General features: G+C 47.9%; 5 protein-coding genes across 11 annotated transcripts in view; 2 read left to right on the plus strand and 3 right to left on the minus strand.

The window, feature by feature from the left end:
* Positions 1–579: 579 nt before the first annotated feature.
* ACO2 (aconitase 2) lies at positions 580–22856 on the minus strand. The gene is made up of 18 exons (XM_059816501.1): positions 22814–22856; positions 16717–16859; positions 15380–15638; positions 13001–13093; positions 10856–11014; positions 10302–10452; positions 8892–8996; positions 8538–8629; positions 8144–8249; positions 6903–7060; positions 5742–5815; positions 4899–5010; positions 4584–4706; positions 4231–4386; positions 2886–3077; positions 1936–2068; positions 1500–1621; positions 580–1068 (listed from the first exon to the last, which is right to left on the minus strand). Exons 1-18 carry the CDS (start codon positions 22847–22849, stop codon positions 925–927), a joined length of 2358 nt encoding a protein of 785 aa, XP_059672484.1. The 5' UTR covers positions 22850–22856; the 3' UTR covers positions 580–924.
* A 335-nt stretch (positions 22857–23191) lies between these two features.
* Positions 23192–30129, plus strand: PHF5A (PHD finger protein 5A). Of its 2 annotated transcripts, XM_059816922.1 has the most exons (4): positions 23192–23266; positions 24659–24682; positions 26113–26279; positions 29434–30129. In XM_059816922.1, exons 1-4 carry the CDS (start codon positions 23215–23217, stop codon positions 29521–29523), a joined length of 333 nt encoding a protein of 110 aa, XP_059672905.1. In that variant the 5' UTR covers positions 23192–23214; the 3' UTR covers positions 29524–30129. The 2 variants fall into 2 exon arrangements, with proteins under 2 accessions (XP_059672905.1, XP_059672907.1); XM_059816924.1 differs by lacking the exons at positions 23192–23266; positions 24659–24682 and adding an exon at positions 25659–25740.
* Positions 30130–36239: 6110 nt separating this feature from the next.
* TOB2 (transducer of ERBB2, 2) lies at positions 36240–45151 on the plus strand. The gene is made up of 2 exons (XM_059816517.1): positions 36240–36281; positions 40686–45151. Exon 2 carries the CDS (start codon positions 40772–40774, stop codon positions 41792–41794), a length of 1023 nt encoding a protein of 340 aa, XP_059672500.1. The 5' UTR covers positions 36240–36281; positions 40686–40771; the 3' UTR covers positions 41795–45151.
* Positions 45152–64235: 19084 nt separating this feature from the next.
* Positions 64236–88487, minus strand: TEF (TEF transcription factor, PAR bZIP family member). 3 transcript variants are annotated; one of them, XM_059815930.1, is made up of 5 exons: positions 88212–88487; positions 77024–77350; positions 75347–75567; positions 74485–74696; positions 64236–72536 (listed from the first exon to the last, which is right to left on the minus strand). In XM_059815930.1, exons 1-5 carry the CDS (start codon positions 88312–88314, stop codon positions 72515–72517), a joined length of 885 nt encoding a protein of 294 aa, XP_059671913.1. In that variant the 5' UTR covers positions 88315–88487; the 3' UTR covers positions 64236–72514. The 3 variants fall into 3 exon arrangements, with proteins under 3 accessions (XP_059671913.1, XP_059671911.1, XP_059671914.1); XM_059815928.1 differs by lacking the exon at positions 88212–88487 and adding an exon at positions 83192–83372; XM_059815931.1 differs by having other exon boundaries at positions 64236–74696.
* A 9849-nt stretch (positions 88488–98336) lies between these two features.
* The window catches only part of ZC3H7B (zinc finger CCCH-type containing 7B), a 50436-nt gene continuing 7735 nt past the window's right edge, over positions 98337–141037 (minus strand). The window contains exons 2-23 of one of the 4 annotated variants that reach the window (XM_059816191.1): positions 140164–140197; positions 139597–139794; positions 138540–138698; positions 135091–135171; positions 133562–133618; positions 132136–132178; positions 128050–128102; positions 127867–128004; positions 126579–126924; positions 125530–125585; positions 124433–124532; positions 124185–124346; positions 123118–123323; positions 119507–119607; positions 118636–118817; positions 114755–114840; positions 109172–109305; positions 107484–107589; positions 105998–106106; positions 104113–104246; positions 103141–103304; positions 98337–102366 (exon numbers count right to left, since the gene is read on the minus strand). In XM_059816191.1, coding sequence (XP_059672174.1) covers positions 102174–102366; positions 103141–103304; positions 104113–104246; positions 105998–106106; positions 107484–107589; positions 109172–109305; positions 114755–114840; positions 118636–118817; positions 119507–119607; positions 123118–123323; positions 124185–124346; positions 124433–124532; positions 125530–125585; positions 126579–126924; positions 127867–128004; positions 128050–128102; positions 132136–132178; positions 133562–133618; positions 135091–135171; positions 138540–138698; positions 139597–139794; positions 140164–140197 — 2842 coding nt within the window. In that variant the 3' untranslated portion in view covers positions 98337–102173. Of the gene's footprint in view, positions 102367–103140; positions 103305–104112; positions 104247–105997; positions 106107–107483; positions 107590–109171; positions 109306–114754; positions 114841–118635; positions 118818–119506; positions 119608–123117; positions 123324–124184; positions 124347–124432; positions 124596–125478; positions 125586–126578; positions 126925–127842; positions 128103–132135; positions 132179–133561; positions 133622–135090; positions 135172–138539; positions 138699–139596; positions 139795–140163; positions 140198–141037 lie in introns of all 4 variants that reach the window. The other 3 variants (XM_059816189.1, XM_059816190.1, XM_059816188.1) reach the window with 3 other exon arrangements.

The following is a 141037-nucleotide window of genomic DNA, read 5'->3' on the forward strand; positions in this document are numbered from 1 at the left end:
ATCATCTAGACATGGTGGAAACAAACTGCAGAACACCTCTAGCTGTTTGTATAGGTGGAAATTCAGGTGACACAAGTTAGGGCCTCAACAGCCAGAGAGGCTTCCATACAGGCTGTTCTGGGGTAGTGCCTCCAAGTAGCTCTTGTGCTCAGCTCCTGTTTCACAGGGTCAGTGTAGCAAGGTGGTAGCTGCATGGCTTTACATGCTGATCTAATGAGATACTCCTCAACATCAGTCTCCTGTTGTGGAGAAGGCAAGGTGTGCTTGAGGAAACTAGTTTACTGCACAATGCTGGGAAAGCAGGTAAATCACTTGTTCTTGGAAGTTTGTCATTGCTGCAGTAGTGCCACTCTTGGCTTGGACAGGAATGTAGTTGGGAAGGCAGTGATAGTCATGAGTAGAGCCTGCAGTAGGTTAATGTCAAGGGATAAACAGTGCATTTCTGCGCACAACAATGATTTACAGAATAAGAACGATCGCCTTTCTCCAAGAAGTTCTTTCCTACCTTCTCAGCAAGCATGATAGGGGAACCAGGGGCTGAAGAGCAGGATTATGAATATAACAACACAAGGCAGAAAAGATGGTTACATTCTTTATTTCTTTAGCCATCAGTAAAGTGAATGGGCAGAAAACAACCAACTGAGCAGACAAACCCACCTTAGCTGGTTATTTCCAAATATAAATAACTGTGGGATGACTGAAACTGAGCCAAAATAGAAAAAGGGAGCTGGGGCACTTAGAAGACAAAAGTAAGCCTAGCTGTACTCCCTTTTCATAGTGTCAGTGAAGAGGAAGTACCATAACAAAAAGGAAGCTATGGTTACATTTGATCAGACATTTATTCCAACAGTAGGCATGGAATTGCACTTTCATGAAAATGCCAAAGCTGAATCAAGTCCAGTGCACTGGGGGCATTGTGCACACTTAGCTTGATTTCTGCTGCAGCTCCTTCATTCTGTTCAGGGCACTGCCAGCTTGAAACCACTCTATCTGTGACTCGTTGAAGGTGTGGTTCAACATGATTGTTTCTTGGCTCCCATTGGGATGCTTGATGATGCATTTCAGAGGCTAAAGGAAGAAGACAGTTTTTATTTCCCTCCTTCTCTTCCAAGGGGGGCAAGTTAACTGAAGCATCTCACAGGAAAATTCCTACATGTTATTAAAAGGTTGAAAATGAAAAATTGTAGCTCAGGGAGGTCTTAACATAGAAGTGTGGATGCAATTCCTTCTAGGGACCACTCATGCTTAAGGCAACAAGTCCATGAATTCAGAATATTGTACAAGGGTTTCTCATAACCGTTCAGAATAATGTGATCTGATTCTGACTTGCTCTCTAGCCCCCCGGACCACTGGTGCAAAGTATCTCATCTGGCTGGCAGGCCGCACTGCCCCTGGGTGCTGTGCTGCTTCAGGCCCCAAGCACACAGCTCGACATTGTTCCAGCTCAGTGGCACATCCCCGCCCCCCCGAGTGCAATGACAAGACACCCAGACAGTTACCTTTCCCGGTGCGAAGTCTGCCAGCCCCACAATGCTTAGCTTGTCCACAGGATGAATCTTGTTGTAGTCCGCTGGATCAGCAAAAGTGAGAGGCAGTAGACCTTGCTTCTTCAGATTGGTTTCTGCAGAGAACAAACCACTAAGCACACTTGTAACAACACACTGCAGGGGATCAGGATTACCTTCTGGCTGCCTAGTGCTTCTCAGAGTAGTATTCCAGCAACAATTACTATCTTTGTAGCAAAATCAGCATATCCACTGTTTGTGGCATATCTAACTAGATATGTAACAGGATTCGTGACAAGAGGGACGATGCAATCTGTCAGCAGATAGGGTTTGTGCCATAGGTGTTGAGCCCTGGGGCAAGGTGAACACCTGCTTCCACCCAAACCAGATACATCCTGTTTACATGCATCACAGGCAAAGTGCAACTCACCATGGATCCTGGCAAAGCTCTTAGTGATGATGACCCTGCCCCCCAAGTGACGTGGCTCCAATGCTGCGTGCTCCCGGCTTGATCCCTCACCGTAATTTTCATCCCCAATAACTGCCCATTTGACACCCATTTTCTGTGACAAAAGAAACAGATTTACATTTCTGCAGCCACTTAAGTGAGGAATTAACAATAAATATCCACCTACACATCGAATTTCAGTGCTACACTAATCTGCTGTGCTATGACACCTCCCAGAAGGTTCCCTTTGGTTCTGAGGAAGGATAGAAATAAAGGAATTAAGTGCTTCACAGCAGTTAGGCATTGCCATCCTTCGCTAACGAGGGCTGAGGAGGATTGTCCATGAGACCCAGAGCAAATCCTTGCTGCCAGCTTTCCTTCCATGGTCCTGTGCCAGAGCAAAGTTCACACCAGCCATGTTCCCTGCTCTACTTCTGGAAGTGATACAGAAAACTAACTTCTGTCTACTGGAAGAACCAATCTGAGACCACTGCCAAGCTGTCCAGAGGGTGAAAGGACATTTCTTGAGGTTCTAAGCCAAGTTTTAAAGAACAAAGGGGACAAGATTAGAATTTATTTAAACATCATACTAGTCACCGGTGAAAACACTCCAGAAGGTGAGATTTAGTTGCAGTCTGATGACACCCGCACCTCGTAAGGTATGCAGTGCCTAAAGGAGTTCTTCCCCTTTCATCTATGATTTCTGGTCCCCTCGGGGTCACAAGATCCTCCTCCCTCTTCCCTGTAGCAGGTAGGGAGAGAATCTCCTACAGGAACTTCCATCAGAGTAAGTCCCAAGAAAAAACTTGAATGCTGAGTGAATTCACAGCTGCTGTTACTTGAGAGCAGGAGGGTGAGATCCTCAGTCTTGGCACAGACTGCCCAGAGTGTAAACATCCTCTTAAAATAGATGCATCAGGGGAAAATCTCACCTTGTAGTAACGGGCTGTGTCTGGGACTGGCCCAAACTCTTGGGTTAATGCATTCCTCACAGAGTTGGCTTTGCCATTTTCAATGTTGATGGCACCAATGAGCAGGTTGTTGGAGATGTTGTCCAGATGGCCACGGAATTTAAGCCACGGTCCAGCTGCAGAAATATGGTCAGTGGTGCATTTCCCTTTTACCTAAAGGGTAGTAGAAGAGAAGAATGTCTTACGGTGGATCAGTGACCTGACCCTTCTTCAATACTTTTTATTCTGAAGGATCCTTTTTAAGGGCTCAAACCCAAGAGAATTGCATCTGTTACAGAATCAAGACACTCTAAGGCAGAACACAATGGTTATTCTGCATGCAGTGAGTAGGAAGAACATCCCTGTTCCAAAGGGTAAATTAGAAAAATGAGCTTAGCCATGACACCTCCTGCCATGTCCTCACTTCCCTCAGCAGCAGGTTCTTCAGGTACAAAAAGCAATTAAGCCCTTCTGGCTACAGCTCAGCCTCCCTGCTGGGGGAGTTCAGCAAGATGCCAAGTGTTTCCTCTAAGTTTCCAATCTGCACGTAAGCCTTCTCAGCTTGTAAGAACAGAATCTCCAAGCAAAGATAATGGCCTTCCAACTGGTAAGTCCCAAAGTGCTTGCAAAGGAATTGCCTGTTTCAAAAACTCAAGCACAGCTCAGTATGGCCCTTGGGAGTACCTGCAACTCTGTGCCACTGAGAACCAGCAATGTTCCTGAAGGTAATTTCCTAAGGGATTGCATTTCAGAATCCATCACTGTGTTAACTGAAGTTTTCAACCTGTTAACTCGCCACAGGCAGTGAGGAGAAACCCATGTCTTCATTAAGAGACTGAAATGCAATGTTTAACTATTATGAAGTAATTTCTCTTTCTATAAAATGGGAAGAGAACACACATACTGATGGATGAGAAGTTCCTAACAACCTTATTACAGACAAAATGAATCTTAGAACAGTCAGGTATTAGAGACACTAATTAATGAACCCATCCACCTTTCTGCTGCAGGTTGTAACTGGCACCAATTCTGCAAACTGCATGGTATGGGTAGGATTGTATTACCTGGTATAATAAGCTTCATTTTTCATGGTATTAGCTAACCCCTAGCCCAAAGGAGAAAGGTCTCTTAGTTACAATAGAAAGAAGTACCAGAAGGAAACAACACCTGGAAGGAAGACCCTTGCTTCACTTTCCATAACAATGTGGTTGTAGGGTCGGGAATCACAGATGGCTCAAAGGCACATACAAAGCTTCTAGCAATTGATATGCAAACCCCTGTTTGAGCAGTCCTGTCATAGCTGGTGTTCCCCCATTTTGCTCCTGACCTTGATGAGGATCAGCATGTCTTCTAGATCCTTGCCATCCCACTTATCAAAGGGCTCAAGAAGCTGGAGGCGCTGGCTGGTGGGGCTCACATCCACATGCTGCCCACTGCCGTCCTTGGGAGGATACTGATAGGTGTCCTGGCCTGGGTCAAACTCCTTCCAAAGAAGAAAGGAAAATCATCAGCCTCAGCCATCCCCAACAGCAGATGAAGAGAACAAGCCAATACAGGCAACTGCACCTGTTCTAGCTTTAACACTAAGGAAGAGGCCAATGCATGAAAGTTCCCTTACTACATATAAAACATTACTAGTGACAGGCCTTCCCTCCCTCCATCTCCTCAGCAAGCAGTTACCAGCTTGGGCAGCTCATCTGCATCAGGTGCTTCTAGTTTAAACTTCTTCCCATCTGCTCCTGTCAGGTAATCTGTCTCAGGGTTAAATTTTAGAGTGCCAGCAATGGACAGAGCTGTGACAATCTGAAAGAGAAAATGACAAATTTAAAGGCATATTCCACCCCCATCTCTTTATTTGAAAGTCCTGTGCCTAACAGTCTCAAAGCCCGCAGCCAAGCTACAAACCAAACTACACCAGGTCTCTTATGCAGGAAGAGGAATTAGCTCCCAAGACACCCTGAACTATTCCACAGCCTCCCTCCAGCTGTTTCTTACCTCTGGAGAGGTCACAAATGCATGAGTCTCCGGATTGGCATCATTGCGGCCTGTGAAATTCCGGTTGTAGGACGTAACTATTGTGTTTTTCTCTCCTTTCTTGATGTCCTTCCTGTGAAAGAAACAAACATGGTCATCAAACCCAACGGGAATATTGCTTTTAGATGTCTCACTGCTAAAATCCCCCAGCTTGGTTTTGGTAGCAATCACTATCTTTTGGTAGCAATCACTATCTTTTGGAAACATGAATCGGTGCCTGGACATGTTTTCCTCCCTCAAGCACAGACTCAAAACCAAGGACAGTGTAAAACCAAGTCAGACACTGATTCCTCAAGTAGTTTTCATAGGCCATGTTGTGCACTGTTTAACTGTCTAAGCAATAATCAACCAAGTACATTGCTTTTGGACATCCCACCATTAGCAATGACAAAGCCACATGAGAATATGTCTCCCATACCCTCTATTGGGAATTTTCCTCCCTGCCATTCCAATGATTGAAGTTAGACCAATTCACTTTTCCTATTTTAAAAGGACCATACAAACTCCAGTTCACCCTCTCACAGATAACAAATCTCTCTCCCCATTTTTTGCCTACTATAAGAAGCCTCCAGGTGTGGCCACACTTGTGGCCATTCTGCAGCTTCATTCATCTAAAGGCTCAATAAAAATATGCAGTCTTTTGTTTCTCCTCCTCCAGTGCATATCAGACAGCTATGGCCAATGGGTTTCTAACCACTTATTTTTAATTCCCAGTGTGTTATATTTACAATCGAATTTGGCTTCACAGAGCACTTTAGGAGCTAAAAGATACAAAGCTAGAGTGAGGTCCGTCTTTCACTTTACCTGTCCCACTGGCCAATGCATGGCCCACAAGCGTTGGCAAGAACCAGCCCTCCAACATCTCGCAGGATTTGTGCCTGGGGGCAAAGAACAACTTTGTTACTAGTAGAAAGTCTGGAATAAGTTTTGGGTTTGCTCTTTCAGGGCAAGAGGACACCTGTCTTCTAACAGAACGCACCAAGCCTGAGAAAATTCCCCTCCTTGATTCACTTGCAAGTTTTGAGTCTCTTTATAAATACATGGGGTTTGATCCCAGTAAAGCTGTAAGTTAACACTGGGGAAAGGCACATGACTTGCCATGATGCTCCCATTCTCTACCTACTTCAAATTGAGCCATCCAGCTACTCGCAGATATTTGACTGAAGGGCAGTGTCTGGTCTGATTTATATCCTACACACTTTCTGTTTATGTAAGGAGAGAATTGGTGAAAATGCAGGCAAATGTGTGTGCCTGCTCAGTCCGTTGAGCAAACGATTCAATTAAGAGAGCAGCTGTTCAGGAAAGGTATGACTGTGGACTTGGTTGGAGGAGGCATTAAGCATTGGTTGGACATACCCCCATGTAAAGACTTGGTCCCCATGCTGTGACAGCATCTAACATTTACTAAATATTAGAACTAATTAAAACATAATTTTCTGCACAGAAAAGGGGAGAAAGTAGGTGATGGTTCCTCTACAGAAACACCTCTTTTAAATGAAATATGAGTTTTGCCGTAAGTTTAGTCTTAAATGGGAAGCACCTTCTGACAAAGGGCTTGTTCACATGCTAAACTGTTCTTAAAGGAGAAAACTGGATTGCAGGTGTGTGCTAGCCCTTTATCAGCCATGGCCATCCACAGAATCCCAGCAGCATGAGGCATCCCTTGCTATGCATACTGTTATCTCCTCAGGGCCCCAGTTCCTGATAGCTGTCTCAGCTCTGTCCAGTTCCAATCCCGTTCTTACATGCCCAGGTAGTAAAGATATCAGGTCAAAACACTGCCAAGGTGACAGCAGGACCCACAGGCATAGTAACACAAGGCTGGTTACTACATCAGTAATTGCACCTCTAGTGACAACAGAAGACAAAGTTTAAGAGGTTTCCATTAGTTACCTCTGGACTCCTGAGTACTGTCTGGAAGAGCGTTTAACACTATTTGGAAGTGTAAAGAGCAGCCATACTCACATAACCGTCTCTTTCAATGGTGGCACGGATCTGCTCTGAGCCTGGTGTGATTGTGAACTTAGATTTGCACTTCAATCCATGCTCTAGTGCCTGTTTTGCCACTGCTGCAGAGCGTCCCATGTCCTCATAGCTGGAGTTGGTGCAGCTGCCAATCAAGCCTGTGGTGTTTGACAGAAACAGGGAAGTGGTTACTACAGCCCCGGTTCTGGGAAGGTTCTCCCTGACCCATCTCTCAACAGAAAAAACAAGGGACAACCACCTTCTCTGCTGACAAGGAATCTGAAACAGTTTCAGGTGCTAACACTGCCAAGCCTCCCAGCAGTATGCTGCAGTCACAAGCAATGTCTTGTCCAGCTTTGGAGGTTGCAGTCAGAACACACTACCTGGTCATTAGTCTGGTTATTGTTTTACAAGATCCGAGTGTCACCTACTTGCACTTTGGTTAAGTAAATTACCACAGAGAGGTATTGTTCCACAAAGACAGGAAAGGCTTCAAATCAAGATGGCAAGTAATGAAAAAAAAGATGAAAAGAAAGCATCCTTTGTTACAGTATGAAGACCGCATGAGGATATACTCTACCATTCTGACAGTATTCTGGTACTAACCAGCAAAAAATAAATTCTCTTTTAGTTACAACTGCTCTTGATCCTATTTGTAACACTATCGAATAATACATTTACCACCTGGGATGTGGCCTTTACAATGTATTTGCATCCTTTTCATTCTCCCAGTGAACAACACTTGAGAAACCAGCCAGCAGGTTACCACCCCACAAGTGAGTATATAAATATCCAAGCCTGCTCTTTAGGACAGCAAGTATTAACTTTACTATGTCCCCAGAGCTCAACAGCCAACTGCTGGGAGGACTGACAATCATGCTCCTGACAGATCTTTGCAGATCCACGCAACAGACTTTTAACAAAGGTGCTCTTCAACAGGTAACATTCCTGTCAACGCAATCATTCAAAAGTTTCCAAGAAGGAAAAATACTTGTCTGCTGCTCGAGATTAAAATCCCTCCAACTATCCCAAGATCTCATCCCACACAGCTGTCCCAGGTGGTCACTAGTCTTCCCAGCAAATTCATACGGCCATGAAGAAATGACACTGCAGTAAAGTCAAAGGATATACAGCAGTAATTAAAGTACTGGATCCCAAGCTATGTAACCAACTGCTTATCCCAAGACAGCAACATTTATGCCACAAGGATGAAGGCAGAGGAAAGAGCAAATGCTACCCACCAACTCGGATATCAACAGGCCAGCCCTCCTTTTCTGCCACAGCACCAATATCTGACACAGGATGCGCCAGGTCTGGTGTGAAAGGTCCATTGATATGTGGTTTCAGCTTTAAGAAACAGTGACAAAGTCAGAAATTACAGTAGCCAAGAAAAACCCCAAAACACAGAGCTATGAAAGGAATTGATTTGCTGCTATCTGGAAGCTGTTTAAATAGGATTCTCCTACACAAACACTGGAGCAGGAGCTGCCAGTGAAGCAGACCTGAGTGTTTTTCATACATTCTAGCACAGTACCAGGGGTGTTGCACCAAACTCCCAGCTTGATCCTCATTCGCACAAAGCAGAGTCACATCACAACATCCAAGATGGCAAGCAGGGAAGCAAGGAAGCCTTACCTCACTGAGGTTGATTTCTATCACCTGGTCATACTGACAACCAGAATCCGGTACCAAGTGTTGCTGGAATTCATCCGCCAACGCAGCTATATCTGGAATGAGAAAGAATGGAGATCTGAAAAGTGCAGCAGATATGAGGGAAAAGAAAAAGCTTGGAATGGCTAAACATAGGGGGTCCACCATATACTTCCCCAGCCACTTCATCTACAGACTCCCTGCTTGTGTCAGATGACCTACGGGACTATGCAAGGTCAGAAGTCACATCAGACACCACTGTAGGTGGATGCTGCTCCCAGAATACACCTTCACTTGAACGCAACACTTCTCCCCACTTCAACCCCCAAACCCCCTTACCAGCTCGCCCAGTCTTGCCCAAGTATTTCTTCATCCGTGCATTGTAAGGGAAGACCGATGTGGTAGCTCCAATTTCAGCCCCCATGTTACAGATTGTTGCCATCCCTAGAGAAGGAGTGGGAGAAGAGACCACAGGGTCAATGAGAAAGTCCAAGGCCATCCAATTCTCCAAAAGTCGGCCCATGGAAAAGACAGCAAAGCCAAGAGAGATCAGGGCATTAGCCACAGAAACCCAATTGCACAGCAGGGAGGACACACTGACTACATAATGACTGGCTCAGCCCCTAACATTTCTGATTGATATAGTGTCTGCAACCAGACTTTTCTGCAAGGAAAGAGCTGAAAGCTACACCGATTCTTGCAGATACTGGAAGGGATGACAGGGAACCCCCTGTCTCACTGAGCACCAAATATATCTGCAGCAGTGAGCAGTCTGTCTGCTACTTGCAATGAGTGTCCTGTCCCTCCCCTACCATCTCATTTGTCTTTACTGGAAAAGCCAGAAATTTGTGAGAAATTCAACGGATTGAATAAAAGCTTCCAGTGACGGAACACAATAAAAAAACCAAACCACCCAACAATTGCGTATGGCACTGGGATCACCCATGCCTTTCAAGGACACAGCAATGAAGCTGTAGAAGCTGCTGGTTTACCTTTAACGAGCTAGAAGCAGATATCACAGGCCAAGTTCCTCTGATTTCACAGAAGAAAAACCCCAAATTGCTCTCAGTTTGTAAAACCAAATATTCCAAGTTGTAGCCAAACCATGCAAATGGAGAGAAGCCTAGCTTGAAGGCTGCACTTCAAGCCAAAGGAAGGGACACTTGCCATAATTTGGTCCTAACTAGCATCATTACAGACAACTGGAATTTTTGCTTGTTCAAATTCAGCACCCAAGACTCACAATTAGCTAGTGTAAGACTGTGTGTTACAAACTGCTGCTTTCTGGTCTCCCCTCTGCCCTGCTCTTCTAAAAAGTTTTTTCTTTAGCAGCTGTCACACATGTACCCCCTTCAACCTGTTTCCTTCCTCTATCCACAGCCTATTTTAGGCTGAAATGAAAATGTCATCCTTTATCTCTGACATCTCCATCCTCTAAGCTCACATCAGAATACCTCCACCCTTACTCTTACCCTGACACACCATCTTACAGGATTCTTCACAATTAACAATTCAGTGTTCTCAAAGTCATAAGAAGATTCAACAGAGAGAGGTCACATTTTCACCAAGAGGGAGTGCTATCTTGTTACACCACTCTCACTCTCCCGGTTTGCCATGTACTTATCACCTGGCCAAGCTAAGAGGAACATTTAGCACTTCTTGCCCAATTCCCTTCAGAGCCTCCCCAGAAAACTCAACAGCCAGCTTCAACAACAATCTACTCCAGATAAGAGATTCGCATTGTCTTACCAGTGCAAGAGATGGAATCCACACCAGGCCCATGGTATTCGATGATGGCACCTGTTCCACCCTTGACAGTGAGGATGCCAGCCACTTTCAGGATCACATCTTTAGGAGAACTCCAGCCTGAAAGCTTGCCAGTCAATTTTACACCAATAACCTGAGCAATATTAATGGAAAAAAAAAAATATAAATATACCGACACCATTTCCTTTCACCAGCCAAAACAATTCTTCAGAATTTTTCCTAAGAATCTGGGTGGTCACAATACCAAAAAAGGAGAAAGTCCTGAAGTATCAGACTGCATGCACAAGGGCTGAAACCAATGACAGGGCCAACTGAAAGGAGATCACTACTCACCTATCGCTCTCAGTCCCTGAATAAAAAGGCTGGAAATGGAAACTCAGAGCTGCCAATGAACAGCTGTTTAAGCCAGGGTGTGATTACAAACAAGACTGTAATGGTATATAGTGCCTTACAGACATAGTGCCTGAAAATCAACATTTCTTACATATCTTATATCTCACCCTTCACATCAAAGATTAGTATCGTTTTGCTCCTACCTTTGGGCATTTGAGCTCCCAAGGGATTCCTGCCATGACATCTACAGCATCAGCTCCACCCACACCAATGCAGATTCCGCCCAAGCCACCTCCATTGGGGGTGTGTGAATCTGTGCCAATCAGCATAACCCCAGGGTAGGAGTAGTTCTCCAGAATGATCTGAAAATAAAAATGGATTGTTTGCTTGACTGATTGCTGGGAAAGGAGGGGGAAGGCAGCAAGAAAGAATACAAGAAAAAGAATTTAGATTAGTTTGTATTTGCAGATTTCAGTAGCAAGAAAGTAATTGAATTTGTTCTGGATTGTAAATTCGCTTGTGTTTCAAACTCCTTGTGGAGAATGTAATGACAGAACAAGGTACCAAGTCTCAGCCCAAGGATCCCAGCTCAACCCAGTATAGTAAGAAAACTTTAAAAATTATCTCCGCTTTTTCTCTAGAAGACTCTTTCCTTCCAGTTTAGGCTTTTGCTAAGGTGCCACCTTTATTAGGGCTCAAGAGTCTGTTCCGTAGTCTCCAAACCCTTGATCAACTGCTGAGCAAGCCAGTTCAGCTATCCAATGCTAGTGAGACCTTTCACAGACTTTATGCTCCCACAGCAGTAGAATACCAACAGGCTCCTCCGAACCATGCTGCCAGCCAAAACCTAATCACGTAGAATCCCTCACAAAAACACCAAGAGGCTACCCTTCCCTTACTGCTGCTATTGATTCCACGCAAGACTCTTCAACTACTACCAAAGCCACAGAACAGTTATTTAATGAAAAATTATGAGTTTTCTATGGTAGCAAAACAGTAGAGCACAAGCTAATGAACTTCTCATTGCGTACGTGCCTTACTAACGTTATGGACAGCCTTTCTGTGAAGCGCAGAACTTTCTGTGAAGCGCAGAACTCACAGCACGTGCATTACAGAACAGTTTGTACAGAACCAAGGTGGTCCTTTATTGAGAAGACCAAGGTTTTGCCTCTAGTACTTCCAGCTTTATTTGCTTGTAGCTCATATTAATACACTTGTGCAAGAAAGGTCACTTTCAAGGACTCACTTTGACAGAATTAGACTCTGAAGCTATACAACCTGACCAATTTTCTCCAGCCAGAGAAAGTCAGCCACAAGAAAGCTGGTAACTACGGCATGGATGTTACGAGGGGTTTCAGAGCACAAATGACCTGAGGTGTTCTCACAACCTTTTGGAGAGTCCACCTGTTCTATTTCCTTTCTCTTGTGTTGTGTCACACCAAGTTAAAGTAATCTTAGTAACTCATTTTGTAGCTAAGAAAACAGCAGAGAGCTCTTGACTGCACCTGGTCACAAAGTTCCCTGCTGACAGGATGCTTACCAATCATCCATTCATCTCTCCGCTCCTTTTGCTTCATGCTGCACTTCAATTTTTACTGCCTGCGACTCAGAGGAACAATGAAAAATGTCTACTGGATCCACAAAGCAAATCAACCAAGAGCAAGTTAGGGAAATCCTGCCAGAGGTGTTGGTTTTAAAAAATAAAAAGCTTCATTAAGTGGTAAGTTATCTTGGGACAGTCATATTCTTTTAAGGTGCAAATGCTATAACAAGAGGATCTGATACTTCAAAATGGTTGAAAACTGTTTTGCATTTTATTCTGTTCACATAGCAACTCGTTACATGTTGCCATTCTTGAGTACTTAAAGTAAGCTGCTCTGTTTGGTGTCCTTATATACCTTCCCGGTTTTTACAGAACAAAACGCATACAAAATAACCCTAAAAAAAAAAAGGTTCCCAAAGCTGCTTTCCTTACTACCAAAAGCAATTCACATTGGCCCTATGTAGCCAGCTTCATGGCATCACCTTACTGTCCCAATCGTACCAAGAGGAGCCAGCCCACAAGCAGTTAAGACATTTCAAGCTTCCATGATTTACATGGCATGCTGTTGGCACTACCTAATCATGTATCAGGTTACAGTTTGACCAAAATAACCTTTGAGAAAAACCACTGTTGTCAAGATAACTGAGAGAGAGCGAGCAAGAAACCTCACCCACCTCAAGGAAAGCAAGTTGTTTCCCTAAGCTGGTGAAATTCTCCAATTGTTTGCACTTGAGCTCTCTCTTCACCATAAGGTAAAAGAGCCACTGCCACATTCAAAGATGGCAAACACACACACACACTTTACCTGGTGAATGATTCCCGACCCAGGTTTCCAGAATCCCACTCCATACTTGGCACCAGCCGTTGCTAGAAAATTGTATACCTCCTGGTTTATGTCCTGTTCACGCAGGGAAATGCATTGTATTAGTAACACATTTTGTTCTTCCATACCTCAAGAGCTCATTCAAACACACTCCCTTCCCTCCCGTGCCTGTGTGTAGTTTGCTCCAGAGTTTTGTAGCAGCTAGAGGGAGGTGCACATCACTCTTAAAACCGAAAGAGATCAAGGCTGTTTGCCAGTAATTTGTAACAGGCCATTTAATTTCATCCAACCTACAGCTCTACTAAGGCATCTTTTTCAGTTTCCAATTCCAAACAGCACAAGGGAAATAGCACAATTAAAGGAAAACCCTGCCAATAAGGCATTTAAAAATGCTCTGCTCATTTCTTGTATTCTCGGGGTTGTTTTGGTTTTTTTAACCTGTTTCCCTCTCTTCTTCTAGCTGTTCCTTCCTTCTCTACCAGCTGTTCCTTTTGCTTTACAGATGCTTTGCAGACATTTCAAACCCCTTAGATAATAATTTTGGCTTTATTTTTACAGATTAAGAAACAGAACTGGAAGTTGCTCGCTGCCAGGGGAGTTGGTGGGTGTCATTTCTCATTCTACCAAGTCCGCTGTTTAAGACTCACACAATGCTGCCTTTCTTGCTGCACTATCACTGTTATTGGTGGAGGTCACACCGTGAAAATTGCTTGTGAGAATAACCATGGTTGCCAAGGAAGTATGACACTGTTATGTCCTGATAGTTCTTGGCAGAGGAGTGGCAGAGTAGATAAGATAAGCACTAGGAGGACAGACTTTCTTAAAGACTGTTCTCATGCAGCTATGCTTCAGAATAAAGAGAAAGGGGAAACTGGAGATAATGGAAGAATTGTCTCAGCACACATTTGCTGAAGTTTCCCATGAGGCAGCAGCAGTTCTTTAAGCCTCATTTTCCACTGGGAGTCGGGTCACTTCACTCTGTTTGTGCATCCCTCCCCCAGTAAAGCATGCTGATGTGCCAGGAGCAGATCCAAACCACCCCCTGGCCTGCCAGCATTCATTGCGTGCCAAGTGGCGGCAGCAGAAGCAGAACCCAGTCAGAAGAAGGCAGGACCTTCACTTGCTCTGCTCAGAGCGGATGGCAAAGGAGGGACTCGGCTCAGCTCAGGGCTGCAGTGAATATAATTGCACTACAGAGAACAAATGGAAGAATAGGGGGAAGGGGAAGACAGGAGGGGAAGGGAAGAAAAGAAACTGTCTTATTTAGTAAGTCCCAAATTCTTAATCGCACAACTTGGGCACAACTTAGGACTGAGACAAGCGGAGTAAGAACTCCCTGAATTCGCTCCTGAGTAGTGCAAGTTGCTTTACTGTGGCCTGAAGGAGGAAGCCAAAGCGGTTACTTCAACATCAGGAGTTTCTGAGAATAGATATGGACTAAAAACCTTAAAATGCAGCTGAGCCCCCGCAAAGTGTTTACTGTTTGTAAATTTTGGTATTAATATCCGAGGCACAATTCCTCCTGGATCTGACAGTGGACTTAGGCTAGGTCCACTTAGAGTAACAAGATTTCCCCCACCTCCCTACTATGCTAAGAGCATGTTCTTCCTTGGCAGATACATTGTGGTATGTAGAACAGAGGTGAATGTGTCTATATTTAACAGAAGTCCCTATGGAGGTATAAGCAGTAAAACAGTGAGCAGGATATTTAAAAAAGGCAGTGAATCAGCAGTTGGACAAATTATACATTGAAATTCCCAAATAAAACCCAACATCCTCCATGCTTCTATACACATTTATACCTACCCTCGCTAGCCCTGAAAGCTGCACATGCTTCAGTTAAGTGTTCTTCAGCTAATCACTAGCAAATGGTTTGGGAAACAGAAGTAGTTATGTGCTCCCCCCTCACAGGATACACCAGTGCAATGCAGGCATATGTTCAGGAAGTTTTTCACATTGCCATACTGCGGCATAAAGAGCATAACTTTCTACAGTAAACTATCTTCCTTTTTCTCCCTTTGAAATGGTTTTTCCTCTTCCCTTAGCTGAAATATCTTCTCACTCTCCAGAACACACATATGACCTGGCCTTCCATCACTAACAGATTAAGACTAGCTTTTCCTACATTCATGGTCCTTTAAACAACGTAATGGATGAATTTCAGCTGAAAAACTCCCAGAGATCTGTTTACTCTGTTTCTTTGCTGCATCTGATCTATCTACAGAGCTGACCACCACAGACAATCTGTTACCATATCTGATTCATGGATGTCCTTCCGGGAAAAAAGAAAATAAAAAACCTCTTCCTTTGACTGGAAAGAGGCTTTCAAACAGACAGAATTTAAGTCTCTGCAATAGTGACCTTGGCTCTTCGAAGATCCTTTTCACCACCTGACTGGGCTTCAATGAGGTGATCACAGTGGATGGTGGAAGGCACAGCCACTTTTGGCAGCCCACTGCTGATGAACTGTAGCATTGCCATCTGAGCAGTGGCATCCTGCATGGCCACGCGGTCTGGCCGTAAGCGCAGATAGGTCTTGCCCCGCTCAATCTCCTGTTTTGCTGGGTCATCCAGGTGTCCATATACAATCTTCTCAGACAAGGTCAGGGGACGGTCAAGCCTGCAGAGAAGAATTTTAGTATCTGCATCTTGTGTACTTCAACATTTGCCCTTTTAAGCATGAAAGAGAATGCTTCCCTATATCACTCGGACTGTTAAGACCTATTAACACACAGAAACCTGCATGCTCTTCTTACAGCATTACAATATCAACTAGCAACCAGCTAAAACAAGGGCTCAGCCCAGAAAGTTCAAAAGTATATGGATTGATGTCACTTTATGCTGTCTTTTATAATCTTCCTATACAACAGAAGAAACATTGACTCTGCTCATTTCTTGAGTCGTACCTCAGGACAGGAAATGTGGAGGTGAGACAGAGGACAGACTCAATTCACAAATACCAGATCCCACAGAAAGTAAGCACAACTAAGTGGAGTTTCATGACTTCAGACCTTTCATCTTGCAGCTGTATCAGTTGAGGAACCTATTTATGTCAGTGGTGAGATCTTCTGAGAAGTAACTAAGTATATATAATGACTTGAAATGAGAGCTACTGCATTTAACAGAGGACTCAAAGACTGAAGGACATGTCATACAAACCACTGCCGAGGTAAGTGGAGCAGGAATGATGACTTAGCAGGCACACATGCCTGTATCAGCAGATTAAGGTCACTATGTTTACATATGCTATGAATTCCTAGCCCTCCTTTCTGTGCCTAATGCCCACAGTGGAACACAGGAGAACATTCACTGTCGAAACACAGTGCAAAGGAGCATTAGCCTGTACTGACCACTGTCCATGCACTGCTTCCCCGAAAAGGAGCAATGGCCAATATGAAGGCTCCTCAAAGAGGACATTAAACAAAAAGGACAGAGCCCTTTCTAGCACCTCCTCTGCACTGGCCTGGTTCTCTGCATGTCGCAGTGCTTCATCATAACCTTCAACCCTTCCCACAGTGCCCCACCACTATGTGGAGACACTACAACTCATGCTGCATACATTTGCAACTGCCACTGCTCAAAGCTGCTCTCCCTACTAAATATTCCCTATGCCAGGGCCCCACGACATTTTCTTCCTCCTCTCCTGTCACTGCAGAGCTAAATTCTGCACATTGACCCCTCACCTCTTCCCCTCTTACCTCTTACGGACAATGTTGATGTTCTTCTCCAGCTTTTCATAATTTATGTGTTCATTAGGCTCAAAGTGGCTCATGGCCACCTTGGCCCGCTGGCACAGGACAGGAGCAACATGGTAGTGTCGTATCCCACTATTCAAGACATGCTAGAAAAAGGAGAGTATTAGCACCAGAACCTTGCAGACTGAATTCCTGTAACATATCAATAAACCAATTGTTTTTCAGTTATTATTCCCAGGATTTTACAGGCTGAGGAACAGAAAAATTGCAAAGGTTTTTAAAGGCACCCAATGAACATTTGATCATGCAATACTGCGCATTACATTAAACAGTGAGACACCAGGTTACCCAGAACAGGTAGCATTTACCAAATTATTTTACATTTCTATTTATAGGACCAGATGCCTTTTGCTTTCAGTGAGAAATCTGCTTTCAGGCAATGCTGAAATAATTCTTAAGCAAACACCAGTTTGCTATACTCCTGAGATATTACAGCCATGGTAGAGAAGAACCTATGCAGTTTCCAAAGCAAGCTAACCCTAGGTTTGTATTTGCTCAGTGGTACTGAGTTTATATTAAAGGACTGGCAGGTGACACAGTATGGGACTGAGTAGATACCTGTCTGTTCCACCATCACATACTAAGTTCCCTACTCAGGGTCCCTGCATACTGTTACAAAAGTTATTATATTTTCACATAAGGTGGGCCACATTTCAATGCTAGTTAGAGTGACTTTGATGTACGTGCCTGATCTACAATGTAACGCAGAGCAGGAGAGCGCCAAGATGTGGAACAAACACATCAGCTTCACCAACCTGGCTGCACAGGTCCATGTGCTATTTCTCTTCACTCTCTCAAAGGCAACCTCACCTTTCCCCTATGAAAAGCCTTGCACTTGCCCTACAGGTGAGTTAACAGCAGGACAGATGAACTATAGGGTCAGCTGAACACATCAGTAGAAAATGCCATTGAAAAAAAATGCCCAAATTTCACTTGGCAGCCTCCACAGTGAAACAGTTCCCTGGAACATGGGAGAAGAGCAGGTGAGACACCTTTACAGCACCTGACCTAGAAGAGACAGTTCCCTGGAACATGGGAGAAGAGCAGGTGAGACACCTTTACAGCACCTGACCTAGAAGAGACAGTTCCCTGGAACATGGGAGAAGAGCAGGTGAGACACCTTTACAGCACCTGACCTAGAAGAGACAGGTCAGTGCCCAGGGTTAAAAGGCTCTTGCACAGCTTTGAAAACTGAGTCAGAGGGCAGCCTCCATAAAAACTTCCAAGGATTTGGCACATGCATTTCTTACATCCTTTGAAAGTCTCAGTCATCGGTACTAGAAGTCTGGAAACAGACTGAAGACAAGAGTTCACAGTTATTCCTCCTCCAATATTACAGTTTAATCTTAATCCTTTTTTTTTCTATTAATCCTCTACTTTAGCATTACAAGGTTTTGATAAGGACAGGTTAATAAACATAGCGTTATTGCACTAAATATCCCTTTTATATATATAACTATAAATCAGCAAATACTCCTTGCGCAGAACAAAATCACACTACCAACAACTGTTTTTGTGTTATCAAAAATGTTAGTCAATTCTTTAGATCTGTTCAAGCATTTTTAATTTTTCCTTGTGAATATTTTTTCCAGTTTTCTTGTTACCAGCACTGAAAACATTGCCTGAAATAATTACGATCAATGAGATGTCACCAATTTTTATCCAAATCTCTTGTTTTATTGTCCTTTTGATAGCATTTGTTAGTATCTTACACAATAAAAAGTTCAGGAAATCTAGGTGAGATCATAATAACCAGCACACTAGCAATAAAAGTGTAGTTTGTTTTTTTTACCGAACAGTCCTAAGCTATTAGATATGTAGCTTTCAGTAAGAGCAATACAGACCCACAACAGCTGCACACCATTTTCATTAAAGAAAATCTGAAGTAACATGGCAGTACAAGAGAGGGCACTGCTCTTCCAGAAGTGCCAATGAAACCCAGTCATCAAATTTCACTTTAGTTTAGAACTTCCAGAACGTATCACAGGTGTCAGAGGTGAGACTTTTCCTTCCTCCACCAGCAAAAAAAAAAAAAAACCACCACCACAAAAAAACCCCAAAACCAAAAAACCAAAAGCCACCCAGCTTCTCATAGTTTAACATACATAACGTGCTCTTTACCTAGTAGCTATGTAACTTCTGTATTTGTTTTGTTCTGGCTTTCCCCGCCCCCTTAAGCATTTACCCAGCACAATTAATGCTATGGACAACGTTGTCTTTACCTTACCAGATATCTATTATCTTGTAAAAGTCTCCAACTGCTGGAGTGGCTGGAAAAACCACCGAGGGATTTCCTCAACGTTCATGGAAAAATAACAATCTATTCCCCAGACCAGGAAAGGTATTTTTTTTTAATGTGGCAATTCCTTCTTTTTCTCCCCAAACTAACCCTGTAGCATAATTGATTAATGGAGCTCCTCCATGTCACCCAGTAAACTGAAAGATAAATTTCACCATAATTCAGAGTACAGAAGGAGAACAGATTTGCAAATTAAAGCAATGGCAGAGACTTCATAGCATTCTAGTCTTGCCTGGGACCAAAGCTGACTATGATAAAAAGCTGAAGCAGGGCTCTCCAAAAAGACGCGCAAAGAAACATGCCAGATAAAATTCAGACAAAATCTTTTCTGTTTGAACACACACATATCTATGTACCTTTTTAATTCATTAAATGGCTCGGTGAAATTTAGTATTTATTCAAATACTATACAAATATTCAAATGGTAGTCACAGAAGTAGCGATACAAAGTAGTTGACTTCTGCTTGACCACAACTTCAGGCTACCAGAAGTGGGAAGGGAGAGAAATGAGCATGTTTGAGGTGAAGGATCCCATCTGGACATGGCAAGAGAACTTTGGAAAACTAAACGTCTGTTTCTGCGATGACCAGGAAGACCGGGTTAAAAATGATCACTGAGGCCGATCAGTTTCAGAAGACTGGAGAATCATTTTTGTCTACATAAGACTTTTAAAAGGCACCTTTTAAAAGAGAGCTATCTTCACTTTACTGGGATCTAAATCTCATCCACATCTTTACTCTGTTGGAAATTAATTTGATTCAATACAGTTGTTCTCATGTTGGCACCCAACAAGCCTAAGGATCCATCACCAGCAATGAGCAACAGCATACACTCTTCTCATAAAGACTCTACAATATATCACTGATCACACTTGTTGATTCTCCATGCCTATCCCTCTTCTACTGTATCGTCGAAATGGGGTGGCAGAACTACAAGATTAAGGAAAAGCCACAAGCCTAACAGTTTCCAGCTTCATTCCCTCTCACTCTTCCCTGAAATAGTAGGTGGTTTGGGGGGCTTCTATGGTGGTTTTTTTTTACTGAGTAGTGAGAAGTGCCTTGAGACCAATGGCCAAGAGAAGCAGGCAGCCAGCAATCTATACATTTTCCCTTTTATCCAGGAACCATTAAATTCCAGACTGACCACCCAGCAAACAGCTGCCAAGTGATCTCCTCATCTGGCACTGAATTTGTCATCCCAGCACTGGAGTGTCCTTACTCAGATTTCACTAAAAGAAATGGCAGTAATCATTACAGTCTATCGGTATTTTGGCAGATGAAAAGCTTCCTTAAAAGACATGAAAAAGCCAGCCTATTATATAAGTCATTATTTTTGAAATCTCCGTAAGGAAGCCAACATTTATCTTCGTAGATTTTAAAAGCTCATCTCACAAAGCTAGCTATCTTGCATCTAGCTCACTACAGTGAATGGTCCAGATGCAAGGGAAGTCTGAATTCAGAAACTAACTTACATTTTGGCAGCAGATATGGTAGACAAGTCCAGTAAGCAAAAGCTCGTGTTCAAAAGAGTAGCAACTGTGCTACATGCACTTCTATCTGGGAAATGAGTCCTAGAAATCCTAGCTGAAACCCAAAATACCATCTTTCCTCATCCTCCCAGATCTAGTAACACTGGCCAAGTTTCCAACATTCACCACGATTCAGCCTAAAAAAAAACAGTGTGGTAAAATCAAATTGTAAATACAGTCTAATTTTCTAGACCCACCTCCAAAGAGCAACCAAAATTAGGGTTCTGAAGGCCAGTTTAGCTCTAGCCAAAACTGCATTTTGCCACATACACAAAGATTCCCATACATAATTTCAGCACTTACCTACAAGGCCTTCAATAAAACCCTGATACTTCAGATAGTTTAGAGTTTTACAATACTACTCATTCAGTCAATCCTCAGCCAATGTGGCTCAAGAAATGGGATGCTACTAAGAGCATCTCTCAGATTGGCATGAAAAAGATCTTGACCCTCTGAGGCTATTAGAAGAATTGTACTTTAAATAGGACAGCCAGCTTGAACCAGGCTAATTCCAATTTAGTTCCCTCAGAGGTAAGCTTCCTATGCAGTTCCAATTCCAAAACAGTTCTAGGATGGGAGATAAGTAGAACCAATACTAATAACATGTGCCATGGTCAATGCTGGCACTACCACAGTGATTGGCAAGGTGATTCTCACATTCGTGTGTGCAAAATACGTGCACATATGCTACATATGTGCAAAAAAAAAATTTCCCTCCTAAAGAGATCACCTAGAAGCATGTTTGATTACCATCCCAGCTTTAGTTCTTCACAGGGAAAAAAAAAACATGTACCCTGAGCCTTAGAAGGGTACAGCCTCACAGAATACTAAATTCCCCATATTCACTGTGCTAGCACAGCCTTTGTTTTACATTATACAATATAAATTTTAGCAAATGATTGCTTGTTCTCATGCAATGACACACCATAAAATGAGAACTAATTCATTATCCTAATAAAAGATTTGCCTTCATTTTATGAGTAGTCATTTTTGTTCAAAGTACAAATTAAAAACTATTTAACAATTAAGAATTAATATACCAAGTTAACTGAAATGGTGTTATTCTGTAACTTTTGCTTAAATTAAGAAAAGCTATACTTTACTAAAACACCTACCTCTACAGTAAGGAAATAATACAAAATATTAATTAAGTTTCACAAAGTACTTGCAGAATTCTAGAAGCCAAGTTCTTACTTCAGCTCCCTAAGAAAAGGGAACATGTTGGCCAAGGTCACAAATGGCAAACTGAGAAGTTAAATTGCCTGACTTCATCACATACTTTATTAAGGGGAGCACAGGCTTCCTTATCCCTGTAAGCAGCCCTGAAAAAAGAAAACTGCATCCTGATATTTGCCTTCCAGGCTTTAAAAGATCATGAAATCTTTATTATTAAGTACACATTAAATACAATAATGTCTCGAGTAAGAGAATCTCTGTGGCGGGCTCATATTACAAGCAGATGTGATTTTTAGAGGTCATGATAGAGAAGACTATGAGAATCACTGTCACTGCCCTGGAAAAAAAGGCAGTTTACGTGCCTGTCCAGGCTGCTTTTTCAATCTTCCTAGGTCCCATTTATATAGACCCTGGCATCTTTTTCATCCAGGGGCCTCTGTGTATATTAAAAGCAGGATTTTTGAAGCAAAGCAGCCAAAAGACAGCAAGTCTTTGCGCTCACTCACACAATGAGGAGTCACCTTGTGCTGCTGCACGCTGATAAGGGGAAAAAATAGAAGACGAGAGTAAGAAGAAAGCAAGCCCCCGGGAAAAGCGTTTTATTTCGTCATTAGGACCCATGTCCTCAGGCTCACCGCCCCGGCGGGCCCGGGGTTTGACAGCGACCCCGGCCCGCTGAGGCGGGGTCCAGACGGGGCGGGGGAAGCAGCAGGGCCAGGCCGCGTCCCCTCCACCGCGTTCACCTTGCGCTCACCTTGAGGGCCGGCCGGGCCCGGCGGCGGGAGGCGCCCTGCCCCGGGGCCCGAGAGGCGGCCGCACTGCCGCCGCGGCCGCCCCACCATCGCCATGGAAACGGGGCGCTGGGCCGCGCCGGGGACACTCTGACCTACACGCGGAGGCGGGGACAGGCGAGGACGGCCCGCACCGGAGGCTGCGGCCGCCCGCCCGTCCGGCGGGTAACAGCCCTGGCCCCGCCGCGGCTCCCTCCCACCCGCCCCGCCCGCCACCGCGCCGCCCGCCCCCGCCACCCCACTCACCCGCAACCGAGCCGCCAGGACGCAGTACGGCGCCATTTTGTTCACTGACAAAGATGAAGTCGCACTCCGATGGCGTCACGCGGCCCCTTTCAAACCTCCGGCGCGCGGGCGGGGACGCCGTGGGGCGGGGCCGCGCCGGTCCTGGCAGGGAGGTATCACGTCCAAGAAGAGGGCCACGGGCCGCGACGCGGGTTTCCCCTGGGCGGGGGAAAGTTAAGGGTGCAGCGGCGGCGCGCAAGAGTTTTCTCAGCAGCCCTCCGCGCCATGGCGCTCCGGCGTTCCCGTTCGGGGCGGCGCTTCGACCCGCGCTTCCCTCACCCCAGCCAGGACCGGGGGCGGTGGGGAGCGCGGGTCGGAGGTGAGCGCGCGGGGCGGTAGCGCCAGGCGGGTGTCGCGTCGCCATGGCCAAGCACCACCCGGACCTCATCTTCTGCCGCAAGCAGGCGGGCGTGGGTGAGTCCCGGCGGGATCCCCCCCTTACCGTCTCTCCGCCTCGGGGCGAGGGGGAAGCGCGCGAGTGTGCCGTTAGTGGCCGTTAGGCGCGCGCGCGGCTGTTAGGCCTGGCGGGGGGGAGGAGCGCCCGCCTTGCTCCTCCCTCCCTGTTTTATTTCACTTTTATTTTGATGTGCTGCCGTGTTTTATGGGCTCTTCCCTTGCAGTGGGAGAGGAGGCTCTGTAAGGAAGGCCCCTGGCGCTAACCCTGTGCTGGGTGTTTCCTCCGGGGGTCCGTCCTGCCGGGCAGGTGCTCCTGGGTGCCTCTCAGTAGAGCTGAATGGCTTTAACGCGTGCGTAACCGCAGCCTCGTGTTCCTCAGGTGGGGGAAAAGGCAGGTGAAGTTGATGGCTGTACTTAGAAAAATACTATTTTAGTGTGCTTTATTCCTGTTGCCTTGGCCATACCAGTGCAGCCAGGAGAATGGCTGAAGGCTTCAGCCAGCACTGGGAGCATTTTTCTGGCTGCAAGCTAAAATTATCTTCCAGGTTATACCTGTATACAGATAATGAGCTTTATTCCTGTCACTTGGGTCAGAATTTGCCCCGCTAAGTCTTAAAGAAGTCTTATGCAAGATTAGAAGCCGAGATACCTCTTCCAGATTTTTTTCACTTCTTGGAAAAGCAAATTTAACATGCAATTTTCTGAAAGAATTGTAAACACAAAATATTCAGCTGCACTGTCCATAGGAAACTTCTTTTTAGAATAGTTAATGCAGCTAACAGCCTGTCTATGTTGAAAATTTGTTTCCAGTCTGAAGAATAATTTAAGTCTCAAACGCCAACTGAATCACTGTTTAGTCTTTGTGAATGAGGACATCTGGTCTTTAGAACTTGATATTTATGGCATTTATCCAAGTTACTGATGTCATTGTTGTGAGTTTCCTAGACAAGTGACAAGACTTCTAAGATACATTTAACTACCTTCCTGTTCTGAAGTGAAGAAGGTATTTGGGCTGCCTTAAATCAAATAAACACTTGATTTTTTGGTTTTTTTCTCATTAAGACCAGTGTAAAAGCTATGCCAAGACTCATGTGTAGGATTTCCATCGATCAGGTATATTGGCTGCGTTTGAAATGGAATAATGAATGTAGGTTTTCTTACTGTCAGTGGGTATCATTGTGAATTTACAGTGCATCTAAACTTTGATCTTGGTAAATGTATCCAGGAGGATATATATTGTTTACCATAAATATGATTGTATTTATGCTCAAACTGTTTCTGTGGTTTACTTTTTTTTTTAAAGGCTGCACACTGCAGAAGATAATTATTTGACATTCAAGATTGTAGTTACTTATATTTTTCTCCTGCTTCTGCCTCAAATATTTTTTTTTCTTCTTTTTCTTCTTACAGCAATTGGAAGACTTTGTGAAAAATGTAAGTATAGCTTCTACATATAGTTGCTTGAGAACATGGTGTGCTTAGAGCATACAGTTTGGATTTGGGTTTTGGATTCTATTTTTGCTTTAACCATGAACTTGATGTCACTCTTTGAGATGGGAAGAGTTACTTGTGTATTGCAATTGTAAATCAATGAATGCTTAAAAAGTCACGTGCTCAAATAGATTGTCACACAAATGCGTACTGTTCTGGAGTATATGCTGCCAGCATTTTCAGTAGCTGAGGCTACAGTGACTTCTTGATTGATTCCTTGTAATCCGTAGTACAAAATGACCAGCCTGATCATTTCAAAGCAGGAAAAAAATATATGTGTTTTTGGAATCTGAGTTCTTCACATCTTGAGAAAGGTTCCCTTCAGCACCTAGGAGAATAAGAAATGGTGGTGGGGCAGAACATCTAGAGTTAGAGTGGAAAAAAACCCCCACAGAATCAAATGTGAGTGCTCAACTGTAGAAGGGAAGAAAGAGTATGATCTGTCATTGGATCCTTGTAGGGGAACAGAACAAAGAAGATGACTAGTTTGTGACTCAAAAATAATATGAAAATAAGCAAAGTGGGGAGAAAAACAGTCTGAAGCAACAAGATTGTTTTCAAGAGCACTCAGCAGTGAAACGGTTTCCCATTGGTAGTAGTTGAGGGCTGTCGTGCTGGAGATTTAAGAGCAGGTTAGATGAGCTGTTTGTGGGAGTCAGGATTAGATGCCTTGGGAACTGGTAATAGGATATGAAGCCTTTCATCCCTAGGTCAGTGTTTTGGATAGGGTCCAGGACAGCAGAGGCTGTCAATGGCATCTGATGGCTGCTTGCCTGTATGATATGAGTACTTGAATTTCACTCAGTTCCTTGTGAGAAAGCAAGAGCAACTTTTGTGAAATGGCTGTTTATGCCAGTTTGCCCTTTCTTTGGCCTTCTCACAGATGAAGTATTAAAGAGACCACGAGTACAATCTCTTATCTCATCTCTTTGAGGATAGTAACTCCAGACTTTTGTCGATGTGGCACTGTGGGAGAAGCTTACACTGCTGCTTCTATGTAGGTAAGGACACTAGTCCTGTCAGTCCAGCATTTTTTTCACAAGTGAAAAATTCAGGAAAAGTTCTAGAGTAAAAGTAATGGTATCATATAAGCAGGTGTTGGCTAATCACAGAAGTAACTTGGGATTTCTTCTCTGATTGTGAATGCATGAATAAATAAAAAACCTCAAATATTGCAGGCTACTGGCCCTTGTTCCTCTCAAGTCTGTGTGCAAATACAAAGTTGCACCCTGTGCCTGCAAGATAAATTTCTGCAGTTCAGTTGTATTGTATTTGAGTGTACAGGCAAGTTCTTTGACTAGGAAGTTTTTCCTCTTTGATGTGGGGGTGGAGAAGAGGACATTCTGTAACCGAAGGCTCTGCTGTGCTTGCAGGTGATGGCAAATGTGTGATCTGTGACTCCTACGTGCGGCCCTGCACTCTCGTGCGCATATGTGATGAGTGTAACTATGGCTCGTACCAAGGGCGCTGTGTGATCTGCGGGGGTCCAGGAGTGTCTGATGCCTACTACTGCAAGGAGTGTACCATCCAGGAAAAAGATGTATGTTGTCATCCAGTCTCCTGTTGAATTGGTTATGTCTTTATTTAGCAGCCATGCTTACCTCTAAGGGGCTTGGAGCTACTGAAATTAGTGTTGGGACATGGGACCCTTGTGTTCCACTACTAATATTGGTACTGGTTTTCATTACCTCGTACCTTTCTTCCCCTGTTGGTAGCTCCCTGTGTTTGCAAAGCATTTTGAGATATCGTTGCCTTTTGAGGTATTTTAACTCTCTTCATCCCAAAGGATCTTTGACTACTTTGCACTGCACACTCACGGTTCGCTTCCTCCACACGCTGCAAGTTACCGCTTTAAGTTGTTGTCTAACTAAATCTCTCAGCCTAGGTTTTATCAGGGTCAGAGATATTCCAGACATTGCAAAGGTGGTGGTAGAAGCAGCTCCTCACTAGAAGTCCATTATCAGCCACTGACCAAGGGCATGTATGGTACTGTAAGGCCTATGGAATCACCACCTGTGTTTTCCTTTGGGTTACAACACAAAGTTAGATCTTAGTGTCCAGTATCTGCACTACTAATTATGTTTTACAAGTTTAAAGTTTCTTGTACAATTTCAATGGTATATGAATTTTTTATTTATTCTTTTCTGGAATTACCTACATTGTAGACATCTCTTTTTCTGCTAACACTTTTTGGTGTAACGATCCCTTATTTCTATAGTCAGTGCTATAATCTTTTTATAACTTTCTTGTGCTGAAACATAGCCTCTGCGCACGTGAAATGAGGCAGCTGTTCACCCCCTGTAAGGTATTTGTTAATATCCAACACAGTGAGTGCAGGATGTGAAGAACTGCAAATGAATTAGCAGAAAGACGTTAGGGAGAAGGAAGAACATGATGCTTACAGTTGCAATATCCCCAGAATACAGACCTGATAGCTGTAAGAGTGTCTGTTAAAGGTTGATTGGGTTTTGGTGCTTTACAAATTCCATCTCCAGCACACCCTAATGACAGTGAAGAACATGCTTGAGAGAATGGTTCAGATCAATTTAGAGGAACGTGCTCAGCTGAGTGAGTTGCTGGTTTAATTCTCTGCGGTGCCTGTGTTTTCTCTAAAGGCCTGCAGCTAAATTCAGGACGGGGCAGGTCCTCGTCTGAATGTAGTCATTAGATCTGACAGGACCATAATCTTTCTTAGTATCTAAATATGGATATAAGTGCTGTGATGGTGGTGCTGCCTTCTACTTTAGAAATGATGTGAGAAACAGTAGTTTGTCACTTGCCTTTGGAACCAAGACACCTGGCTTGATAAGTCATAAGTAAAATAGGCTTGGTTTTATTTTTACTAATTCGTATTGATACCCAACAGGTATTTTTCATAACCTAAGCTCACCTATAGCTTATCGTGTCTGGTTCAGGTGTGAAATAGCCAGCTGCTCTGCAAGGGAGGATTGTAGAAAACGTAGAGCTGGAGGAGCAGGAGAATGACAAGTCAGAACTGAGGTATTTTGACATCTGGGTGAAGGCTGCTGTGGGTGAAGACAGTTGTTCTGCACCAGCAAACTCAAATGTTAGGGATTATTGCACATGTGAAGTTGCAGATCTGAAACAGCGATTTGACATGATTGACTTGCAGGATTGAAAAGTGCTGGCACAGGTGTAGGGAATGAGAAAAGTTAAGTGTGCTGCCTGTCACAATTATGGTAGATGGTGCTGATGTGAATAAGAAAAGCAGGTGGACAGAGCTCTATACCTGAAGCTCTAACACTTCAAGGTTTCAGTCACAGCACTTCTGTCATCCTCAGAGAAAGACTGGAAAAGATAGTGAAGCAAGAAAGCAAATACTAAAGTGGAGGGAGGAGGTGGAATGCTGTTGGGCACGAGGCAAAGGGCCTGGTTACTCTTGGTTCATTTGTTCTGACTGAGGGAGGAACTGAGGTACTGTTTACTTTGATCTGTGGGTAAGGGCCAAAATCCCGCGTTGTCACCCAGGACAGCTCTGAGTTGCAAAAAGTAATCTTTTCCTGGGGACAGGAGCATGCTCATATGCTGCCTCCTTAGGAGGAGGTGGAAGAATGAACAGAGCCCTGCAATAATGCTGTCAAGATTGTCACAGACTCCCTGGATCGTGGGAGGCAAGGCTTAGAAGAGTCCTACTATTGAGGTACAAAATCAAAGAAGGAGACAGTAGCTAGAAATGGGTTGTGGCAGGTGTATGGGGGAGGGATGATTTCTTTTCCCCCGCCTCTCCTGTTTTTTCTACCATGCAGACCCTGCCCACTGGGTTGCATCTCCTGCACAGGAGCAGGTATTGGTGGGGCAGCTTGGGTGCAGTTTCTACAGCAGCTGACATCTGCCCAGAGGCTTTCTAAATCTAATCCACTCGGGTTTACAAAACAGCCAAGGACATGTGTTCCTCTGCCTGCTGGGCCCCTCGCAGCTGCTGTTGCCAGCCACAACATTTTTCCCTCAGGAGTTGTGCAGATGCTGGGCTCAGGTGGCCCAAGGACAAATGTTCCCTGGTACACCAAGAGGTACATCTCTGATTTGTGTTTGCAACCACACCTCTGAAGAGGGTCTCTCCCACTCCCCTTCTTGCTTTTCTTGTGGCTTTTTTCTCACTGTCTACTGGAATTCAGGCACAAGAACTTATCCATGTAGCTGCTGTGAATAGCTGTCCTCTCACAAGATGACCATACAGCCTCTGCAGTAATCAATCCAGGATGCAGGAAATCTGAGATTCAGTTCTGCTGTCACAGCAGAGAGGGGTCCCTAAACACAAGAATAGCTTGGTGACATCTAAAGCAACAAGATTCTTTTTGGCTAAGAGGGGAAAGTTTGTTCCCCTGGGCGCTATAAATCCTGCGTGTCGTAATTTAGAAAGAATCCAGTCTTGAGGCACTGAGCATCCTTTTCATTTCATTAAACTGCTGATGTTATATGAGTTGTTTTCCATCTTCACCCTGAGGAAGAGAATGTCCTAGAGTAGTGTTAAAAAGGCATCCATCCTCTTCTCTGTTCCACTGTCTTGCTGGTAGTAACCAGAATTGGAGGGCAGTTTGTCTGCACAGATGTTTGAAAAGTGTGTTGAGGACAAGGTGAAGAGCATGGGAACTGAGAACCTATTAGAACTATATAAGTGATGATGTTGTTCTGTTTGCCCATCTCCTAACTTACATCCTCTTTTCTTCTTACAGAGAGATGGTTGCCCTAAGATCGTCAATCTGGGCAGTTCCAAGACAGATCTCTTCTACGAAAGGAAAAAGTATGGCTTCAAGAAGAGGTGATCCTATCCGTACATGGCTACACCTCCTGTTGGGTTGGCAAGAGGGTCTTGGAACATCTCTGGACTTCACTATTATTCAAAACCGGTTGATTATTTTTTTCTAAAGCAGTACAAATTCAGTAGTATGCTTGGGGTTGGAGAAGTAGCAGACTGAGTGGGGACTGAAACCTGATCAGAACTATCAGAAAGAGCAAATGAGGATTACTGTCTCATGCCTTTTCAGAAGCTCTGCGAGTAGTTGCCCCAGGTCGCCATAAAAATCCTGTTGGGCAAGTATTTACATGTGGAGGAGACCAGCTCAGTAAAAAGCAAGTGCCATTTCTGATCCTGGGAAGCACCTTGCAGTTGTTCTTGCCAGGCCTCCTCTCAATTGTTTGAAATCACTCCATGCATCAGTATTGAAAAATGAAGCACCAATCCCATGTGTCCACTCTCCCCCTCCCTCCCTCCAGTATATTTCCATGCTGCCCTGTTTTGTAAGGAACCTGCTCATGGCTGGTGCCTTCCTAGGGAGAGCACAGCTGTTCCATGTTTTCTTTGACAGATTAATCCAAGGCCCTTTCTTGTAACCATTTCTGTAGAATGCATACCAATAAAGCTTCTTGGGTTTTTTCTTTCTTTTTTTTTTTTTTTTTGTTGTTGTTGTATAACAAGAATTTATCTCCGTTTCGTTCTGTGCCTAGCCTTTCTGGACCTTTCTGGGGACACGCAGGATTAGCCCAGCTAGAACTGCACAATGGGTTATCTGGTTTCTGACAGTGTCTGCTTATGGCCGTGTGACCTTGCTGCAAGGAGCTTCAGGGAATGGCTATCGCTTTTGTCTGCCTGTGATCCCAGCCACTGATCATTTTGTCCCATAGCGTGAGGATCGCTGAGCTTGTAACCCTTATCCTAGCTAATACGGCTGTGGATGTTGTTTCACCATGCAAACATCCAATCCCTTTCTAAAACCTACTAAGCTATTTGACTCGCTATCCTGTTCTTGTGAATAAGTTAAAGCCTTCCCTGCTGTAACTGGAAACTAACTATTGTGTTCTAGGCTATTAGCAGTATGCATGCTGAAAACCAGAGGCTGCTTGTTTGTCAAATAGCAGTATAGGCCAAAAGCAGTCTGTTGGCTCAGCAGAGACCTGGGAACAGGCGCCTTTATGCAGAGGTGGAACTGAGCTCCCTACTAATGCCTGCACTCCTCAGGTGGTTAAATAAGGGTCCTAGCCCAGTGTGCCCTGTAGTCCTTAAAGTCTTAATAGTCTGAGCAGAGCGTGTGCTACAGTAACAGGATTCTCTTTGCGCAATCTTGGGGTGCAGAGCCTGTTTTGTTCCCCTTCCAGGATTTCAATTGTTCCCCTGAGGTTAGTACTGATTCCTCTAACTCCTCTCTGGCTTAAATGCCTCTTCTACCTGCTCCAGCCATTTAGGTGTTTCGGTTACAAGTGAAAACAAGCAGACAAGTTGTGATCATCCTTCCCTTAAAAGTAATTTCTTCCTGCTGCAGCCGGTGCTAGCGATGACTGGTCCTACAGCTGTCTCAGCTGTTCCTCCCTCTCCTCCCCCCAGCTATTAATTTTGTCAGGTTTCTTTTCCAAGCTCTTTGCGATCCTGAGAGAGTCTCTATGTCTTCTTCCCTGCACTATGGTTCCCTTATACAGCTTCTGGTTAATTTTTACTAATGTGGATGCCGTTTGCCAAGATGTTCAGCAAAAATTGGTTCTTTAGTCCCAGCAAACCCAGCCTTTCAAAGGAATTTTACCTGAAGCAGGAGCTGCCTCTTGTACCTGACTGGGAAGCCCATGTCAGAGCCATTATCAGCCGTGTTAAATTCTGTGTTTCTTTAAAAGCAGGGCATGACATGCAGATTTTTTGTACCTTGAACTTTATCACTTCAACCAGAATTTATCACTTGCTCTCAGTCAGGCCACCCAAATTATCGCACTATGAATGCAGAAGGTTTATGCGTATTTTTTTCTTTCCTGGAAGTTTCTAAGATAACAAAAGTTGTTCAGTGAAGGTAGAGGGAAATGAAGTTTGAATTATTTCTTTTGTCTCTGAGTTATTGCCCCTGGTGCAGGGACCCCTAAAAGATCTAATGTTAGAGCAGCCCTTGTTCCCAATCATTTAGCAGGACTGGCCAGGCAGGGGTTGCTATGGAGATACAAGTGTCCCCATCCCTTCCCCCACCTGCAAAAACGGCTGGGCATACTTTCTTGGCACTCCTGGTGCCCTCAGTCTGACTGCTGGGTGCATCAGTGTGTTCTGGCAGCAATGAGAGTTAAGCTGCCGTTTCTAGTTGTTCCGAGTCGCTGGGCAGGTGGAGAGAGGGAGGGACAGGCTTTTTCCCCTTTGCCTTGTTTGCTCAGACAGCTCTGGGGAGAATGCCAAATGCTGCTGGTGCTCAGATCAGTTCAGCACCGCTGCCTTTCTGGTACTTTCAGAGCACGGATGGGACATTGCCCTGAAGCTGCTAATTCAGACAAGGGTAATGGATACAGTTGGGTAGCCCAGAAAAACTCAGCCTTGCTTGCGTGGTAGTGATTTCTGTTCACCAGCAAATGAAACCCAGGCAGGGCTCTCTAGAAAAGTGCAATATTTCTTACCTAAATAAATTTCAAAGTACTTGTCCAGTAGAAGGAGATTTCCTGGCAGTACTGGAGACCAGAGCACATGCTAAAAGAAAGAGCGAGCTTCCCTGCGAGGGGGCAAATGAGACAAGATGTGTCCTGCTACTGTGTGCCTGCCAAGCTCTGGAGGGGCTTCATCACACCTTGGAGTTTTAAGCAGCCTGATTTAGGGGCTCCCTGGCTACCAGCTGTGAAGCACTTGCATGACAACTGCAAGGAAGGGTGGAAGGGACAGACGGCTGCAGGTCTGTGGCAGCTGAACCCCCATGGTGCTGCCTGCAAATCCTAATTGCATGGAGATAAATGTGTCTTCCTGCCATTACTTTTATAGGTAGGGTTATTGCTTTTTTTCTTTTTTAATCAAAAGGATATTATGTAATGAGTAAAAAAATCCCTTTATTCCAAATATTTACATGGGGGGGGAACATGGGAGCTCTTGGCTTATGAAGCAATTGGCCTTTCTGTTGCCAGTACTAACAAGGCATCACTGTTCTGAAATGTAGATGTTCCCTGTTACACGCCTCTTCAGACCAGCTACCAGCCACAGCTGCAGCTGAGCTCAGCAAATAGCTCCGTAACACACCTCCAGTCCTTTGAATCATCTAGACCTTGTCTTGACAAAGCCCTTGAGCCCAAAGCATTACCTTTCTTTAAAAAACCCCAAAGGTAGGTAAAGGCCTCGAGTCTGCCTGTGAGCTTTCCATGCAGGAGTTGCATAGAAAAAAATCCTGCTTCTGAAACCTCACCTGCACAGGAGCTGTTATTTTCTCATTACAGGGATCAGCTGGAGATGTTGTTTGCGTGTTTCAATAGCAGGAAAGAATTTTTAGTTTCCTTGAGGTTGTCATGTGACTTGAATGTAAAGAGGATTCAGGGTATGGCAGTGTTAATTATGCACAATTATAACCTGACTGCCCTTCCTTGGCATTAAATAACCCAGCAAAATGAGCTCTGTCCCGGCAGCCTGGCAATTCCTTCCCTCCCCACCTGCACGTGATTCAGTAGGTTTGCTTTGACGTAATAGCCAAATGGCTGAGAATGCGTGAGCGGATACTGTGACAGAATTCCTCTGCCTGCATGTGTACCAGGGCGATGCAATAATTAAAGGAGCACGGTCAAGGGACAAGTATTTTAAAGAGCCCTAATGTGTAACACCCTCTTAGTAACACCTTATTAAAACAACAATAGAATTTTAGAAATGTAATTGCCTTTTTTTCTTAATGATGCTAAAAATAGCACAGTCATTTTAATTTCCTGATCTCTGGCTGACAGCACCATTATGTTTCCAGCAAAGTAAGGGAGTATTAGGGAAAAAAAAGTGTTCTTTTGTAACTAAATTCCTTTTAAACTAGGAGGGATGAAAATAAGGCTGCTCATAATAGCTGTCATAAATTTTCCCCTTCTCTTCCTCCCCCTTTCCCTGCAGAAAAAAAACTTCAAAAGTTGTTGGCTTTTCTCTTTAATCAGTGGGAAAATGAGCAAGGATGGCTGCTGTAGCACTGTGGCTAGGAAGGAGAACGTTAACAAATTTCTTAATGCACGGCATTGGCTGGCTTCAAAAGAAGTCCTCTTCAGTGGCAAAGGCAGTACCTAATGTACAGGGTTCCTGAGTGAGGGAGGACAAACGAAACCCAGAAGGATGCTGATGATCTTTGTGGAAACAGGACAAGAGAGGAACTTTGTATTTTTGCGCTTGGGAGACAGTTGCTACAGAGAATTATTTAACCAGAGCGACACAGAGCAGCTCGGGAATCATCTGTCTGTGTCCCTTTTGAAAACAGGTGATAAATTAAACACTCAAACATAACTATGTTGTTGAGAAGATCTGATTCCAAGATGGAACGTGACTCCACATTCCCACACAGGAATTCTTCAGAACCAAGACAAACAGGACGTTTCATGGGCCCAGCCCAGGCCCAGGCAAGCTGCCTCTGCTGTGACAGGAACTGCGGTAGCGCTTTGGTCACCAAGACCAGTTCTCCCTCCGTGGTCTGCTTGTGTCTGCTCTGAGGAAGATGCCTGACGTGTCTGGGAGAGCCTGGAAGCGCCGTTCTTGATGTCCCTTCCCCTTGTTTGGAGCTTTACTCAGATCCCAAGCTGCCTTATGTGTGGACAGTGAGAACCCTTTGCAAGAGGTGTCTGTCCAAGGTAATGGTCTTGGACCGTAAAACACATGACCGGTGGGTGCCTGTAGGGATTTTCTTCATTTTCCTCAGAACTAGTAATAGGTCTGGTTTAAAACACAAGAGCGCGGAGCCGAGTGCGCTGGCAACTGGCACCCTTTAAACACCTGTGGTGGTACTGTACATGAGAAAAATACAGCCACCCCTGTAACGCTTCTCCATGCGTGGCTGCTTTAGGGGACTGTTGGTTACCACCCCTGGGTATCCCCTCCTACCCCAAAGTAAGTGCACTTCTTTTTTCTTCATTGTTGAGTTTTATCTGCAGAATAAAAGCCACGTGGTGCTAGGTGAGTGTCTTCACCTTGCTAGCAGGCAGGTGCCAGGGGGACTCTGGGGACGGTCATCTCCACGGCTGGCCTTCCCCAGGGCAGGACGCAACCCCCGCCTCGCACCACACGCGGCGCCGGCTTGCGTGACGGCCCTCCTGGCCCGGCCGGAGCCCTCGAACACCCCGCGGTGCGGGATGGGGGCGGCCAAGCCGGGGCAGGCCGTGCCCTCCCTGGCAACTACAACTCCCGGCAGCCCCCGCGCCGGGCGGGGCGGGGCCGGGCCCCGGGGCCGCCCCCCTCCCGCGCACACCCCTCTCGGCTCACTGGCTGAAGCAGCGCACCAATTCGAAGGCGCCGCCGGGCCCGGCCAGCCAATGGGAAGGCTGTTGCTAACACGCCGCAGTTATTTTTAGCACGGCCGCCACTCGCGCACCTTGCAGGTCCCTCGCCTCTGCCGCGGTCGGGACGGGCCTGTGGTGAAGGCGGAGGCGCGCAGGCGTGCGGCAACAAAGTAGTCCGCAAGTTGTGCGCCGCCGGGCGGAGAGCGCGGTGCCGGCGGGGCTGAGGCGCCTTCCCTGCCTTGGGGAACGGGGCCGTAGGTAGGGGTGGTTGTGCCTGCTCCGGGAGTGACACCGGCCGGCCTCACTTGGCCTTGCCCCGTTGTCCCCTGAGGAGATGGGCTTGCAGCCTCCCCGCCCGTGCCTGCCCCCCGTGTCACAGGGCTGAGGGTCCCGAGGGACTTGCAGTGAGGGAAGGAGCCAGGGTTGCCTGTTCTCTTCACACCCTTCTGGGCGCCTCACCCCCAAACTCTCCTGCCTGCGCCGTTAGCACGTCTTCGCGATTCCAGCACGGGAGTTCTGGAAGAGTTCGCTGGGGTTGTGCAGGGGGCTTGTCCCCTCGGGAGCCCAAATCCCTCAGGGGCCCCCTCACCTCGGGGCCAGTCCTGCCACGGAGCCGGGGCCTGATAGCACCAGGCCCCCTGGCCTGCTGTGGCAGCTGCTGCCAAGCACTCGTCGTGTGCGGATGCGAGGAGAATGCCAGCCGGTTCCGTCCCTCCCCGCTCCCGCTCCATCACCTCGCAGTGGCCCCCCGCCTCAGGCTAAGCTGCTTGGGGAAATCCTCAGGTCAATCCTCATCCCCGCTAAACCCCCTGCCCCTTCCCTCCCCTGGCGCCCAGACTCGGGACGGTCCCCGGTTCCACGCGGCCGCCGCGGCTGCTGCACCGGCAGCGGAGGGAGAAAAAGGGGAATTAAAGCAGACCCAGTCCCGGGGGCTGAGCGGGAGCCGAGGGGAGGGGGAAGTAGTCCCGGCCCGTCCTCCGCGGCCGCATCACGCTGGGCGGGAGCGCGGATCCCTGCGCGGGGTTGCTAAGGGTGAAAGTTTGCCGTGAGTTGGCTCACTCGGGGCCAGGGCGCGGGCGGCTCCGGGGTGGCGGGGCGAGGAGAGGCGAGGCGGCGGCGGCGGCGACACAGGCACCGGCATCCGCACCCCCACCTCCGGGCTGGTCCGCACCACCTCCGGCCCGCGCCGCAGCTCCCGGGCCCGCCCCGCGGAGGAACCGCACCGCTGGGGATAAGGCGAGGGAGGGGACGGGACGGGGCAGAGACCCGCACGCACCGCCCGGGCTCTGCCGGCAGCGCCCACGGCCCCCGCCCGCCGACAGCCGCCGGCCCTGGAGCCGAGGACGAAGTAAGTGGGGCCGGGGGTGCTTCCCTCCTCCCCGAGCCCTTCTCGGGCCGGGTCCCCCTAGCCCGCCTTCCCTTTGTGGGCTCGGCCTGAGGGGGCTCATCGTCCCCCTCCCTGCCCGGGGGAGGTAATTTATCCGTCCGTGGAGCGACCCTGCGGCTGCTGGCCCCCGGGGAGGATTCGTGGGGCTTCAAGGGAGGGGGAGTGTGAAAGTCATTGGGTCAGCGACGCTTTGCAATGCCCCAGTTCACCATTTTGTTCGGTCGCCGCCAGCCTGATGGGGGGACGGGGGCGGGGTGCGGCTCAGCCCCAGCAGCCCCGAAAAGAGCAGGCTGGGCCCGGGGGTGCCGGGGGAGGGAGGGTGTCGCCGGGGTGTCTCCCTTCCCGCACGGCGGATCCAGTCACCGCGGGCTCCGGCGGGGAGAAGCCCGGCGACAACAAAGGCGCTGCTGGGGCTGGGCTGTGCGCCGCCGTCCCCTCTCCCGGCGGAGGGGCCCTCTGCCTCCGTCGTGAAGGCGGGGGGGACCCGGCCGAGGTGCCCTTCGCGGGCACGGCCGCCCCTAGGGAGGGGATATGCCGCTACGGGGGAAGGTCAGGCCTGGGTTTCCTTCGGGGGAAGGTGTCGGGGCGTCGGTGCTGTACCCCCGCACCCCGGTCCTCTAGGCCTCGGGGGCCGCCGCGGTGCCCCGCCGGGTATGGGGGGCCAGGAGCTCGCCCTTGGGGGGGGGGGGGGGGGCACCTTTCCTCCCTCCGTCAAAGAGCCCTTTTGGGGACCTTGTTTGCGACCCCGCGTGCACCACCGGGGGCACGGGGACAGGCGGGACGGGGCTACGACACGGGGCTTGTGGCCTCCTGGGCTCCGTCCCGCAGCCGTGGGGCGGTGGGAGGCTGCCTTAGGGTGGGGACGCGCCTCCCCGTCCCTGCCGAGAAGGAGGGGAAGGGAAGAAGGGGGCGGCTGCCCGGCCGTCCCGAGCGCCGGGCCGCGGGGCGTGTTCCCCGAGGTGGGCAGCGCCGGGGCGGGCGGGGCGCCAGGGCGCATGTGCTGTGGAAAATTCTGTGTCCTGCCCCGCCGAGCAAAGCGCCGGGCCGGGCCGGCCGCGGGGCGCGACGGGAGGCGTAGTCCGGGGGCGAAGTAGGTCGCGGGGGGGTGGGGGGCGAGGACTACAACTCCCAGGGTGCTCCGCAGCGGCGAGGTGTGGGGAGAGGGAGGCTGTCCGGCCGGGTCACCAGCAATGGCCGTCCTCCCGGGGAGGGGGCGGCCGGCCGCTTGCCTCGGGTGCGTCCCCGCAGGGACGCTCGCCTCAAGTGGGGGGAGTTCCTCCGCCGCCCGTGGGTGGGATTGAGGGGGGGGGAGGCTGGAAAGGGGGCCCTTGTTCCGGGCGGGTGTGGCCGGCTGTGGGACCACAGGTCGTCGTGGCAGCTGTCTTCTAAAGTCACTGGAAATGCCGCTGGTGAGGCGGCAGCCAGCCGGTTCCCGGGGGCCAGACCTCGCTCAGGAGCTTGGAGGGATACTCGCAAGGTCACCCGCCGTGTTTGCATAGTGAGGAGGAGAGGGCGTCATTTCTGTATTTGCTCTCCTGTGATGCAAGTGGTAATTTGGCCTCTCTCCTTCAGCATGGTCGGTGTGCTGATAATCAGGGGGTCTGAGGGGGCTCCTACCTCCCCTCCGCAGAGCAGAGGAACAGCCCTTTGGTCCCTGCCAGCACCTTGATGGTCTGCCCATGGTACAGTAAGCTTTTACTCTGGAAATGCTGGTAATGTGGTCAAGCCTTTCTTTATAGAGAATACCTTTTACAATTGATGTTTAGTTGTTTCTTGTCTCGGAGCCATGCTGCTTCAGCTGTGGGGTTTTTTGGTGTTTTTTTTTTCCTTTTATTACTGTGTTATCACATTTTGGTGCAGTAGAAAGAGGTTGAGGGGGTCCTACTGGAGCACATCTTACCATGTCAACAACTTGAGGAGTCAGTGGTGTCTCTGACTTCTTGTGCCTTTTGCAAGTATCGGCTATATGCAGCTACCTTGGCAGCTGTTGTTATTATTAGGCTAATTAACTCATCTTTTTCATAATCAATGTACAGAGTATTCCCTCTTTAGGAAGATGGAGTACTTTTTAAAGAAGAGAAAAAAGGAGGCAATGATTTATAATTGTATCTCTTCAATGTCTTCTGCAGAAGGTTGATGAGGACATGGACTTCTCAAAGTATATTGAGGCATTTGTGTTGCAAACAGAGTGGTAACAAATTTTGGCCTTTGCTCCTTTCCCAATCTGTAATTTCTGTTTTCTTAATAGACTTTGGATGTGGATTAGAATTTATCACATGAGATTAAAAGATTTACAAACTGGCTGTTCTCTTCCTGCTTAATTTGCTTGGGATCCCAAGCTGTCCTTTCCCTTGGGTACCTCAAAGCCAAAGGAGCAAGAGGGCTCCATATAATCCCCCCTTGAGGTGGTATGGGCCATATAAGCTCTTGTTAACATTAGGTGTGCTCTTTCAGGGGTTTGCTTTGTGCTGTTTCCTCTTAAAAAGGCTCTGTCTCTGTGCTGAGACTCTTGCCTAATGAAAATGGCTTCTCCTTTCTGTTCTCTGAAAAACTCTGGTTGCTTATTTCTTTGGTGTTCATCTGTTCTTATTTGAACTTGGGCAGGTCTTGGTGACCTACCAAAAGTTGTTACACTACAGTAATTCCTTAAAGCAGGTTTTAAAGGCAAGACTTCTCTCCCTCTTCCATCCCCTCATTCCTGTGTTTTTTCATGTTGCTGAGTCAAACCTGAAGGGGATTCCTTCCAGAACTGACCACCTTATTGGCAGACTTGAGGTGTGGGATCTGCTTCTGGTTACGATCATCCTGAATCCAAGCCTCTCTGAACTCAGACTAGTACAGAAGCAGCATAGAATCTGCACCCCCTTTTTCTGTAATAAAGCCTCAAAATACTTGAGGGTTTCTTTAAAATTTATTTTGTCCTTCTTGTCCCCTAAACTACACCAAGCAAACGAGTCTGGCCGTGTTTTCTTCCTCCTGACCTAGGCCAGCGTGGATACCTGGTTGTGCTGCTGGGATTCCCGGTTTTTCAGGGGAATGCTGACACAGTATGTTTGTACTCCATCCCCACCCCCAGATAATTGGCACAAGTTGTAAACATTGGCTTGAGTGCTGTGTGAGAGTGTCCCCAAAGCCCATTTTAGGAAGATGGTTGAACGCAGTGTGTCTGTTTGAGCAAGGTGAGGGCAGTTGAAGACAGAGCGGCCTCTGACTAAGCTGCCAATTAAAAACTGGATATTCTGCTTGCCCCTGGAGAGGCGTGGAGGCTACTGGAAGTGTGCTGCTTCTTAAAATATCTGTGGGATTCGTTTTCTTTGGATGGGTGACGGAGCACCGTGCTGACCTACCTGGGGGTTTTTTGTACCCAGGCTAACATAATTTGCAAATCTGTGTATAATGGGATAGTTGGGTGTTGTGGTTTTGCGTTGTGCTTTTGTGGGTTCTCTCCATTTCAGAGACTTCCTCACGAGGAAGGGAGGGAGGGAAGGAGGATTACTTCAGTCTTTGGCAAGCAATTTCAGTTTTTATTAAGCGGGTACCTGATCCTGGCAGAGCTCATCTTCCCTCTGCGCAGGGATAAGCGATGTGAACTGTATTAGACAGGCTGTTGGCACATGTGTGTTTTGTGACCCCGTGCATGTTTCCTGCCTCGCTCTCTGCCTCAGATGAATTAAACGGGGATTCTAGACTTGTAGCTAGGCAGAGCCTTAACTGGGTACGCTTAATAAGATACGTGCCTGCCAGTCAAGGGGATAGTAAACACGGGCTGGCAGCTGGTGCCTCAGCACCCTCCCTTGTTCCTTCTTGTCCCTTCTGCGCTTGTGCCAGCAGGATGCGGCACCCGGCATGACCGCCTGGCCTCCTGGATGAGAGGCTGGCCCTGCCATCCTGAGCGCGAGTAGGTCTCTGCACAAGCTGCTGAGCAAGTCACGAGGCTGTTCAGGTGGTGCGCTTATATTCTGGAGAGGCTGGTGCAGGTGAGCTGTGCTGGAAGCACCTGAGTGCCAGGGCATAGAGGGGTGTGTTAGATGTGCTGAAATGGCGCTGCCAGAGCAGACAGTTGGCCTGATGGGTTTCAGCAGCGCTATTTGGCAGTGAGGTAAGTATAATGTACGTGCCTGTGTGCGGGTAGTAGCTACACCCTTATTTCTTCCTTAGAGGAGCAGAGGGACTCCCCCCTACCAGCATCTCTCTGTTTTGAGGTCCAGTAGATTTGGGGTGATTCTTCTACAGAGCATCACTGCTTGTCAGCGTTTGTGCAAGCTGCTCATTCTGCTTTTGTTAATGAAAAAGCATGGCTGTTTATCTCAACAGGTGGAGAGTTGTTGTGTTCTCTTGTCTTCATCCTTTTCTCTCTTTCCCTAGGTCTGTTTGGAGCCAAATCTTGTCTATGTGTGTGTTGTTTTGTCTCTTTTAATACACTGCCTTGACTTGCTTGCTGCGAAGGGAGTATGCATCTGGAGATCAAAGTTGCTCTTAACTTCATCATCTCATACCTGTACAACAAGCTTCCTCGGAGGCGGGCAGACCTGTTTGGTGAGGAGCTAGAGCGCCTGCTGAAGAAGAAATATGAGGGTCACTGGTACCCAGAGAAGCCTCTGAAGGGATCTGGCTATCGCTGCGTTCATATAGGGGAGACGGTGGATCCGGTGGTGGAGCTGGCGGCCAAGCGGAGCGGGCTGGCTGTGGAGGATGTGCGTGCCAACGTGCCAGAAGAGCTGAGTGTCTGGATTGATCCTTTTGAGGTTTCCTACCAGATCGGCGAGAAAGGCTCTGTTAAGGTCCTCTACCTAGATGACAGCGAGGGCTGCAGTGCCGTGGAGCTGGACAAAGAAATCAAGAGCAGCTTCAACCCCGATGCCCAGGTATTTGTCCCCATTGGCAGCCAGGACAACTCGCTGTCCAACTCTCCGTCCCCCTCCTTCGGCCAGTCACCTAGCCCCACCTTCATCCCTCGCTCTGCCCAGCCCATCACTTTCACCACTGCCACCTTTGCTGCCACAAAGTTCGGCTCTACGAAGATGAAGAAGGGTGGAGGAGCCGGAGGAGGGGGTGGTGGAGCAGGGGCTGGGCAGCAGCCAAGGATGGTCAGGTCTCCCACCACCAACCTGCTGAAGCACAAGGGCCTCTCCCTGTCTATGCACTCTCTGAACTTCGTCGGGAGCACTGGGAGCCAAGCCCCACAGTCACAGCTCTCCCCCAACGCCAAGGAGTTTGTTTACAGCGGCGGGTCGCCGGGAGCCAGCAGTCTCTTCTTTGATGGTGTTGCCAGTGAGAGCCAGGCCAGCAGCATTCCACCGGCATCGCAGTTCAACACCGGCACAGGTGGTACCTTTGATATGGCTCAGGTCTTCGGTGGCAGCACCAACAGCCTCTTTCTGGAGAAGTCTCCCTTTGTGGAAGGACTCAGCTACAACCTGAATGCCATGCAGTATCCCAGCCAGTCGTTCCAGCCTGTTGTCCTGGCCAACTGACCACAAGGAAGGAGAGTATTTTGGGGCAGGGAGGGAGGCGGGGGGGAAACAAGAACAAAATAAACAAAAAAGAGGGAGAGAAAAGAAAAATAGAAATATACAGAAAATACTCAAATCTTATAAATATAGCTTCTTGGGAAAAGAGAGAGCCCAGTGTTGTTGCGCTGTGCTGGCAACGCTCCTGAAGCACTGACTTGTTTTTTTAACTCAGTCCCTATGCTTTTTTCCTACTCACTTTTTTACTCCTTAAATGAGTCTTAGGATTTTTTTGGTTTGTGTTTCCCCTTCTCCCACCCCAGCCCAGGACTGGTGCAAACATAGGTCACAATACTTCTGATTCCCTGCACCCCCCCCGCCCAGCATTGGACACAGGGTCCTTTCACCTGGGTGTAGGGATGTCTTCTTCATACCACCTCGCTGGAGGAGGGACGGGGAGAGGATGAGTCAGTGTTGGTAGAGACACACACACTCTTGTTGCGTGCTAGCCAGAAATGGGTGGGTGGGCTTGCTTTTTCTGCTACGGCTCTGCGTGTAGACGGAGAGCATCTACTGTGCCCACGGGCATAGACTGTTGTGCTGTTGTTGCTCCAGACTCTCCAGCCCAGGCTGGTGTCAGCTGTTCTGTCTGTGTGCTGAAAAGCACTGACTCTTCTTGACCACCTCCCAGCATGTAGCAGGGAGGGTAGAGCGTAACTGTGAAATGGCTTCTGCTCCCCTTCCTCATCTGCACTTCCAGCCATGGCTGCAGGGGGACAGCACTTTGAACTGAGTGACTCTGGTTATCATCCCCTTCTGTGTGTGAGCGAGGGGGCCTTTCTGTGTCCTCTCAGGGCTGCCCAGTCAATCTGGGCGACAGCCCTGTGGTGTAGAAACACCATGCGCCTGTCCCTGTGGCTGGGGGAGGTGGTGCAGAGCCAGGTGGCCCCACTTGGATCCTGCCACTGCTTCCCAGATGTTCTCCCCAGCAGCAGGGGCCAGCATCCACCAGCAGTCAACTGGGGCAGCCTCCTGGGTCTGCGTTCTCATGCCCTGCTGTGAATTCATCTTCTTGTCTCAGAGAGGGAATTCTTTCTTTTTTAGCTAGAGAGGCAGCACTACTTTTGAGGAAGAGAAAGGGCTATGTTATTGAAGCTGCTCTCTTGATTGGTAGCAAAGGGTTTGTGCTTTCAGCCAGGTGTATGCATGACTAAACCCCCTCCCCTGCCCTTCTGGAGGAGCATGAGGAGGTGGCTGATGAGGTGCGGAAGGGAAGCACCTGGCATAAACTCATCATTCCAGCCAGATCATGTCAGTGTGGATGGTGGCAGGCTTAGAGCAAAGCGGGGATGGGTGCTCCGAAGGCGAGCAGCCATCGCTGCATGTGAATGTATGGTGCCTCCCCACTGCAGGTCTGGGATCTGGGAACACCCCTGCAGCTTTCCCTGGGATGATGTGCTGCAGTCGGGTGGTAGTGGCTTTTCAGCTAGGTTGTGTCTGTGTCAGGGACTCCAAAACCCACCTTCACACGAAGCCGAAGGAAGGGGTTCCTTCTTGCCCAGGCAGGATGGAGGCTCTCTAGGTGGGAAGGAGGTCTCCTTGGAGGCTGTTGTGGGAGTATGGAAGCGTGCAAAGAGGAGAGAGATGGAGATGATGAGACTCCAGTCTTTGAAGTTCTCAGTTTAAAAGAAAAATAAGCTTTTTGCTGCCTCCCAAACGTGAGGTTTGGCTTTCTTTCAATGATGTCTCTGGAGCACCTTCTGAAACCTGCTTCTCCTGTATCTGTTGAACCAATGTGCTCTTTCAAGACATCGCTGTTTCAGGGGAGATGGGCTTGACCTCATGCTTTTCCCACTCCCTTCCCTCGAGCTGAGATGAAGGCACTCCAGCCCTCTTGTGTTGCCAGTGAGCCTTTGCAGAGGTAACGGGCTGTCCCAGGGAGACTGCCACTGCCCGGAGCTCTTGAAGGAGAGTTTCCATCGCACCCTTCCCCTTGCTGGGGGACTGGGGGAGGCACGGTCCTGACCTCCCACCCAGTGCGGGTTTGCAAGCAGGCTGCTTGCCATCAGGCTATGACCAATGCGGCGGGTGGGCAAGGAGCATGGAGCCCAGCTAGCTTCCCCCAAACCGGCACTTGCAGCCTCAACCCTGCAGGTTTCCAGACTAGGACAAGTTGCTGAGGAATGGCCAAGCTGTTGGGTTTCCCTTTTTCTTTCTTTTTTTTTTTTTTTGACCACCCACTTAACTGATGTTACCACTGCCATCCTGTCCTTCTCCGTGGGAGTGTGCTGCCGAGTGCTTGCCCACTTGCCATGCTGGACTGAGGGGTGCTCAGCCCACAATCACAGGACCTGATCCAGTTGTCCTTCACTGTGCCCACATCTGGCAAAGCCACCTGTGAGCTGCTGTGGTGGGACATAGTGTTCTCCTCCGGCACAGGGAGGGAGGGGAGAGGTGGGCATGCCCCCTGGCCACCTGCTTATGAGTGTGAAGCTTTGATGCCGCTTTGCCCTGCCACACGTATTATACCTGCTTTAAAAATAGTGGTGTGAGCGGAAGGAGGAAAAGAGGAGGGACCAACCTCTTTGTATCTTAAAAGGAAAAAAGCGTGCTTCAGAAACGTTCCTCCACTGTCAGGCAGCAATGGAAACTAATGGCCTTTTCAGGTCTTTTCTAGTCTTGGATGTAGGTGTTCAGCTTCAATTTTATTTTTTAAAAACCTGCACTAATTTACCTGGTTTCTTAGGAAGAGAAGAGAGAAATTTTTTTTTAACTTTTATTTTTTATGGGTTTGTGTTCTTTTTGTTGATGTCTGTTTGTATTGAATAATTTGCTACATTTGTAAAATGTAAGAGGTATATATAATATATGTATATTTCTAACGTAAAAAAACTGTAATTTTTTTCTTTTCAAGATTTTTTCTTAAAAAGAGGAGAGAAAAAAATATTTTTTCAGGAAAAAAACTTTAAAAAAAAAAAGAAGTGGTGAAGATTCCTTTTTCCCCACTCAGCCTCCCTCCTTTCCCTCCCACCCCTCTCTGAGGAGTGAATCGACAGCTGCCCTGTGGGAAACAATGAGTGAAAGAGGATAGAAGTCTGTATGTCTCTGAGCAGAGGGTTTCCATGTGTGCTCTGTTTGGGTTTCTTTCTGAGAAGGGGGCTACTTAGAGGGGGAACCCCAGGGGGTTGCTGTCTTTTTTTTCTTTTTCTTTAGCGAAGGAGGAATACAATCAGAGTTTTGTATTCAGAATGTTGTGCAATATTTTGGAACGGGACATTGGTGTGTCTAGAGATTTAGTTAAAAAAAAAACAAAAAGGTTGATCAAATCTGTACAGTTTCTATTGTTCCAGATTTTTTTAAGTTTGTATTAAAAGCATGATATAATAACCAGTTGTCGTGTGGTGTGTGCTCGGTGGGGAGAGAATACCTCTGCTGTGCCTGTTCCTGCGTGAGGAGGGATATGGCCACCTTCCCTCCCTGGCTGCCTTCAGATGAACTGGCGCTTGGCATCTTCCTCTCACAGGCGAGGTTACAATTTGCGGTCTGCTCGGTGGAGGTTTCGTTGGGTTAGGAATAAGTCCGGTGATGCCCAGGCTTGTGCATGCAACAAGGGTGGCTGTCTCCCTGACCTCTTGCACTGCCAAAAATAGCAGTGGTGTAGGAAAAAGGGGGGGGGGGGGGTGTGCCTGGCCTGCTGAGTCAGCTCCCTGGCAGGGGGGAGGAGGGAGCAGGATGCTTTGCCTTAGGCGCATGGTGCCTCTTGGGGCTTTCAGTCAATCAGCAGAGTTCGTAAAATACCTGGCTTGCCAAGGCCATCGGCTGTGGGGCCGGGCTGGGATCTGTCTGCTGTCATTGTAGGGGGTAGATGAAGCTTTCCCAGGCAGTGGTTTCTGCAGAGGGGGTGCTGTTGGTGGGCTGGTTTGTCTCCTCTCTAGACAAACCAGTTTGGGTTTATCTTGGGGCATCTGGGGTACTTGCTAAGCAAAGGAAGCCTCAAGGTGTGTGTGCAGGCCATGCCCTTCCTGCTGTGAATGTTCATGCAAGGTGGCTTCTCATAGGAGAGTGGGCTTGAGGCTGGATATGAGAACAAGCAGTGATGATGAAGGTCTGATTTTGTTTCTCTTTTCTTTCTAACCTCTCATTGCTTGGATTTAATCAGAATTTCTGTTGGAGGGAGCTGCTGCTTTTTAGCAGAATGAGATGGCCCCTCTGTACTGAGGAAGATGCTGAAATGCCTGTCCCACCCCACGTGTGCCCCATGGCTGTGTAACCCCGCTTCCCCAGCCCCACTGCACTCCCGCTACCTCCTGCTCGAGGGATGGCTTGCAGCTTCCTGCGCCACCTCCTTGAAAAGCAGTTGAAGGGAGCTGCTCTGAATGTACTTGAGGAAACCAAATGTGGAGCTTGTACTGGCTCCTGCTAGCATCCTTACCCATGCCCCCTCAGCCCCTCTAGCCTGAATTTCTTCCTGGAAGAACTCGTGCTGCTTTGCCCTTGGCTTTGCAAGGCCTGGGAGCTGGGCTGCTGCTCGTGCCTGCTGCACGCCACGTGACTGTCACACTCTGCTAAGCAGCAAAACTATTTTTTGCCCTTTGTGTCTCAAACACCTTATAATCATTTATCTAAAGCATGCACAAATGCTTGCCCTTAGACACATTTCTGGAAATGGAAAATTGACGGCGAGTATGTGCCTTCCTGATCCTTGCCCTACATTTGCTTGGCTGTGACGCAGGGAGGCATGGAGCCTTTCCCTTTTTGGGCACAGGTACGCTGAGCGGTAGGGCCTGGAGTTAGTTTACAGCTGATAGCTGCACAGCCTGGGTAGGGATTAGGGAAAAGTCTTAGTAGAGCCTCGTTCCTCATGGGGTATTTGCCCTTGTGCTGTCTCAGGGAGCCTGAAGGGTGTGGGGAGGTGAAACACTCACCTGGAAGCAGTGCGCAGGGACAGGGATCTGCCCTCCCTCAGCCTTCAGGAGAGGGTGGGGGTGGGAATATTTGCTGTGTGTTTGGGCAGTGATGGAGTCGGTCCCCAATAGGGTGCTCCAGCAAGGCACGGCAACAAGATGGGACTTGTCTCCCGAAACCTCTGAAGTGAGGGGCGTGGGGGTGTTCAGACATTCATCACAGGGGACTCCGTTATTACGAAGGAGACTTGCAACTTGAGTCACTTAGTGGGCGGGTTCCCACCTGAAAGGAGGAGACAGCTTGGGTAGAAAATGTCATGCTTTGGCCCTGGGCTTTTCAGTTTGTGACAGCAGCAGTTTCTGACATGGATCAGGCTGCTCTGGGAGACGGAGGGGGCTGTCGACCAGAGGAAAGCCTATGCAAGCGTGAAAAGCCCTCTGTAAGGCAGCCGTGCCCTGGACTGTGTTTTAAATACAGGTCCAGGAAAACAGCCTGAGTTTGCTCCAGCAGGAGAGTGTCTCCCACTGCCCTAAAGCCTCCCGGAGATTTGGTATTACTGGGATTGAATAACACATTGCGCAGGCGCTGCCAACAGCGGGTGCCTCCCTGTGCCCCTGCACCTGCCAATGTGCCAGGACCAAGAGGTGGAAAAACACTGCTGGTGGGGGGCTGGGACCTGCCGAGTCCTTGGCGGCCCCAAGGAGTGCTCCTTGCCAACACCACCTGCTCCCCGCTCATGTGGCTGCGGCCCTGGGCGCTGCCTGTGGCCCCGACGGATACGAGGGGTGAGGCTGACACCATGGTTGCAGAGGGACGGCCAGGTCTTCCCGCCCCGTGTCCGTCCTCTGCTGGAACGCAGGCACCAGCCCAGAGGCAGGCTGTGGCCAAGGTTAGCCACCTCCCAAACCTTGTGCTTTTTCCTTCAGTTTCTATGGCCAGGCTCCAATTCAAACATGGCCGGGAACATGCTCGCCCTGGCCCTTACAGAGCTGTTCTTCCCCTGTCCCCCTGCTGCTGCCTGTGTTGTCACCTCCAGAAACCCAGTCTGCTTTTTATAAAGCTGCTAAAGAGAGGAGTTTTTCCCCTCCCGGCCCCAAGACATCTCAGTGAAGGCTAAGCCCCAGCAGGCACGCATGGTGCTTTTGAGTCGTACCGGTCAGTGAAGGGCCAATTTGCGTGACGGCCAATTTGTGTGTGGCCATTGCCAGCGGCAAAAGTGACTCCAGCATGGTAAGTGCATGTGCTGGGGAGTGACACGTGATTTTTTTTTCCCCAAGAAGCCCTCAGAGGCATGGCAGTGGGTTAGGAAAAGGAGATCTCTACGAAGGAGGTTCAAGGTCAAATTTTGCCACTGTGCCTTGAGGAGGGGCAGGGAGTGATGCAGGTGGAGGCATGGGGTAACTTGCTCCCTCTTCACCAAATGCTGAGGAGGCAAGTATTATTCCATGGTTGCTGAGATGTAGTTGAGGGGGTTTTTTGCTTATTTTTGTTGGCCTTGCACAGCCTGCTGCACTGCCAGTGCAGCCTGACTGCTGAAGGAAGCAGATCTCCAGGAGGGAGCATGTCCCTCCCACTTGGCAGGGTGTTTCCTCCAAGGACAAAGTTTTCCTTCAAATGAATCAGCCAGAAACTGCTTGCAGAAGGCGTAGCTGGGGCTTTCATTAGGAAAAAAAACAAACCCAAAATAATCCACGCAAGGTGATGTGTAGGGAGGGCAACAGGCAATGTTGCTGCAGCAGGACACACTTCTTCCATGGGCCTCCCTTTGCCCCCAGAGCTTGGCGAATTCACAGAGGGCCAAGTCCAGCAACAGGCGCTTTTGCATTTCCTGATCTTCCTGTGGTCAGGTTCGGCATCAACACGTGCTGTTCCGGGCTCCCGCAGAGGCCTGAGTGACGTCACAGCAGGCGCTGGGCACGTTTCCAAAATCTGCCAAGGTCGCCCTCCGTCCCTGCTTCTGCCCAGCATTGCTGTGCAGCGCCCAGCTGCAGCCAGGAGGATGAACCGGTGTCACCCGCAGAGCCTGCTGCCTGCTGAAGCGGTGGCACTCTCACGATGCACAGGGCAAGTGAGGGGCCATGGGCACGCAGAAAACCAGGGAGGAACCGAAGAGACCTCATTTGCTGGGGGAGCACTGGTGTTTGCACCCCTGGGGGGACAGACTGGCAGCACAGCGGAGAACGTGGGGGAAAGGAGCAGCAGAGATGTCTGGAAGACCACAAACATGAGCCAGGGAAGGACTGAGGAGCAGAGGGAAGGACAGCACCCTGGGGACATCCGAGGTGCTTACACACAGGTGCAAACGTCACAGGGAGGTGAGGGAGGCTGGAACTCCCCTCTTCCCTTCACCACCCAGTGAAACGGGGTGTGTTCCTGGTGACCCAACATGGGCTGCAGCTGCGTAGGCCTCCTTCCCGGCCATCACAGCCCAGCGTAACCTCCCCGTCCCCGCCTGGCTCCCTGCTTGTCACATTCTCACACACAATCATCCTCTAACTCTCCTATCTGGACTGGTCCTGACATGGTGGTTCCCCTCTGGGGACATGGCCAGCTCTCACAGAGCGCCCTTCAGTCACAGAGCTGTCAGTGCCTTGAGCACAGACGTGGAGACGCTGAGGCTCGGGGACAGGTCATGGTTTCACCGCGCTTGCGGGGAGCACCGGGGCTGGCACCCGTTGGTTTCTCCTGCTGCCTTACGCTGACCCTGCCAGTGCTGTGAACTGCCCTGAATGGGAAAGGAGATGATGCAGAGGGACGGGATGGAGACATGCTGGAGGAGTGCCAGCCATCCACCGAGGAAGGGAAAAGACTTGAAAAACCCAGACAAAAATAGGATCCAACAAAATAAATGCAGAAAGGGCACAGGTGGGCTGTGATGCCCCGAGGCAGAGCCGAAGATGCCCAGCACTGCTGAGGAGAGCTGTCTTGCTGCGTAAGCAGTAGCTGTTGGATGCTATAACCTACAGAGTAAGTGCTAACACATCAGCACAGGGAACCACAAATAGCTGATTTTTGGAAATACAAGCAAAGAAACTTTGCTATATTCCAGATTATAAATCACAGCAGAGATCAACTGCATAAAACCACGCGAGAGAGACCTCACTTGGTCCTTCAAACTAGAAACTTGGTCACTGAGACTAACTGGTTGATACTAAGAAAGATTATTTTATTCTGATAAGACTTTTTTTTAATCTTGGAGTTATTCTCTTCTCCAAAGGCACAGTGCTCTTTGAAAAATATTATTTTCCTCCCTGGAGATACTTGTTCCTGGAATTTTTTTGACCAACCAGTGCACATAAGTAGAAACCTTCCCAAAGTCAATGGTGACAGAGGTGATAGTGGGAACTACAATAGCTCCATAGCAACCAGAGAATAATACAGCATCTAACCAGCACGTACTCAATCACAGTCATATTAGACCAGTATTTATTGCAGGAGAAAGCCACTGACCGCATCTCTTAGTCATACAGATATTCAGCACACAGACAACATCACAGCTGAGGAGATTTTCCTACTTTATATTTTTAAAAAAAACCCTCCAGGCTTCCCAGTGTGCACCTTAAAATACTACAAAAGGACCTGAGTCCATCCAACCTTGGCCCCAGTGTTTTATATTGTGGGGTGCCTGAGACCAAAGCGCTGATTCCTCTGAGCGCATGGAATAACTGCTAAGAGCTGCTGTGGGGACCCGTGGGTCTTCCAGCAACACCCGATTGATTTCTGCCCTCCATTAGTGAGCTTCCCTGGAAAGTGGGATGAACTGTTTGAATGATGTTGTCTGAGGACCACAACGCTAATCTGCAAAGCATCACTAGGAAGTGGACGTCTGTGTTAGTAACTGTGTGCTGACCCTTCCCTTGCCTGGCCAGTAGACCTTCATAGTCCAGAACCGGTTGGGGCTGGACATCTTCCTTTAACATACCTGGAGTGTCCTGCAGAGTTGCATGTGTCTTCCCCAGAGCTGCTCTCCCCATGTAGGACTGCAAGAGCTGGTGGGAGCTGCCCATTACCTGAGGAAGCCACAAAAGCAAGACCACAGCACCCCAATGGAGAAGCCCATGTCGCCTCAGTGGTGCGGCAAAATTTCCAGTGAAAGGTTGAAGGTGCCTTTTGGCTTACACAGCGTAGAAGGTAAAATGGGGGCGGTCGCTGCCTCGTTGAAAAAAGCCCACTGATTGATTTTATCTAGTGTTACCTTGATAGAATTGGGTACAGGGAGCTGGCTATGATCTCACAAAAACCCCCCAAAACGTCCCCCGGTATTTTTCTGTGATGCAACTCTGTTGAGGAAGGTACGATTAGCAAGGGGACTCCCATTTACTTCACTGTCTTTAATTTTGCCCCCTCTCCCTGCAAGGTCTGCAGACAGAAAAGGGTCTCCATTGCAGGCTGTGCCATTGCCCTGCCAGCCAAATGCACAGAGAGCTCTTCCTCTCCTCCTGTGCCTCGCGAGGCTGTTGGCCACCCTCTTCTTCACCTGAAGATATTGGTGGTGGAATTAGTAACTGCTGCTCCTGGAGGGAGCCATGTTTCCTCCTGGAGGTAATTGTCTCTTGGCAGGATCTATCTTATCTTGTGGTGGCAGTGGCTGGCTTTCCAGGCTCTGCCACTGGCAAAGCAGGCTGCAGGGCCATGGCTCTTCACCTCTCAGCCCCTCAAAAGCCTCCTGCCCTAGGGCACAGCCAGCGTCACTCCTGCCTGGAGCCTGTCCTGCCAAAGCATTTGCTTGTGCTGCATGAATGCTGCCCTCTTCACACCTGCCAAGCAAAGCAGGTTGGGCCTCAGGGAGTTAAACACATGCTGGGCCATAGCTGAGTCTGTCTGCTCTCCCTTGTGGATGCTCTTCACCAAGCAGACTAGAAAGGAAGGTGGATGGCTGCAAATGCATCTCTATAATGTTTGCCATTACACGCACCTGCTGCAGAGGCTATAGGAAGACCCCAGGAGCGTGGAAGGGTTTCCCAGCTCTCTGACTGCGAGACAAGCTAATGCCACCATGGGTGCTGGTATTCCCCAGGTGGGAACTCATCCACCTCGGGAACTTGGGAAGCATCCTTCTCTAGAGCCCCAGCCTTCTCCTCTCACTTGCCTCTCTATCTTCCTTGCTCCAATGGATTATTTTCCCTAAATGCTGTGGTCTGATCCTGGGAGCAAACAGCAGCCAGCAGCAGGCTGCAAGGGAGAGTTCTGCCACCAGTGAGCCGCTATATCTCTCCCTGTAGTACCTTTGCCTCCTGCTGGACCCATCCCCCCTGTGCCATTCACCTGTGATCAACTGATTCCCTTTTTTCCCCCACCACAGCTCCTCCTGGTCTTCTCCACTTCCCACACATGCCCTGCCTGGCTGGCAATGGCTGCCCTCGATGCAGCCGAAGAGCATTTGCAAAAATATCTGCAGGGCACATAGCTGCAGGAGCTCGTCGCTGCATTGTAGTGCAGGGGGTTTCAAGCACAGCGAGAGCGCTGGCTGCATGCTGGCGCATCTTGGAGCAGAGTTGGCTTGGCCGGCAGAGGCATCCCAGCTCTGTTAGTGCTGCTGCAATAACCCAATTAGTAGTTCAGGTGTTGCCACAGTCTTTGGCTATGGCCCAAGAGCTAATGACAGAGCAGGTGGCAGATGTGAGGATTGCAGAAGCGTGGCTGGAGATGAGGGGAGCTCGTTATGAACAGCTGGTTGAGACCAGTTTCTGCTGACCAGCTGGGATGATGGGTTTTGCAAGGTGGATTCTTGCTTTGTGGAAGTCTCCAAAACACCCTTCAGCCTTTGAAGGATGCTGCAGCTGCATTTGGCTCTGCCACCCTTCCCAGGATGTCCAAAATTATGCCAGGATTAAAGGGTGACCATGCCCCTGACCACTGGTTTACAGCAGGAGGAAAATTCATTAAACCCCAGAGGTGTTTAAATCAGAAGCAAAGTGACAATGGGGCATTGACACATCATGCATGTTGATGCAATATGATGATAGAGGGGCATAAATGCCATTGTCTGATGAAAGACAGCTTTGTCTTACCGAATTCCTGCACTGTGTGGCTACCACAGATGGCCTAAGGCACTTGGGAACTACTGACCCCAAAGCAAACCTTTGGAGGGAAGCTGGAAGGGAGGAGAGGCTGAAGAGTGGCAGTGGAAACTGTAGAAGTGTACAGGCAGCGCAGCGAAGAACGTGCGACGTGACACGCAGCAAGAGCTTGAGGAGATTTTTCCAAGCAGGTTGAAGAACTGGTTAAAAAGAGGCTTAGAGCAATGACCAAAGAAGCTGTTGATGCAGTTTGACTCCTGCTGTGCTTACAGAAGCTGGAGTTTATATTCTTTGTAGGCAAACAGGATTATGTCAAACTACCTAATGCCATCACTCAGTTCGCTTACTAATGGAAACACTGAGTTTTGCTCAAGCCAAAAGGGAGGCAGGTCTTTGTGATCACCACGCTGTGTTATCTACGAGTACAAACTGTTCCTGCAGAGCTCGGTATAAAACAGCAGTATCGATGCAGCTCTGCTTGCCTATGCACGCAGAGGAGTCAGGGTACATGAACCCTCTGAATCTTCTCTGTCCCATGCTCTTGTCATTGATGTCCTTCCCCAGGACCTGCTTCTGCTTCTGTTGCACTCAGTAACAAAAGTTGACTTCAGTGGGAGCATTACAGGCCCTTGGACGTCAGCCCCCAAGTGGGCTGCGAAGAAAAGTCGTCAAAAGGTCTGCTCTTGAGTCTGTGTCCACTATGTTGATGATTTTTTTCCCCCCAATGGCTCCAAAGACACCTTCAAGACCACCCATTTCTGCTGAAATACAGCCCCATCTTGAAAAGGGCTGTGTGACAGTGAGTGTCAGGGCAGCCATTTTGTGCTAATAACAATAATTTTATACCATGTCACAGTAGGGAAGACAGAAATGACTAATTAAAATGTTGGGGAGATCGTCAAGTCATGAGAGCATTACTCAAGTGCAATTTAGCTGGGAAGCTGGGATTCACAACTCTGCTATTACAAAAATACCACAGGACTTAATTCACCAGACATCATTGTCAAGGCATCAGGTTATCATCCCACCTGAAAGCAGCTCCAGGCTACCCACCACCCAGCCCAGGCAGCGGTTCAGACCCATCCACACAGCATGGCCCTGGCTCCCAAGTGGTCGATGCCATTTCCTGCAACTGTAATTTTTTCTGGCCTAATACCAGGTAAGCCCAAGATGTCTCAGCTTGCAAAGAGGCTTGTAGCTCAGTGTGGCCTTGCTCAAGATGAGGATAATTCTATCATCAATGGGAAGCAAAATCCCAAAGCCCTGCTGTTCCTCATGCAAATACTTCTTCAAGCCCTATACCGTTTTGCAACTGTTGCTCACTGTCCTGACCCCTCTCCAGATCCTCTAATGAAGAAGATGATGAAGAAGTTACTTCATAGTGAAGGGAGAGACCAGAGAGAACAGCTTGGTGCTTGTTAGCTAGGGGGGGCCAGGCTCAAAGTGGACTCTACATAGCCCTGAGTGCATCCCATCACTGCAGGGAAGGTCCCAAGGTGTGCAGGTGCCTGCAGCACATGGACTTCAGGCAGCAGAGAGAAGACATGCAATAAACATCAGCCTCTATGGGCCTGACGTAGATTAACAGGAGAGCTGGTGCATGAAACACATGGTTTTAGCAGCTACGATCCCTCCCCTGCTGTGTCAGTCCCTTGTTTTACAGCTGTAGCAACAAGTAGTGGAGGTCTAGTGTAGTGGAGCTGCGTAGGAGGAGGGCTTAGCTGTGAGAGGTTTGAGCTGCAGATGGGCTTGGAGCCCACAGTCTCGGGTACAAATGGTGTTTGGGGTTGTAATATGGTTTGTAGGAGTTGGAGAGCTCTTTTATTGACAGCTCCGGCACTGCTTTGGCTCATGGCCACCACTGACTGGTGAATGAAGGGGGAGGGAGATGAGGCAGTGGGGAGAGAGGGAAAAGGACAAGGAAGAGGACAGAGCAAAAGAAATGTGAAGATCAAAGTCTAGACAAGAGAAAAATTAAGCGTAGAAAGCAAAGGAGATGGAACGAGGGAAAATCAAGGAGTAACGCAAAGGGAGAGATGGAAGAGAGACAGCAGCCCTCCAACAGGCCAGAAAAGGGAGGCAGGAAGGAGCTGGGCATGGAGAGGACAACAGCTCCCATACCTGGCACATTTCTCTCCTGCTGTTGCTGTCTTGGAAAGGATGAGCCTGATTTTTTTTCCGGAAGTGCTTAATGAGCAATTAGCACAAATACCTTCCCTGATACCTTTTGTGACACTTTGAAGCTAAATGACGTATGTTACAGGAAAGAAAAGTGATCCTGTGTGGGCTCAAGGTGGCATTGCACCCCTGTGAAAAGACCCTCCCTGAGAGGTTAATGCGCAAGAAGCAGCCAGGCTCTGGGGAAAGGCTGTTTTGGTCCCAGGAGGCCTGGCCCAAAGGAAGGGAAAGTTGTGGATGCATCTTGGTACCCTGCAACCAGTGAGAGCAGCCCTGCGCTTTTGCTGCCCCAGATTGGGAGATGGCAGGTACTTCCCCTGCCCTGGGCCGGAGAATATCACTTTTGTGAGGAAATACAGCTGAGATCTTCCATCTAGCTGGCCTGCATGTGGTCCCCCTGCAAAACTCTGCTCCGCTTTTTCAGCTCCTTGCCGCTGACTGCCAATGCAGACATCACACTCAGCAGGAACGCCTCCTTATCCATACACTAGAAACGCCTCCTTATCCATACACGCCTCAGCTTGGCCAGCAGCAATATCTTAAACCTCCTGCCAGGGCACAAGGTGAAGGGCTGGCGGTTGTTACTACCTCTCCCCAGTGGGGCAGGATGGGATGGCTGTGGCGGTGCTTAGCCTAAGCACGCTGCGTGCTTGGGACCTCAGTCAGTGCCAGCGGGATGCGGGGAGAGAATGAGCTTCCCCAAGCCTGGACTTATTCATAGGCCAGCAGCCCCGCAGCAGGTCCGGCTGAGTGATGTGGAGCCAGGAAGGACATACACTGGGACTTACTCATTGCTCTGGGATGTCAGTCCTAATGGAAAACAGCAGGGAGTAGTTAGAATATGCCATAAATATTTACTAGCTAAGACATCCATTTCCCTAACAGCTGTTAGAAGTCTGTAGCTGCCTGAAGTTTCAGGGTTGGACTCCGGCTCCTGCTCCAGCACCAGGAGAACCCAAGCACCATTCCAGCGCCATCCTGGCAGCTCCGGGTCATGCCTCTCATGCAGCGGATAGCCAAACCAGCCCCAGGCCTACTGAACCCCCAGGTGACAACACAGTCACCTCCTGTGAAGCACAGTTGGTTTGTGGTTATGGAAATAGCTCAGCATTGTTTGAGCCTGGGCTGAGCTGCGTTGTTCTCCCCGCTGAGGGGGGTGCTGCTGAGAAATGCCAAGGTTTCCCTTTGCTCTGGGAGAAGCTGACCAGGGCTCAGTGTTTCTTTCAGCATCCAGCCCTCCACGTGTAAGCTCTGGGGTCCGACTGCGCTTTCCTTCTCAGCCTGCACAGCACAGGCACGTGGCTAGCACTCAGAAGACACACTTTAAATAACCGCACCACAATGACTCATGCCTTACCGGAGGCAGTCTGGCTGCTGGTGTATAAAGCATGAAAGCCAGTGATCTTTGGAAGAAGAGAGGATCCTACAGTGAGGAGACATATGGCTCAGTTCCTGGCCAGAAGGTGGGAGGGGTGGAAGTGTTTCTAGATGAGATAGGCTGGGAGGCTGAGGCTCGCAGGCGCAGAGTGGTGGCCTCCCCACTGCTGCCCAGCTCTGTCATCCTGACCTGCTGCCACATGCGCGGCCCCTTGTCTCTGGAATTTCCCTGAGTCAGCAGTTTTCAGAGCTGGGGTAGCTCGGGGAGGTAGGGAAAAGGCATGTGGGAGCAGCACCAGAGTCCAAGCGTGGCCAACATCGGAGGGGGGAATGAGGTGGGGAGTGGCTGTGGAGCGCTCTTTTGCCCTTTGCAGCGTTTGGCCTGTAGAACCGAGGAGGCAGACAAGGATAGGCAGTCCTGATAGCTCCAATGGACCTTCACCTTTCCCTCAGGCACCCGAATCATCCTCCATTTCCCCAGCCCCCACCAGTCCCAGCACTGTCCTTCCTCTCAAACGCTCTCCATCCACTCCCCCGACTCCCCTGCCAGCTCCCCTCAGCACAGTCCCTCCCTGCACTGCCTGCCCCTCTCCTCCTCCCCCAGATCCATCCTCCCACGCCTCCCACTCTCCCCTTCCCAGTTTCTAAGCCTCCTGGGGAGCTGCTCTGCACCCTTTTCCTCCCCACTTCCTGGTGCCATCTCTGGACCCCTCCTACTCTACCACCTGCAGCCACATCTTCCCCTCAGGCAAACAGTTACCCCTTGGCACCTACTGTGGCTTTTCCCCCAGCTTTCCCCGCAGCCCCCGGCCCCTTCCCACAGCCATTTGCTCCAGAAGTACTGCAGCGGCTTGGCAGCTCCTGCCTGCTTTCTTCCAGCAGCCCCTACCCAGTGACCAGCCTTCACCTTTGGGCTGCACCCCGCTCTCCCTCACCTCCTCCCCAGCCCGTGGCTGTGGCTGGGTTGCCCCTGCCAGGCACGAGAGCTGCTTTCCCCAGCCCAGAGGCTGTTTCCAGGGCCCAGGAACCTGGGAGCTGCTCATCGGCTTTGGCAGGGCAGCGTAAATGTCATGTCCCTGCCTGTTCCCGGCCCGAAGCGATGCCCGCGTGTCTCCCATTATGTAAGGCATAGTGTGTACCGGAGCTGGGAGGCCTCAGGCTCGCTTACGCACCATGAATGACAGCTGCAAAAATGAGACAGGGACTATTTTTAAATCTCCCCCTTCCCTCCTCCTCCAGCTCTTCCCTGCAGCCCCAGCCAGGCTGTATGGTTGTCCAGACCGGCCCCACGGAGGCAACTGGTACTGCCGGGCTCTGCCCAGCCAGTCCTGAGCAAAGGTTTGTACTGCCACAGAGAGACACGCAGCACCTCATCACGGGGCTGGTGGTACCTGGAGGACACATCCAAGTCCAGCCCTCCTTGCCCATCAACAGCCCCCCGACATCCTCTCCTTCATCTCTCACAGCCCTTGCCAGCGGGGCAGTGGTGGCCTTTTCCTTCCCCCAGCCTCTCCCTGTAACTTTAGAAAGGTCATTCCCTCCTCCTCGAGCCACAGGGTTATCGCAATTCCTTGGAGCAGAGCAGAAGGGAACTTGAGGGGGAAAAAACCCCTACCTTCTCATGTGGAGATGTGATACCCCAGGACCACCTTGTCCCTCAGAGCGAGGGCAAGAGACAGATGGTGTGGAGGAGGGGACTGCGTAATGTCTCATCTCCCACTGAACGCTGCCGGCACGGAGACCGGCAGGGTAGAGGCAAGGCGGGTGAGGAGCTGGCTAAGAGAGAGGCGATACTGGTCACAGGGAAAGGGGAGTTGTCAAAACCGGCAGTGTTTTGCCCCAGAATGCTGTAAGACAGGTGCCCCTCAAGCTGGAGCGATGGAAGACAGGCAGTGGGTAGACGCTGCCCATGTGCTGCAACTTGTCTTTGAATAAAGACACTCAGTTCAATGATATGCCCATTAAAGAATTGTCTGAAGAGACTAATAAGTATGAGGCACCACTTCACGTGACATTGTAGCTGCTGCTCTAGACATCCCTCCTCAGAAAGGATGGAGCTGACCTGCAGAAGGTACAGAGCAGGCTTGTAAGTGGCCATTGTGAGTGTGCAGCTTGTTTAATCCAAAATAGGAGGGGTGGGGGGACAGAATCCATACATCATAAATCCATGCTAGAGCAAAAGTCTAATTCATACTCCCAGAAGCTCATGTGGATCAGAAATACATTTTGACTTAAAATTAGAAAGAAATTCCTAGCCAGCCACGGTATAAACGTCTGCGACAGCCTGTCAGGCTGGAAGGTGGGCAGAAGAGGCCTGATTTGGTAAGAGATGGAGCTGGCTGGTAGTCACTGCATGGCAGGACAGGAGGGAGCCATACAAATATCTGAAATAAAGCTTGCACTCATGTCCCCAAGCTGATCCCCAGAGGGACTGGTACAGAGCTGAAACCTCAATGTGTTGCATCCTTTTTAGGTTACATGTTATTAATCTTCTCCTTCAGGGTCCTCCCGGATCCTTAAAGAGGCAAGGAAGAGGTCATCTCTTTTCCTTCTGGGTTTTTAGGAAATTGTTTCATTTCCTTCATCTCTGTAACCTCTCTGGCCAAGGCTAGCCACAGGGTTGGGGTGAGGCAGGGAGGAGGAACAGGGCTACTCCTGCTGCTCTTAGTCATGCTTTGGATGTGTTGGTTTGCCTTGCTCACAGGCTCAAGACAAAGCCAGCTCTAGGGCCAGGAAGGCATTTCCTTCAGGCTTGGTGTGCTGGGGCGACCTGGGGAGCTGGAGCTGTTGTTCATTGCAGGAAGCAGTGCACTTATGGGACTCCTTGTCTGCGTTTTCCCTGTTGTAGGAGCTTGGGGATGCTAGAGACACCTTTGCTCTCTCCCACTTGCTCCCTCTGCTGTGTTAGTATCTTTAGGCTTCTGTGGAGTGTCACCATGGCAAGTGAGGGGATGCCTTCAGGATGAGGCGGTCAGGACGTTCCCTGGATGGTCCCTACGTGTCTGGACTCGGGCATTACACTACAGTGTGCGCAGGTCAGAAGGACAGGAGTCAAAGTCCCAGGCCTACATTTCCATGTGGGGTGGAGCCCACATTACCCTGATAAGATCCTCAGGCTTGCGGGTAGGGTGCCAGCTATTTTTGCCTGCTGAGTCCTCAGTGCCAGGGGCAGCTGGGCACAGCCCAGGCAGAACTGTCCTGAAGTGGGAGACTTGATTAGGGCTACGGTGGGGTCAGTGCAGGAGGCGGTGGAGAGCTGTCAGAGGACAGCAGGTCCCTCAGCAGGAGGGTCAGGGCTGCCTCTTCCAGCCTCCCACCTCTCAGCGGCTACTCCCAGGCCACCACTGTGTCCCGCTCGGCTGATCCTCGCCGTTCTCCCCCCACCGCAGATGTCGCCTAGTTTGCTATCGGGCTGCAGGGACCAGGAGGGAGCTGTGCCTAGCGCCGGGCCAGAGGAGGGGTGCCGGCTCCCGTGGCCACGGGATGAGGCAGAGCTTCGCTGCCCGGGCCGAGGGGCGGGCGGCAGAGGCCACGGGCGGCAGAGGCCACGGGCGGCAGAGGCCACGGGCGCTGCCGCCGGCTGCCCGCCCGGGCCCGGGCAGGTCGGTGCGGTCCCTGCTGCCGCAGCGCCACCTCGCGGCGGCCGTTGGAAGGGCGCGGCCCAACGGCCGCTTGGGGCGCCACGGAGGCTGCCGGGGGTGGCGGGGAGCAGCGTTCGCTTCCCGCTGGCGGCTCGCCGGGCTGGCAGAAGCCCCGCTGGGGCTGCACGGGCAGCGGCCGAGCTCGCCCGGCGGCGCGGTGCTGCCTGTGCCAGCCTGCCTGCTGCCTCCTTCCAGCGTGAAGCTGGGTCATGCCGAGTGGGCGCCGGCAGCGCCCCGCTTGTGAGCCACCGCGCGTTTCCCCACAGGTGGGTTTAGGTCTTGCGGCTAGGATTAACAGGGGAGGGAAACGCGAGGAGTTTGAAACGCCTCCCTTTGCCCGTGAGCCGCCCTGCCTGCCGTGCGCACGCACCCTGACGCCTCAAGACGCCGGTGGCTCCGGGCAGGGGGGAGCGATCTGCCCCTCTGAGCTGCAGCGAGCAAACGCACAACCGTGACATGGCCGCACAGGCAGGAGAGCTGGTCCCCGGCTCCTGCAGCCACAGCTTTTTACCACGCCCGTAGTTGTTTCGATCCCCCAGCACGCAAAGGCAGCATAAACACAAAATAATCTTTCCTCAAAAAATTTAGGGACTGCAAACAGCCGAACCGTCCAGCAGCACTGCTCAAATGAGCGCTCCAGCCAGGCATCCGCTCCCCAGCCACCGGCAAGTTTGGGGTGGGGGAAGAGAGCGGTTGGTCCAGCCTGCCACACTTCTGGCAGCGTAGCCCTAACCTGAGGGTGCAGGCTGGTGCCTTGGCCACCGTGATCCCTCCTCTGCCAAGCAGCAAGACCCGGGGACCCTCTCCAGGCTTGGCAGCCCCTAGCTAGGCTGTGATGGAGGCTGTCTTTCTGCCCGAGGAGAAGGCTGCCCCCCCCAAATGGCAGCACACCACAATAATACGATATTCATTCCTTCTCAGGAGCCATTTTGGGTCAGCAGGCCTTGGTAGTGCAAAGAGTAGTGAGATCTCCTTGTGGTGAAGTTACTTGTAGGCCACGTGTCCTCAGCTCTGCAAACATCCCTGATCTCACAGGTTCTGACGGGGCTTGCACTGCACAAGGCAGTGAGCATACATGACAGCTCTGAGTTGCGGAGGAGGGATGTGCAGCAAGTCCCCAAACCAACCTCATGTCCTGCAGTAGGCCTGCAGTCTTGTAGCTTGGTGAGGCCAGCCTTACCTTCAGGATGAGAAGGATTTGGAAACGGCACCTTTTCCTGGGCTGCAACAGTGTCCCAAGGAGGAGCAGGACACTGGAGCACCCATTGCTTGCTGGATTGAGGCAGTATGTGAATCTAGGAGAATATGAGGAGGCTACTTCTCCTCAAATTATGTATTTTACATTTATAGATAGCATATAAAGCCTTAGGAGCAAACAAGCAGCCAGCAAGATCAAATGAATGCATTGGCTGACTGATGACAAAGACTGAAGCTGGCTGAAGCAGCTGCTGTTTGGGAGCCACAGGCAACCTTCTCAAGCATGAGTAGGCTGAGAAGCACCACGGGATCGGGTGCACCTGAGCACGAAGTCTGGAGCGGGGCAGTGCAGGTGGGTGGCCTATTGCTGCCATGCTGCCACCACGGAACATGGACATGGATCTGGCTCAAAGGCTTGCTGCTCCGGGGCTCAACCAGGCCTGGGGTGCTGAGCCTGCTCTCACAAGCTGGAAGCAGATTTCAGGATAAAAGCATTCAAGAGCCAGTTTTGACCATAAACTTGTGCTCAAGCACAAGAGGGAAAAGCTACTTGAACTCATCTCTTGCCACGTCTGGAATACTGCCAGCACCTTTCCTCTCTACTCTGTCTAGCTACGTCCCAAGCCAGCCTCTTCTGCCACTTCCCCTTTCCGGAGGGGAGGAAGGCTGGTCCCATGTTGCTCTTCTGCAATTACCTAAACCACTAACTTCTGGCTTGACTCCCTCACAGTCAGTTTGCTCCCAGTTTCCTTCCACTGCCCTCTCTCTCCTCAGAAGCCTGCTCAGGTCTCACATGCAGCACTGATCTCCCTTCCCACCTCTCCTCCCAGCATCACAGGCTGGACAACTGGGGCAGGGCGGAACACAGACTCTTGCTCCAAGGCCTCTACACAATGGCATCTCCAGCCCCTCTGCCTCTTCCAGGGCAGGCAAGGGGCTCCAGTGTCATACTGTAGTCAGAAGCTACACTGGCTGGTGGGTCTGGTATACACACAGGGTCTCCAGCAAGGTTTCACCCACATGCGTGAGCTGGGACTCCCACGCTATTGCAGGTCTTGCTGCTTCCCCAGGCACAACAGCAGGCTGTGTCCCAACTTTGCATGTCAGCAGAGAAGGTGTCACCCTGCTCTTCAGTCACCTCCATTCCTTCTTGCTTGAACAGTCACACAGGGCTACGATGCCATGGGATGCCTGAAGGGGAATTCAGGGGCAAATGGAAGTTGAACCACTTTTGCAACCTGGTCACCCCACAGATTTAGCTTCTCAAAGCCCAACAGTATTCTGAGCTGTAAGAGTATTGTACCACTTGAAAGACACATAAGACACTTAAAATGTTTTCTCAATGGCCATGTCTAGCCAACAACCACAACCAACAGCAAGCAAAAACCCAGAAGAGCTTGGTGGATGCAGCTCTTGCACATTGCTCAACCAAAGCATTCCAGTTGTGGCTACAGAGCACTACAAACCAAACAGGAGCCAGATCCTTTCCCTACTCTTTCGCGGATCTGGTGTATCCAGGAGGAGCAAAAATGAATATAAATGCATTTGAAGTCCTGAGGTCAGCAGATCTCACCACCACACAAGAAAGAGGTTGCCATTTTTTCCATTGCCATCTTTCAGATCACTAATGGCTGCAAAATTTCCTGAAGGGAACTAGTAATATAATATGCAGAGTTAGCACATTTATAAACTTGCTCCCCACTCACCCAAGAGAACATACAAGCTCCCTGAAAAGAAGGCACTATATAATAAACCTTTCTGCTGCTGCCAGCTGCCATCACAACAGGAAAAAGATACCAAATATCCTCCACGGAGTCTATGTTAAGGCCACATAACACCAGAAGGTTACATCCAACACATCCTTGTATCCACTCAGTTTCTACTGCAATTCCTTGTTTTGGCCATGTCAAGTCCCTGGCCTTCAGTACATGGTACAGGTCAGGCCCCTCCCTCTAAATAGGTAGGTTTTTAGCTTTCATACACAAATTGCCTGGGTCACTAATCATGCCACGGCTCTGGAAGCTAGCCAGAGAAAAACAACTAATTGACACTAAAATTCTTCCTTCTGCAAAACCATATGAATTTCTTTCTTTATCCACTATGGTAGGTTGCAGGTAGTCATCTTCATATATACGTTTCAAAATTATACTGCTGAATGACCAGATGAGATGCCAACCCAGTCTTCATAGCTCTTCTAGCACCTGGACTAGATACCTCTTCCTCAAATGTCAGGAAATGGTCATTGAGTGTCCATCTAGATGAGCGCCCTACCTGCAGAATTGGATGAGAAATCCTACCTTCCCCCCTTCCTCCTATTTAGAGTTTTATTTCCTTGCTACCACCCCCCATCACTAATCATACAAGATACCTTTTACAAAAGCAAAGAACCAACAAAGTCTGCCTTACTGCAGTTTCTAGATATGCTAAAATACTCCAGCTAAACTAAACCACCAGTGATCTCATTTTCCTTGAAAGCATGTGTCTCAGGTAGAAATATCATGGACTGCAAGAAGCAAAAGAAAGTGAACACAGCCTTGTCTGGAAGCTGTCCTTTCCAGTCAGATGCAGTGAATACAGAGAACATGCACATTTCTTACCAGGTTGATCTTCACCTACTAGCTCTTGGGAAAAAAAAAACAACACAACAAAAAACCCCAACCAACTAACCAAGGTTTAGGTCAAAAAATGGAAAGGCATGCCGAAAGCTGTCCTCATGGTCAAAACTTATTTACTCTAAACTTTACCTCTTCCCACAAAAGAAACTAAATTCTGATTATTTTGGGGATGTTGTCAGTCCCAAAGTAACAGACAAAACAAGGTCCGAGTGTCTGTGGCCGACTACTAGTTGTCAGGATTTCTCCTCCTACCTGAAAGAGCTCAACCTAGAGTCACTACAGGACAAATGCAAAACCTTGCCAAGTTTTTGAAATCAATTAATCCAGAAAATAAAAGTGGGGAATTGTATACCTGTTACCAGCACACCTAACACATGGGAAATGGACAGCAAGAGCCTAATCCTAAAAGGTGATCAGCTGCTTTCATGTCTACCAACTTCAATGCAAATTGCAGGTCTAATGCCGGCAGTTGATGTGTACAGCACACAGTATGCTATCTAGAGAACAAAATTACTGGATCTCAGCGTAGTGGAATATACATTTTATTTCTTAAAAAGGAAGGGTACTAACAGAATTTAATACAGTCAAAATTTTACATTTTAAACAAAAGCTTTTCTTTTTCTTAAAAACCAGTTACGAGCAGAGAGGTGAGAGGATTTAAACTACTCACAAAATCCAAGCTGAAGACTTCAAGAATTCAAATCTGTGGTTTATACATTTTAAAAAGTGTAATAAATGGAAATACAAAATAATACCAACTCTGAAACAGTGAAATGCCCTTTCCTCATTAGATTGCTGTTTAAGCACCTTTATTTTCACCCATCAGCTGCCAGGAGTGTGTAGGTTTATGTACAAAATAAGCAGTTTGGGACAAAGGATTAATCTATAAATTAAAACCATTTATGGCAATACAGTTTTACCCAGCCGCTTTACAATCTTTATTATCTCTTTCATTTCTATAGAATCTTTCAGTCAGGATAATCTCAAATGCACTTGATTGGACTGCTTCAAAAAGCAGCTACATTTACAGGAATTATATAGACAACCTCAAGGAGTAGACATCCAAGAGATTAAACAACTTAACACACAGTAAAACTAAGATCAGATTTCTATCTTATATAAATACTGTGCAGATTTATCATCCATCCCACTGAATGAATGGGACAGATCAGTGTCACATCTGAAGCCAAAAAAATACTTTTATCCAAGAGGCAACAGAATTTCAGGCCAAATATAGCAGACAGGAGTTCCCTCCAACTATTTGGTGAAAAACTGTATGTCTCTGAAAAAGCTTTACAGGAACAGAGTTTTCTGAGTAACTGGCACATATGCCTAGCTGTTTCATAGCTATTTTACAGCCTAGAGACACTGAGAGGGGAGGGGGGAGAAGAAACAAAAAAAAAAAAAGAGATGCCACCATCTCTGCCCACTACAAAAGATGTTGTGGCTTTGTCATTTATGGAACACTGCAGATGCAGCTGTTACCAGAGAGGAGACTGCTCCAGTACGGCATTAAAGAAGTTACGTTATGGCTGGACAAAGTGTCATCACAGGCTAATCTCTTTAGATGAAGGCTGATGGATCAATCTCAACTCCTCCTCAAAACCCAAGTGTTCGTATTTCCTAGCAGACTGCTCATGATTCTCACTCCACTTTGGTTTTTTTTTAACACAAGATAGAAAAGGTCACGAAAGCTGATGAAAGTTCCAGCTGTGCAGCATCCAGTGAACACGTACTCAGCAAAACCTCAAGTCATTAATCACTTTCTCTCTCTCCACACCACAACAGGATACCTATGTCATCTATGTACATAATAGAATTAATAAAGATGTAGACTATCTAGGTTACAAATGAGCTTCAGTTAACAGTCACTCACTGTTTCATTGCAACTTGCTGCAGTCTGGCTGAAGAGTGGAGACAGATCTGTTTGAGCCAAAAGAGAGAATAGTTAAAAAAACAACTTTAATCTTCCTCCATCACTAAGTTTTACGAATCATTTAATATTGCCACTTTCCAAATGCTACTCAAAAACAACAAATCAACTGTCCAGCTAATAGGATGGGAAGAGTACAATTATGAATGTCATCAGTGACTACTGTTAAAGACTGGAAGAGAATCAATTCCTTCAAATTCTCAGTTTCTCTGCTTAAGTAGCTCATTGTTATTTTTTAAAACATTTTTTGCTGATAGAAGGCATCACAACTAAACTAGAATTCCACACAACATCAATCTTTGTTTTGATTTCTGTAGTTCTAGAAAAAAAAATAATCCCAAATCAAGCTACATGAAGCATTAACAATATTCAGATATTACAATGGAAGCACTTATTACTTCATAGAACAGGTTAGTTTTAAAAGTGTATTTACATGTTCTAAGTTATACAAAATACAGTATTCCAATAATCATGTTAATCACCATATTTCAGACAACTTCACATAAAAGTGCAGAGGATGCATCCGTCCATGATCCTGGCCAGTAGCAAGCGGTCACCCACAGAATGACAGATGAGAGCTGCTATTGTGCACCCTCAGGAAAACAAATCCCACCATACCTTCTCACTGAGACATAGCTGCAGATCTAAGAAAACATTCAGGCAGGTACACGAGCAAAGTTTGTTGAGACCCACAGACCAAAATCACATGCCTTAATTTACTAGACATATGTGAAGTAAATTTTTTTACAGATGTTGTACAGCAAAGGGCTTTTGCTCATGCCTTAGTTGGGAAAATGAAGTAACAAGGGTTTTGGCTATGTAACAGGCACCCAAATTACACTATCAACAGCCTTATAACTACGACTGATCATGTGTTAAGGACACAATTCTGCATCCGACTGCCTGGGCAGAGCTTCACATTCAAGAACAGATCCTGTGAAATTCACATGGTTCTCTCTACAGATACTAGGGCTCATCCCATGCAGAAATGACAGCAGAACTGAGGCCTTAAAATATTGGGGCCTTGTATGGTAATTTCCTCACAACACAGCACTATCAGTTCACATCGACAGGTCAAGTCCCAGTGCAACAGTGCACTTAGTTAAAGCAATAGCTATTCTTTTTTCATGCCTTTCTGCAGTAACGTTCCTCCCTATCTGTATATTCCTTTCACTTTCTTCTGGACTGTGGAAATAAGATCAAGAAAAGAAGATCCCCAAAACCTAAACAAGTACATATCTTCTGTATGATGCTAATTGAGGGGATCCAAATTGTCCTAAAATTGTAAACAGTGAGGCTTCAGTTTTAGCAATCTGGCTCAGGTCATACTCTTGCATTACTCTTCTCTTCCTGCTTTCATTCTTTCCTCTCCTTGGCAAGTATCTGTATGTTTATCTATACATGTATTTCCCTCAAAGGATTCCCCTTCTCCTGTAGCTGCCTGAACTTTAGGAAGCTCGCATTCCAAAAGTGACTCACTAGGGGACAGCACACTATCAAACTAACAAATTACATTCTATATGACAAATTTGCATTATCATTAATTAAATGATTGTACTTTCTCAATTAGTGTTATGTTAGCATCTCCACAGAAGTTTAGTTAAGCCTGTGCTTTCTACCTTTTTCCCAGTCTTACATTGTGAGTTTATCTATCTTCACCATGTTACAGTGGCAGATATATAGATCACAGTAATTATCTGAAAATCTAGAAAGGCAGCTAGTATCTTGTAGTGCTGCAAAGGCAAAACACTAGCATTAACAAGTGATGTTGCTATTCATGGATTTAGATGTGGATTGCCAAAAATACGAGATTTATGCATTAAGACAAATTTGCATTTCTCATCTTATGCTTAGCAGCTAAAACCATAAGGGTGAACAAAAGCCTATCTGGATTTTACAAAGGTCCGATATACCTCCACTCTCATTAAACAGGAAGGTATCTGATCACAAGGAACAAAGCCCTGTTATGCTGAGGAGGCTTAAAAGGCTGAAGCAGCAATATTCTCTGCTGTGCAAGTCCATTACTTCTGCTATCTACACAAAAATATTTCTCCACACAAGTGGTTTTATTACCGTATTCCCAAAGCTGCTGGCCTTCCACTGCACCTCCCAACTTGAAATTAGTTTGGTACAAGTAGTAGCAGTCCTGCAGATAATGCTGAAAGTGATTTCTACAGCTACACCACCTTGGGCTTTCAAACAGCACAGCAGGGAAATGGAGGATTGTCAGAAAAGAAATAAAATGTTACTAGAAGAACTCCAAAAAGCCACATTTAACTTTTTTTTTTTTAAAAAAACATTTCTTCTCCTAGCACAAGTTTATAGTACACTACTTTTTCCACCCTGTCCATGCGGGGCAGGAGGGGGGGGAGGGAAGAAAAAAGCAGAATTCAGATTATCTGAATATCAAAACTATCACTAACTGTGTAAATGAACAAATGCTAGGACCATTTTACCAACATTACACCTGCAATCTAAGATACAGCCACCTGATCCCAGCACAGAATGCTACAGAGTAAAGCAAAGACACCCCTGACTCCAGTGCTTGCTAAAACTTTATGATAACCATGTGAGAGTGAAGACTTTCTCCTGTGGAGGTTAATGACATCTTTGTTACTGGCTTCGGTGGGAGCAGATCTTGGCAACAGGTGAAAGATTATGCTTCTAGGGAATTTTTAAATAAAAAAATGCATTATTATAAGGAAATACAACTACGTAGATTAGAAGACCATGTATGAAAGCAATACTGTATTAAATGTTGCGCATCACTTATTCATAGTCTGTTTCTTCTGTAGAATAAGACAACACTCATTGCCCACAAATCTCATCAACAGTTTATATATTTTCAAAGTTCGTACTGTGAAATGGCCGCTTGGTGCCAATCCACTTCCTAATGAATGTACAGCTGTGTCAAAACCCACTCCCTTTACTGGCAATCCCTGCAGTGATGCCGAAAGGTGCACTCCCTTTATTCTCTCCCCTTGGAGATGGTCCCTTTATTGCTGGAATGGGGTACGTTGGCATCAGGCACGCTTATGGCCTCTACAGAGCACGTTCCAAGGTTAGATAACTTCAGACTCTAACAGTGTCAATTCAGCATCCTTTAAGATTCAAGCTGAGCTAAAAGAATACTGGTCTTATGACCACGATGAAAAAGTACTGAAGTTATCACTTACGCATAGGATTGTCATCCTAGTCAAAGAAACAAGATTATATAGTTAATCATTCTGAGAGGAGCAGAGAGCTCTGAAGCAGTAAGCTTAACTTCCTCAGACTGCAAAAACTGAGAAAGGAATTCAGCATTGCCCATAACTTTTTGTCTGGCAATACCTACAGTCCTTTAAATAGTTACTTTCTCAACTATCTTTGAAGATGTTGCTTCTTAACAAAACAAAAAATTCTCCAACTGCAAAAGTTAAGCCACACTCACCCTAAAGTGTGGTTTTCCAGTTTTGCAACCCATAGACAAATGAATCACAGAATGTGCAAATTTGCACTGTTTGCACTGTTAGGGAAGCAGTTTGCCAACAGTCTTTCTCTGAAAGATCGAATGAACATTCACTGTTAGCTTCCATTGTGTAAGCTTTTAATACTACAGAAAAAGCTAACAGAATTGCACATGGTATTCTCACTGACTGAATATTTTGCTGTTAAAATAGCATGACATACTGCGAAACCAAATGCTGTATACAACATACTAAGTATTTAAAAGGTATTCCTAAAGCAGTAAGACAGCAAGACCCAAATGAAGGACAAGCAACTCCTTTCCCAGTCACAATACCCTTTAGCTTTGTGATTTAAACAGGAAGCATGACTTTGTGGTGGTGCATTCCTTCCCCCTCCCCCACAGACCACTCTACAATCTCAGGAATCCCAGCTGGGCCCTGGCCTTTGTGTAGCAAGTTGGGCAGCTAAGTAAGCATCCCTTGACTGTACCATGAACTCTTGCATGGTTAAGGCAGGGAACAGCACTGACTGTACCAGGCACTCCTGTTACCTGACTGAGGCGGGTAATGAGAGCAAGAATGGGATGACCCATCGTTCCCTGACAGCCCTGGAACACTCCTTATCAGGATCATAACCCAAGTGCACCACTGTTACCAAAATTCCATCATTTTACTAATGACTAAAGCCAATCATCTTGCAAACCTACAAACAGTGGTCCCAAGTGAAGCCCTTGGAGCTCTCCTGGCCTGCAGTGGGCTGCGACCAGCATCTCCCTCCTCTCAGAGTTTTGGAGGACCCTGCTGAGACAGCGATGGAATCTGGGCTAGAAGCCTCTCCTCCCTGAGGCTCAACGCTGGCCCGTTGAGAAATGCTGAAACATTTGAAGTATTTTCACGGAACTCGAGGGGAATTTTTAACAGGTACCTCTGTACATATCTATATCTTTATGTCTGTGTGCATGCATGTGTGAATCAATCTGTAATCAAGCTATTGTTGTGATTAGCTCGCTTTGTAAATACTTAAACTACTCCATGATTAAGTGTTGCTAAAATTTTACGATTTACCTCAAACTGAATGAACCTCAAATTGCTGCTAAATACACATAATCCTTCAGATAAAACCCGTTGACCAAGTCTGGGACTAGGACTGGACCTAGCCACACCTAGACTCCTCTCTGAGAAGGAGTTTAGAAAGCAACCTTGTGACTCAACAGGAGGGTCTTCCCTACTCTTTACCCCTTTTCTTTCTCCACTCTCTCCCTCTGTATGAATCATTCCGATTTGATTTTAATTTTATTCTCCTTTGTATGTTTTAGTAAGTAATAGAGTGAACCTTGCCATCAAATTCTGTTAAGTCCCATTTTTATAAACTTCTATTAAAATCACTTTTGCCCATACCCTTGACGGTGATTCTTTAAGCGGCGTAAACCACTCATTCGCGACAGACTTTCAAGAACAGCCATTCAAAGCTAACTGAAAATTTAGAGTTGCTATGTTTACATGCCATCACAGTTGTTTGTTTTTGTTGGTTTTTTTAAAGAAATCCATGGTTTGGCCTTCATCACTCAAATAAAACAACAACAAAAAACAGCACATACCAAAAAATCAGTCCAAGTCAGAAATACTTGATATAGATAGAGATACATGCTGACATTCCAGCAACATGAAGCTAAACTATTCATCTATTTGAAGAGAATACCCCAAGATTATCTCAGAGCTTTAGAATCCCAAGTTATAATAATACACTCATAAGTATACTTTAGTAACCAAGTAAAAAGTTAAAAGCACTTTCTTTACTGCAGAATATAGTCCATTAAAAACAACAGGTCAATAACTGCATTTAATGTGTATGCTCTTTACAAAGGTCATGCCTTCAAAAACCTGGTTATGAATTCTGGGTTTTGAAATTTTTATTTTTTTTTAAATGAAGTTTACAACATTAGCTGCTTCATTGCACCTTTTTCTCTTTGCATTTCTGCTCTGAAATTAGGGGTGGAATCTCTTGGGTAAATGCAAAGTCAGAATACTTGTTCAACATGATAGTGTCAAGCTTTGCTGGTAACTAGTTGTGCCTCGTAATTTCAGCACTTGTGCTGCTGAAAGCTTTCAAGATTATTTTTCTTGAGGTGTATGCTGTCTATCAACCTCCAGGCATGAATACACTACTGTCTTACAAGTTTACATTTTGGCTACAAGCATGGCCCTGTACTACTTTCTCAGAAATTAAGTACTCTCTTTCTTCCCACACAAATTTAGCTCTTAAGCTTCCTCAATGTAAGAGTAGATTCTTGTTACGCTGATGAAACTTACAAAGGAACTTCCACCTACTTCCTCTATCTTCTACACACAATAAACATCCCCACCATGTGTCCAAGCTTTCATCCACTCTCTCACACCAGCAAAAGGGTCTCGATACTTAAGCTGCCCGTTGTAACTGTGGGAAATCATTGGCTGTTTCTGTTTTATAAAACAGATGAACAAAAGTGCTCTTTCGCCACTGCAGTTCTCATGTAGTCAAGAGACAGAAAATTGTAATATGGCAGCTAATAGCCATTGTTTTGCTGGAGCTAATATCCATTTGGTAGTTTCAGACTGCCAAAAGACATGGGGATTGGCAGCTCCAACTAGCACCTTTTTCATAATTGCTAAATCGTTAACAGAAGAAGAGATCTTGTTTCAGCAAGATACCATAAAAGAAAGTAAGCCTCATAAAAGAAACAAAGGAAAAGGCAGGTTACAGCAGTGTAGCTGTGGAGCAGGAAAGTAACCGAAGTGTTTTACTGTTACATGTGTCATTTGAGAGAGGTTTATTACTACTCTTTGTATGGCACACTGTGGTGCTTTCTGGATTGTTTCAATACATCTGCTGTACTTTTCTGCACTGGAAGTCTCACACGTCACAGACTGCTGTTTTCCTGGTGTCTTTAATTCTGCACTCACAGTACTCCACAAGATGCTACACTGTACCAGTAGTGAGCTGCAGTATTAAATAAAATTCATTCTACTGCAGGGAAAAAGAGTCTTAAAATATAGCAGTTCTTAATATATACAGACATTTCCATTTAAAACTCCCTATTTTCTTCCACTCAATTGCCAAAACAAAGAGTCACTATTCACACAGGCTGTCAACAGACTTTGAGACATGAACTTTGAGTGTCTTGACAAAACCCCAATAAGTAAGCTTACTGTAGTTCATAGTTACAGTGAGAAAGACAGATAAGAAAGCCATATACAGAATTAAGGAGACTTTGCACTTTTCATCATGCCCAGCCCTGGGTAGTTCAGATGGGGTACTTGCAGGCAAGCAGGCAGGCAGGGTCATCGTCAGTTGTTTGTGTTGGGACACCTCATAGATTTCACTGCTCACTCTGAAGACTGGCGATTCATGTGTGCTTTTTAGTTTCTTTGTTTTTAAAAGTCTTTAAAGTTGCATCACTCGGAATCAGATAAGTCACTTTAAACAAAGCAAAGTGTTAAGTGTGACAATTTATTTATGACATACTTCCCACCATCACCACCACACACCACCCTGTGAAAGAAAAACCCCTGCTGAAAGGGTGACAATTTTGAGTATGTTTGAAAGAAATTAGACCAACACTGCATGAAGAGCCACTCTAGTCAAATTAAGAGCATATTAAGAGCATAACAGAGGGGGAGATAGTTCAAAGCATACATTTACTTTAAGCGTTCTGGATTAGCCTGCTTCTCCACTTCCTTAAGAAGTCAACACACAATTGTTCTAAACTCATACCAATTTCCACGTTATGTTTTAATGACAAGCTAGGCAAAAAGTCTTTAGTATAGAAAATAAACCCCAATGCTTTTTTAATATACTTTTCAGATTTCAATAGGGGAACTGACAACTAGCCTAAACATCTTCTATCCCACATTTACTCCCTAATATTTATATTAGCCCAAGAAGTGTAGCCTAAGAGTTCTGACACAGCCACTATCTTAAGATAGCTTCTGTTGTTAAGAGGACTTCTAGACATATACTTCTGTTAAAGCTTCTGGTTCTTGCAGTTGTAGGTCATGTAGAAGGTTCCAACATCACACATAACATTTTTCTTTTAACACCACGTACTGTTGAAGCAGCGCTTGGTGCTGAGAATGGATTACTTCCAAGAGGGCAAGTCTTGTGTGCTAATTTTGTAACAGGAAACATGCTGGAGGGAGAACCAGCAGGCATGGAGAGACCAGATATGCTGCTACACAGGAGATAGTGAGGTAAACCGTTCATGTTTAAAGTGGGTGCAGCTTGTTCCATAGAGTGTTCATGAGGCAAAGGACCAAAACTCTTTCTCAAGCTCTTGTACAACAGGTAAGATACAGTAAAGTAACAGTGGCTTGTCTGTCTCTTTCTTTAAAAAAAAAAAAAAAGAAAAAAACCCAAAAAACCCCAACCAAACACAAAACCTTCTTCCAAAGCATAAGGTACTGGAAATTCCTTAACAGATGGGTTTCAAGGTTCAGGCTAACGAGCCAGACCTCTTTTTCTAAATCTCCCCTACTTCTCTGTTAAGTGTAACATGCTGCTTTATCAGCAGTTCAAGAGAGAAGTCCCTCTAAGGAAAAAAAGGAGGGGAGGTGGTAGAAATACAGCCTAAAACCCACAGCAAATTATTTGTCTGTATCTGTAAAGTAAGAGAACCCCTACTGTTCTCTCTCCGTCGTTTTTGGAAGTTATCCAGGATTAGAGCCTATCAAGATGTTTGAGCCGTATTTTTATCAACACTGCACTGACTCTGGTCTGCGTAACACTTGTGCATCAACCTCGAGATATCTCAGTTTTTACAAGATATCAAATATTTTCTGGTCTTCCTGTCCTAAAGGTTCCCCTATTCCTCTTCAGCAGGAACAGAGTTCTATATAACAACTACTTTCTAATGCCTCCGAATGGGAGAGGAAATAATTTCATGATGCTGCCCAGCAACATCTACTTATATCTTAAAATGATGTTTTACAATTTGACTGGGAGGGCGTTGTGGAGAGTGAGAAAAGAGCAGGAGTTTAAGAAGAAAAAAAGCAACGAGAGTCTCCTAGGCTCTTTCTCCACTTAAAATGGAGATTAGAACAGATTGCAAAAGCCCTGTCCAGTCAGGAGGAATCCACATCTATTCCTCCAGACAGGTGAATCTGTTCTACTGTATGACACCAGAAAATGGTCTATCAGTGTTAAAAACAAAAAGTTGTAAATATGGACACTAAGATTTTGGGCAACATAATGATCAGGAAAGGGCCTGAACAAGTTGTGCCAACATAAACAGGGTTTGGGGTTTTTTTGTGTAGATGCAAGATGGCAAAGCCTCCACAAACTTTATTTCTGGGAGTCTCTACGGAAGGCAGAGAAGTCTAAAGAGGCTAAAACAAGGAGCCCTAACAAGAAAAAGGGGTGTGCTTACAAGGGTCCGTATCTGGTCTCGTATTTAGAAACAATGTTCTTGCATCGTCCCACTTCCTTGCGCAGCTCTGCAACCTCCGTCCTCAGGGCCGTATTCTCTTTCTCAAGAAAGGCTGCCCGAATTGTGATCTGATTCTCCTTTAATCGCCGAGCATCACGGGAACGCTTTGCTGCCACATTGTTCTTCTTTCGCCTTGTCCAATATTTTTCATCCTGCAGCAAGGACAAAAAAAGATGTCAACCTGACAACTGTATCAAAGAGACACTTCTTTATTATATGACGACATTTACACTGACTGCTATATTGAAGAATCTGCTTCATTGGCTTGCAGGGCTCAGACACCAAAATGCAGGCAACACAGTACTGTAATATTTCACCCTTAAATGAGTCTGGTTTTAGGATAAGCCAAGTGCACTGCTAGAACTAGGGAGATTAAGAGCCTTGGCTACTATGAAGCTGTCCAACTGAAATACTCCCTTTACTTGTTTCAATTCAGGAATGAGCTTCCACAGAAAACAACCTGTTCTGTTGTCTGGGCTGCTTAAAGCCAGATCAGACATAATGCTGGGCAAATATATACAATGGCCTTCAAAAGTGCAGTTGATGAGGATGTGACTTGACAGTTCTTCTACGTTTAATTTCTGTGTATAGCGTGGTAAGCTGCGCCTGCCCGGTAATTATCTCATGACACCAAACCAGCAAAACAGCAGGAACAGCAGCTGACTTGCCAATTCTGTTCTTGGCAGTGCTTCTGCCAAATCACGTAGGTATAGCGCATTAGCTTTATATGTCAAAACGTTTAGGCAAAGAGTCAGAAACTTTGATCAAGGCCTAGAGAAGTTTGCAGGAATGAATCTGTTACCTTTTGCTCATCTGGGACAAAAACCTTCTTGGCTTTTTTAATCATTGGTTGTGGTTTCAGGTCCTCTTCAGTAAACTTGTGCTTGCGAGGATTGAAGAGCTCACCACCAGGCACACTGGACAACACTAAATCAGCAGGGTCGGGGTTAAAATTCACTTCAACTTCTACGCAGTCAGGATCAATGGGGCTTGGAGTATTTCTCTCATTTTGTGGTGGGGACTCTGGCAACAACAGGAGAAGTTACAATACATTCAGCAGGATGAAGAGAAGAAGCAACCTGGGTATCTCTATTTATTGCCCTACTGCGGGCAGTGTTTAATAGTATTATTTTACATTTCCCTAAGGTGTGCTTGGAGCTGTACAGCTGCTGGTACAGAGAGAAGCTACACAGTCCAGTTTGTAATACAAACTCTAGGAACATATGCCAGACTAACAGACACGAGTAGCTAGATGCAGAACAAGACTTAACACTTCCTTGGCAAAAACTACATGCTTTGCGCACTTAAGAAGCGCCTTCCACAGCAGTAAGAAGTGAGAAACTTGTACCAGCCTGAGTTTTGTGCCATAGAAAGCCTTATGGAAACAAGCCTGCCCAAAGACCCTGGTCCCTGGGTCCTTCAAAGGTCAGACAATTTTATTTCTAAACAAAGGACTAAAAGGTGGGGTTTTTTTACAAATACAAGAGTATTCTACTTCCTTGCCATATGGAAACAAATGTCCCAACAGACTGTCTGACACTGACAGTGTCCACTTGAATTTTGTCATATTTATCCATTGTTTACAAACTTCATACACATGAATTGCAAATATCAGTGCAATCTGACGTAGTGATCGATAAGTTTTTTCATATACCACCTAGGAAAAAAGCCACACCCTATGTCTTACTGAAGGAGTTCCACATTTTGCCTTTCTCTTGCAGAGTCACAGAAAAGGCCCTGAGGAAAATGCTTTCTGTGAAGTCTGCTCATAAAACAGTACTGTGGAAGTTTAATGGCTATCATGTTTAAACTCCAAATCTAGAGCAAATTGAGCTGCTAAATTCTTTAACAGAAAAGAACTCCGTACTACAAATGAAGAGTAGAAGTTTCCTAGTACCATTTAAGTACAGTTTTGTTTCTTTGTTCTTCCATTACCACTTCAAAGCACCACAGAACATCAAACTGCATCATTAACACACCTTTTCCAAGTGTCTGTTTTCACATTTCACAGGCTAGTATGAAAAGATTGCTTCATTGTTTTTCTATTAAGCATTGTTATTTGAGGTACATTAAGTTAGCATAAGTTCACCCAAGCAGACCAAGCCACCAAGGTAGCACAAATGACTTGTCACAAACTATCAAATCTGTTGTAAAATAACCCGAGAAACTATTTTCTCAACATGTCCAGCTTTTCAATTAGCAATACCAAGAAAGCAAAATACTTTATGTTGGTATTTCAGCTCTTCTAATTTCAAAAGAGAAACAGACTGCACACTGAGAGACACTCATTTTTTCCAGGAGCAGGAGACAGGAAGAAGAGGAGAGGCAGCATCTTCAGGAATTGACACATGGACTAAGGCTCTACATTGAGCATGTTTGTGCTACTTAACCTGCCACAGCTAACACTGACACTCTAAAAAGGCACCTTTTAATACAAGAACAACGAAAGTCCCTCAGAGCCCCATATTAATCCATCTACCTGTGCTGGAAGCTGCTTCAGATTGCTGGTAAACTGCAGTGGAAGAGGATGATGCAGGAGAACCAGTGGAAGCACTGGCAGACTCCTTTCCTTCCAGCTCAGCCACAGGCAAGAGTGGATTCTGGTTCAAATCCAGGTGAGTAGGGCTGGAAGGAATTCCATTCTCCAGCAGGAACTCATCCAGATCCATGTACTCCAGGTGGAAAGACTCGCCATCGTAAGGAATAGTTTTGTCCCAAATGGGTGGCATAAGGGAAGCTGAGACTGCCATAGTGCTAGCAGCTGCTGCCTCATCTTCCTCAAGCTTTATCTTCTCCTTCTCTTTATCTGAAAGATACAAGTAGGTCACTGTACAAGCTGCAACACAGGAGAGACTCAAAGTTTAAGAGTCTAACAAAATCCCAATGAAAGGGCATTCAGTAAGCTACAGTTCTGCCTCATGACATGATCTGAAAAACCAGATGTTGAAAGGCAACATTCATGTGTTCATATGTAACTCAGTATGGAGTGCTCTGACTCCCTGTGATAGCTGGACCACAGACATTTGAGTAGCCTTGAAAAGCAGCATCTTTGCTATGATAACTTACCAAAGTGGGATATAATACTGCAATTAGCTTATTAACTAGTGACTGCAAAATAGCCTGGTTTTCACAGGCTCATCTTGGAAGACAGCAAAAGCGGGTGTCCATAAGTAGGATTATGTGGGAAGCCAGTAAGAAAACTCCGAGGAAGCAGAGTAGTTTATTTTACGCACAAAGAAAGGAGTTGTAGAAGAAAAATCTAGATACAAACAAGAAAGGAATATGGTTTTTCTGATTACATTTGAAAGTTAGTCACAAGATCCACAGGACACCAGAGACCTGGATGTCTATTGCTCAGTATTTTAGAAGGATTTCCAAAATGACTCAGCATGTCCACATAAAGCAATAGCTCCAAATGCTGTTCACCATAGATAGCTCAGAGTACCTACATACAATTTTCACTCTTTGGGGAGATGTCTCATAAGGCATACGCCCACATCCCACCCCTAAGCCACAAAAGACTGGTGAAATTTTCTCCGTTTACTATGCTACAGTGCACATATTACAGAAAAATGGCTGTTTCTATGTTCCCCATAGCTACCGAATCTTAACAATTGTCTGGGACAGAATCCAAGCAGAAAACTCAAGTTATGGAATAATTACATAATTTGAGAGATAAAAATAAGCTGGCAGAAAAGAAAAAAAAAAAATCACCAAGTCATTTTCCTGATCCCGTTCTCCGTGTAGCCATGCAGTTCTACCAGCACTGGAGGAGGCATTGCAGAAGCAGTGCTAGCACTGCCACCATTGAGCCAGCGCTGCCGTCAAAAGGAACGGTCACCAGTTGTACTCTAACTAACTGCAAATTGGTTCTTACCATGGAAGCTGACAAATATTCAGTTCAATGGAACAAAGACTCCAGGGACATACACTGGACCAGTTTTGATCTCCAGTATTTACACAGGTTAGTCTGACAAAATGCACAAATCTTCGGCATTAGGGTTTTCTAGACTGGCTACAATATGCTAAAGGAGTATTTTTCTTTATCGGGGGTGGGAGTGGGGCTGAAACTCTGCTCTAAATCAGAAAAGCCTATTTATATAAACCCTATTCTGATAGAATTGGCATTCCTTCCGCTGTTGCCTTAGCTGGTGTGGAACTGAGACTGAAAGAGCTTTTTATGGCTTAAAGAACAGTGCTGCCATACAAAGTAAATTATCATTTTAACCTACCATACTCTGAACATTTTATACAAAAGAAAATACCGATTTTAAACTAAACAGACAAGAAAATATTCACCGGCCACTGACTTGGGACTAAGAGCAAGTACCTAAAGAACATGTTAAATTCAGACCAGCGGCTCCTGGACCTGAGCTTTGTTAACATCACCCTGCAGCTTTTGGCCTTCCCCCTCGCCACTCACACTGCTGCCTCTGAACTGCCATCTTGCCACTCCTATCTCTGCTATAAACTCCTTTTTGCAGAGGAATTTTGCAACTTTCCTACACTTCAGTTGGGCAAAGCAAACGTGCAGGTTAACAACCATGATCCAAATAACCTGAATGTTTCTAAACAGCTCCTACTTGAAGCTAGAAAAGAAACAGTGACTACTCTACTTCACATATAAGGACGATTTCACTCTACTACTGAAGCCCACCCCACCAAACTGGAACCGCCATTTTACATCCAACTTGTGAATCAGGTATTGTGTATTTCCATAAGTTTTGCGTAGTGCCCTGCACAACCAAACCCAGATTTGCATTGAGGGTTGTGGACAATATCCTAGTAAAGACATCACCAAAACAAATGCAAGTGACAATAATGAATCCTTTGTAAATCACTTTATTTTTTTAATCAACATGATAAAAAAAAACTTGTGACTGTTGAGTCAAAATGTCAACTAAAAATAAAAAAAAAAAAAATCATTCTTTACTCTTGAAAACAATAGTATCCCATTATAAGTTATGCCCGTTTTAACGCAAGCCAGCAGTGCTTTTGTTTTGCAACATCTAATACAACATCTCCAACAGAGGGAAAAAGAAACCTTAAGTGATTAGTTGACTAAACATAAGACTTAAAAATATTTTTCAGACAGTAGATGCCAAAAAGACTATACTGCTGGCATATGCCACTCTTCTCAGATCTTTTAATGCCTTTTAGATGTGCACCATCATCCTGCTGTACTTCAGTAACTTGAAAAGACTGTGGTCCCTTCAACTTCCTCTCGCTATCGTCCCTGGCTCACACCGGATTAGATCCTTTCCTCACATGAGAAGACCACCTGAATTTTTTTCCTTTCGCTACACGTTGACAACTGGACAAGCACTGGGCCCCCAGTGCTGTCTTTGTTTAGCTATGCTATCTCTCTCTTTCCCCTCACTTCTAACAGCAATATCTGAAGCAAATTAAAATAGCAGAAGTTAACATGGATATTGGGTGCCCATGTATTTCAAACATGATATGTAAAAAGATAAAACTGTTGTATGATCATTTTTGCATTGATATTTTCCCACTGGCTTTCTTTCATTTAATTTAATCTTTATTTCTGCTGCACAACATCCTGGTGGGTGCACAGTATCTAATGAAACACTAATTAACTTCCTGCATCTTGAGGGGTAAGTTTCCACCTGCCCCAGCACAGGGACCTGAAACTTTAATTCTCTGAAGATATTTATAGTATAAACAGGTTATTACCTGACAGCAGAGCTGCAGTATCCTAAGAGGCTCCATTTGCAGTGATTCAAGGTCACCCTGATAAATCTGGACTGTACTTCTGCAGCTGATAGCTCATGTCCAATTTAGCCCCCTCATTCTGCTACTGTGACCTATTAACTAGGCTATACATCTGCTGTTAACAGAGAGGTCACTCATTTATGCTAAGTAATTTAGGCAGAGCATTTCAGTTCTTGAACTGTTGGAAATACTGCTGCTTTAGCCAAAAGCAGAAGCCTGGAAAAAGCTTTATTCCACATCCTGTTTTTTCCTCAAAAAAAAACCCCAACAAACCAACCAAACCCAGACCAAAAGACATTTTGGCCACAACTGTCAAGTGATATCCCAGCCACAAACAGAACAAACACTTCTTTGACAAAGTTCCCCTCATTCATCAAAAAATACTGTCAAATTATACTGAAAACACTATACAGACTAAGGCTGATTGCTCCATAAATCTTTAGTCCCACTTGTGACAATGGAACAAGACAGGTTATAGGGTCCTGTATTCCCAATACCAATTACTGTGATGTTTGTTGAGGCACTTCTCCTGCCACAGCAGCACACAACTGGTGATTAAGGCACCCTTTGGAGACTATGCAGCAGCTCATTAATAATAGGACAGACCTACACTCCTGCTCCAGAATATTAACTGTCTTCCCTTACCCCACAGGACCTTTTATAAAAAGATTATTATTTTTATTTATTCGACCCCCACGATTTATATGACGACAATATACAGCAAGGCCGGTCAGATATACTTGGTATATGGGCAGGGCATTCAAGATGATGGCATTCAGTTGAAACTGGATGTCCTCCTCTGTTGCTCAGAAGGATTAGAAAGCCTGCTTGCTTACTGGGTAGTCAAATTACCTACGGCAGTTGGAAAACCCATAGGTAGCTTGTGGAGACTATAAAAGGACACTGCAGCTAGTTGAGACCGTTTCTCACAGAATAAAGACAGAAAATTGTATTTTTGTCAACAGGCATTCCAGACAAAAGGCATAGGGTCTTTTCTCAGAAAGCTTGCTGGAAACACACCACTGTATTAAGTAAATTAGTAATTATTTAACAATTTGGCTGTGTCTTTATACTGTAAAGGAACAGAAAATAAACAAGGATCCTCTGAAGTCAGTTGAGTCACAATTCTACTGACAAGTCTTTTGTAAAATTAGGAGTAAGTACCTGCTAACACAGAAGGCATTCTTTCTTTTGTCTTGCAAATATACAAACAAAAACAGCATCAGAGATCAAAATAAACAGAAAGCAACAAGTTCCACAAAGTGGAACAGTACAAGGAAATCTATGGAGAAATTTTAAGACTGAGAACAATCTGAATTTCATCACAGCATGAATGAAGAGGGGTAATCAAGATGCAACGGACTCACTAGCAAGCTTTAGAGAATCAAGCTGAACACCTTCCCAAGCTGCAATAGGGTCATCTAGTAAAAGGAGAAGTATCAAATGTTTCTAATTTTAGAAAAATGCACTACCTCAAAATCGCATTAATTTTAAAATTTTAATCTCCATAGGCCAAATCACATGATTCTGGACAAGAAAACCACCCCTAAGACAAAGTCACCATATTGCAGTCAGCTACCATCATCGTTTCCACACATGAACTTCAATTGCTCCTGCTAGCACTATCCCTTTTAAAAAGGATTGGGTGAAGAAATATCTTAAGGACTCCCATAATGTTGTAGATTCAAGGTTCTACGTACTGCAGCATCCTGCACCATAGCAACATAACTAAAACCTTTATCAGAGGCTGACTTTTTTTTTTTTAACAGAAAGGAGAAAAAATATTTGCCAGAATCACAAGATGGATAAATTTACACAGTATTGTGCAATGTCAGACACACAAAGTAAGCAGATCTTAGCTAGGATACTCACTAGGAACGATCTTGCCAACCTTGCTTGCACTGCGGTCTACCCTGAGTATTGTTTGATTTTCCAAAAATGATTCTCATCCTCAAAATTCCTAAATGGAAGGACTTATTTTATTATACACCAGTACACTGGGCATTACAGTGGTGCAAATAAATCTGAGCCTTCCTCCAAATCAAACTGATACTCAGAAAGGCAAAAACATACTGCCAGGTGAAGAGAAAAAACTAAAAAAAAAAAGTGTGCTACCAGCAATGAAAACTATAAGCACCAGCACTGTTATTTACACAGCTGCTGTCTGCATAACCAGTGGGAGAGAGACAGCTCCAGCCTATACAGGACTGCACGCGCAGGCAATCAGTTATACCCTTATGGATTATCACCAAACCTAACCTGAAGCGATCTGCTGTTTATGCGTGTCAACGTACAACTTCTCAGCAATTAAGGTCAAGAAAGACTCGAAACCTTTTCATTGCTGCTTCCAGCTGTGTGTCTGAAGGTAGCGGAGGCTTCAGACAGCTAAGGGAATAAAACCAGCGTGTCACGTCCTGACTTCCACCTAATCCCTCGTACCCGAAGCATTTTATTTTGCCCAGCGCAGACACCTAAATACACCCGAAAGGACGACCGAAGCAGCTGAATTTTCCAGTCGCACCGGCTCGCCGGGGAGACCCAGCCCACGGGGCGGCCACCGCTGCCCTGCGCCTCTGAGGCGGGGAGTCGGCCCGGCTCCAGGCCAGCGGGCCCGGCGGCCGCCCCGTGAGGCCGAGCCCTTCCTGCCAAGCCCGGCGGGCTGGGATCCCGTGCTGCCGGCACTTGGCACAGCCGGGCGGAGGGAAGGGGCGCGGGGCGTACGGGGGGAGGACGCCAGCTCCGGGCGCGCGGCCTCTCCCGCGGGTGCTCCCCCCGCGCACCGCAGGGAGTCCCACCGAGAGCCGGCGGGTCCCGCCCTCCGAGGCACGGGGCGGGAAGACGGGGGGGGGGGGGGGGGGGGGAGCTGGAGGGTGGCGCGCGCTCCCGCCGTCACCACGCGCGCTCCCGCGCTCACCCAGGCGCGCCTCCCGCGGCGGGTTCTCCATCAGCTTCTTCAGCACCAGTGGGAAGGCGCCCGCCAGGCCCCGCTGCTCCTGCTGCGCGGCGGCCCCCGCGCTCTCCCCGGCTGCAGTGGGCTCTGGTCCTCCCGCCGCTGCCGCCGCCGCCGCCTCCTGGTGCGCGGCGCGGCCGGGCATACTCCCCGCGAGCTGGCGGGCGGGCTGTCAACGGTCGCCAGCGGCCGCAGCGCCCGGCGTGAGGCTGCGACAGCTCCCCGGGACCCGACGGCAACGACGACCACGGAGCGGACGGCGCGCAAGAAGCCGACGGCGCATGCGCGGGCAGCTGACGCCTCGCGCGTGCTTCAGTATTCATGAGGGCCGGGGCCTCGCCCACCCAGGCGGTCGCGACCCTCCCCGCCCTCTCCGCCCCGCGGATTGGCCTGCGCCGCTCGGGGGGCGGCCCCGCGAGGGCAGGCCCCGCCCTCCCCGCCCTCCCGCGGCCGGCGCGGGCACGCGCCCCCCGCCCGCCGGGGCACGTGCAGGGGCAGGCTCCAGCGGCTCATTAGCATGCCGTACCCCGCCCCCTACACCTCCTCCGGGTGCTGCGTCACAGCCAGCTGCTCCTGAAGGCGCGGGGCCGGGGGGAGGAAGCGCGCGCGTGGGCGGCGGATGAGCAGCAGCGCCTGCCGCGGGGCGCGCGCCCGCCGCTCGCCTCCTGGGCAGGGAGGGCCGCGCCGTCTCTACGCCTGCGCAGGGGGCCCTCCGCCGCCGCTCACGGAGGCGACCGTTACCGGCTGAGGGGGTCGTGTAGGCGGCCCGTGCTGCGCGGCGCTTACAAGCCCCTTCTCAGCCGCAGGCTGCTCTCTGCTGCCTCGGCCCCGGCCCCGGCCTTGGTCCGGCTGGGCTCGACCGCCAGGGCAGCCAGGGAGCCCGCTGGGCCCGAGCTCGGAGGTCGTGTAACCGCGGCGGCTGCCGGGGAGCAAGGCGGGAGCCCGCTGCTCCCGAACCGCCGCCGGTACCAGCGCTCCAGCCGGGCCTTAAATCCTCGTTTAGGATCCCGAGATCACCTGTCCCACATGACCTGGATTTAATCTTCCTTTGTCCTACATCATGCCAGCCGTAGCTGCAGCGGCATGCCCTATATAAGGTCAGCAGCGAGAAGGACTCCACTGTGGCTGCTGGCATGGCTGGGCGGCTGGAGAGGGGGGTCTCTCCAAGTTTTCATGATCACAAGCAATTCCTTGTGATTCCCTAGCCAGTCCTCCTCTTCCAGTAGCAGGGATGCCATGCTCGGATTTAAGCTTCTGAACCCACAAAGAGCAAATATTGCCAAGTTCATCCCCAAGAGCACAGGTGGATACTGAGGAGCTTCTCCTGCAGAATGAATAAGCTCACAGAAGTGACAGACGCTACAGCCACAGGCTTCTCCTGTCAGCAGTTGCTGCCTCTTGCCGCAGAAGGGCCGGCCGCAGCAAACCTACTGCATAGCGCTGCGAGCGCGGAAAGGCTGTGCAACCTCCTTGGAATGGCCCCATCTGCACCCAGTAGAGCCACAGGTGCCAGGGCAGAGATGTCCCCCTAAGTGCCAGCAGAAAAGGGACCTCTTCTTCCCAGGTAGACACTTGGGCATGTGCTTGGTTCAGCTGCCCCTCCACAAACCTCAGACATTTCATTTCGGTGGCAAGGCACAATTTGACCTGACCCTTGCTCATAAACCCTGATGGTCTTTGTGACACAAAATCAGGTCTGAAATCTTTCCCACATGCCCCAGGAAAAGGAACGGATTGGAAGTCCTGTGAGGTAGGTGCTCTCCCCTGTTGCCTTACTGCAACAAGGACCCATCCAACCTGGGCAGACAGGGAGCTGCTCTACCTTCCAGCTGCTTCCCTTGATTAGGCTGGGAGGCTGAATCGGCTGCCTCGTTTGCAGGGGACAGGGGTGGGACTCCTGATGCAACTCCTGTGCGCGTGCTGCCTGACAGGGAGCTCGAAAGGGCCACCTCATTAATACAGGCTGGAACAGTGCAGGTTAATGCATAGTTTATTAATGCTGATAAATCCAGCTGCAAGAAGCAGGCAGAACAGGTCATGCTCTGCTGCCCAGCATGCTCCAGGGCTGCTGCTTTGCCCATCGTGGACTCCCTCCACCTTGCCAAGCTCAGGCAGAAGGAAACAGCACATGCGTGAAAGGAGGATGCCGCTTCACACAGGGCAATGAAACACAGATGTCAGACCACACATGACAGAAGTGGCACACACAGCTTGGCAAAGGGCAGCAGGCTCACAGCAATGTTTTTGCCTGAGAAACAGCTAGTAGTAGGTGGTAGATAAAAAACACAACCTAGTGAGGCCAGGAAGAGGCAACATCTAGGAACAGGGTGAGGGGGATGTAGCCGAAATGGGGCAGGCCACAGGCTTCCTGTTCAGTTACGGCTCTCACAGTCGCTTTGTTCCACTGTTGTTCACGTTGGAGGCCCCCGGGGATGACGCTGTCTCAGTACTGTACAGCATTCTTTCAAGGAACAGGCTCTGTGCGCATCCCCCCTGCGGATCTCAATGGCAACTGCTTTGCTGGGTAACGTCCATATGAATGGAGGTTATTAAACCCATTCAGTGGCGTTTACTCCAGGGCTTTTCCTTTTAGATAGACCATGTTCTTCCTCCAGCACATTTCCACCTGAGCTCCACTGCGCTAAGGTTTGTTCTGCGCCCCCACTGGGTTGTGACTTTGCTTGGAGAGGGTTTAGCCTGTATTGTTAACTGCTCGCCGGAAGGTGGGAGGGGATTCCTGGGGAGCATTCCTGTGGGTTCCCTCTCACAGCACCCTGCTTGGGCATCAGCCCTGCCCTGCCAGCTAGGAGGGCGGTTGCTCTGAGAGCTTTTCCTCACTGCCTCTGGGGATTAGGGGTTCAAGCCACTGCCAGCAGAAAGTGGACACTGCACCATCAGCTGAACCTTCTTGGTTAAGATGGCATCTGCCTGGATTTTTACAATTTCTCTTTTGCTCTGCAGATGAGAAGGAAGAGAGGAGGACAATGAGATGTGAGGAGAGGAATGCAGCGGCCTTGGCTGTTACTGCTGGGAGTCTTGTCAGGGCCAGATGATGTGGAACAGCCCAGCTCTGATGCTGCAGGGCAGCAAGCAAGAAGCAGCCCAGTGCTAGGCACAGACTGGGGGGGAGACACATACATCAAGCCCCACTGGGAGGTTTGAATAGCAGAACACATTTCAGACAGAGGTCTGAGACCCAGCAAATCCAGACGAGTGGTATGTAGTTATAGAGACCCAGAAGGAGAGAACTGAGCTCTGTGAGAAGAGGACCATGACAGAAACACTGGCCTGGGGAGAGAAGTGGCATAATAAGGACAATTCTAAGGGTTACGGGAGGTGATGCTGAGAGGCAGGGTGGTCCTGGGGCTGAGGAGGAAAGCTGCCACAAGACAGCACCCTCAGCTGCCAAATAAGCCCAATCAAGTTAAGACTAAATTATTCCGTCTCCAAATCATTGATCTCCCCTCTACCCCCCACTCCAACTCTTGCCAAACAGATAAAACTTGCCAGCACTCCTCCCTTGGATTAATTCAATCCACTTGGCTGTGGAGACCAGAGATCCCAGAGAGGCAGCCAAACCTCAGCTTAGCCACTGCAAGGCTCTGCGCCAGGTGAGCCTCCCTTGGCCGTTACTGCCTCCTCCCAGCCAGGTCCGCTTTCTACCTGGGTATCAGTCAGCTAGGAAAACATGCCCTCATCCCACATGCAGCTTCATACTGTGTGATATGTAAACACACCCATTAGTGGGGAAAGTCTCAGCAAAGGAGAGAGCCAGCTCACAGGTGGTAGCAGCAGAGCAATGTGACAAAATGAGCCCCTTAGGGGGTACAGCAGCTCCCCTTGCCCTATTAACCCCTTTCCCACAGGGAGCTGTGCAGGTGCCACAGGGCTTGCTGTATTCCAGGTGTGTAGGCAGCTGCCTTTCCTGCGATGAATGCTTTACTGCTGCAGCAGCAGCCTTTTCTCTCATTGACCCCAGAGCAAGAGCAGGGTGGTCCCTCTCCCCATTGTGCATCTGGCTTTGATCCTCCTGGATCATGCTGCCCCTCAAGACTGCAGAGCCATCTGCATGTCCTGGTAGCAACTCCCTACAGAAGAGCGAGCTCAGCGCATGTTTGTTTCTGTGAGTTCAACTCACTCATGCCTAGACATGAGCTTGTTGAGCCGAGGTGTTCCCACACACCTCCCCAGCACTCCACAGCTAACATTAAAACACAACCAAAAAGCAGCTTGCCAAGGGTGTGTGGTATCCTGTGGAAAACCAGAGAGTCCCCGCATTGTGCGATGGGCACTTGGAGCATGCCCAGCAATAGAGAAGTGGTCAGTCCAGCAAGAGAGAAATGTTCAGCAAAGCAGAAGCCCAGACTAAATAACCTCCTGGGTCCTTTCCATTTGTTTTCTAGGATGCTGCACAGAGAGCAGGAAAGCCTAGGAGTACAGAAGTGCTCCTGCAAAGAAAACACAACATTTGCTGTGTTCCCTACCCCAGCTTTCCACTGATAAACAACTGCAGCATCAAACACAAAGTTTGCACAGAGTCAGCCTGCCCCACATGGGCCAGGGTCCCTGGACAGTCTACGTCTGGGAATAGACAGTATCTGGAGGCTCAGCAGCTGTTAACCATGCGACAACCTGGATGGCAGTCCTGGAAGTCACTCCTACGTGAGCATGGAGATTTGTGCTCAAGCCTTCTCTGCACAAAGCTTTGAGGGTTTCCAAGAAGTAGCTGAGCACAGAGATTAAAAGGATCAGGAGCTCAGCACTCTTGGCTGATTTTGTAATCAATCCATTGCTGCCGTTTTTCCTCCTAGCTGCAAAACACTGTTGGTGCCAGAACTCCCCATCTGACTTGGACACTTGGGGGAAACACACCCTTGAAGGGCTTGCAGCAAACAAGATCTTCTGCCCCATTCTCTCCTTGCAACTTAAGGAGGGGAAGGAGAAATCAAAACAGAAACCCCAGCATGCGTTCCCTCAGTCCTACCTGTCATCTTGTTGGTCCAGGGTAAGGAGTACTCCAGCAGGGACTTCAGGACTTCCGGAAAGTCCAGGGCAGCGGGGCCCCCGGGGCTGTTGCAGCTTGACATGTCCTGTCCTGGGACCGTGCTAGCACAGCTAAGGGAGGGCCAGGTGCCTGGCTGCCAACGCTACACCCCACTCGCCTGGGCGTTGCAAGAAGGGCTCAGAGGCACCCCAAGCAGGCTTGCCAAACTACTCCAGCTGAGAAAAAAACAAGGAGGAAGGGAATCAGCCTGGCAGAGATGCAGTTTGCCCAGCTGTCTTCACCTCCCCCTCTCCCACTCTGAAGTGGCCAATTGTGGAAATAGCTTGCAGCCTCGAAGGGCTGGGTCGGGCAGCTGGCCAGCGTGGTTTTACAGGGCCTCTCCCAGCCAATCCGGCAGCAAAGAACTGGGCCGGTTATCTAACTTTGCAAAGGCAGCACCCTTTTCCTTCCCAAGGTGTTATAACAAATATACACATTGCGGGGGAAAAAAAAAAAGCAAGCACGCACGCTGTCGGGTACACGTGTTGACTACAAACACAAAAGCAAAGGGATCCTCTGAAGGGCTCTCAGGAGGCTCTGGGGAGCTCCGAGCTGCGCAGGCTGCCCTGTGGAGATAGATACGCACACTGTCTGCGTCTGCCTGCTAACTTTTCAGCTCCCTGAGATGCAGATAGTGACAATATTTATGTATGATGCAACACTTACTGCGTGACCCTCCTAAGTCAATATTGATAACAGCATAAGGCACCTTTTTTATCAAGCGTGCATCATCCTCAAAATGCAGAATTTGCCTTCATAAGTGGCACAGAGTTTTATCAGAAAGCCAACAGCCTCCTCTCAGAGCAGTGATGTAAGGCAAGAGAGTTCATGCACCCTGCAAATACTCTGATAACAGCTGGTTAAGTAAGATCTTGAGCATGCAAAGCCCCTCCTTTCCTGTTAGTGAAGTTTTTAGCAAGGAGGGATGGATTGGAGACAAAAGGATAAAGGTCTGATCTTCTTTATCAGGATCTGGCTTGGGAAGGAGCATCTTACACATGCCAGGGTCTTCTTTTTTGCTGGGTGTGATAATTAGAACAGAATGTCCTTTACTTCTCAGTTTGCTCCTGTTCATTTTGCCCAGCTCAGCCTTACAGTGCTCATGTGAGTTGACAGGAACCAGCTATTCCTACACTGGTCTGTGAGCCTCAGCTATCGGGGACAGCCCAGGAAAACCATGTGTGGCTCTAAGCATGGAAGCGGCCTGGGTAAAGTCATTAGGACTTTTCTTGTGCCTAACGTGAAGCATTTCACTGGCCCAGCATTTAGAATCTTAAAAAGTGATAGGGTTTTGCTTGCTCCCGGAAGCATGGTGTTTGGCCCCATAAGGAAATGCATTTGATTTAACCCAATGGAAACCAAAATGAAAGAATTACCTAGCCAGATTGGGTGCTTGGGAATTTCAGGTTAGCTGGGGAAGTTTCGTGATCTAGTTCCAATCTAATCAGGCTCAGAAATCACACAGTAGATGCTTTGGCAGAATTCTTAATTATGATACAACTACATTACAACCTCTTGGGATTTTCCTTGTGATTTGCTCCCACCATTCCCCAGAGAGAACACAAGAAAACAGCCAGTGATAACCACCGGTGGTGAAGCCATTCAGGGAGAATAGTCCCCTACTAACCCTAGGCCATTATGGTGTCCTCCACCCATGCAAAGCTGGAGCAGACAGACCCCGCAGAGAGTCAGTGCATTCTGGCTGCTGGGAGCAAGAGAAACGATTGCATCTCTCCCTCCTGGAGCACAGCCTGCCAGCCAGGAGGTCGATGTCCTTTCCTGAAATCTTCCAGTCCATTTTGGCTGGTCAAAGCAAGCAGAGTGGGGTCACTCAATCCTGCCAGGTATCACTAATGTTTGGGACAGCTACCGTCATATATGCCTACGTCTGCTTCTCATCAAATGATGGCAAGGTAAGGTGACTGGGAACGTGGTAGCTGCCCAATGCCAAGTGCAGGTGGACCTCCTGGTTTTGCCCCAGACTCAAACTTGTCCAGAAAGCTGGACAAACATCCTACTGCATGTCTGGAGGGACCCAAGGACTTTACAGCAGCTGCTGCAGCAATTCACTGATATTTGTGGCTTCAGAAAATGAAGAAGTTCATTGAGAAGAAATTCATAGAATCATAGAATTGTTTGGGTTGGAAGGGACCTTAAAGATCATCTAGTCACCTAGCATTTTGAATTATTAGCCTGCAATGGACATCTATAAGTTTTTGTCTAGAGATCTGAGAATGCATATCTCATCTTGTGTTTTCCATCTCCACAAAGCCTCCTGTTAATGCTGTGTGTCCTTCTTGATTCATAATCCCTGGAAAATGAGCTCGCTCCCAGGAGAAGAGCTTGAGTGACATCAATAGCAGGATGCATCAACACTGCCCTGACTTCGAGCCCCGGGGAAGCAGAAACCATACTATGGAGTAGAGTCATAGCAGTGGGGAGTGTCTGTCTGCCCTTGCATCCCTGCCACGGAGAGCACTTGAGCTGCTTTAGCAAATGGAGTTGAAATGTTGGCTCTGGAAAGCTGCAGGCATGGTCACAGATTGCATCATTTGTGCTGGCTACACTGTTATCAGATCAGATTGTTTTTTGTTATTATTGTAATCCCATGTTAGTGGAGGTCTCAGCAGCTCTCCTCCATCACTCAGAAGCCCAGTCAGCCCTTAACAGCACATTTTCTGACAGACTCAACAAGCCATAGTCAACTTACACTGGCCTTAAGTGGGTGGCACACAGAAGGGGTCACCTAACATGATGGAGAGGGCCAAACTCCAGGAACACCAATTTAAGTGGCAGAGGCCAGGGCTACCTTCAGTGTCTTTTCTGTAGGTCCCCCAGTGCAGCTACCCACACTGCCCAGCAGTGCTCGCTTGGCCCCTCAGCACATTTGCCCGAGGACCGCGTTCAATAGTGCCACGGCTGCACACAGGCCCGAGGAGAGGAGTGGGGGTACTTCAACGTTTGCCTTGGACTATGCTGTCCCTCCTTTTAAATCTTCATTCCAAAGAGTTGCCTTTTTTTTAAGTACAACCAAATTCTTGTCCTTTGCTTCCCCCCCGCTTCGACTCCTTTGCCTCTCTGCAGTGCTCAGGTACTTCTGCTGGTAACAGAGCATTAAATGTCTCTGTTAAAACCCCTCATTCTATGCCTGTCTGTCTTTAGAGGGATCTCTCTACAGAGGTCTGCCATCAGGCCCAAAGCACACCCGGAACTGCAGAGTACTGCTTCTCGGGTGCTCAAAGAATCACAGAATAATTAAGGTTGGAAAAGACCTGTAAGATCATCAAGTCCAACCATCAACCCAACACCACCATGCCCACTAAAACATGTCCCACAATGCCACGTCCACACGTTCCTTGAATGCCTCCGCTGAGGGTGACTCCACCACTTGCCTGGGCAGCCTGTTCCAATGCTTCACCACTCTCTCAGTATTTTTCCTAATATCTAGCCTAAACGTCCCCTGGCACAACTTGAGGCCATTTCCTCTAGTCCTGTCGCTAGTTACATGGGAGAAGAGACCAACACCCACCTCTCTGCAACCCCCTTTCAGGTAATTGTAGAGAGCGATAAGGTGTCCCCTCAGCCTCCTCTTCTCCAGGCTAAACAACCCCACTTCCCTCAGCCGCTCCTCACAAGACTTGTGCTCCAGACCCCTCACCAGCTTCATTGCCCTTCTCTGGACACACTCCAGCACCTCAATGTCCTTCTTGTAGTGAGGGGCCCAAAACTGAACACAGTATTTGAGGTGCGGCCTCACCAGTGCCGAGTACAGGGGCACGATCACCTCCCTGCTCCTCCTGGCCACACTATTTCTGATACAGGCCAGGATGCTGCTGGCTTTCTTGGCCACCTGGGCACACTGCTGGCTGATATTCAGCTGGCTGTTGATCAGCACCCCCAGGTCCTTTTCTGCGGGGCAGCTTTCCAGCCACTTGTCCCCAAGCCTGTAGCGTTGCATGGGGTTGTTGTGACCCAAGTCTAGGACCCGGCACTTGGCCTTGTTGAACTGCATACAGTTGACCTGGGCCCATCGATCCAGCCTGTCTAGATCCCTCTGCAGAGCCTTCCGACCCTCAAGCAGATCAACACTCCCACCCAACTTGGTGTCATCTGCAAACTTGCTGAGGGTGCACTCAATCCCCTCATCCAGATCATCGATAAATATATTAAACAAGACCGGCCCCAAAACTGAGCCCTGGGAGACTCCACTTGTGACCGGCTGACAACTGGATTTAACTCCATTCACCACAACTCTCTGGGCTCGGCCGTCCAGCCAGTTTTTTACCCAGCAAAGAGTGCACCTGTCTAAGCCACGAGCTGCCAGCTTCTCCAGGAGAATACTGTGTTATCAGTAGGTACAGCCTTCCCGGCAGTTTGATACCCCAAAGAATCATTTTGGACATTCAGACCTCTGATACAACCCTGTTCAATACAAGAAGCTGGGCAAGGGTGCTCTTCATACATCTCTCCAAGTAGCCATCTTGCCATCAGCCCCAGGAGTGCTCCCTCAACTCCTTCACAGGGCCACGTCTGCGGTGCTTCTGGAGCTGCCTCCACTGCCTCCCCTCCTGCCAGTGTCTTGCAGCCACTCTCAGCCCCCAAACAAGAGATGGTGGCATGCCTGGGTGCCTCCTCGATCAGAAACTCCTGCAGATTGTTGCTGTGGGTCTTGTACTTGATGGTGGCACCTGGCTGCACACCAATTTCTGGGGCCACCATTACAGAAGGGAACTTAGTTGTTTCTTACATGTATCTGAAAGCACAGCTCGTGGGGAAGCCACCAGCAGACATTTGACCAAAGAAAGGCATTATTGGTTATTATTACTAATTGCTGTTATTTCAGCTTCCTCTGATGAGATGAAAGCTTGGCTTGACAATCTAATGGAATGTGTCCTCTTAGAAAATAAAAACCATTTTTGTCTGATTTTCTATGGACACAAAGCTTACACAACAGTATTATCCATCCATCCATGCATCCATCCATGCATCCCCCTCTCCCTCCCCAGAACATGCTACCCACCTTGGCAAAGAGGTAAATATATTTAAATATCTTTTTCTATTTGAAAGATAAGCTAGGAAGAAGAGAGTCAAATTAATGCCTCCTCAGAGAGAAAACCTGCTGTTACTTGTTCTGTTTGATCTGGGGCATGTGCATTGGCAGCCAACCCCCCAAAGCACATGCTGCCCCTGGCAGGCAATAGTGAGGGGACAGGCAGAAGCCAGCAGTACTGAGGGGACTTTGTGGTGACAGACAAGGTAGGTTACTCCCCTGAAGTGTATCTGGAAATGAGGACAAAAGCCTGTAGAAATCTCTAGAAGCTTTACAAATCCTGCTGCTCTTGAAACAGTTTTCTTTTTTTCAGTCACCCAAGACCATTCACCTTAGCAGCACAGCCATTATTCAGAAATTTCCGTATCACCTCACAGGGGGATGTCTTCTGCTGCAGGTCCCACAGATCAGACCTACGCCTCATGGTCTGTGTGGAGGCTCCAGACCCACCCACGGGGTCTGGTTCTTGTACCAAACCCAGCTTGGTAAGTGGTTTTGTCTTTCTTCTTTTATCCAAGCAAACCCTTTGCCAGAGGTCAGTCACTGCCTTTTTGCAGACATCCATAATTTTTTTTGTTTTTGTATTTGCTCCTAAGGCAAATGCACATTCCACTGACAGCTTCTAGATTTAACTATTTATTTGCATAGCACATTGGGCTTGATTGGGAATTTTTTTCACCTTGGCAGGGACCAGCAGGCTGAGTTTCACTGTGGCCTTTTTGAAAGGAGGCTTGCCCCGCACCCCAGCACCTTGTCTTCTACGGGGTCGGGGTGCTGCTGCTATGAGTGACAGACATCTACGGAGCTGCAAGGACACCCAGAACAGCAGCAGCAGGGAAGGTTGTGGCCAGACCACAGGTGTCTGCATCCACAGCAGATTACTTTAACAGAAAAGGAGGTGGGAGAAGGAGCGATGAAGCCAGTGTGGGAGGGTGGACAGCTGAGGGTGGTAAAAGTGGGACTGCGGCTCTGCGTTGGCTAAAGACTCTGCCTGGTACCTGAAACACAGGCGTGCAACCCTTTAGGTACTTTTGATGGTATCAACGTGGGGCACAGACATGTAGGCTTGATAAGGCCTTGCACTGAGCCCCCTTCCTACCTCTGAAGGGGCTGCCCCTTCCCTGGGCAGGGTATCGCATACATACACGTGCAAACATATGTGTACATGCGTGCCTGTCTCCTTATGTGGAAGAGCAGTGCTGGGATCCCTGAGCAAGTGGTGCAGCTCAGCGGAAGGAACTGCCTGCGCCTCCCGCCTGAGGCAAAAGGATTTCTAAAAACTCATTCCCCAAAATGAGTGCCAAAAAGCTAATGAGCTTTGCTTCCCCACTCCCCGCCTCGCCAAGACATCTCCCCCTTCCCGGGGTGCTCACGTGGCAGCCGGGCGCACCACAGCTCTGCTCCTCCACACGTGGCCTTCCCCTGTGAGGTGCCATTTGCCAGAAAACTAGGTGCTAGGCAGGGAGAAAACATGAGAAAGACTCTTGGGATCACCAGAAGTTGTGCTGCCCTGAGCAGGAAGGACATCTAGCTGCCTTTGTGCATTTCCCTGCTCTGGAAACACTCTGGGAGCTTGGGCAAAGCTAGCTTTGGGTGCTCTCCGAACAAGCCTTGGCAGGAGGCAGAGCCCAGGAGGTGCCAAGAGCAGCAATAAACCAAGGTGTTTAAAGCAGGATGGGGAAATCCAAGGACAGTGATTGCTGAGCCTCTGCCAGCATCCGTGGGAGACCGTTGGGTGGGACAGCAAGGAAGAGACATGCTCCTCCGGCTGCTTCCTTCTCAAAATGAAGAGGCTGGCTCTAAGGACCTTGGCTGTCCCTCGGTCATCCCTTCCTCGGCTCACTCACATCTCCCAGGAATGACATGGCCCCCAGCAGGAGCAGGGATCCTGCAGCATCATGGCCCAAGAGGTCAGAGCCTGATGGATGGATACAGGAGTCAGCTGAGCCTGGGGAAGGCATGTGAGCTGAAAGAATACAACTGAACCTCCAAGAAGCCTGGGCAGTTTGGCTCCCGCTGATCCCCAAAAGCCAAGATATGAATGGTCTTGAACAGGAGAAGATACAGCCTGCTGAGAGCTTCTTTTGAAACACTGCTTCTATATCGAATCCCCACCACAGGTCCCAGGGGCAACGTCCAGCGGTGTTGCAGTTACCCTCAAGCCATTTGGCTGAGAAAAACTGAGGCCATCTCACTCCTGCAGAAGCAGGACTCTCCCTCTGTGCTTTAGCTTTGCTGGGGTACAGGCAGGGGAGCATGCCTTGGTATTCAATTAGAGAAACTATGCAGCTCTTCATCCTTCCAGACCATCTGCCTGGAGGGCCCCAGCACTACCAAAAGCCCACAGCTAAGGCAGACAGAGGAAATCCACGGAGAACAAGGGAAATACACCAAAGAGCACCTCCAGCGCTGAGTATTTTTCCAGTTCCAAGCAAGCGAAATCTACTCTGGCATGTGAGTTTAGAGATTTCCATCCCAGCTGTGGGTAAATGTCATTTTTGGGAGGATTAATACAGGTGGTAACAAATAACCCTATTTCCTGGGACTCTCTGCTATGTCTGTGCCTCCTGAGGCTCTCAGGAAAAAGTAGGAGTTTTCTGGGGCGCTGCCATCCATAAGCTAAACTGCAGAGAGGAGCACCCCTTAAAGGGGCAGTGTTGGGAGCTGTCAGGGCCAGGACTGTTGCAGTGGGGGAGGAGTCAGCTAGAGCTGTCATCTCATCTGATCCCTGCTCTCATCCTTGCTGCACCTGCATCTGCTTTCAGGAACCACCACCCCTGCCCTGGGGGCACCAGGATCTGCTGCTCCTGCCCGGAGGGGGAACCGCAGAGAAGAGGGAGGCGAGAATCTAGCTAGGAAGGTAGAGAGGTTATTGGGAATGGATGGGCCCTGTCCCATCCCCTCCCATCCTGGGGAGGAAGGGGTGAGGCTGGATGAGACATAGCACAGATCTCCTGAGCTGTGCACACGGCTTTCCAGGAAGCCCCAAGAGCTAGCTGTCCACAGGACCTCTGCCCAGAGCCACCCCATAGGCTCCCAACCAAGCCTGTTCAGCACCTTCCTCCGCCCCACACCAAATGGCTGTCTGCTCCAGCCGGTGCTCCAGCAGCCTTTCCTCCTCCACTTCCCCCCCACCAGTCACTCCCATCCAGGCCTCTTTTACTATTTAGGATATTGCTTTCGGCCCAATGTTTTTCCCCCCAAGTGTCCTACAGTGTTACCTCTTCTGTGCCCTCCACCCCCGCCAGTGACCAGCACACCCCTGCAGGTTACAGCTCTCCTTGCACAGGACACAATGCAACACGGCACTATTCTTGGTTGCAACGGCTGCAGCAAACACAATTAAGAGTGATGGCAGCATTTGCATCACCTGCTGTCACTGCCCCAAAATGTTTTCCTATAGTGTGGGCAGACGGCCTCAGTCACAGAATTGCTTAGGAATCCCATCTGCAGCTTGCATGCTTTGCAAGGCTGCTGTGTGATGGCATTAAAGGTCTTTAGGAGGAAGCCTTCCTCCCTCCCATCTGCAACTTGCATGCTTTGCAAGGCTGCTGTGTGATGGCATTAAAGGTCTTTAGGAGGAAGCCTTCCTCCCACTTCTCACGGATCTCTACCCCTGCTACTCTCAATTCTCCATCTGACCTGGATCCTCCCTGACTGACCTAGGGCTCTCCCCCTTGTCTTTGTATCTGCTGAAGTTCCTAGGAGGATCTGAATACTGAAGTCACCACACCTTTCCCTGCCTCTTCAAAATACAAGTTTACTTTCTTCAATGAAGAAACACTGGTGAGGAGGGCTTTACAGCTGAGGCTCAAACCTGCAAGGAAAACACTGTCGTTTTTCTCCTCATCCTTTGTCTGCCTTGCAATTTGGCAGTTTTGGTCCCCATTGTACTGGAAAAGCTACCCTCACTCTTGCCAGCATGGCCTCAGTAATCTTTGGAAGGTAAAACTAATGCCTCTCACGTTGTATATACTAAATAGATGCACCTTAAGAGTGCACTGGTCTCCTCACTCCCTCTGCACGACAAGCTTTTATTCAGACCTCTCCTCCTGTGACCAGAAGGGCATGAGTCCTTGTATCTGTATCCAGGCTCATCGGGGAGATGCATAACAAGTCTTCTCTCCTCAAGTCTCACTGGTTATAACCTTCTGGTCACTCTACCAGTTTAAACAGCAGTAGCAGGGTGTCTCCATGGGACTCCCTTGTCTTTGCCGCATCTCCAGTTTTGGCTTCATCAAGAATCCAGATTAATCTGCATCATGATGGATTTGAAAAATAAAGAAAACAGTTTTATTAATAAATGTTTTCACACTGACCTCTTCCCCCAGGTGCGATCTTCACCACACAGCATCCTCATCAGGGGGTATTTGCACAGACGCTTCTCATGGCCCAAACTGCATGCGACTTGGTGGGTAGGGCCAAGGGCATTTTTTCCTGGCAGGGTGCACGCTGGCAAGAAAAAGAACTGGCTGACCCAGTTGAACAGAGCAGCCTACACAGCGGAACAACCTCTAGATGAAGGTGATTACAAGACCTGATTACTGGAGGTTTCAAAACACAGGTTACCCAAACACCTGAAACTATGTGTTAATGCAGAACGTGTAGATTCTTGGTGCTTGGGGGAAAGAAAAAAAAAAATCTTAAACACACTTAAAGTTCACTAGAACTGTGCGTCTGATGAAGAACTGCAGAATCTGTTAATACGCACATAGGCAATTTTCCACTCAGCAAGAAGAGCAGTAGATTATACTTAAGGATGGGAGAAAGCGAAAGCAATCCAATGCATGCAGTCCTCCCTTTGCTTCCCTCCTTGCAGTAAGGAAACCTGAAACCAAGATAAAAAGCTTTTGCGGGCTGTTTGAAAAATGCAAACACACACTGGATCAGGAGAGGGTTTAAAGTGCACACTTTTATTTTCTATTAAAAAGGCTAAAAGAAGCAAGTTTAGGGTTTTTTTTTATTTAAGAACAAAACCAAAAATGTTGTTAAAACATCTACATTATTATCCTGATACTAAACCTTATGAAAGATACTAAGTTTGTTTTTAATAGTAAAGCGTGGTATTCTTAAATTATATTAATACAAAGACATATTAAAGAACTTGAAATCATTACTACCCAGCTCAGAACTGCAGCATCCCCTTGCTATCTTTTCATTTCACCTGCTAAAATCCATCCATTTTTGACATACAGTTTCATACAAGCTAAGTAGGGTATTTTTTGGGTTTTTTACTTCCCCCTGTAAAGGTCAGGTGAACTCCAACACCAGCATCACTTAAATCCCTGCCCCTAGCAAAGGATTTGGGAAAAGATTTTCAGTAAGTCCTTCAGCATTTAAGAAGTTGATCTGAATCAAAGTCTCTACTCTGTGTGAGTGTGTCTGCGGTTATTTTACAGGATAGGAGATTTTCTTCTAATGTTATACAATTCAAACATCACTTCTTTTGTTAATAACTGTCAGATTTGGTTCTGCGCTGCAAAATTTTCTTTTTCCCTCACATGAATGAAGAAAAGAGAGAGTTATCACAGGGTCTCGTGAACACACCACTAAAGCAGCCCTAATTCTTGTGGTTTATGTGTTGTAGGGCCATGAGCACTGAGCAGTTCTGCTGGAAGTACATAACGTGCTGAAGAAGACCCTCTTGGCTTGATAAAGCAGGCCTGGGAGTCAAGTGTGAAGCTTCCTGCCTTTCACAATGTCTCTTTAAACAATATAAGCAAAGCCTTATTAAAACTTTACTCACTAGTTAGCTAGTTATAATACTCTTTCACTGAGATGGGACTGTGAGGACATCCTAGGGGGTTTCAAAAATGTGAACAGGGAAACCTGTCCCATCTCAAAATTTATACCGATCTATATAAAACCCTCCCCTCTGTTATTTCCCTTTCCCTAACCCAAATAAAGGCTTCATATTTAAACTGGAGATGCTGCGTTTCCTGGCTTGAGTCCTTTTCCTTTACCCTCATTTAAAAGATTCCTTTGATACCACACACATATAATATTATATAGAGCAATATATTTAATACCTGTGTATATATGCTTCATGGGAGGGGTCACATATATACACACTGAAACAAGTCTGGTGACAAAGTACTGCAACACCACAGACCAGGTTATCATATCAGGGAAAACAAAAAGAGATACTCGACACAACCCACGTGACGGTGGGCCTCCCTCACCTCACGCACGCTCACCCTCTCCTCACCTCGTCCCCACTCCCTCCCTCTGAAGCCCCGCTGAGCAGCTTGGCTCTCATCACAGAGACAGGGAGAGGGGACAGCGATCCACTCTGTAACCTAAACAAGTTATCATATGAGAAATCACGGCGCAGCGAACGCTAGAGTCACACTAGAGATGCAGATTTGTTTCAAAAATAAAAACGCATTCCAACGTTCCCCAATCCAGATTCGCTTCCTTGGTGTCTGCCCAAGAAGAGCAGAACAAGATAACCCAGGAGCTGATGCCTACCTCCTCCCCTGTCTCTCTCTGTTTATAAAGTTGACCAGTTCAGCACAAGGAGTACCAGGAGAAGGTATGTTCTCGACAGCTACAGCGAAGGGCAAAGGAGAAAATACAGCACCTGGCCACTCAAAAAATGCCATGTCTGATACTGTTTTGGTCACTCTCTTTCCCCACAGCACTATGGATCCTTCCCCATCTTGTCCTTCTCCCCACACATGAGCAGAGATGGAAATAACCACTTCCCTCTTCTCCCAATAAGCCACCTGTGTATCATCAGATGTTACGGTCCTAGCCCCTTCCAGGCCAGATCTCAAGGTGCTGTACAGCTAGGAAGGGAAGCTCATACCAAACAAGTGACCACCATCCACATTTTAAAGAAGGGGAAACAAGCTCAGAGGCACATTCAGCTTCCTTAGAGCACATAGTATCTCTGGAAAGACCCAAGACCAGCATGCAGCACACTCTGCTCCTGGGCCGTAACTACCCCAGTGGAGCTGATGTACCTACCTGGAGGCTGGTTTAGAAAGGTGCCGGCTGCCCCTACAGCATCTCCTGCATTTCCACATCTCCTGTATTTCCACATCCCGTCTCTCTTGAAGCTGGGAACCCAAAGTATATGGGAGCAGGGAGGGAAAAGGGGGACCCAGCAATGCCAAAGCACCAAGCAGTTCACGGCCAGATTGTATTTACCATGGACACAGCACTACCAGCCCCAAGGGCTCTGAGCTTGCTGTCCTGGGAGATTCTGTATGAAAAAGACATCCCCCACGAAGGCTGGGAGGGAGACATGTTCATGTTTGAGTGGATGGTGCCATCCATGCATGCAAACCTGCAGAGCGCAGCTGGACTGCAGAAGAGAGAAGGAGAGGGAAGCTGAGGACAGGACACATGTTTACTGCTTACAGGATGAGATCGCCAGAAAGGACAAGGCTGGCATACAGAGCAGTACTGCCTCTCACCGCTGCCACTATAAAAGGCAAAAATCCTGGCCCAGAGCTCAGCATCACCGGTTCCCCCATCATGGCACACATCAGGCAGGACAGTAGCAGGCTGGGTTCTACTGTGCTGCTCACCCTCCACCGTGGTCCCTGCCCTGGTTCACATCCTGGCTCCACTGTGTGTCCGCAAGCTCCCTGCCCCAGCTCCGAGGAGGAGGGGGCTGGACCTGCGGTGCTGGTAAGCACCCTTCCAGCTGAATTCCCATCAGCAAAGCACCGCCCATGCTGCTCGACGGTGTCTTTTTAAATGGGTCCCCAGCCAGTTCTTCTGGCAGTGCAGGAAAAAACACAGCTCTAAATAACCAGTAACACACGCCATTTAAAGAGCAAGAAGGGAACCCCATTGCCTCCCTCTTCTTCAGGACACAAGGCAACACAGAAACACAGGCTCCTTTTGGTTACAGCCTTCTTCCTGACTGATACTGCTGCGTGGAGTATGGTGACACAGGGTGTGTCACAGTCTCCACTACACCTTCTAGATGGCTTCAGTCTTACTTGCACCAGTCACACCAGCCAAAAAACCAAACCAAAACTACCCACGCTGAATACCTGTTGCACACTGAGAAAGACATCTAATGAGGAGTCACCAATTTGCTTTCTGGGTACAGTCAGTACTGCAACAGTCTGAAGTCACTTACAATACAGTTCCGGCTGCTGCAAGCAGTTTTATTACTTTGCTGCTTTTAGCTATACTCTTTATACCAGATGGCTGTTACCCTCCTCAGCGCCAGTTGATGCCTCAGAGCAATATAGACAGCAGGAGCTTAAGCGATGCCTCAGAGCAATATAGATAGCAGGAGCTTAAGCCTAGATGTTTTAAGCCAGGTCTAATAGTTTTCCTTCTTTGCACCTCAATTCCTAATTCTTCTGGTACTGAACTCCCAGGAGAGCAGGCCGGCTGCAGCAGCGTAAGTGGGGCTTGCTCTGCAGCACTGAGAAAAGGAGCACATGAACTTCATGGTCACCTTTTCACCAGATGTCTGGCCCTTTCTCTCAGCTTTGTCCTCCAGACCTCTGCAGCCACACTCTGAATTGAAGGGCAGGAGAATGACACAAGGAGAGATTCTCCAATTCGCAGCCCAGTACAGACTGGATTAATTTCTTTGAATGAAGGACAGCAAAAACAAAAAGATGGAGAGGAAGGAGAATTTGGGGGAAAGAAGAGAGAGAAGACGTATCACAAACTCAGTGAGCATGGTGTTCGCTGGCCAAGGAGAATCAAATTCACGATTTCATTCACCACTAATAAATCATCGTCTCATAATCTTAAAACGAAAGAAAAGAAAAAGTTCTCTTTGCGAGACACAGATCTCGCTCTCCCTGCTACTGCCACTCTTGGAAAACCCGCCCCATGTTTCTCCAGCCGACAGGCTTCCCCCCCAACCCTTACTATACGCCATCCCGCAATAGGAAGTTGTATTTCCCAAAGTCGTCATCCCTGGGGCAGAGCAGCATGTCCTTGCGGGCTTTGGCCAGTTTCTGTTTCAGCACCTCCCTCCGGTCTAGCCACTCCGTCAGCTCGTCTTGGCCGTGGGCATAGCGACACTCCTCTCCTTCGGGGCAGGCCTTGCTCTTCTGGAACCTGCCGGCACAAGGAGTGCGATCAGAAGGGCGCCCCCAGGACAGGGTTTTGAGTTCCCTGTCTGGGATACTCAATTGGGGCCCACTGAAACATGCTGTGAAGTCTCCTTTCTCCTACAAACCCACGGGCAGCTGGGGAAGGCAACATGGAGGCTGGGCACAGGAACAGAGCAGCGAACAGAGCAATGTCTGTGAGGGGATTTAGTCAACAGAACAAAACGACGTGAACTGGAAGTGGACCAGCAGGGATGAGGAGAAACCACCACACAGGAGAGGAAATGCCAGGTAACAGCCATGAGAGACAGCCTTCTCTCTAACCAAAATGGCATTTCTAACCATTGCAAGCCTCCTGAAGAGACCTCAAGGCGCTCATTCAGAGGGTGTGAGATGTTCAAACCGTTTAATAAAGCACCTGGGATTCCCCCAAGCATCGGGCCGAGCAGACTGTTTAGCAGCCCGAGAGCTAAGAGGATCCTGGCTAAGGAGGGCACAGGTGCAGATATGAAGCTCGCTCTCATTTTCTAAAGACATGTGCTCAGAAATGTATTTTTACCGCTCAGTAGTGTGGCTGAGCACCTCTGGGATCCAAAAGTAGCCTCACCATCACCCAAACCTGTCAGTTCATCCCACTCCTCCTCCAAGCGGAAGTCCCCGGGGACTCCATGAGAGGAGGAGGAGGTGGTGGTGAAGGAGGAGGAGGAGGGATAATGGAGGCCCTGGGCCTGTTGCCCCGTCCCTGCAGCAGCAGCACAGGAGGGAGATGAGGCAACGGTACCTTTCGCAGAGCCGGAACTCGCCCATGGGGAAGCGGTAGCTCCAGCAGCTGGAGTCACTGTCTGAGGTGAAGACCTTCTCCTTGTGCTTCTCCGACTGGATATGCTGCTGCCATTGCTTCTTGCTGTTGCTGTTCTTGCCACAGAGCCAGCAGTGGTAGCCCATCTAACCAGTGCAGACAGGGCAAAGGGCCAGTCAGTGCGTTAACAGTCACACCCATCGGCCTTCCCTGTGCTGGCACTGCCTCTCCCCCTCTCCTTCCAGAGCACCCTGGAAGCTCTGCTCAGTCTACAACCTCCCACACTTCGCTGCCATGTCATCTTCAAGGCATCATGCTGCCACTAAGGGGGAGCAGAGGAGATGCTTTGTTGAGGTCTACCTACGGCTCGAATGGGCTCAGAGAACAGGACGGCTCAGTTCACTGACACAGTCCCCCTGCCTCTGCTGATGGCCCAGACGGGGTCTGACTGCACAGCCCCCGGGTGCACAGGCAATGAAGGACTCTTCAGGAGCACAAACTCTTACACCAGCCACCACCCCTGGACTAAGGAGACACATCTGCCTCTAGTTTTCCCAGGCCTCTGTGCTCCAGACCCAGCTTTTCTCCAACCTTCTCCCTTTTTTCCAACGGGCCAGCAATGGCTTTGCCAGCTTTTCCAAGAGCATGCAGGATCCCTGGGGAGAGGCTGAGCCCATACAGATGGGAAGCTAAGGTAGACTCCTACTGACTCAAGCATTAACAGAAAAGCCATTGCAGAGCCTTGCTGACCCTGGGTCAATCCCTTCCTGCCTCATCTGTGCCACCCTTGCTGTGCTGCTTCAAGCTGTCCATTTAACCTACACAAAGAGCACAGGCTCTTTCCCACAAGAGCAACACAGTCCTGGCTAGCTCACACCTGGACCACAGGAGAGGGCAGGCTATCAGCACTAAGGAGGAGGAGGAGGGATGAAGGACAAGAGATCAGCTGATTACCATGATGTCAGCGTAGTCGGTGGGCATCTGGATCTGTTTCTCCCCTTCTCGTGAGGTGAGTGGTGTCCCCTCTCCAGGCTTCCCAGGATTATGTTTCTTTAGCCACATGTCATAGGTCTGCTGCATATCTAGTACTGCACAAAGGCGACCCGTGAAGTCACTCACGACAACCTCCCACACCGTGCACAAACTATGAGAAAAGGACAAATGCTAGGGCCGCCCTTCCCTCCCCTCTCCTGCACAGCAGAAGCTGCCGTCAGACTGAAGGCCTGTGCTTGGGAGGCCTGATGTCACCTCCTCAGATGAAAGCCCTGGGGAGAGGAACCAAATTCACACACCACAACACCTGGCATGGGGAGGTGTCTTCTATGAGTCAAGGGGCAACTGTGACAACAGCTACACAAAGCATTCAGGAAGGAGGGAAGGTGCCCCAAGATCTCCATGGACTTCACCCCATGAGGTGATTCTCCATCAGGCCTGATTTGGCTTGAGCTCAGCAGACATCTCACTCCAGCCACAGCAAAGGCAGGGGCTGGATTTGGATCTGTCCCTTCCCTCTAAGACTATGCTTCACCTTCACTAGAGAGGGAGGAGGGCCCTTAAGCAAGCTGGCCACAGGAAGCACTGGGGAGGGGAGGAAGACCTAATGATAGCTTGTCCCAAGTTCAAAACCTGCCCGGAGGAGTGCAGATGACATCTCTTGGTGCTTTTAGTTTAAAACCCACTCAGGATACTAGTGGGAAGGGAAATTTTGGCTGCAAGCTTTGACTGCACATCTGCCTTTCCAAGATCAGCTCCTGAGAGAGGCTATGGAAACATAAATGTTTGCAGACACCGATGCGATGCTGTAAGTGCGATGCGTTAGTGATTTACTACTCGCTAAATGTGTAATTGAGGAACTCAAGGCAATTGGGGATAATGAATGCAAATTCCCCCAAACTGAAAAAATGCTGTCATTTGAAGATTCACCTTTGTGCTTGAGCAAACACACCCAGACTGGTCTGATGTGCTTTAAAGGCCTCAGCAATGAAATTACTTGAACTGTAACAAATAACAGTGTTTGGCCCAGCAATGAGAAAGACCCTCCATCCAAGTATAAATACTGAACAAACTCAGGGCAGGCCTGAAACCCTTCAAGCTTTCCAGCATCACCCAATAGAGCTAGGTGAGCACCTGAACAACTGGACCTTGCAAAAAGAGTCTTTTTTCCCAGCTTGCTGTTGGTCTGAATAAACAAGGATTGCTGCCAGAGAGCTGGCCACCCAGGACACGGGCAACCCCCCGACTATCCCCCAAAAGGTAAGTTGGGAGCCTGCATAATTAATTCCAGACAAGCTCCTCCACAAAGGCACCACCCAATGATGTTCTCATTCAGGATCTCAAAACCACCCCTTTGAATACAATGCCATGAGCAGGGAGTGCCGCAGCCCAGGAGCAAGGAATACGAGCAGAAATGGGCAAGAAAGCCAAGGCAGATACAAGACAGACAAGAAAGATACAGGAGCAACTACAGGTCAGGACTGGTGCTTTGGCAGAGCTCCATATGGAGCCAGGCCTGGGACAGTACAGGCAACTGGAGGGACAGCACAGGGTAGATTCAAAGAGCTGCAGAAAGGGAGGGCAGCAATGGAGCAATGCAAGACATGGGACCAATGTGCACTAGTTCCAGAGCAAGGGACTCAAGATATACATGCACGCTTAAGAAAAGAGCAGCTTTAAAGTACTGTTGACAGACCTGCCCCATAATCCCAGCTAAACTCATGGTACCAGCTCTGTCCAGTCCTGTCTCTGTTGTCATGAGTACGTCTTAACAGACCCTGCATCCACTGCCCAAATGTCGTCTTCCCTCTCCCCAAACTCTCTGGCCCATGTTTCCCCCACTTACTTTTATTTTCCTTCATGAAGGTCCACATGTCTCTCTCCTCAGGGCTGTGGGCAAAGGAGCAGTTGCCCACATACTGGCATTTCCTGCCATTTTGTGCATGGATACACAACTGTTAAAAGACAGACAGCAAAATTTAGCATCTGCACAAACACTCCTTGCTAGAGGGGTAAGTGGGTCCAAATAACCAGGCGGGGCATTAAACTGCACATAGGAGAGGTCACAAACAGGACACTTCATACATCATTAATGCATGCTTCTTTTCCTCAAGCTCCTGATGACTTGGAAGGTAAAGACTTCCCTATAAACACACAGACAGCTCAGTTCAGCACCTGGCTTCTCTCGTTGCCATTTCCATAGGCAACCTGGTGCAGGTATGCTTGGCGCTGGCCCTGAGGAGGGAGCAACAGCAGGGAGCAACCTGGATCGACCCAACAGTGTCTCCTGCTGGTGAAGTTGCTGGTTCCCAAAGTGGGTGAAGAGCAGCCTTATGGGTTGCTTAGACTGAACTAGCACGCAAAACTTTACCTTACAGCTACCAACAGCATCATTGCTAGAGAAAATGAGAAGCTTTCCAAGCATCATATTCAATGATTTTCTCTTCTCCACCAGTCCTGTCACCAGAGGACAGCAGTGTGGAGACCAGCTGGCCCACACAAACTGGGTGGAAGAGACAACACTGTTCCTCTCTGGCTGGAGCTGGGTGGCAGCTCAGGCAATGCACACACTCGTATGGCAAACTGCTTTGCTGCATGATCTACGACTCACCTGCTGGCCTCGTCTCCTACTGCAGCAGCTGTAAATAACTTTTGCTCCCCCACTCCAGCTTCTAGCAACTGGCCTGCAACTGAAAAGCATTCAAGGCCTCACACATGGCCTTGTGCCTGCCCATGGACTAAGGGTAGCAGATCCCATAGGGTAAAAGGAGAGGAGCTTTCTCCTTTCAGGGGGAAAGCAAAGGAGAGAGAAACTATCAATTGTTATATTCAGGGCTGGGGTTGGGTATCTGTAGTTTTCCTCACAGCCTGTGGCTTTTCAGCTGAGTTTTTAGTTTTGCTTTCAAAACACATTGCGAGCAAGTTTCACAATCTACAGCAGCACAGCCACAGCAAAAGCAGGGATAGGCTTCTCCCAAGTGCTGTGTCTCACCTCTCACCCATATTGAGAAACCCTGACCTAAATGGAGACTTAAATCTCATTTCCAAACCCTGTGCCAGCCACTTCTTCAGTCGGTGACTGCATTAACAGCAACATCAGAAACTTGCATACATGTGCAGGGTGGTTTAAACGGGTGCTGATCCTTTTTCTGTTCCACCTTTTTGCAGGATGTGTTTGAGATCTTGCTGCCATCAGCCTGTCCTTGCCTCCTACCCCAGCCAACATGTGCCTGCCTCCCTGCCAGGTCTACAAGGGACCAGCCCTCAAAGCACTGCACCATGGTGGGAGGGAAGGGGAAGGGGCACCTGGCCATGCCGGGCATGGGGCTTACATCATATTGCTGTGGGAAGTTGCGGATGGAAGGCAGTGGTCGGACAGACACCCACTTCTTCTTTGCTTTGGACATCACCAGCAGGACGCGACGTTCCTTCGTCCAACTGAAGAAGAGAGAATAAATCATGAGAGGCAAAAGGAAGACCAGAACAAGATTTTGTTTTCCTCAGAGACCATTAAATATTGAGAGATGACCAAATCCTCCTGTCCAGCTTGTCCCTGCACTATCTGGCCACTCCTAGACACGCCCATCTGTGACAGAGAAGCCACAAGAAGGGTGTTTAGGAGGATTTCTCCCTCTATTTATCACATATTTCTTGGGGTACCTCTTCTCATAAAGCCACAAAAGTCTCCCCCAAGTCTCACATGGCATCACCATGAATTACTAAACAGCTGCATTCCACCCTTTGACACAGCCAGTTCTTGTGCAATCAGATCCATGAAAAACATTTGGGAATATTTTCTGCTTGAAAGGTGCAGTAGAAATGCAAGTCATTACAAGCACTGTCTTATGAACAGGAAGTATTAATTCTCCTGCAGCTCCAGCAAGCAATCACCAGGAGATACCCTGCACAAAACCCCCAGCTCTATTCAGCAGCTGCACAAAGAGGAGTTATCCTTCCTGTTCCAGGAAGTGATCCTCACCTGCTCACTTCCTCCAGCAACTGCTGCTTCTAACTCTTTTTCAACAAAGGTCTTACATTTGCAATAGGTTGCTGGACTGTGCCTTTGCAGCTTGTGTTATGGGAAGTGAAGTCCTATAAACCCTTCCATCCTATCCTGCCAGGCTGCTTGGGTGAGATGGGCCACAGTTTCCATGACCCAAGGGTGTCTTCCCAGCTGATATTCCTCTTCCAGGGGGCTTATAAGAAAGATGGGGACAAACTTTTTAGTAGGGCCTGTAGCGATAGGACAAGGGGTAACGGTTTTAAACTAAAAGAGGGTAGATTCAGGCTAGATACAAGGAAGAAAATTTTTACAATGAGAGTGTTGAATCACTGGAACAACCCAGAGAGGTGATAGATGCCCCCATCCCTGGAAACATTCAAGGTCAGGCTGGATGGGGCTCTGAGCAACCTGATCTAGTTGAACATGTCCCTGCTCATTGCAGGGGGCATTGGAGTAGATGACCTTTAAAGGTCCCTTCCAATCCAAACTATTCTATGATTCTATCACACTGAACATCCTCACGGGCCCCAAGGAACCAGGAGGTGCAAACAGGTAAGACATGCATCAGAGAAGAGCAACCAAAGCAGTGAAAGAGCCAAGAAAATTAATTTAAAAGGAATCAGAATACCTTGAATCCTTGCTGATAGTGACCTGACAGACATCTGCAAACAGCTAGGAGTATACATAAGTGCAGATGAGAACTATAATTAATGACCTTACTAAGAAGAAATTATAGCAACTGGGAAAAAAGGGAATTGTGGGAGCTGGACTGCAGGCACCAGGAGTAACAGTCTGCACAATGCTGGCAGCAAATACAAACAGTAAAGAAGAGAGCTGGAAACTGGAAAACAGCTATCTGCAATGCTTGTTATAGTGACAAACACCCTGAGCAGTGAGAGGCTGCTAGGAAACCTTATAGTCTCTTCCAAAGAAGCCAAATGAAGCCCTGGAGAAGGTAAGAGGAGAAATTCCTGCCCTTGAGGAGGGGTAGGGGAAAGAGAAGGTTGCATTGCTCACCAGTGGCGGGCTTTGGCACTACAGTACTTGAGGTCTTTATCTGGCTCCACCAGCTGCCCGTTCCTCCAGCACTGTCCACACACAAATTTCATCTGGAGGTCAAAGGTGCTTGACGTGGGAGCCCGGGGAGAAGCCTGGGGAAGAGAACCACAACCTCAGGCGAACAGAGCCAAAACGCACCCCCCAAACTGCCACAGAGATGCTGGTGGCTCCCCACATGCCCGTGTGCCAGTGACAAGCCAGATTAAATCAGAGACAGCCCAGCTCTCCTTTGCCAGCGTTAGCTGGTGGCCTGTTGAGATACCAGACAGCAGCAAAACCACCACTTGCTTCAGCATGATTTGACAGGCTTTGACGTCTGGCCAAAAGCACAGCTGTCCTGGCAGCTTCAAGCACTGACCAGGCTTGGCTGTGAAACCCCTGCAGCCTATCTCCGTGTACAGACGAGCTCTGTGAGACCTGCCCCAGCGCTTAATCCCCTCTTCCTTGCAGGGAGGGCAATCCACGTCCCCCTCGCTACCCATGGAGAGAGCTCACTTGCACAGCTGAGGGAGCCCCGTTGGGAGGAAGCCAGACTGTGCCACAGCACAGGACCCATCACTCCTGCTTTTGGACCAAGAGGTTCATGTCATGTCTAGCATTTGACACACTGAAGTCAGAGCTGGGTCCTCTTGTTGATACCCTTTCCAAGCCATTTCTGAGCAGGTTTCCATCTCTCACAGTTCCTTTGCACGGGGTTTCACAGGCAGTTAATCATGATCTCTGGACAGAGATACAACCATCAATGCATATATTTCATATCCTCTCAGCCACTTCACTTGGTTGGCCTTCTACCTGTCCCCATGAGAAGGCTGTTTTGGGATTATGACTAACAGATCGTGGAGAAAAAAAAAGGGGCCAGTCCCATATCACCACTGCCTCGTGTTTTCTGAGCAAATCCCTGGAAAGCCATTTGCATTCTGTATCACCACTGGAATACATGAGGCTGGTGTCTCAGTTTATTCCCAAACCAAAGAGCAAACCTGACTGGACGCTAGTGGCCCTGAGCACGGCAGTATGTGAGGGTACAAGAGAATACGCTGGTCATCAAGCCAGCCGTGAAGCACAAAGGTCATGTACCACTAAAACAGCTCTCTGACTGCTAACCACATAAGCAGCCCATCCCAGCTGCCATGCCTTGACTTCTAACCCTGAGCATCTAACAATGAGCAGACAGGCAAACCATATCCCCGAGGAGCAGGCTTCTGCCAGCAATTGATTAGCAGTAGCATGGACCCTATGTGCATCCCTTGGCAAAGGGAAAACAGCAAGCACAGGCGGTGGAGAATCAAAGCATCTCCCAGGAAACACCACATAAGCTGTCGACTACCACTCTGCCTCCTCCAGACCTAGTCTTTCAGAGGAGCACAGCTGACATATAAAAGGTCCTCCATCGCTGTGAAAAGCTGACCGGAGAGCTGACCTTTGCCTGTGCTGACTACAAGAGGCCATCGCTGCTCTGGATGTCCCAGCAAAAGGACACTTCCAGAGAACCATCATCTCTCTTGAAAAGCAGCGGTGATTCTGGCCTACTCACCTGCAAGACGGCCTTTCTGGTGGCATCCAGCACATGACTCGTTCATCTGTCAGCTTTCACCAGTGCTGGTGACCACCAAGAACACATCAAAGCAGCCGGCTGCAGGATAAGCAGGGTTGAGACCTGGGATATCATAGAAGGCAGTAAAGTGCCTCTCTCTCAGACATGTGGCCTTTGAACAGTAGTTTTAATCTCCACTTGGTCTCCAAAGGAAGTTACACTACAGCTCACCACTGACCCACCAAACCTACAGGCCTAAGGTAAGAAAATGGCACCACTGGCATATTCCCTTTTACCAGCGCCATGCTATCTGTCATATAATCCTCCAGGTGACAGATCTCTCAGCACAGCCAGGAAGCTTGGCTCAAATCTACTGACCTAGCAAAAATAAAAATTGAGTGGTTCCAGAAGGCAAAATAGATCAGAGATAAAGAAAATGTTTCTCAGGTAATTCTGGCAATCTAGGCTCTTTTTCCACAAATTCTTAACCAAAAGCAGCCCCATGCATTTCTTCATCAGAGTCATGCAAACTGCTGGTCAATCCAGTGGGCATGTATGCTCCCAGGGGATTAGGAGCCAAGTGAAAAATCAAAGCTGCTGCTGCTGCTACATGACTGTATTTGTAAAGGCAAGACACATACCTGGCAGGCTGCTGATAACCACCAGTGTGGAAATTAGTATCACATGAGGCTCTAGCAGACGAAGCCAGGCAAAAGTGCCTCGGGCTGTGGCACCACCCCTTGCTGTGAAGCCAGACAATATAGTCTTAGCTATGCACCATGGCAACCAAATAAATAAAAGTCTTTGGCACGACAGCTCTCCACTTTAGGTTTTGCAGAAAGCAACAGCCCCAACACGACCACTCGTGTCTCCCAACTTCAGGAGACCGTCTCAGCAGTACTGAAATGCTCTCTGGAGGAGCCACATACCTCGGGGGACTATATGAGGAGCCCAGGTTACTCAGCCACCTAACCGAGTGAGCTGTACTTAGGTGCAAGTAACCCTTCTTAGAGACTTTCCTCTCCTCTCCATGATTAAATTGCTAATTCTGAGGCCAGTTTTTATGGGGGTTCTGCAGCTGGCTAGTGGAGTAAAAGCAATAGCCCTCAAAATGCAGAAAAAACGAGTGCTAAAACCCCTCAATTCCTATGGATGCAAGGGGAGGACACCCAGTTACCTACAACAGTCTCTCCTGCTGACTGCCTCTTCAATCTGCGGCCACTGGGTTTACGCCTACAGCAGCCTCTATGGGGCCAAATTTGTGGGGCCAAGTGCGAGACCCCCTGGCAGGTGTTTAGCAAGCAGTGTATCTTCATCTTCCACTTCTTGCTAAGTCTCCTGACCTGCATCATCACAGCTGCTGGGTCCCTGTACTCTGCCTGCCCCTTTTCTCCACAACTGGATATCCCCAGCCACTAACTGAGTCCAACTGGCAGCTGTGACAAAACTGCAGCAAAATTCCTGGGAGTGACTTTGCTTCCACTGACCAGAGGGGTCCAGGGTGAGCATGGATCATACAGGATGGTAGGAAGGAGGGGTCTGCTTTTACAGCACTCCTGGGAAGCTGTCTTTGCCATGCAGCCAACTTCAAAAGCTGGAAGGACGCTGAGAAAACTCTGAGTCACGTTAGCCTGCTTGGATGGGAGAAAATAATGGCAAGAATAAACATCTCTCAACAGATACGTTAGTCCTGCCCCGCCAGGGTCTTCGGCGGCAAGCCAGTGTCTCGTCCCGGAGCACAGCCCTCTGGCTGAGTACGTGCTGATGCCAAAGCCATGGTTTGCTATTGCAAACACATGCGTCTGACTGACTTGACTCTGTCTTCCTGCACAGTGCCCATGCCAGGCTGCCAATCCCTACAAACAACTGATGGTGCCGCTGGTAGGCACTTTCTGACTGTACCAGTAAGACTGCTGCTTCACCTTCGCACAAGCTGATGCCCTGGAAGGGTGAAGGGTGCAGTCCAGCTCTGTGACAGGCATTTGTGGGGCACAACCAGACTTTGCCTTTGGCCATCAGCCCTCACACTGCCCACAGGGCACAGAAACTGTAGCTCTCTGCCCATTCCAACAGCTGATGTAGCAGGCGCTGGCACTTCTCTTCCTGATCCTCTGCCCCCTGCAAGCCCCAACAGCCAGAAACGAAACCCTCGCTCAGCATCCAGATCACATGTGCTTTAGAGGACATGCTCTGACCATGCCCGCTGAATAACTTGTTCTTCCAACAGCAGCAACTCCAGACAAAGGTGAATTTGAAGCTGCAAGGCTTACAGGAAAACAGCTGTCCATCTATCTTTTTTTATCCCCAGATTATGCACACAGAATGGCAAGACAGAGCCTTCTGGAAAATGCAAGCACATCCACGGCGGGCAGGACAGAACCAGTCACTAGACTTCACTCTCCATGGGGCAGGGATTGCTGATATAAATCCAACTACTGTCACAAACTGCTGCAAACTCATACTTAGTTTCCTCCACTGTGGAGATGCAGGCAGCTGCCTCTGTCCCCACACCAAGTAGAGAGAGATCATAGCCAGCTCTGTCTGCAGGGACTGTTCAGATCATCCAGGCTCACTTCTCATAATACAGGCTGTAGGTTACTCTGGACTGCTGCTTCCCATTCCTCTCGCCTAACCATTTCAGACCACAACAGCAGAATGGGCCACACAGGTATGTTGCTGAGCATCTCCTCAAAGATGACTCCACCTCATGCAGCATAACCAGTAAACAGGTGGACACAGAGCCCATTGCAAGCATCGGTGCAGTCATGCGCATCTTTCCTGTTGGGCTAACCCACGCCCATCAGACCTGCTTTTCCCCAGCATCAGTGCCCTACAGCCTTCAGAACACTTCTGCTGGCCTGTAACCTAGCCAAAAAAAGCTGCTACACACCACATGAGTGACTCAGATCCCTTTCCTACAAAACAACTCCTCCGCAGGGCGCTCACAGGCTGCACTCAGTGCTGGTCTCTGCAGAGGGACTCCTGCATGACAGCTCCCAGACAAAGGTGAAGCACCCTTGCTCTGACAGTAAGGCACAGGCTAAGGGGTGGTAAGCTCAGGCCTCCACAAGGGGAAAGCAAACTGTCAAGTGGGAACAAAAAGGATTCACAACACCTTCCCCACCATTTTGCAGGGAAGATAATTGCTCCTACGCCTGAGAACTTGCTAGGAGGCATGAAGTTTCTCATCTCATCAGACATATCTTCTGAAAGTAATTAAAGAACAAAAAGCTCCCTGTTCTAAAGGCAAAACTGCTTTAGTTCAATCTCAGCGCTAGACTGGGAATCATCCTCACTGGGTGGACTCTGCTCCTACACTACAGAACACCCTTTTGGGAAAAAAAAAAGGATAAGGCAGCATCACCCATAGCCAGCAGGTTGGAAGAAAGCAAACAAAGAGCTGCCCTTTGCTCATAACACACCTGACCAGAGAAAGCTCTTGGAAGTGCTGGAGGGTGCAGCCAGAAGCACCTTCTCCCACAGAGAGGCTAGTTGCACAAAGAGAGGCAAAGCTCACAGCCTCCTCCTGGCAAAGCACCACTAAGATCTGTGCCCAGCCTCAACACCACCTGAGCTGCAAGTTCCACCCACTCCTGCATTTACAGCAGTCCTGTGGGTCATCAGTCATTTCTTTCAGAGTCCTTGAAACTGCTGTATCATCCCTTGGCCACTAAAGGGCAGCAGGACCCTTTTGATCCCCAATCTGCATGGTCATTGTCCCTGGTTTCACTAACAAGGTGTCGCACACAGCACCATTCTCTGCACATTGCCCTCCCTGCTCTGGAGGCTTCACCCCACCACTGAACAGAGCAGATACCATGATGCAAAACAAGGCACAAAGCTCATCACTAGCGCTGCAAACAGGAAAGCTCTCAGCTGTCCTCCTCAATGGCCAGCCTGGTCTGCCTGGGACCTGTCAGGCACAGCAGTGGGAGGAAAAGACAGAAAAAGTGCTGGAACAGCTGGGAGCAAAACCAGGCTGTAAGCCCTAGATGCACCTGACTTACCATGCTGTTGGCTGGTTTGCTGGCATGCGCCTCCATCTGCTGCCAGTACTTCTTAGATTCCTGCACGATATCTTCGTGGGTCATTCCTGGGAACAAAAGGAGACAGAACTGAGCTACCCTGCTTTGGCCAACAGCAGAGAGGGAGGGAGGTGTTGCAGGACTTCCTGCATTGGGGCTTAGGAACCCCTGTGTGGCTGACAGCTCCCAACAGTCCCACTAGTAATGTCAGGACATAGATTGTGACAGGACGCGACACCACCACAGAATGTGTTCAAGCACAGGCTAGGGAAGTTCCTCTCTCCAGCACTCCCACTCATGCCAAATAAAAGAGCAGAGTTTGGCTTCCTGGGTTCATTCAGACCTGGCGTTCTACTCAGGTTGTGTACAAAGGACCCAGATGCTGCCTCCAAGATGCTGATTCTTGACTAGGGGTCAAGACCTTGACCAAAGCTGTCCCTCAACACCATATCAACATATCCTACCCAAGGCCCTGAAGACAATGCTTTGTTATTGTCGATCTACTGTATATTGGAGTTTTTGCCACTAGCTTGGAAGATCACAGATATCCCACTGAGACATCTAGCATCTCATCCCTGCTGGGATTAATTAGTCTGTTACACGCTTCAAGTCATGGGGGGTGTTCATCAATCAATAGGTGAAGAGAAAAGTTGACATTCAACACAGACAAACACCAAGTGCAACCAAGGTAGTAAGGAAAGACCAACAGTGCAAAACCAACCAAGGAACAGCTGCCAGTATGTAACCTGCAAGGAGAGATCTACAAGGTTTCAGGAATCAGAAATGCAACATCAGACAACAAGAAAAAGGGTTGGTCAGACCTTATCTAAGAAATTAGCTCCTGACCAACTCGAGTGGTGAGGGAACAGCCCCTGCCAACACCAACCAGCTAGATGGGCGCTACGATTCTCAGAGCATTAATCAGCAAGAGAAAAGTATGTAAGAGTAGAAACTGTCTGGTCAATGTGAGGACTCTGTTACAAAAAAGCCATGCTATTTAAGTGCTATAAAGACCTGAGATAGCTGCCAAAACAAACTGAAGCAAGTGTCTTACAACAGCCAGCTGACTGCAACAAGTGGGGTGCTGACGATGGCCTTGATGCAGTACCCTGAGCACAGAGAGGTTGCAAAATTGCTTGCTTTGCTTTTGCCTACAGCTTTTATTGTTGAAGTGAGGTGTTCCCCAGGCATGCCACATGGACACAATCTTTGATCCAGGAGCTAGCATGTTCCAGAACTTAAGGGCCAGCAAACACAAGTTTTCATCTCAGCTTAGGCTGTGTGTAACGTGGGTAAGTCATAGCATTCCTGACCTCAGTTTTCCCATCTGTGATTTCAGCTGTCCAGGTCCCTGCCAGGCAATGATGCTGCTGTTTGTACAGCGCTTGGACAGAATGAAAAGCATTCAGGAAATTTCACCATTCTTCAAGAACATTTGCTCAGGCCTCCAAAATGGCAACTGCTGCATAGCTGGTACTACTCCCAGATCAGAGCTGTTTGTGGATTTTCTCCTTCTTAACCATGAATCCCAGAAGAAACTGTGTAGAGTTAGAAAAACCGCAACTCCCTTTTCCATGTTCAAGTATTCCAGGGCTGGACACAATGCTGATCTGTACTTTGGGGACAAAAACTACAAAGCTGGGAAAATCACAGCAAAAAGTTAACATGCTGCACTGGACCTTGCAGAGAAAGGGCCAAAGCAGATCGCATCTTCTCTATTCTGCACACCTGCACTGTGATCCTTAGAGTGCAGAACGAACAGGAGATGCATATACAGCTCTTGTCAAAAGACTGAATGTCAAATTAAGTCCTTAGTAAGTGACTGCCTTCTCCCAGTTCCCAGAAATCTGAACTAACTCAACAATATGGTCCAGAAACGTGGTGGTTGGGAAAAAAAACCCTCCCAAATATGAAAGGATGTTTTCCAGTACACCAGCTCTACATAGCATGAACTGACCTGAAGAGATGATCAGGGAATGACAAGGCCCATGTGTTGATTACTTATAACATTTCAGCATCTTTTGCAACATCATTAGTGAGGACACAGACTCTGTGATTTCCACTGATGGAAGCAGATAGCAAGATATGTCTGTGAAAAGCCACAGTGAATAAGAAAACAGTCCTGCCTGTCCACATTTTCAGATCTTGGGAACCTTTACTCCACTAACACAACCCTTATCCCCATGAACAAAGCCACAAGCCCTGTAAAAGCTCAAATGGCTGTGAAGTGCAACAGCCCACTGGTTTCAAATGCAAGCTGCTATGAATTATGCCCCCTTCCTATTCTTGCAGAGCAAATGGTGCCTAAATCAAACTCGCTGCTCCAAAGCTAAAGCATTCCCAGAGTATGGCAACAACTACCTTTCATCTCTGTTTCCATAATGAGGGCTACACTTAAGAGAGGTAATAAACTACCACTCCAGGAAGGCAAACTCACAAGGAAGCAGGCTCATATATACAGCCCTGCAGAAAAAAACAAACAGATGATGGCTCTCCCATTGTTGGAAAAGATGGGAATAAGCACAAGGCCTACTGACCACATCTGCAGCTAAACTCATGGCTTGTTTCATCTCCTCAGCTTCCCCTTTGGAAATCACTTCTTCAAGTAAAGGCAGCAAGAAACAAAAATCAATCTAACCATTTCTTCTACAGGCTGAAGAGGAATGAATAGGGAGGGAGGGAAGGAGGCAGCAAAAAAAACTTTTTCAGAAAAAAAACCCCCACCACCAAAAAAAACCCCCAACAACCATGGGGTGGGGAAAAGAGCAAGGTGCTTGAATATTAGAGTACCCAGAGTACTACAGGCAGTATCATAAACATGCAGGGCACCAGTGGTGGCCTATGGCTCATGGGCAACATGCTGTCTTAGAAACTCTAGTGTTGTAATTTTTTCATTTCCTGTGGCCACAAGTAAGTGAGGCCAAACAGGAAGAATAGAAGATGGCATTTTCCACGGTGTGTTTCTTGTTCATCACTGTCCCTCATGAGCCACACCAGGGCTGAGGACTGCATTGAACTACAGTGACAGGCACTGGAATAGTAAATTAAAGAAGTTGCCCTCAATTACATCAAAGAATGGTGAGAAACATCCATGTTTCCTCTCTGAAGTACTCCCATTACCAGGTTGGGTCCTGCACTAAACAAGACCCTGTGGTGAAAAAAGATCCAGGTAGCATTATGGGTGGACCAGCATCTACTCGGTTAACAGGAGAGCAGTAAGAGAAACCCTCCAGCACATCAGAGAGAGGACTGAAAGTGCCAGATGTGGCAGTATCATTTTATTAATGACCTGAATATAACTTCTGCAACAGGCTCTTCAGAGGTTCATCAAAGCCATTTTGGGAAACACCAAGTATCTTGTCATTTCCCACTGTTGGTGAATTTGTTTAGAGAAACTGGAGATGCACAGTCTTCCTTTACAGAACTGCTTTGTCACCTGTGCATGCTGTCATTCTTACTGCAAAAGACGCTCACTCAGGGGCCCAAATGCTATTTAGGGTCTTGCACAGGATTTAAGCACCAAAACACCTCTGGGGATTCAGCCCTACTTAATAATAATTTCAACTTATGCAACGGGTCCCAAGGGAAAGGCTTCCTGGTCTGCAATTTACAGTAGCACCTGTAAAAGGACAAGGACCAAACCACCCTTCTAACCCAAACTATTCTATGATTCTGATTCATATCACAGAACACCTTGGCCCTCTTTTCTGTGTCCCTGAGGAGACACAGTAAGTATATACACAAGTGAGTGGCAACTTCTCAGCACTCCCAAATTATCCTCTTGCCCTCTCAACTGGCCCCGGGTACGCACTGGAGGAAACTCGTGTGTCCACATCACCAGCCCTGCACCAAGTCACATTCACCTGAATATTGCTGCAGCAGCCAGACCTTGAGCTCGATGAAACTATGAGCGAAGTGGCAGCTGTCCTCACGCAGGCAGCCATAACGCACCTCATGGCGGCACACATCGAACTGGAAGTGCTCCTGGAACTGGCGGATCTTGGAGTATTTCAGGGAGGTGGAACGCACGATGTGGACCAGACACCTGCAGCCAGGCCAGAGAAATATGAAGCACCAGAGGATCAAACCTTCACTCCCTCCTCCTTACACGTGACTTTAAAGACATTTGACTGGTCAGGTAAAGGACACAGAAAATCAGCTCTGGGAGAGGCAGACTCCCACTGGGAAAACCAAACCCTGCCCTTCCACCTTATCAACCCTAGGTAGGTATTTTCACTATCCTTGGACCATGGGTGATACTCCACTTAAGTTCAGAGATCAGAAACATTTAAAAATATGCAGCAGAGATACCAACTCCTCTGGCTCAGCAAGCCCCTAAGTCTCAGGTTGCCAGGAACCAGAAGGGGTTGTATTACTGTGTACTTGACATGTTTCTTATACTTTTTTTCCTAAACATTCATTACCAGCCAGTCAGAGGCAGGATCCTGAGCTAGAGGATCTTTGGTTTGACCTTTATGTAAAGGCCAAACTGAAAGGCAAATTAAGTCAATGGAAAACTTAGGCTGACTCCAAAGGGCTTTGCTGATGCCCGAAATCCCTCAGCACCAGGAGAAAACACGCAGGCTGAAGCACACAATGCTATTTATCATGCTTTGAGCTGCCCTATGACTGGAACCCATGGGGAGGAAAGAAAGAGAGAGACCAGGGCCCTGGAGTTAAACTGGCTGGACTTGTGAGAGATTGCTCCCATCAGAACAAAAAATGTTCACTCACTTGTTGTCATGGAAACTGTGTTTGGCAGAAAGGTTGGAGCAGACAGATGGTGTGTCCTTGGTCCCTTTGCTGATGATCCGGGGTTTGCTGTCAAAGCAAATCTGAGAAGAGAAGAATTAGCATGCTGGAAAAATCTTAGAGAGCAGTGAACCAGAGCCACTTCACTTGGAAGGGGAAGAAGAACCAGAGCCAGCCTATTCTAATGTTCAAAGTTAGAAGCAGCCTGGTGAAAATTTTGTGGTAGGGCTTTAAAATAAAGCAAGCGAGTTTTTTGAAAAGCTTCCGGACAACATTTTTTGGCTTATTCTCAACAGTATTTTCCATTGTGGTTGGAAAAATTTTGGTCAGAGCCACATATTCTTTCCCAGTTAGTCAACAGATCAAGAACAAGGGGGAAACGATGAGGAGAAATAAAAGAACAGCCAGTTCATAGCAAAGAACATGTCCCTTTACATGTACCACACTGTCAGTGTAGGAAACACTCTGCTGCAGAGTATCAAGATGGTACGAGCCAATCCTTAACTGACCGACTCAGTGGCTCAGCACAGACATCAAGTGGGAATTTGTTGCATTACGGGGTTCTGATTTCTAAAGTAGCTGGGGCTAAATTACAATTCAAAGCAACATCTCAAGATAGAGGAAGAGACAGGTGATCCCATGAGGCTGTGTGCACCTGGTTCAGCTGCAGGGCTAAGGAGGAAAACTACCTCTCCTTTCTCCTACACAGCTGTATCCACTGCTCACTGCCCTTCTGGGAGCAGGGCACTGACTGAGACATAGAGAATCATAGAATCATAGAATTGTTTAGGTTGGAAAAAACCTTTAAGATCAAGTCCAACCAATTAATCTAACAGTGCCAAGTCCACCACTAAACCACGTTCCTAAGCACCACATCTACACGTCTTTTAAATACCTCCAGGGATGGTGACTCAACCACTTCCCTGCGCAGCTTGTTCCAATGCTTGACAACCCTTTCGGTGAAGAAATTTTTCCTAATATCCAATCTAAACCTCCACTGGCACAACTTGAGGCCATTTCCTCTTGTCCTGTCGCTAGTCACTTGGGAAAAGAGACCAACACCCACCTCGTTACAACCTCCTTTCAGGTAATTGTAGAGAGTGATGAGGTCTCCCCTCAGCCTCCTTTTTTCCAGGCTAAACAAACCCAGTTCCCTCAGCCGCTCCTCATAAGACTTGTGCTCCAGACCCCTCACAGCTTTGTTGCTCTTCTCTGGACACGCTCCAGCACCTCAGTGCCTTTCTTGCAGTGAGGGGCCCAAAACTGAACACAGGATTCAAGGTGCGGCCTCACCAGTGCCGAGTACAGGGGCACAATAATTTCCCTAGTCCTGCTGGCCACACTTTTTCTGATGCAAGCCAGGATGCCATTGGCCTTCTTGGCCACCTGGGCACACTGCCGGCTCATATTCAGCCGGCTGTCAAGCAATACCCCCAGGTCCTTTTCCACCAGGCAGCTTTCCAGCCACTCATCCCCAAGCCTGTAGCATTGCATGGGGTTGTTGTGACCCAAGCGTAGGACTGGGTGCTTGGCCTTGTTGAACTGCATACAATTGGCCTCGGCCCATCGATCCAGCCTGTCCAGCTCCCTCTGCAGAGCCTTCCTACCCTCAAGCAGATCAACACTCCCGCCCAACTTGGTGTTGTCTGCAAACTTACTGAGGGTGCACTCGATCCCCTTGTCCAGATCATTGATAAACATATTAAACAGAACTGGCCCCAATACTGAACCCTGGAGAACACCACTTGTGACCAGCTGCCATCTGGATTTAACTCCATTCACCACAACTCTTTTGGCTCGGCCATCCAGCCAGTTTTTTACCCAGCGAAGAGTACACCCAACCAAGCTATAAGCAGCCAGTTTCTCCAGGAGAATGCTGGGGGAAACAATGTCAAAGGCTTTACTAAAGTCTAGCTAGACAACATCCACAGCCTTTCCATTTTCCACTAAGTGGGTCACTTTGTCATAGAAGGAGATCAGGTTAGTCAGGCAGGACCTGCCTTTCATAAACCCATGCTGACTGGGCCTGATCACCTGGTTGTCCTGTATGTGCCGCATGATGGCACTCAAGATGATCTGCTCCATAACCTTCCCCGGCACCGAGGTCAGACTGACAGGCCTGCAGTTCCCCAGATCCTCCTTCCAGCCCTTCTTGTAGATGGACATCCCATTTACTAACCTCCAGTCAACTGGGACGTCCCCGGTTAGCCAGGACTGCTGATAAATGATTGAAAGTGGCTTGGTGAGCACTTCCGCCAGCTCCGTCAGTGCTCTTGGGTGGATCCCATCTGGCCCCATAGACTTATGGGTGTCTAAGTGGTGTAGCAGGTTGCTAACCATTTCCCCTTGGATTATGGGGGCTTCATTCTGCTCCCTGTCCCTGTCTTCCAGCTCAGGGGGTTGGGTACTCGGAGAAAAATGGTCTTACTGTTAAAGACTGAGGCAAAGAAGGCATTAAGTACCTCAGCCTTCTCCTCATCCTTTGTTACTAGTTCCACCCCACATCCAATAAAGGATGGAGATTCTCCTTAGCCCTCCTTTTGTTGCCAATGTATTTACAGAAACATTTTTATTGTCTTTTATGGCAGTAGCCAGATTAAGTTCTAGTTGGGCTTTGGCTCTTCTAATTTTCTCCCTACATAAGCTCACAACATCCTTGTACTCCTCTTCAGTTACCTGCCCCTTCTTCGAAAGGTGATAAACTCTCCTTTTTTTCCTGAGTTCCAGCCAAAGCTCTGCATTCAGCCAGGCAGGTCTTCTTCCCCACCAGTTTGCCTTTCAGCACATGGGGACAGCCTGTTTCTGCACCTTTAAGATTTCCTTCTTGAATAATGTCCACCCTTGCTGGATGCCTTTGCCCTTCAGAACTGCCTCCCAAGGGACTCTGTCAACCAGTCTCCTAAAGAGAGACTGCCCTCCAGAAGACCAAGGCATCAGTTCTGCTGACCCCCCCTCCTTACTTCTCCAAGGATCGAAAACTCTATCATTTTGTGATCGCTATGCCCAAGATGGCCTCCAACCATCACATCACCCACAAGTCCTTCTCTGTTCGCAAATGACAGGTCCAGCGGGGTGCCTTCCCTAGTTGGCTCACTCACCAGCTGTGCCAGGAAGTTATCTTCCACACAGTCCAGGAACCTCCTAGACTGTTTCCTCTCCGCTGTATTTTATTTCCAGTGGACATATGGTAAGTTGAAGTCCCCCATGAGAAAAAGGGCTAGCGATTGTGAGACTTCTCCCAGCTGCTTATAGAATATTTCATCTGCCTCTTCATCCTGTTTGGGTGGTCTATAACAGACTCCCACCATGATATCTGCCTTGTTGGCCTTCCCCCTGATTCTTACCCATAAATACTCAACCCTATTGTCAACATCATTAAGCTCTAGGCAGTCAAAACACTCCCTAACATACAGAGCTACGCCACCGCCTCTCCTTCCTTGCCTCTGAAGAGTTTATAGCCATCCATTGCAGCACTCCAATTGTGCCAGTCATCCCACCATGTTTCCAAGATGGCAACTATCAACGTATCAATGGTCCCAATACATACTGAGGAGATGATGAAGGGTGCCTGCTCCCTCCCGCCAGCTCTGTACCTCACAGAGGAAGGTGAAGATGCCCTGATGTTCCTTGAGGAGCTTGGCAATGGTGAGGCTGCTCTGCTTGATCCCACCTAGCGGGTCAAAGAGGAGGTCACGGTTGAGGGTCCCCTTCCTCTCCTCCGTCCACACGTCGATCTCTTCCTGGTGGTACGCGAAGGTGCAGTTATCCCCGTACTTACAGTCCTGCTTGTTAAGCATATCTACAAAGCAACAAACAGCACACACCACCACACAGGGAGGGCGGCCCAGTCAGAAACTAAACTCTCTCTCGTCTCCTCCCACTGCCCACACCTCACAAGGAGCTGAAAGCAAGAAAACACAGAGTTAAAGAAAAAAGAAATCTCCCCCCAAGTCTGTCTATACCAAGACATTCAGGAAAGTTAATGCAAACTACTGACTGGCCACAATCTCAAGTAATGCCATCTGTTGTGGAAACAGTCTCAAAATGGAGGCCTGCTTTAATTCAGTGCCTGGCCAGGGACAGACCAGGATTTAACCAACCCGTTTTAAAACCAATCCAGATTAAGTTCTCCTAGTGGCTCAGCACTAAGGAGCCCTGTTATCTTGGCTTTTGCAATCTCCCCACCTCATCAGGTACTTTGTAATGACACTGCCTCAGGGACCAGTCCAGTCACATTGCCTGCACATATGGAGAGATGGGCTGGAGCAAAGGAGCAGGCAGAGAGAGCTTTTCCCCATGCAGAACCACAGCCCTGCCATGGGGCTGCTGGGTGGAGTGGAACTAATGCAGGCACGTGTACATGAGGCAGGTTCTCAGCAAAGCCCATGTCAACAGGACAGCTCTGAGTGCTTGGCTGTGCACAGCACCTCACTATGCCTTTGCAACTCTTCTGATCCACTGCTTTAAAAGCTGCCTGCTCTCCACAGCATGGGAGCTGATTGCCTTTCATCGTACTGAGCCTCCCAGTCCACGGGCTGATGGGACAGGAAGACCCCAAAGACAGCAGGTGATACCAACTGGAAGTCGTCTCCCAATCTCCCCTGGCATGCACCGTACAGCCCCTTCCCAGCCACTGACAGCCCTGTCCCCTCCAGATCACCTTTGCACAGGTAATAGGATCCTACAAAGTTGGTTTTGGTCGGGCGAGGACGGATCCTCTTCCACGTCTTGTCTTCCGAGTTCTTCAGCCTCCCCAGCAGGATGTCCCGCTTGCACTTGTGCTCCAAGCCTTCCCGATAGGTGTAATCGCCAGCCTTGGGCCCTGCAGGAGAGAATAACCCCATCAGCATGGGGAAAGGCAAACCCTAGCCTGGGTCAGTGCTCTGAGTGGCAGAGGAAATGCATCACCTGTTTTGGGGTAGCAGATATGACAGGCTTGTTTGAAGATGTGAGTAGATGCCAGGGGGTTCTTCACCAGCAGGGCTGTGTTGGGCATTACTGGTTCCGGCTGGGACAGCAGGTGCTCGGTGACCTTGGGCCCAGCTGGGTGACTCACTCCACCAAGGCTGACCTGAGTGAGAATACACGTACCTCTCTTCTCAGCTCTGCAACCATATGGGTAAGAAACCTCTCTAATCCCCTGCCCCATTCCAGTCTCTCAAAAACTTTTCTCATTTTATCTCTCATCAGAATGTTTACATCTGAAATGACATTTCCAAAAGAGCTCCATGCAACTTTTTCAAAGATAACAAACAGTGTGGTATGTTCACTTCAAAGACAGGCCTCCTTCTCTCTTGGTAAGGGACCTCAGTTTTCTATCATGAGCCATATAACAAAATGCCCCCCTCACTCCTTCCCATTCCTTCCATCATGACCAATTCTGCATCTGAAGACTCTCAAATCAACCCTATCCCAACCTGGGAAAAAACCAAACCACTTATCAGCGAGTCTTCAGGGAGCAGATTAATCTGAGGACAGAGACTTTGCTCTGCATTGAAGTAATAGGGATAGCAGGATGACAGGAACTTAAGAATAATTCTTGTTCCAAGCTTGCTAACCATAGATAAGCCTTACTCTTTCCTCCAGGTCTGGAGACATGGGACAGGGGCAGAACAGTGTATCTGGAAAAGCCCCTTGACAGGGGCAGAGAGGAGCAAAGAACCTCACTAGTTTTAAGACAAAGCTGGCTTACTCCACCCCATCCTTCAGTGTTATGTGGCTGCCAGATATAGTGGGACACTGGCCTCCATGATCCCTTGTTGAGCCTACAACCTGGGTCACACCATGTTTAGCTTGGCAATACACAGAGTTGCAGACAAAAAGATGGAACAAATGTCTTCCTACTGACTCTGGGGAAATCTTTATCTGCCTTGCCACAACATGGGAAGCAACACTCACCGGGGCAGGTTGAGAAGAGGGGCCCAAATGACCTACATCACCCAAGTCACTACTACCTTGGCTCCAGAGCACCTTGGGACATCAGCATGGGGGAGCGGCTCACTCACCACAGGGGATGGTTTTTGGCTGCCAGGTGGGTGTCGCAGTTCCTGAGGGTTAGTTTCTTCCAGGCAAAAGAAGGGGAAAAAAGCCCCACAAAACAAAAACAATCATTTCACTTTCAGAGGCAGTTCTGCTCACAAGAAGTCAAACAAATGCTTATTAAATCCATTTGCTTTATTTATTTCATAACATTTTAGTACTTTTTCCCCAAACCACCTGCCTAAGTCTTGGAAAAACTCCAGGAAAGGCCTTCTTGTTCCCCAAACCCTACCGAACCCAACTCTATGCTGCTGAGTGCTGGCATTCCCAAGGTGGCAACTCCAAGGTAGCCCAATGCTAAGGTGAGTATGAGCATTGAAGTGCTGACTGGACAATCTCTGCTCTTCTCAAAATACTTTCACTGCCAACATACTGCAATACTGGGGACAAGCTAGCCAAGAAGAAGCCTGCCTTCCCTACTGGGACAGGAGGGGACCTAGTCTTTGTCCATCAGCCTCCACAGCTTTGCTCCTTGTGACATCAGAGTGCAGTGCCCCATGCAACAGGACATTCACTGCCCTGAATCCAGAGATGGGAGAGACCCACCTTGGCCTCTACCATTCTGCCCAGCGCAACAAGGTCCTACATCATCTAAAACACTCACCAGGGTTTTTCTCATTTGGTTCAAAATATCAAAGAGTCATTGGGGAGGGCGAAGGAATCATGTTACAGTCTAGCAAATTCTGCTAAGTGAGGTGTCCAGGACACCAAGTCAGGTTTAGATCTCATCGCTCATCATTATACACCTTTGTGTTCCTTTCTCCTCTGAGATTTCACACCATGCACTTACTGGTTATCTGGGATAACACACCTATAGCCCTTCTCATTATTCCTGAGCTAGGCATATTCAATTGCTTTGTCCAAGACAACTCCCTGCCCTCTTCTACATATATACTCCTGTTCTGCAACAGTGGCAGACAGAACTATACGACAGACATCCTCAGCGCTGAAGGAAATAATTTTAGCATGCATTCACAGGGAAAGCAGCACAAAGTCCCATCAGCCCTGCACCTACCAATGGCAAAGGAATCCAAGGCATCCAGTGACCCTCTGCTTGGCCCAAAGGAGTCCAGGGCATCAAGCCGTGAGTCTGTGTAGGGGAGCAGATCCAGGGAATCCAGCGAATCTAAGGTGGAACCACCACTTCCCCCCGGCGGGGCCTCGAAGGCATCCAGGACAGAGGAGGAGAGCTGCTTGGTGGGATCCATCACCAGGCCAAAGGATGCAGGTGGCAGTGGGGTGGAGACAGGGATGCTGGCTGTCACGACTGGGGGCAGCAGCGGAGTTCCTCCAGGAAACACAGGGATCAGCTGAGGCATCTCTGTTGGCAGGTTGGGAGGAATGGTGCCCTGGACCAGAGACTTTGGGGAAATCAGGAAGGGGGAGAATAAACAGCACATTAGGAACAAGGAGCAGAGAATGAGTGAACACAGAGAGCAACAGGCTCCCACTCAAGTGAGTGCTGTATTATCAGAAGCAAAATGATACGTGTCAGCTCCATCTGCCTGCAGACTTCCCACAGACCTTCCAATCTACCTACACCACGCACAGTCTGGACTGAGGTCCCTGAGGAGGTGTTGGGCTACCTGAGCTCATCAATCTGCAAGGCAGGGGCCCTGCACTGGGCACTTAAAGCAGCTCAGATCAAGAAACAGTGCAGCTGGCTACACACAGTGCCGAGGTCAGGCTAGCGACCATTACTTGTGGCACCTCTCATCAGAGCTTTTTGGCTCAAGGGGCGTCCTGCATGAATATGATTATATTGCTTCCAGACCCAAGTTGGCACTCATAACATCAGCAACACTGGCAACTAAAATCCAACATAAGTATGCATACGTATTGACTCTACAGCTCCCAGACCTGTTCAAAGAGCTTAGGCTGAATGCAGCCTGCACAAAATACAAGGCGATTAGAGCATGCCCACTGTATAAAATGCATCCATCATTCCTGCTTCAGCACACTCATTTCTATCCTCAGACCTGCTTCAACTCCATGGACACCAGAGGCCAGGGGAAGGTGATGGCGGGGGAAGGCTATCTTGGGTACTTTTGAGGGGCAGTTCCATAAAGTTCCACACAGCAAAGCAGGCTTGGAGGTGGGCTCTTCAGATACTCACAAGCCGATTGCAGAAATAAAGGAAGGAATAAATGAGCTTTGCCAGAGGAAGAGCTAGGAGGAAAGAGTGACAGAAAGAGAGAGAGTGGCAGCACACATATCCGCATGCTCCAAGGACCTATTTGGAACAAGAAGCAGGGGACCCATGCAGCGCCCACTCTTACTAGAGGGTATGGTGATCCTTCGGCGAGGGAGTCCAGGAGGGAGTCCAGTTCTTCCCCAATAATGTCCCCATCCGTGAAGTCCTCCATGCTCTCAGGCACTGGCAGGGACACGCAGTCTGGATTTGGGAGCAAGCTGGCAGCAGGGAGCGAGGTAGGCAAGCCCTTTGCATCCGAGTCAGAGGGCAAGGGGGCCAGCCCCTCACTCACAGGGATGGAGGTGGCCACAGGAGCTGGGAGGCACTGCAGGTCCATAGAGCAGTCTGTGATGAGGAAGAAACAGAGCCAGTCACCCAGGAGAGCCTCTTGCAGGGGCAAGCACAGCACAGCTGGCAAAACCAATATTGTACAATTCCATCAAATCACAAAAAACAAGTATGCCAATTTTCCAAGAGCAGGGGCTCTGGTCTGAAGAGTCCTTGCCCCTTCATTTTTGTTCCCAGTCTCCAATGGCTCACCGACAGCTGAAATACGCTTTTAAGGGCCAATGCCCCGACTGACTGTCAGGATTTGGCAAGCACGTACAGTGAACAGAAACAGCACAAAACCTGTGGCTGAGCAGCTACTGAATTCACTGTGGCCAGGGCTGAAGGCCAGGGGCACATAATCCAATTTCTCTATAACCCACGACCTGGTGTTTTCTTTAATGTTCCTCACTAATGCATTTGGCAGAGACCACTGCCTTCTCTACTCCAATGGAGCTTCAATATCAGAGCTGAAAGCTTGCTTACTCACACACCCTCTCTGAAACCTCAGGTATCCTAAATGGCAGAAGATAAAAAACACAAGGTCCTGCTGGGAAGAGAGTCAGAGATCGGGTACTCAGACCAGGTTGTGCTAACAACGTTTCCCCAAAAAAACCCATCAGACTCACTCAGCTGTCTTTACCCAAGTAAATTCCCTGCTCTTGAGTGCTTCCTGGTGTCTGCAGGTGGAAAGTTGCTGCCCACACTCCCCCTCAACACCTCAGCAGCAAATATCCCCTTGGGAACTTGTGTGAGCCAGGGTCAGGGCAGGAGAGAGGCAGCAATTTTCCCTAAGGCTTCCTTGCCTCTCCAGTACGTTACTGAAAAGGTAAGATGTTCCCATCATGCGATATAAACGTCTGTCAAGTGAAGTTAAGGTTACAAGCACATATTCTTCACATAAGAGAGTTTTATTCTCAAAAAAAAGTAAAGGTTAAAAAAAAAGTTCAAATGTTAGACATTTGGGAAATACAGCGTTACATTTGCAGTTCTCAAACCAAGCACTCAAACTACCTTAATTCTGCCCCTGTGCAGATGTGCTGGAATAAAAGAAAAGAAATGAGACAAAGATGCTACCTTCTCCATCCACGTAGCAGTGGCTGTACTGTAGCTACAATGAACTAAAGCTATAAGCAAGGCAAAGTTTGGAAAGAGAGACAATAGCTTTTCAGAAAGACTGATAAGAATGGGAAAGAAACTAGACAAGCTTCTGAGACACAAATCTTAATCCAGCAAGAGATGCTGCATCCTGTCTGTACAAGCTCTGCTCACTCAGCCCCCACAAGAACTCAGCCATCCCTTTCTAACTGGGACTGAGTGATTGAGCCATGTTGCTATCCTCTACAATGCACGTTCACTGACCAAGGACTGTGTTGATACCCTTAGAGAGAGCTCAGCAGATCAGCAATTCCTGCAAACCCCCAAGTCTTGAACAAAACAACCGCACACACACACGCAGGCCCCTTAGCTCTAACCCCACCAGGAGCACACCACCACCCCCTGCAACCCTTCCTCCGGCATTTCTTGTGAGTGGTCCATGTGGATGGACCACAGCTGAGGTCGCTGTGCAAGACACCAGAGGCCAAGCCGTGACAAAAGGCAGGGAAAGCAGGGGAAAGCGGCAAGGGACGGACACAGGTCCCTCTCCACAACCTCATGCATGCAATTGAAGTAAAGAACACGCTGCACCTTATGGGATCCAACACAAGTTTTCAGTGCTGCAGCTGGACACATTCCCCACAGGCAGTGGCTCAAAGGAAGGCTGTAAACGTCCTTAGTTTTGCAGCTGCCCCTCAGATCAGGCTTGGCTCCAACCCCATGCCCCTTTTGCGATGACTTCTCTCAGCTCATCTCACTTTGGTGTGGGCCCCCCAGATACACTCAGGAGCCAGCCATCCGGCTTCCCTCAGTGCTGGCCTCATCACTGGTAGCTCAGCCAGATTTCCTTCAGTACAAAGGGACGGCTTGTCCCTTTCCTTTTTTCAGATGTTTAAATCTGGAGTACTGTCAAGATCCCTCCAGGGGCCAACAAGAAGTTCAGGACATGCTGGAAGGGACGGGGACATGTGCAGGGAGGAGCAAAAGGATTCACAATGACAGGGCCCCAAAGGATCCAGAAGTTCAGACCTTCTCTGAGGAATGAACGAGGCCCTTCAGTTCCCACTCAGTCTGGGAAGCAGAGAAAAGAGGCCCTCACACACCCTGAGAGGCCCAAAACCCTGAAAAGCCGAACGCATGACCAAAAGGCAGAGAACAATATGGGACCCCTCACAGCTCAGTGCACAAGAAGGGCAAGGAGAAGAGGAAGGACCAACAGGTTCCACTACTTGCAAGGGGCAGAGGGGAGATGTCTGCTCCCCTCTCCCTGACCACCCAAACCCTGTCATTCCTTCAGCCACTTCCTCCCATTCCCCTCTGTCCAATCTTTTCCCCTATCTCTCCTTTCCCATTCCTGCTTTCCTCAGGACACCCCATCTGCTAACATCACTCACCAGCCACCATACCCACATCTCATGTACTCTCCTTCTAGAAAGCTCATGCACCTCCTGCATTCACCTAATGTTTGCTCCATCTTAAAAAAAAAAACAGCCTTCTTTGATGAGCAGATCACAGGCACACACCTGCCTCCCTCTGATTTCTATCACTGCCATGACACTAAGCCCCACGTATTATTATTATAAACTCAATGTCGGTCTTGTCCATCCACTTCCCCGAACCAAGTCTCTCACACCATGCCCCCAACCTGGTAGCTTCTCTAGCCATACACCTGCCTGTCCCAGAGGGGCAAGTACAGTGGTTTTAAAAGCTGTTCCTAGCTCTGCTTCCCAAAACAGCAGTGGTTCCCTAGTGCGTTAGCTGGCCAAAGGCCATGCTGAGCCAGATCTGAGCCATGATCTGTGCAGGGCAGGGCTGAGTTAATCAGATGACTTCAAGCAAAGCATGGGAGAAGGGGCTTCAGGAGTTTGCATCTTAAAAACAAAACAACAACAACAAAAACCTTGCTAAAAAAGCTTTGAATCTGAAACTCTTGAGGTACCCAGCACCCACAGCCCTCCTGGTGGCACACCACTCTCAGGTCAATGGGATAACATGTAATTTCAGTGCTTTGGAAAAGATTTCCTAGCAATAAAGGTTCTCTCTGCCTGAACTGCATGCTGCTCTTACACCAAATCCTGATTAGATAAAGAGCTTACTGGATGCAGTCACTCCTTACTCTGCAGTAGGAGTCCAGTTCATTTTAGCACAGCAAGGTAATGTAAAAAACCTCTCGTTAATTCACAGAACTGGGTCTCATGATTGCACATAGCATTCAACAGAGAACTAGTATGTTTTCCAAAATAGACACCAAAGCACCCTAATAATGGAATTAGGGTGAAATTCTATAAAAAGAGCAATTGCTACTTGCAGTGATAAGTCTTCACACTTACCTTCACAAACAGCTACCTTTCAAAGGAACAAAGACTGATGTGCTCAGAAGCACGAGTTCAATGCTCCAGCACACATCAAAGGGCAAAGCATGTAGCAAGCCTTTCTACAGGGGCAGAGTTAAGGTCATATGTTTCCCAGCATGAGAAAAGCAAGCCCGTAGCCCTCCTTCTGCTCCTCCTGGGTGCCTAACCCTGAACACAGCTCTTCCTGGGTCCCTCCCAACTCCCTCTGTTTTCATTTCCTCTACCTCAACATCTTGGTGGACCTTATGCGCTCAGAGCACAAATAGCCACCTACAAACTTAACTTCACTTTATCTGGACTGTTTTGGCTGGGAGCAGAGTTTCAGAAGCTTTGCCAAGCCCAGCTTTAACAAAGCACAACTGGAGAGAGCCGTGTACCTGAGCAGACCATTTTAATTCCCAGACGTGTTCCTCACTGGGCCTGGACAAAAAGTTTTTCTGCAGGAAAAACACTCCTGCTTCCCACCACCTTTTCCTCCTCCTAGTTACCAGAGCCAGGAGCATGCAGAAGAGACACAAATGAAGACGATGAATCTCTCAGGCCTGCCAGCCTGGTCAGATACCTTACCGAAGCCACAAAAATCAGAGAGATGTCTTTACCTGTTTCAATGTCATCTATCGAACCCAATCCATTGGAAGTGGTCTGCAAAGAGGGTATAGGAAAAGGAAGAGAAAAGTATCACCAGAAATTCATCTTTAAAAAGATACTCACACTTCACAGATGAGACTCTTTACTACTCCTAAACAGATCTATCCCTTTCTTTTCCTTTATGGCCTCTTTCAGTGCAAGAGTAATAAAACCAACGAACTTTAAGAAGCCATTAGTCCAAAGAGCCTATTCATTTTTACCTCCAGCAGCGGACAAACCCTGTTGCTGCAAAGGAATACCAGCCCTGCACAATATCCAACCATGTGAGCAAATCTGTACATAGAATGGGGTTTTTCATGTGTGGATGAGAACACTCTGTCCCAAGTCCCAGGACACATCAATCGGCCAGCCCCATGCAGTGTGAGATCTGATTAGCCTGATTGTACACAACGTTCCTTTTCTTAGTTCACATATTTTGCAATCTAACAACCACAAACTTTTACAGCAAACTTAAAACAGGAAAAGGTTTCCGCCAAGACAACTGCTGACTCGGAGCTCCAGGCAAGTAATAAAATAAGCCCATGTTTTACAGAAACATAAACCGAGGTAAGTATGTATGCCTTCAGCTTAAGCTTAAAAAGGCACAAGTAAAGCATTACTCTTGAGATACTGCATCTACTGCAGTAGGTTTTGCAACTTGCAGTTTTTGCACTATTTTCGTATCTTGCTAAAAGAAAGATTTTCAAATTAAAAACTAGGCACAACTATTAAAGAAAAGCGACTGGCTGTCCTAGAAAGATGTGGAGGCAAGTCACTGAAGGTGGGAGGTAAACTAATTCTTTAGTATCCCATCTTGTTGTACAAAATGACAATTTTCATGGTTTTGTAGTTTGTTTGCTTTAAGGAGTAGTGTGAAGTACCAAATAGCCTGTAAAAATATCAAGTGTTTGGGGTTGTTTTTCGCCAGTGGTGGAACAAGGAAACCAGCAATTTCTTACATTTTAGCTTAGTATTTGTACAGTGCTATGCCCAAGCTGGATCTCCCAGGTGACAGGACAATACAAAGAATACATAAACTGTGTATGTACCTTGCTCAGTACATGAAATGATTTAATTTTGTATGTTTCTTCACCAGTTGCACTTTCTGACTTAGCGTTGCCCTAACTATGTAAAAACTTGAAAACTGAAACTTAATTAAAATGCAACAGAAAGCAAACTTTCACAATAACTAAGAAAAATAACCATCTTCAGTGATCCAATTACTGACATCAAAAATGTTGTCACTAGAAATATTTTAAAAGAAATTAATTTCCTTGGCAACATTCCTTAATATATTTACAGCCTAAAAGACAGTTATAAATTTGCATGTAAATAAAACTGCAAAGTATTCTAGTAGCACAATCCATGAACAGTAAGAACCATAAGATGCAACTCTACCTGGTTTGACAAATTGATTGACGTGCCATTACTGAGTAGCGAGAATGTTTCCAATTCCTGCTGCAAGGAAGAAAGAGGTCTTAAGACAGAGACAGCCCATGAATCCTTGTAAACTAGGTAAAGTTGGGTTATATATACGGTCTCCTTCCAGGCACTGCCCATAAATAAAAGCCATCCCAAAACACCCAACATCCAATGCACAATCAGGAAGCAAAATCTTCCCTGAGGAACAGAAGTTTTTGACTTTTCATTAAAAAAATTACTGCTTCAGGAAGGCATTACAGCACTGGAATGAAAGCTGGAAGTCAACACAACAGACAGCAAGGTTATCAAAATACCAATCACTAAATTTCAAATAATAAAATGCATTTTGGAGGTTTTATTTTTCTAACATACAGGTGGTTTAAGCCCATCACAGCTGAGTAACATGAGACATCAGCAAAAAGGCGGCAAGGCCAACACAGTGAGCAGATACAAAAAATACTTCTGTGTAAAACTTCCCTTTATTTGAGAGAGAATCCTTTCAGAGTGTTGAGAGCTGCTACAATGTCAAGTTTTTTTTCGAGGGTAGGTCAATCACACATGTGAGGTTGGTCAGGGAGAGGACTAAGATGCTACAGCTAAATTAACCCCAAAAGCTCTCTGCAAACTGGATGCCCACTAATCACTTCACCGCATACTGCAAAGGTGCCCCTCTGGAGGTGGAACATGCTGGCTTTTTTAACACACCACTGCTAAGGACTTGAACGTAAGCCTCGACTACTAACTAATGTTCCCTACTCCTGAAAATGCATTCTGGGATTTTACCTGACCAAGGCATCTTTACCCAAGAGTGCTAACAGTGGCCTAACGCCCTCTAGCTCTATCCCAGGGTATACATTTAAGTACCAACAGTATTCCAGTTATGGCAGCACCTTCTTGTAGACCCAGTTACGGATTCAGACACTGGGGTCAATTTATTGGACCCACAACTTGCTTTTTGCTGCCACCTTTCCTAGCATCTGACCAGATGTGTACTCGTCATTTTCCCAAAGCACAAGCCTTTCCCCCACAATGAAGAAACGCTAGATGTATGCCTAGATATGGGGCAAGAACCCCTCATGACCCATTGCACTACAAAACCAGACATGCCCCTGATGCAGCAGAGGATCACACCCTTCTCATCCCATAACAGGGAAAGATCTGTGATGCACAACTTCCTTTGGGATCAGGCCATATGTCCCTCTCCTCCCGAAAACACAGGCTCCCAGTGCATTGGAAGTCTCTCCTGCAGCACCAGACCAGCTTTGCCCAGCCTAGCTAGGGACACAGGAAACATCCTGGCAGTAGAAGCAGAGCAGCAATGGGGTTAGAAATGGATCAAGGCAAAGTGAGTCAGAGGGTCAGGACAAGGAGGGTAGCCGGTGGCCTGCTAGAGGGATCACAGGGTAGTGTTCATGTGTCTATAACTGCAGAGCAGCACCTACCACTTCTGCAAAAGTAAATCTGAAAGAGACAAAGAATAGTCTCCAAGAAAAAAGAAGTCATACCTGAGGTCTTTTGTATGCTTTTCGAACCCTCAGTCCCAGCTTCTGGGCAAGCTCCTGTCCCAGCTGTGTGACGCTTTCATCCTGGGGACAAAAACCATTGGCAGGACACTTTCAGTTTTGCCTTTGCAGCACACACAACGAAATAAACAGGAATGCAGTTACCCACAATGGGCTGTGCCAGGAAGCCTTGCTTGTAGACAGCAGCTGGCGGACAATTACCAGAGCAGCCCTAGGAGAGTCCCTGCAGACCTAAGTGCTCTTGTCATTCAGTCCTGCTGAGATACTGAGTTTGCACCAGGACCTCCCCCAACACTCTTTCGATGCTGCAGAAAATCAGAATCAAGTGTCTGCTTCTAAGAAAGCACCCACCCTCCGAAAGCAGGGTTCACGAGTCCTGCTGGCAAGATGGCTGAAGGAGCTGCCAAGGCTGGCTGCTAGCAGCCCCCATGCTGGGGGCTGATACAGCTTCCACAAGGTCCCCACGTCTGGGAAGAAGGAGCCTGCATGCCTTCCTGCATGCACAGTCTGTATACTTTCCCTCTCCGCCAGCCACAGAGCTAATAATCAGTTTTGATATGCAGACAGTATTCACTAGCCTGTTTTGCTTGCTTGTTTGTTTTTAAAGCTGAAACCAAGTCTCAGTTTCCAAATTACTAGCTACAAGGCATTTTCACCATCTCTGGCTCTGGTTAAACAGCCTCAGCTTAGTCAAGCAGATCCTTCTGCTCTCACCTGCTGCATGCCATTAACCATCCTCCCTGCTCACTGCCCAGGCCCACTCACACACCATCGTGGGCTTTAGACAAAGTTCTGGGCCATGCTCCATTCCCCTGCTCCATCCTCTCCAGTTCTGCCTGGGCTAACAACCTGCCACAACATTCTTCACTTATTTATCACCAGCAACTCTTTCCTTCTGCTTTCCTCTCTCTCCCTGTTTGCAAAAATATTGGAGTACTTTAACAGTTTCTTCAAAGAAGAAAAAAATATCTGCCCAACCTATTGTGATATCCCTCCTTAATGTCCCAACATCTCCCTCATCTCCAACCTTGAAGCTTGCTCTCTTCTCTCTACTTGCGATGCTGGTCTTTCCAACCTCCTTCTCACTGCAGGTTCATCCTTTCCCTTGCAACCCCTCGCTAGCCTCTGGTTCTTCCAGCCCACAGTATCAGTAACTTTTCCTTTCAATTTGGAGTGCCGCATTTTGACTGTACTTGCTCCCGCACACCCTCAATATTGGTCTTGTCACCATCTTCTCTGAACTCAGTAAAGACAAAATCTATCTTGCCCATTTCCTCTTCTCTCTCTACCTTACACCCCTTCAAGATGTACGTTCTCCTGAAACTGTTCCCACACCCTCCAGAGACCTCTTCTTGGTCAAATCTCATGGTCACTGCTCCTTCCTCACTCTCTTCCACCTCTCAGATCTAACACCAATCACATTTTCATTGCTCTGTTTGCCTCTGGTGATTCTGCCTTTCCCAATACTCTCTCAGGTGTCTTCTGAAGTCTGCCATTTTCTTGCTCCCTGTGGAGACCTCTGACATAATTTCTTTTCATTGATCTCATACTCATACGTACCAGGTTTACCCTATCCAACTACAAGCCAAAGTAACTCCAAGATGTCTTCTCAGATTCCTGGACAAGATCAAGAATGTATTTCTCTCTAGACTGCCTCCACTTCCCTTCCCAACAACACGTAGTTAATTATTGTCCTTTTTGTCAGCAGGCCTGAGGTTTGGGGGTAGGGGGTTATTTGCTCTTTGTCACCCCCAAGATCTTCCTTTAGCTTTCCCTTCCCTCAGCCAAATGCCATTCTCAGGTCCTTCTACCTCCCACCTAAATGAGGGGGTGCTCAACAAGGGCATGCAATATGCTTTCCTCCAACACCCTAAAAAAACCCATGCCATACCAAAAAAAGCATACCACAGAGGAGTATCAACCTCACCATGCTGGGAACCTCTGCAAACAATCAGCACTGAGTATTTGTACCCAGAAACAAGTTAACCCTGCTAGACAGCGAGTCAACTGAGTGGCAGATCTTTCATCCCCTGAAGTTTTAATACATGCTCTGCTTTGACCACAACAAAGTTCTCAGCTGTTACAGCAATGCAAGCTAAAAGTACCCGTGTGCTCAAGAGGCTTAGCAGCTAGTGTAATGGAAACAAGAGTGAGATGATGAATAGCATAACTTGACTTTGATGCAGAGAAGGCTTATAATTTCTGTTAATCAGGTAATAAGACAATCGGGTATGTTAATTTACAAGACTGAATTGTTTAGAATATGGAATACAGATCACTCGATATGGAGTTTGTAAGGCGAACTTTCCCGCCACAGAGAAGTTTGATAAAGTGTTTGTAGACCATGATGATTGTAATGATAATAATGGGAGATGGGTAAACATAAGTATATGGTTAAAAAATAAATTTAATTAAGTGGCCTAACGGCAATGTGAAATATAACCAGATATGGCTTTACATGAACACATATACTAGACGGTTTTGTTTATAAAAGGGTTTGTTTAAAAAACAGTTCTTTGGAACTCCCCTAACATACCTTTAATGTGTTTTGGTCACCCTGTCCTGGCAAGTCAAAGAAACTAGAATTTACAAGCTATACAAAGGAATAACAAACTGCTAATAAGACTTTTAAAGATTGCTTCTGTAACACTAATAATAAAGGAAAGTTAACTTCTCCTGCTGAAGTAGATGCATTTTTCTTGTAATAGCATTACTGTGATGGATCAGAACCATATTTAGCAAAGACAACCAATGCTCACTACAATCTTTCTAATCACGGTCTGGTTTCCTGTTCAATATTTGGCCTAAAAGGACACTCACCAAAAGCACTGTCAGGAAAATATCTAAGGCCTACTATATGCAGATAGTCCCCCCTGAATGCAAAAATTTACACACCTGTGAACATAAAAATAACTATGACATGTGATGTCAAGGACACCTTCGCAGGTCCGACAAGAAGTAAAAAGCTTTATCAGCTTGCCTTAGCAATCAGTAAGTAAAACGTGAAACATTTTTATCTAAAATAAGAAAAGTATACATGTTTTCTTTCTGGCGCTCCAGTTCCCATTTGTCCCATGCTCCTAGTTACTCCCATTAGACATATAAAACCAGCTAATTAAAACAATCTCATGACCTTAGTTCACATTGTGTTAGGGTAGGGTTTTGCTCCTCACAAATATGCCACCAAACCTGCTGTCACTAACCGCTGTCTCTGGCTGGCACTGTCTGTAGAGGGTGACTTGGACTGAAGAAACATGTGAGGTCAAACATCTTCTTCGAGTCAGAGAGACAGAATTTCTGAACATATGCCATGTTCCTAGCAATAGCCAAGCTTCCTCTTCCACTATCCTCTGGCCTCACACTAAGCATGTTACGGAGGAGGAATGTGGTGAACCACAGAAATCACGGTGAGTTGTATGTCAAAAACTTACATGTGGGAGGGACAGCAAGCATCGGCTATTGCACTCATATGCTTCTTTGTGTCTTCCAAGTTCATTTAAGGAGCGGGCTTTCCGGAAGAGCGCTCGGATGTTCTCCTTGTCAAGACTTAAAGCCTTCTCGCTGTCTTCCAGTGCCTTCTCATACAAGCCCTGCATGGAAGAGACCACCTCAAGTTAGCTGAGGCACAGCAGACTAACCCCTCCTTCTGCGTGAATGCAAATGTTTTATCTCTCAGCAGAAAACAGGAATATAAAAGGCAGTTGGAAATACATGTATTACTTTATACACAGACCAGCGTACAAACACACAAAATCTACAGTAATAGAACATTTTGTTGTGTCTTGCAAAACTCAAAACACTTCAAAGTCAGTGAATGCCAGAATTAGGCTGCTTGAGCAACCTTATCTTGTCTCCCCTTCTACTTTGTCTCCCCCTCTACTTTGGGTATGTGACATTTGACAGTCTATAATTATGTGACTGCTTGCTAATTTTTTTCATGGGACTCAGCCTCATTATGAACAGGATAGACCTGCTCTGGGGTGGTGCCATAAAGGAAAGCTGTTAGATCCCTTAGGAAAACGGAAGCACGCAGCCTTTTAGAGCCCGAGTATCACAGAATCCTTTTCCCTGTGTGTGCTGCAAGTTCCATCAAGACCCAAAGCCTTCTCACTGCCTTCCAGCACCTCATTTGAGGAGGCAGGAGCCTCCAGAGCAATACTCAAACAGTATTGCAGAGAAATACTCAGTCAGTACTGGAAAGCACTGGCTCTTTCCAATCTCCAGATTGTACTAACGCCTCACCAACGTGGACCAGAACTGCACTCTCAGTACCTTAGGCCTGGCCCCCTCTTCTTCACATCCTCCCTCTCACAAGACACAGTGTGATAGTGGGGATATCAGTTTTCTGTGTGTCATTGTCTCCTCCAGTGTTGGAGAAGGGAGCAGACAAAATCAATTGAAATGCCTCTTGACAACTTTTCCAATTGCACAGCACTGCAACCATGATGTCCTCCCCGGCCCCTGGGGATGACTTGGGAAGGCGCTCACCATGGCAAAGTAGCATGCAGCTCGGTTGACATGCAGCTTGCACAGGAGTTCCTTTGGGATGGTCACCTCGTCGGAGGCTGCGTAATCCGCCACGTTCAGCCCTTCTACATACTGTACCAGCGAAAGCTTGAAATCCTTCTCTCGAAACAAATCGTTGCCCTCTGCAAACAGGTTTCTCACCAGCTTTTGCAAAAAGGCCTGGGCAGCAGGGAGAGAGCAAATAGTCTGAAGTGGATATTCAGAGACAGGAGAGGTTTTCCAATTTCCCATTCCTTTCCACATATTTTAGCAACTTCCCTGCCCACTAAGATTCTCCTGCCTCCCCAACCTCCTGTAAAACATCAGTCTTTTGGTAGAGGAGAGTAATCCAGTCAAATCTTCTTCCTTCTTAAACACTCATGTATCTTCTTTTCCTGAAAACTGTCATTGTCAGAACCTTAAAGCTTTAAATTACAGACAAATTGTGACAGACCATCCCACTTTTGGTATGTAAACTAATGGCTGTGCAACAGAACAAATCTTGCTAACCAAAGAATTCCCAACTTCAGGAAACAAATTCTTTATTACCTCATAATCTTCTTGGCTTAGGGGTAATGTGGACCTGAAAAGAAGAAAAAACTCTGATCAAACAGGCATCCATACACAGGCTTTTGTCTGACAAAGAAACCATCTTTCTGGTCCTGTGTTGATGATCTCAGTGAGTTGCTGAACAATTTATCACTTTAAAGAGAGCTGGGTCAAAGAGAACACAATTAGGGGCACTGTGCTCTGTGATGGCCACAGTGGTTGTCAAGAGATGGTCAGGTCCCAAAGGGATTTGAGACTAGAGGAATCTTATTCTTAGCTATTTTCTGTGCAAACATGATCCTCTGTAATATGCTTTCAGCTAGCCACCTAAAAAAAAAAAAATCTTTGAGAAAGTCCCATGAGAGATTGTCATGGAGAATACAAGCGTATTTTAAGTGCATCTGGCTCTAATGAGAGGCACCAGACTGGCACCCCAAGACCTCCTCAAATCCTCTGTGTGACCAAAGACATACAGTGATAAATGCAATCACTTTCCTCTGCATTAACTTAGCCACACACCTTTAGGCCTACACCACAAAAGGAAAGGAGAAAATGCAGGTTCAGGAGGCTACTTAACTCCAGCTGTCTTGGCCAAGTCTGCCAGGCTGTGCCACAAAACTGTCAGTGCTCGTGTGGATAACACCTACCCCACAACAGCACTGAGACTTCGATGAAAGGTTCCTTTCTTCAAATCAGACCACCCAGGTAAATCCAGGTTTGGTCCACATGTATTTATTTTTTCTCTTCAAGGAGAAAACAACAGGCTCTAGAGAAATCCTTAGCACCTTTCATGGCCCTACTCACCTTTGAAATACATCGTATACATGATCTTATTGGTCAGAGAATAAACTTTTTTTAGATTTCATTTAATCTA

Source organism: Gavia stellata, chromosome 4, assembly GCF_030936135.1.
Source record: "Gavia stellata isolate bGavSte3 chromosome 4, bGavSte3.hap2, whole genome shotgun sequence".
Classification (NCBI taxonomy): domain Eukaryota; kingdom Metazoa; phylum Chordata; class Aves; order Gaviiformes; family Gaviidae; genus Gavia; species Gavia stellata.

Excerpts from the sequence above, each read along its gene's own strand:
- PHF5A (XM_059816922.1), top strand. The coding sequence starts at position 23,215 with ATGGCCAAGCACCACCCGGACCTCATCTTCTGCCGCAAGCAGGCGGGC. Across the intron at positions 23,267-24,658 it reads CCGCAAGCAGGCGGGCGTGG|CAATTGGAAGACTTTGTGAA; the intron begins GTGAGTCCCGGC and ends TTCTTCTTACAG. Across the intron at positions 24,683-26,112 it reads TGGAAGACTTTGTGAAAAAT|GTGATGGCAAATGTGTGATC; the intron begins GTAAGTATAGCT and ends CTGTGCTTGCAG.
- ACO2 (XM_059816501.1), bottom strand. The coding sequence starts at position 22,849 with ATGGCGCCGTACTGCGTCCTGGCGGCTCGGTTGCGG. Across the intron at positions 8,630-8,891 it reads GGGCAAGACTGGGCGAGCTG|ATATAGCTGCGTTGGCGGAT; the intron begins GTAAGGGGGTTT and ends TTCTCATTCCAG. Across the intron at positions 2,069-2,885 it reads ACACAGCCCGTTACTACAAG|AAAATGGGTGTCAAATGGGC; the intron begins GTGAGATTTTCC and ends CTTTTGTCACAG.
- TOB2 (XM_059816517.1), top strand. The coding sequence starts at position 40,772 with ATGCATCTGGAGATCAAAGTTGCTCTTAACTTCATCATCTCATACCTG.
- TEF (XM_059815928.1), bottom strand. The coding sequence starts at position 83,372 with ATGCCCGGCCGCGCCGCGCACCAGGAGGCGGCGGCGGCGGCAGCGGCG. Across the intron at positions 74,697-75,346 it reads TTGTCCCAGATGAGCAAAAG|GATGAAAAATATTGGACAAG; the intron begins GTAACAGATTCA and ends TCCTTGCTGCAG. Across the intron at positions 72,537-74,484 it reads GAGACCAGATACGGACCCTT|TGACTTATCTGATTCCGAGT; the intron begins GTAAGCACACCC and ends CTTTGTTTAAAG.